The 144179-nt window shown below is 42.2% G+C and overlaps 1 protein-coding gene across 2 annotated transcripts; it reads left to right on the top strand.

Annotated features, from left to right (window-relative positions):
• Window positions 1–26922: 26922 nt before the first annotated feature.
• On the top strand, window positions 26923–102089 carry ARHGAP12 (Rho GTPase activating protein 12). 2 transcript variants are annotated; one of them, XM_059467122.1, is made up of 19 exons: window positions 26923–27046; window positions 32637–33388; window positions 59206–59469; window positions 64514–64654; window positions 66198–66278; window positions 74436–74561; window positions 77764–77838; window positions 80565–80626; window positions 82229–82310; window positions 84372–84494; window positions 88723–88827; window positions 89181–89279; window positions 91790–91898; window positions 92633–92752; window positions 95582–95680; window positions 97728–97805; window positions 98622–98756; window positions 99024–99126; window positions 99533–102089. In XM_059467122.1, the coding sequence occupies exons 2-19, from the start codon at window positions 32720–32722 to the stop codon at window positions 99705–99707; spliced, it is 2646 nt and encodes an 881-aa protein (XP_059323105.1). In that variant the 5' UTR covers window positions 26923–27046; window positions 32637–32719; the 3' UTR covers window positions 99708–102089. The 2 variants fall into 2 exon arrangements, with proteins under 2 accessions (XP_059323105.1, XP_059323097.1); XM_059467114.1 differs by lacking the exon at window positions 26923–27046 and adding an exon at window positions 31126–31170.
• Window positions 102090–144179: the final 42090 nt, after the last annotated feature.

Consider the following 144179-nt stretch of genomic DNA (forward strand, 5'->3'; position numbering starts at 1 on the left):
ACAGCCACTAAGGGATGCTCAGAAAGGAAAGGAAATCTTTCACTCTGAAGTTTCTTATGAGCAATGGAATGGTCCAAAATCACTTTCAAAAGTGAGCAAAAAATATGACTGCATCTCTGCCAGGGGAAAGCTGTGGCTCCCTGCACTGTCAATCTGGTGAGGAGTTCATTGGCCGGCCTAGGTCCTTCCCCCTTGAATGCACCGAGGAGTTGTAACACCCGTTTAGGAAGTGTCAAAATGAATCACTATTTAACGTGTGCTATGTGCAAAACTGCCACTTAAGTACGTATTAAGGAAATAAATGACGAAGGAAACACCTCTGGAAGATGATCACTGTGAACTGATGGGCACGTCAGAGTTTTTGCCTGGGGAGTTTTGAGCTCATTTTTTGCCTGGGGACTTTAGAGCTCCCGAGTCTTCCTGAACTCCGCACGGGGCTGTTCATTGTTTTATCTTTACCCAGCCCTTGCTGGGGGCAGTGCGGGCAGGGCAGTTGGAGCCGCTGCCTCCTTGGGGTGTTTCACTGCCAAAGCTGAAGGGGCAGAGGGTGCCATCAGTCAGCTGCGCTGTCCGGGGTAATGGGGAGAGGAGAAGAAAAGAAGGAAAATACAGCACAAAAGAAAGAGCCTGTTTAGCCTATTTGCATTTGAAAAGGAAAGTAAGAGGCTAATGGTTATAAAGGGAAAGCTGAGGCGTTGCATAGCGTGGTGGGGCATATCCGCACCCAGGGATGTCCTGCAGGCTGTGCTCTGCGTGGTGTGGGCACGGCGGTGTTGGGGAACAGAGCTAAATCCATGGAGTGTCTCCACCTCCGGCACCGAGGGAAGTGTTGATGTGTACCTGCAGCAAGGAGAGCAGCATAACCCACATTCTCCGCGTTCCTGAATCCACAAAACTGGGCGTGGAAATAACTCGGAGGTGCCCCCGGGTGTGTGTTACAGCTATTTCCACAGCTTCTCTTGTGAGGAGCAAATGCCTGAAAACCCCTGTCCTGTAAGTCAGCTAGTTTGTTTCCTACAGTTGAAGACAAATACACTTCACAGCTTATAACAGTGTATTGAAGATACCTGTTAGTCCACTTGCTCTTTCAGTAGATTCTTGATTTTGCTTTTGTCAGGAGCAGCGTTAAAAAGGAAAGGTAAATTAGCTCAACAAAGTGTAAATGTCGGGCGTTATCCTGTCTGCTTATCGCCCTCATCAACAGGCCAGGGGCGTGTTGTGCGGCCGGGACAGATGTTTTAAGTGATCACTCATCATCCGATAAACAAGCGAGTATTTGGAGGCTGTTTTGTAATGATCTTCCCTGAGAGGGTGTAAATGATTCTTTGAATGCTTTTTCTGCAGGAAATACCCTTCAGCAGAAACCAGGACAGAGCTTTGTCTGCTGCCCAGGAAGGCTCGTTTCAGCCACAGCTCTGCGAGCCTCTCTGTGCCTGCAGCAGCCTGGTCACCGCAGTGCCCGGGGCTGGTTTGCGGGGGCGGCAGCAGGGTGAGCCTCCTTCCTGCTGCTCCTGTAGGAGAGGATGTGCTCTCACACTTGGCGGTGTCTTGGCTTGCAGGGGCAGCGCAGCTCCTGCTGCTCACACGCGGGAACAGAGCCCTGGTCCTGTCACACCGGGCTCAGCCCCTGCCGCCCTTCCCCTTCAGGCTGCAGAGCTCCCCTTTGCCCACCTCGGGTGTGAGTGACTTGTCCCTGTGCTAGGGGAAGGGACGAGCTGCCTCCTTTTCCTGGAAGGTGCTGGTATTGCTGCTTCTCCTGAAAAGCGCTGGTATTGCTGCTCTCCTGAAAGGTGCTGGTATTGCTGCTCTCCTGAAAGGTGTTGGTATTGCTGCTCCTCCAGGCCTGCTTTCCCCTCAGACACGAGGCCGTGTGCTCAGGGTTACACAACAGGAGCGGAACTGAGCCACAGGTCATGGAGAGGAAGGAATTCAGGCCAGGCTGTGGTGGGGTAATAAAGGTTTTGAGTTTGGTCTGTGACACTTTCTAGGTCTGAGGTTCAGCTTGACTTCAGGCCAAATAATGAGTTCCTGGGCTGTCATCCTCCCTGCCCAGTAAAGAGCTGTTTTGTTGATGAGCCTGCAAGGTGGTGATGAAGTGTGAGCCGCTCTTGTGATCTCCCTGCTCGGGGCACTAAACCCAGAATTGTCCAGCAGGGGCTGAAGTTCCAGCGGTGCTGAGCTAGCGAGGGACAGCCGGCCCTAACCTGGCCCCTGCAGGAATCTGCCCGAGACCTCCCGGCCGTGAGCGAGCACGGGGGCGATGGGGCCTCGTGTGCCTGGCACGGCCGGGTCAGCGATCCAAGGACCCATTGCTCCGTCCCTCGGGCCGGGGCCCCGCTCTGCTCTGCCTCTGCCCTCAGGCCGGACCCCCGGGCTCAGCCGGGCCCGGATCCGCCCGGGACGCGGCGCCCGCTCAGCGCCAGGGGGCGCTCGGGCTCCCCGTGCATGTCCGGGATCGCCCTCGGTTCCCGGTGTCCGGGATCGCCCTCGGTTCCCGGTGTCCGGGGCTCCCCGTGCATTCCCGGGATCGCCCTCGGTTCCCGGTGTCCGGGATCGCCCTCGGTTCCCGGTGTCCGGGGCTCCCCGTGCATTCCCGGGATCACCCTCGGTTCCCGGTGTCCTCACGGCCCGGGGCTCTGGGCACCGCTGCCCACCCTGGGTCCCTCTTGTCCTCGGCCGTGCTGCTCCTTCCCCCCGAGCTGCCCAGGATTGAATCCCGGCGTTAAAACACCGGGAAAAGACGCGCGTTATGTTTCCGAATAAGTATCAGAATATGGTGCTAGGCATTTTCCACTCTTTGTTTAAACTACTTTTTTTTTTTTTTTTACAGGAAGATGCTTGGAAATGTCGCAAAATTTGGTTACTTTATTTGAACTGCAAAATGACTGGTATGAATTTATGGCAGAAAGTCAGACCTGTGCAGTGGGTGAATCATTATCAAATCCACTCATAGGTGAGGCTTGAGACATTTTTGTATTTTTCTCTCTTTTCCAGCTGACTTGTCTCCATTGATCCACAGGCACTTGAGCAGCACAGGAGAGATGGGAAGAGTCATTCCTGATGAGAAATGGATTTTTTCCTCCTGCACTCATTATTGTAGAGGACTGTTAGTTTCCCTTGGCAGCCTGTACAATGGGCTTGCTCTCTAATAAATGCAGATGGCATTAAATTAACGTTTCATTCCCACAGTGACAAACAGTGGCATCCAATTCCAGCACAGGATAATTCAATAACAATATTCAGCAGACATGTACCTCACCTGTTATGGGCTGAATCAGTGATGCAGAGTTCAATTTGGACTCAAAGCATCCACATAACTTGAAGTGAGTTTATTAACCTTTATTAGCTGGTGAAAACGAGCTGGGAAGTGCAATATGTGAGAATATGCATAATAATAAAAAAAGAGCCAAAATACATAAAAATAAGCATAAAAGCATGAGTCAAATCTAATAAAAAATTATTTCTACTCTTCATGTAGTTCTAACTGAAACCTATGCAGGAGCTGTCAGGGGAGGAGAACTGTTTCCACAACTGACTGCAGGAGTGTAAGCACATGTGGACATGAAGAAAAGGATCCTTGGTTTGTATGCGGGCTGATACAGCTGGTAGCAATTGCACTGCCAGCCTGGGAAAGGATGGAGTTTGGCTTTGTCGTGTTCTTGGTCAGAGTTTGGAGAGCCAGGACAGAGCAAGGCTGTGGAGAAGGAGACCCAGAGGTATCTGGGAACTGTTGCACCAAAGATCTGCAGTAGAGAAGAGCAGACACCCACTGCAGGGAGACTCCAGGGGCCGGTGAGGGGCGAGCAGAGCCCCCCAGCACCAGGGAGATGCTGGTCCTCAGGCAGGACCTGACCCTGAGGCTCCTCTCTGCTCCCCCCCTGCTGCCCTTGCTCCTTCCTGCTGGTGCTTGCCTGGTGCATCTTCCCCTTGGAGTCACAGCACACGTGGGAAAGCACTCCAGGGGGAAGTGGATACTGAGCTTTTTTAGACAACTTGCAGAGAAGCAGAGATTTTGCAAGGACAGGAAACTCAGCCTTCACTTTTACAGCATGCCCCGGGGTTTTGTTCTGCACATCAGCAGTTCTGCAGGAGGGAAAGGACGGGTGGCAGCCTTGGATAACACAGGGTTCCCCTTTCACTTGTGCTCAGCTTTCTGGGCTGTGTGTTTCTGAAAGGCTATTTTGGTGTATACATTCTCAGTGAGAGCAGTGCTTCAGTTAGTGCTTGGCATCAAATCTTAGGGGTGCTGGCTGCTTTTTACTTTTCATCAGATGAGATATTTAAAAGCATCTCATTTGTGTCCCCTAGAATTAGTCTGAAGATCCTCATCACACTTGGTTTTTTATTAATGGAAGCTTTTGGAGACACATCTGGCATATTTTATTGATCATAATTTCGTGGTTGGAAGCTCGTCTTGGTAGCTATAGCAACAGATTTTTTTTTTCAAACATCAACATAGCTCCACAAAAAGTGGAGTAAGGGGGAGCAGATAATTTAAATTGCTAGACAGCTAATAACACCTTCTTCTGTAATAACTCCTTCTTCTGTAACCAGTTCTGAGATTTCTGGTTTGATACAGTAAATACTGGATAGGAACTAAATCTTTCAATGACTACCTCTGCTGTGGAAGCTTGTGAAATGCATGGATGTGGTGTCTCAAGAGTCTTTTTTTGGTGATTGCCCATTGCTCCCATCCTCTGCCAGGCTGCAGGGATCATGAGCAGGCTGTGGGCACAGACCATGGAGGAGGAACAAGAGTACAAAGGATGCAATTGTAGTCCTACATCTACTACCCAGTGAAGGAGGGGTCCCAAGCACTGCCCACAGCAGCAGGGCTCACTCCTGCTCTTGGGGGCAAGAAGCACTCCCAAAACATGCCTGGGAGCAAAGAATAAATGATACGGACTGAAATCATTACCTGTGAGTGTGCTCTGGTGCCTAAAGACCCCTATGAGGTTGGCACCACTGAGTTTTCTCATCAGAGATTTTTCAGCCGTGTCTGCTCAGGCACAAGTGGGACCTGCAGGTGACCTGGCCTGCACTGTGGGTGGCTCCTTCCTCTGCCTCCAGCTCCAGTGCTTGGCTCTGGGAGCACTCCCAGCAGTGTTTCTTCATCCTGCCTTACAGCAGCATCCTGCTAGCACTTGAAAATGGTGATGCTGGGACAGCCAAGTACAGCAGTGGGTGGATGCTGTTGCCTCCCTGCTTTCCCTTGGGGCTTTCCAGCAAGGCAAGTGGAGAACCACCCTCAGCCTCCAGCCAGAGCAGAAAGTCAGATCCAGCTGTGGCTACCTGACTTCTTCTGCAAGAAGCTGCATATGGGTATAACCAATACTTCCAAGAGATTTCTAGACACTCAAACCTTCACATCATCTTCTCATCAATTGAAAAAACCCCAGGTCTTTGTAAGTGCTGGAGAGCACAGCCCTAAGAAAATTGCAGAGGGTGAAGGGCAGACGCTTTCCCTGGGGGCTGCAAATGCTTCCAGTTAGGGGCTGGAAAATGTTCCCACCAGCTCCATGGTGAAACACTTGGGTGTCCTTAACTTGTTCCCTCAGATGGTGATTGCATTCTCCCAGTCCTGCTCCCAGTGGGGGAATTTCCCTGGGCCACACAGCCTCGGGCAGGGCTGAGGCTCTTGGCAGCCCCCTACAAAGGGCCTGGGTGGCGATGATGATGATGGTGATGATGCTGGTGGTGATGATGATGGTGAAGTCAAACTCACAGCTGACAGGCAAACCATTCAGGGGCTCTGCTGCTCTAAATGTCGCCTGTTTGAGCCCCTTCTTTGCAGTGCTGTCCTCTACAGCAGCGCAGCCCAAGGTTGTCCCTGCAGGTGCCCTTTCAAGGAACTGCACAGATCACCCTCTCAAAACCCAATGGGGGTTGGGTGTTGGTTTGTTGGGCTTTGTTTGTTTGACTGAGGGTTTTTGTTGTTTTTCCCCCCATCATCTCTCCAGGGCTGTGCTAAACCCCCCGCACCCGGATCCGCGGCCGCCCCGGCGTTTCCCGCACGGTGCGGGCGCTCAGGCCGCTGATCCAGGCCCAGGTCACCGAGCGGGAACAAGGCGAGGATTGTTCCCGAGCCGGGCTAAGGCAGGAGCGGCGGGCACGGGGCGGGCCGGGAGAGCCGCGCCGCCCATCCCGGCACGGCACAGGGCGAGCCGCGCTTCCCTCGGCCGCGGGGAATGCGGGGCTGGATGCTGCAGGGACGGATGCTGCAGGGCTGGATGCTGTCAGGCATGGATGCTGCAGGGGTGGATGCTGCAGGGCTGGATGCTGCAGGGATGGATGCTGCAGGGATGGATGCTGCCGGGACGGATGCTGCCGGGATGGATGCGCCAGGGATGGATGCTGCCAGGCATGAATGCTGCAGGGATGGATGCTGCAGGGATGGATGCTGCCGGGACGGATGCTGCAGGGATGGATGCTGCAGGGATGGATGCTGCAGGGATGGATGCCCGAATCCGTGCCGAGACCTGGCTGTGCCGAACGCAAGGGTGGCTTGGCACGGCTGGCGCTGACTTGGTGGAACCCGTCTCCCCCGAGCTGCACCCTGGAAGAGCAGATAACCATCGGGAAACACGCAGCGAGCGCTGCCGGGGTTTGACACAGCACAATGTTGTGCTGCCCGGAGAGCACATCCCTGCCGGGACAGGTCCCTGCTGCTTTCACAGCCCGGATTCTGGAAGATGAGGACACACCACAACCAATCTGCCCCTTGGTCAAGGGTCGGCCCGGTGGGGCTTTGCTTGCAGATCAGTCAAGTGCAGCACTGTGAAGAGTGTGTGCTTTATATGGCGAGATTGAACATGGAAGAATAAAACAGGTCCATAAAAGCACACAAAACCAATGTGCCTGGAGAGAATTTCAAAGGCAAAATTACTCATGTGGTTGGGGAAAGTTGAGGGGACTTCAGAAAATGAGTGTGGTGTTGTACTTGAAAGGAATAAAGGGGTACAGAGTTTGCTCAATTCAATTTCTTCTCCTGCCTTTATATTTCCTGAATGATATTCCAGGAAAAGTCTTTCACCTTATGTCAGGACCCAGGACATCCCTCTGGCTGTCCTGGATTGCCAGGACCCCTGCCAGGGGGCTCAGAGACCCTGGCACAGAGCCCAAATTCCAGTGTGGTTTTGATTATGACCCATGGAGCAAATTACCAACCTTAGATGAAGATCTGCAAGCCATGACAAATTAAATAGAATGATAGTGAATTTATCACAGGGTGAAAAAGTAGATTTTAGGGTTTTTAGAATGGGGGTTCAAGGGGCAAGATGGAGGAATGTGGGCGTGTCCAGCCTTTCTCCTTCTTCTTCTTGGCCTCCATCTTCTGCTGTGACGTTGGCACTTTTGGATTGGTTAGAGTAGAAGCTCACTGTCTAACACAGGTGATAGGTATTGGAAAGGAATTGTAAATATTGTATATGTAGTTTTTAGTATAAAGACATAACACCCCCCAGGGGCAGGGAGAGTGCCTGGACTGTCTTGCTGAGGGGACCTCAGCTGGACAGGAGAAAGAATTTTATAGATAAGGAACAATAAACAACCTTGAGACTGAGAAATGAAGAGCTGTGACTCCTTCTTCAAGCCCCAGGCTGGGAAAAGAGACCTTCCAACTTTTCTGGGGGTCACTCTGAGCAGTGAGAGGCCCCCACAGCCTCAAGCAGAGGTTTTGCTGCATTAGCACAGCTGAGGGGCTCTGGCACATCAGTGCTGGAAGAGTTTGCCTGGTGCTGCTGCAGGCAGTGGGCAGCATCACTGACAGGATCATCAGCAGAGAACTGAGCACCCACTGGGAAGTTTTGAACTCATACAGACCTTGGATATTTTAGAAAAGATTAATGAGGCCACCTTTTGTTTTAATTCCCATTGTGTCTTTATAGCTGTGCAGATTGCATGCCACCCACATCTTAGAGAGCCTCAGACAAAACCATAACCCAAAATTTAGGTGCATCACAACTAGAATCCAGGAGGTTCTAGTTCTGTTATCTCCTCCTGTTCCACACCTGCAGACATCAAACTCCCTGCATGTCTGTCACCCCCTGGGACACAGCTGGGGAGAGGGGAGGTGCTGACCCCCACAACCAGATTGGGGCTCAGTGTCCCAGAATCTGCTGCAGGCAATTACAGGTTACATTATTTGACATTCAGCATTTTCAGGCGTGAGGATGGGAAAGGGCTTTTCAACATCTGCTGATGAGTGGTGGCCTCTAGGCCAGGGACTCACACTGGCTTGACCCAAGGAATATTTATGGACTCCATGCAGCAGTGGAGAACTTCCACCAGTGGAGCTGAGAGGGCAACAAGAGCTTGACACTGCCCTTGGGCAGAGGAAGGGCCAGACCAGGAGTTCCCATGTCTTGGCTGTTTTAACCACAAAAAACTCCTAAACCAGAGGGTGAATGCAGCAGCAATGAAAACCAAACCCAGGAGCTAAATGAACTGAAACAGAAAGTCATGACTCATTTATGGTGTATGGGTCTCAACAGAATTTCCCATTCCCACTTCCCATATACCTTCAAAGAACTGTAAAAACCCTCCTCCCTTTTAAAAATATTTTTAAGCTGAGTTTAGAAAGAATATTTGCAAAACACTATTGCTTAAGCTCTCATGAGGAGCAGGGGTGGGCTCTACCCTCCTCAGCAGCTATTTCAGCTCCTGCCTAGGGCATACTGCACTCCCTGCTCTGGCTTTTCATCTTGTGGGTACTTACCTACCTCTTCTGCATCCCCTGAATGGTTGTGATATTATGAATGCTAGTCAAAAATGAAATATTACAGGGTGCTATTGCAGCCTAAATCATCCCTGTGACTCTGGTCTGTGGTTGTAGCTAGTTGTGTGTGATTATTGTAGCAGGATTCTTTTCTAGGCTTGGAGCTTGTAAATGCCAGCTGGAGAAGGAGAGCAGGGAAATGAATTTAGGTGAGGAGTTAAGTTTATCTTCTGTACTTGTTACTGATATGATCATTTGTATTTGACTCAGTCAGCAGTCATTTAGTACACAGGCATTAACAAACATTCATTAAAGTCAGGTAGAAACTGACTGCTGCTTAATACACCAAATACCTCAGGCTCCTTGTAGCACTGCAAAATTATTGCACTACTTATTCACGTATATATGTCTATGTATGTACACACACACAGCCCCCTATACACACACACACACACACACACACACATATATATATACACACCACGTGTATATACACAAAGATGTGTGTAGATGCAAGCATGTGCATGTATGTTTGGAGACTGTGATGTTCTGCTGATCCTTCAGTACAGACTCACCCCTGAGGACGCTCTCCAGTTGGAATTACCTCACTGAGTTTACACCACGAGTGTGGGGAGAGGCAGGGCTGCTCTCACTGTCGGTGCAGCCCCAGCCCACGCAGCCTGGAGTCAGCAGCAGCCCCACCAGTGCCTGGTGACTGTGGCCAGAGTTCCTCCCACTGCAGGGGGCAGAGCAGCTGTGCATGAGCTGCCCTCTGGCAGGTGGGAGAGGAGCAGCTCCTCTGCCCCAGCAGGGCACTGGCTGCATGAACCAGCTTGGTGCAGGTACCAAGTGTCAGAAGAGCTCACATTTTATTTGGTGTTTCTGTTTCCAAGGCAGAGCCTGAGCTGGCTGCAGGGGCTGCAGCTCTCTCCTGAACTGAGAGCTCTTTGCTGCCCACTCCACGGGGCACAGTGAGCATTCACCAAGGAGCAAAACTGCCCTGAAATTGCAGTGTGGCTCCTAAAACTGCGGTCACACCACCAGTGCTGGCAGCAGCAGCCCCCCAGCTGCTCCTGCCAGGGCAGACCAAGGGGACACCTCGCTGTCAGGGACCAGGGGTGGCTGCAGCGCCTGGGCACCAGGGCAGGGGGTGACAGCTGTTTTGTGCCACCTCTCTTCTGCACAAGCACCCCCAGAGCTTGTGGGAGATCTTGTCCTGCACTCTGATTTACTTGGAAAAAGATATGTCACTAAATATTGACTCATTCTGCAATGAGCCTAATACTTTCCAAACAGCTGCAGGTCTCTCCTACCCTCTGAAATATTCTTGTGGAGGAGTGATGTGGAATATGTTCCCCTCTGAAATATTATTTTCATTTGATGTGTGTTCTAATGCGTGTGCAATACTGTCAGTGAGATTACTCTGAGCTGTCACGTGTTGAAGACTCTGTGCAATTTGTTTCTATAATGGCACTTCTTACTGCCGAACATTTAAAACTTTTTTTATAAGCAGACAAATAAGTATTGGGAAAGTCTCTCTTGAAACAGGGAAAACAGCTCCTGGGGGAAAACTACTTTTATTGTTCTTGGTTTATGAAACACTTAACAGAGGTCAGACTTCTTTTCTGTGTAAAGATTGCACATGTAGGTACAGAATGATTTTTTGAGTCTCACAGTATGTCAGTGGCAGCAGTAGAAAGCCATTATTAAGCATTAAATAATTAATGTTAATAACTAAGATGCTGATGGCAGGGATGAGGTGGCAGGGCTGCGCTCAGACTAAAGCTCCTTGCTCCTGCTCTGCCTCTCAGGCTGCCCCAGGCAGGGGCACACAGCATCTTCCCTCTGCCCCGACCTTCCCTGCCAAAGAAGGGCAGGATTTTGCCCACAAAAAGGCAGATTAAATGAGAACGAAAGCCAACCAAAGGCACCCCCAGAGCTCAGGAGAGGGCAGTGTGCTCTGAAGGGAAGCAGCCTGCTCCCCGTGCCGGTGGCTCACATCCTCGATGCTGGGAGCAGCCACCAGGGCACGGCTGGAGCCAGGATGCCGCTGGATCCATGGGCACCTTCAGAGGGAATGGCAGGTTCAGGTAGCACAGAGGTGGCACACAGGGACCTGCCTGTCACAGACAGGCACAGTCAGGCTCAGCACGGGCAGGGACACTGATGGCTGGATCAAGGAGGACCTGGGTGTCCCAAGGCACAGGGACTCTGTGGTGGGTCCTGCTGGCTCCCTGGAGCTGCCCCAGCTGCCATGGTCCCTCCTGGAAGGAGCCTCTGCTGCTCCTCCTCCTTAAAAATTGGGAGATTAGCTTGTGTGAAGTATTATTCACAGTCATATTTCACTACATACACCTCCAAGCTGGCTGTGATGCCAGGAAAGATGTGAGGTTAACAAATCAAGGAGTCAAAATCTGCTCTTCCCACTTGGTGAAGAGTGTATGAATTTCACCCTCACACTGTGACTTGGGGATGTACCTCCAGCTGGCCCTCAGCTTTTCTGCCACTACTTGCCTAAGATTCATTGCTATTTTATACTTCTGGAATGACTGGCTTGAGCAGGGCAAATCTCTGATGTATTCCTACTAACCCTGTGTGTGTGAGTGAGCAAGATGAAGTATAGAAGCACTCACCAGGACAACAGTAATTAGCTGCAACTCATGAATCAAAATGCATAATTAATGTTGTGTCACATGCTGAGCATCAGTCATGCAATGAGAGGGCTGTGATAGCAGTTAGAAATTCCTGAGTTTTAGGCCCATTGCTATGTCAAAAATCTTGCTCCACTTATGCAAATTGGGCAGTATCAGCTGGGCAGGGTCAAGCCCTTGTGCAGCACCAGGCTGAGGGACTCTTGCACCTCACAGGAGCCCTGTTGCAGCTCCACCTCTGAAGAAATGGTAATTTCCCTGTCCTGGAGCACACCTCTGAGTGACAGAGTAATCCTGAGCCCAGGTGAGAGCCAGCTCTCCCCCTGCAAAAGGGGAATATTTAAGGTTCTCCTACTCATTTTTCTTTCCTTGAAGCCTCCTCCTACACAAACACCAAGAGCTCCCTCCTCTCATTTGAGCTTCTCCCATTCCATGGAGGGTGGGAATGGCCCTGACATGGCCCAGGTTCAGCCTGGAGTGTGAGCAAAGCTGTGTGGTGTGTGCCTGCCCCAGTGCCCATGGCAGTGCTGGGCTCTGACACCTGTGGGTCATGCAGCTGGTCCCTGGGTGTCCTGCATGCAGTGTCCACATCCAAAATACCTGTCCAAGAGCTCAGACACATTTTCAGTGACTCAGCTCACGTGCTGCCTGTCAATAACATTTGCTGTTCCAAAAGACATCCTGGGCGTTTGGGGACCCAACCTAGTATTTCCCAGTATTTCCCAGCCTAGTATTTCCCAGTGTTTGGGGTTTTTCAGTTGAGATGAATATTGGGGCCTTCTCATGGTCACATCTGGATACAGGGAAAGGAAGGACTGCCTGCCAGCACAGGGGACAAAGAAGTTCTGTCCCCACTGAGGCTGAAATTTAAAATCACCCTTATCAATCTTATTAAAATCACATTTTCAATCTCATTAAAAGGGAGAGGTTGGTGCTGGTGCAGACAGCACAGTGTCCCGTGCTGCCACATGGAGGAGGGGAAGGGTGATCCCCCCAGCTTCCCCCTTAGCACCACTCCCACTCTTTCTCACTGATTTTTAGGAAGCAAATTTCATTTGCATCAAACACCTCCCACCTCTATCCCCACACTCTTCATGGCCTGTTACTGTTTTGCCAAAAGCACTTTGAACTAAATGCTGCTATCAAACATGTCCCCAAGCCCTCCTGGTACTGCTGGATCATCTTTTTTAGCCTTTTACCCTTTAATGGCCCTCTTACAATATTAATGGTTCACAGTTCTTATAATATGACATTAATCTAACTCTGCATTTTTTTGCATAGTAATTGTTATTAAATCTCTGTGTCCTGATGAAATATTGTGAAGGGGCTTCTACCAGCTGCCTCAGTGGTAAGGCTGGATGCACAGACCACTGATTTCTTTTGTTTTGTGGAAGATGCACAGGACTGAAGAAGGACCACATTATTTTTACTGCAGACTTTCCACAGGTCACTAAACTGACACCTACAGTAAGCAGACCACCATTATTATTCTGAACAGGGAGGCAGCCCCATCCCAGCATTATGAACTGGTTTGAGAAAATTACTGATTTTTTTCAGCTCAGCAGCTGAACCAAAATGTTAATAAAAGAAACAAAGAGGCAATTACCAAAGTGAGCAGTATGTAAAATTTGCAGGTGTTTCTTTTAGGTAAAGAAAGTCTTGTCCACAAAATCCATTCCATCTAACCCACATTAAAACATTTTATTTCCTTAAAAAAAAAAAAAAAAAAAAAAAAAAAAGAAAAAAAAGGAGAGGCTCCATACCCAGATCTGTTCCTACACATTCATGATCAGCTGAGCAATCCTCCCTCAGAGAGCAGCTGTGCCCCCCTGCACTGGGTGAATGACAAGGATCTCACACCGACCCAAAACCTGCTGCTGTGACCAATGGAGCAGTAAATAATGTCTTGTGCAGGGATGATCTCCTGAGGAGCCAGGAAATCGCTGTTCCTGGGCTAAATGCTCCCTGATGGGTGGGGATTCATTAGGAGGGGTGTGGGTCTCTGATGCTTTATGGGTGAGGGTTTTTCGGTGCAAACTGAAAGTGTCCAAGGATGTGGGGCCAGGAGCATCCTGCAGTGTCCTCTCTCTTTAGTGGGGTGAATTGCCACCAACAATTAATCACATTTTTGTTTGCTTGTTTGTTATTTTTCCCCACAAATTTGGGTCAAATTGATGAACAGTTTTGGAATAACTGAATTACTTTCTAGGGAGAATTTGTAGTTTCCTTCTAAGAAACTGCTGAGATCTACCTCAGCAGATTATTTCTATTAGCAGCTCTGAGAATCCTTTGGACAGCTGGAGACCATGTAGAAGAGACAGAAGTGAGACTAAACATTTTTCTAGCAAAGATATAATTAGGAATTAGAGAGACTGATCCTACTGCATAGTGTAATTAGGAGATTATGGCGTGGCATTGACTGGGATTAGATTTGACAGAAAAATCTGTGCCCTACTATATAAAACCTTGCAGGTTTTGAAATGGAAACCTATTAACAAAAAATCTTCACTGTCTTAAATCCATGTTGTGCAGCAGCCTGGCTGCATGTTGAGGAGTGAAGGGAAACTTGTGTGGTCCCCTGGACAGAAGTAAAGACACCCCTGACAGGAGCTGAGCACAGCTCTGGCTGCTGCTCCCTTTCCCTGCACAGAAACTGAACCTCCTCTGGTGTGCCCAGCACCCCCCCAGCTGAGCCCTTCTTTGGGCATCTCCTGGGTGGCAGCACCATGGGCAGGGACTCAAGGACTCCCTGCTTCTCCCCTGGCTTCTGGGCAGGTTCCTGCTGGGATCTATCAGTGGTACCTCAGTGCAAACCCCCTTGGGCTTGGAAAGATGCTGGAAGTGCACCTGCCCTGGCCCTGGGCATGGCATGAGAGGACAGAACCACTCTTCACTCAGTAACTGGGGCCAGGGAAGGCTCCCTGTGGGCTGGAGGGCAGGGAGAGAGGGAGAAGCTCACCTGAGCACAGGCTTGGTGTTGCAGGGCTCTGCATCAGCCAAGCCAGCCCCTAAATCCAATCAGCACCAGGAAAATTGTGAGAACCAGCTACATAGATCACATTTCCACCCTAAAGCAGTTCTAAAATCAATAACTCAAAAACCCCCTAATTTATACCTCTAGATGAACCACCAGCAGCACAGGCTTGGTGTGCTCTCAGTAAATTAATTCTTGTTAAAAGTCAATAAAATACTCCAGTGAAGCATCCCCCAAAACAAGCAGCAAGACCAGTTCTGCCATTCTGCTGCAGTGGTTTTTGTGCTGCCCAGACATAGATTCCCTGGGGAGAAGAGGGAAATTGGGAACTGCAGGGCTCCCCTGCAACTCCCAGAACTTTGCCATGGGTTTCTTTGTCACACACTACAGCTGCAGCACCAAGGCTCTCCAGTTCCCACAGCATCCTCTTCTCTCTTTTATGCAGTATTAATTCTTCAGCACAGGAAACACCTTCTTCTGTGTTTTATCTATTACTAACTATTCCTGGCAGAGTAGATTGTAAATGGGAGCAACTATGAGTATTCCACTTGCCTCATTATATTCCCCAGCACAGGAGTTGGATAATAAAATAACAACTTCATCCTATGGTCAATAAAGAGGAATAAATCTGGGGATGAAATACATGTGACAAACCCCCAGAGTGAGAAGGCACTGCAGCCTCTGCAGATACATTTTTTAGTTTATCAAAAATCAATGTATTGCAAAGTTTCAACAGCCTTCACAAGAAGATCCTGACCAAATCAAAGGCTTCTTTTACTTTGGGGAGCATTGATTTTAGCAAGGTCAGTTGCCTTTCTCTTTCTGTGCAATCACAGGATGAAAAATTGCAGAATTTACAGAAAATGGAGAGTCATCAGCACATCATCTTGTCAGAGCCTGATTTGTCTGGAGACAAGTGACTGTCAGATTTCCTCAGCCTAGGAAGTAAATCTGAGCATTATCTGTCATCTAGTAATTGTGCTAAACTTCCCAGCACTTACATCAAGCCAAACATTTAGGATACTAAAATGAAGATTAAACATGTGATTTCAAATAAAAATTATTCCAGAGCAAGTGCTTGGATTTTCAAATATTTCAAATTACTGTTTTGAATTGTTTTGCAAATTTATCTCTCATATGAACTAAATCTCCTATTCACTGTAGGCTTGTCTGGTAAATATGGCTTTTTCTCCTCTACATTGTATTTTCCTTGGTCTGGATTATTACCCACTGAGTACCTTACTTAGCCTTTTTGCTACCTGACAAGCTAATTAAAAAGTTACTCGAAGTTGCAAATAAAGAAGTAAAAGATTTAGAACTATAAAAAGTAATCTGTATGCTTCTATAAAAGCGTGTCTCTGGGGGATAGCAAATGACTGCAATGTACAGTCAGGAATAAATGGTAACACAGCAAATCAGAGCTTCAATTTCATCTCCCATTAAGACATTAAATAATTTTCCTTTGACAGTGATTGCAGTTGAGCTTCACATAGCTGAAGCTGAGTTTCACACCTGAAGGACAGGACAGAGTGAGCTGGACAGGCTCAGGCAGAGGGGCCATGGGAACACCCTGAGGTTCAGTGAGACCAGGGCTGGGGCAGCGCCGGGAACCAGCACAGGCTGGAGAGATGGAGAGAGCCCTGCTGAGAGGAGCTGGGGCTCAGGGAGAGGCTGGACATGGCCCAGCCATGGCACTCACAGCCCAGAGAGCCAAACATTTGGGATATCATCCAGAGCAGGGTGGGCAGCAGGGGAGGGATTCTGCCCCTCTGCTGAGATCCACCTGGAGCTCTGGGCTTCCAGCACAGCAAGGACATTCTTGGAGACCACCAAGATGATTAGAGGGATGGAGGACCTCTCCTGTGAACAAAGGCTGGGAGAATTTGATTTGTTCAGTCTAGAAAAGTGAAAAAAAAAAAAAAAAAATATTTGGGGTGACCCAATTTCAGTTTTTCACTATCTGAAGAGAACCCACAAGAAAGATGGAGAGGGACTTTTTAAGAGAGCATGTAGTGACAGAGCAAGGGGGAATTGATTCAAACTGAAAGAGAATAGGTTTAGATTACATATTAGGAAGGAATTCTTTACTGTGAGAGTGGCCAGGCACTGGCACAGGTTGCCCAGAGAAGCTGTGGGTGCCCCATCCCTGGAAGAGTTCCAGGCAAGGCTGGAGGGAACTCTGAGCAACTTGGTTTAGTGGAAAGTATCTGCCCATGGCAGGGGGCTGGAACTGGATGATCTTTAAGGTCCCTTATAAGGGGACCTTATAAGTTTTGTTCTCTCATATAATATGAAAGCATGAGAACTTGTTTTAAAAGTGTGTGTTGACAAAATACAGTAGACTTTTCCTCCCACATTTGGCCCAGCAGGATCATTAGATCATTTGTCAGAGGCTGTAGAAATGGTCAGGAGCTCCTGAAACAGGAATTTCATTCCTTTTTTCCAGAGAAGGATTCTTGCCTTTTGTAAGGTCTTGAAGATCTTAGTGTTCCTAAAATACCTGTTTGCTTAGGGGAATTTTAAATGTGAGTCTTCTCACTTGTGTTTATTTATTGAACCCTGGGGAGAAAGAAGTCTTCTTGTATATCTAACAAAGTACCCTGAAAAGATCTATATTTAAAGCAAGCCTAGTCACCTGCCTCACAGCCCAGTTCTGTGGAATGATCTCATTGCTTGGGGTACATCCAGAGCCCTGGGGTTCCCTCAACACCCCCAAAGATGCCTCTTGCACTGGAGTTACCCCCCCAGTTAGGGCCCTGACCTCAGTTCCAGGGGCTGGGATGGATTCCTTGTCAGTCCCTGCTGGTTTTCCACAATAACCCACAGTGGGTGAGGGGCAGGGTCTGTGCAGCTGGGCCAGGAGTCCCCCAGCATCCCCCAGAGCCCTGCGGTGTGGGGAGAGGAAAAGCAGGGAACAGAGAGCAAGGCAATGAATAATAGATTACTAAAATCTAGCCAGCGAGAGAGCGCATACACAGGAGAGGGATAGAGTGCATAATTCATCTGTAATTGCTTGGAGGGGGGTTTAAATGAAGAGGAGAGCTGGGTTTTGTTTCCCTTTGTTTCTCTTTTGAGTTTTCCAGCAGTGTAAATGTGTTTTTACTCACCTGTCTTGGCCTTAGGGCTCAAAGGTGACCCAGCTACCATCCTGCCATCTGTCAGGTGATGGGGCTGTCACACATGACATGCCAAGGTGTGACTGAAGCATGACCTAAAAATGACTGTAGCCTATAATACTGCAGGCCCAAAGTGGGGAGCATGGAGGATACACCTTTAAAAAGACCTGGACAAAATGCTGATACCATCTTGTCAATGGCTATTTCACAGCTTCTGAAAATACCCCGAAGGAATTTCTATCTTGTGATTCATGGTTAATCATCCTGCTCACTTTGCAAGCCATAAAATGTAGTGAGGTTGACTTTTGTCACAGCAAATGAAAACCTGTTTAACTTTCTTCGTGTGTTCCTGCAGAATGAACAAGGGAGCACAGGTTGGCTAAATTGGAGTCTGTAGAGGATGCTTCCTTGGGGATTGAGCATGTTTGTGTCTGAAAGTGATGATTCTATGTGATATCTTATACCCTGCAGTTGTAAGGATTAAACACCACTATTTATTTTTTGCATTACAGGAAGTCACAGAAATATAGGCCCATGGTTTCAGCTCAGAGCTCTGTTTGTGCCAATATCCTGTCTCTGAAAGTAAAAAAATTAAGCTCTTCTGGAGAAATAGCAAGTGAGACAACATGCCCTGGTTTCCTAATCACCGTGGGGAGGGATGAAAGGCTGGTCTCTGCTGCAAAACCTGAACATTTGTGACTGCTGCTGTTCCAGGGCTACCTGTGTAAATGCCTTTTGTTTTCTCATCTTGCTACACTCTCGGCCTTGGTGAAAGGCTTTGGCAATAAGTTCCATGTTCCAGTTTATGTGAAAACCTTTCTCAGTTTCTGCTTTGTAGCATTTCAGTATCACTGGATGTTCCCTTCTTTTTTCTTTTTATGAATAAATGCACTTAGAAACTTTTGATCTGAGTTGTCCTTACCATGGTGACATTTTTTTTTTTTTTAGAGTTTCCTGGTATTGATCTTTTCCAAAGATGAATGTTTTCAATGTCTTAAAAAAAGGCTCAATAAAGTGGGAAGAATGGGTAATGCCCACTCAGAAAACATGCAGAAGACTACAGAGCTACTCACATAAGAGAAAGAGAAAAGAATGTCTCCCCTATCCTCTTTCGAGAAGCAAATGCAAAGGGCTGAGGAAGGTAATTGTTTTGTGGGATATCTGATTGCAGGAGCAATAGCTGAAGACCTATAACTGTTAGAAATTGGTAACTGTTTATTATTTCCTCATTTGTTGTATCAGCAGATGTATTTTAACTTCTGCTGTCATGGCAGCTTCTCAGCCTCCACAACAATAACCTGTCTAATGCTTATTGCTGAATTATGGTGTGTCCAGCACCTAACAAAACACTCAATTTGTGGCATGCACAGAGTACCTGGTCCAGAGTTTCTGTTGCTATTCTGTTATGATGGAGCTGATCAGTGAGTGCCAGAGATCATTTACTGCCAGATGGACTGGCACAGAAAGCTGCACTTCCAGAGGCTTGCTCAGAAGTGACTGTCCTGCCCTTAATTTCTGACCAAGAGATGACTGTAGATACTGTGGTTCTTCTGAGGATAACTTGTGGTTATCAATGCACAAAACGATTTCCATTAAACAGGAATGGAAATGGGTGATATATTTCCCAGTGAATAGTAAATTAACAAGAAATTTGGCTTCAGTCATTCAAAAAAATTCAGATTTGATCTAACTCACTTGAACGTTGCTGCCTAGGGAGAGCAAAGGGAAAGCCGTGTCATTGTATTCCTATCACAGAGCTGGGGGAGGGCGACGCCTCTTTTGAACGTTCAGGCTTGCCATGAAAAATGCGGGTTCAGTATCTGCTTGAGGGGATTTAAGCCCCCTCTACCACCTATTTCTCAGTCCTTCATCACTACCAGCCACACCATTTAGTATTCTGGGGTGCCTGCAATCCTGTTGCTGCGGTTCCACTTAGCATTAATAATTAAATCTTCACTGCAGAGGGGCTGAGCTTGAGATATCTTCCATCCTCGAGGAGTGCTCCAGGCTGAGCAGCATTCACACCCTTTGTTCAAATGACTGCTCGTATATTTTCCATGCACCAAAACTGTAACAGACAGAAGGACCAAAGGTGGCGCATTTAGAGTGACTCTTGTGGTTAGCAGGCTAATCTGGAAGAGATTACAAACATTAATTTAAACTCAGTTTCTGCTTCATTTGAACTAAGCTACAAGGTCATTGTTTTTGGTATAAAAACTCTAACATTTAAATTTGTTTTGACCCCGGTCAGGACCTGGTTTTAATTTTGTTCCCCTCCTCCCGCCCTCCTTGCTCTTTTTGTCTCGGCAGGAAGCCCGAGAGCTCTCCCTCCCTTTTCATTAATTACAAACATAACGCTAACAAAACCCTGAGCCAGTGAACACTTCTCACTTGGCTTTGGAGTTTATTCATCCCTAAGGTAGAGCTATTATTTCATAATTGGAAGCACCTTCAAGGGACTCTTTTATCAGCAGTTTAATAGATACTCACAGCCCTGCCACTGCTTCCTTGTGAATCTGCCTTGGTGTTAAAGGCTTTTATCTTGGCTCAGCTGTTTGCAGCTGCTTCGGGGCTGCCCCCTTCCAGGACATAGTTTCACCCTGACCGAAACCAGCATCCTACACAGCTTCACTCTGTCCTGGCTGTTTCACCCTGACCGAAACCAGCATCCTACACAGCTTCACTCTGTCCTGGCTGCAGACAGGTGCTCACCATATTCCTTCCCGTGCTGCAGGAAGAGATCATGACCTCAGTTATGTGAAACAGTGGATGGAGCGAACATGTTATGTACTGGTAAAGTCATGGCCTGGTATGCACAAGGCCTCTAGACTTTCTAATCAGGGCCTGAGCTAATTAGAACTGGCTAAAATGCCCATGTAGTGGACATGTTTTTATTTCGTGGGCTTCAAAAGAGACATAAGCCTCTAAAAGGTTTAGCATTTATTAAATTGAAACCTGACTTTTCAAATGAAGTCTGTGATTGCATGAATGAACAATTTTTATGAGAGTTTGGGGATTGCTTTAATGGCTTTGATAAGGGTAAGGCGTTTTCACAAACATTTTGGGGAGTGTCAGCTGAGGCTGGGGCTGGGGCTGGGGGAAAAGGCATGAGACCACAGCTATGGCAAAGAGGGGCAGTGCAGTGTCACAGCCAACACAGCCTCTGATTTCTCCCTTTCTTTATTGCAGAGCAATTGTAATGGTCAAACCACGACCTACATGAAACATTCTAGGGGATCCTTTGCATCAGCTTGGGATGTAAAACTACACTGGCTGAACCAAAATACAAAAAAAATTTCCATTCTTTCTAATGAAACTTCTATTTTACTATTTAAAAACCACATGAAAATAACAAAGACCCAGCCAATCCCCTTTTATCACTTTCTCCCATGGTTTCCTCTCTAGTGAAAAGCTGGAATGACTAATTTCTGGCTAGAAGCAGGTGAGACAGCAGCAGCACTGACTGTGTCACCTACGGCGTTATTGCTAGGCCAGCTTTGAGCAATGAAATTTTTTATAAGGGTTTCTGTTCACTTTTTAGTGGAAAGAGGAAGGAAAAACCAGCAGAGAAACTTGCAAGAAAGCAAACATAAGCCAAAATGTGGACTTGGATTCCTTAAGATATCTCTGTTTGAAGGAGTGATGGGCTGGAAAGGGTTTGGGCCCTGAACTCCAGTGACTCCTTGGGAATGGCTATGATATACCAAAATTACTAAGAACTCTGAGCCAGCACATAGTTTCCTTCATACCAGCCCACTCAGGGACTTGAAATAACTTTTTTTTTTTTTTTTGTCAGAAGCAAAACTCAGAAATGAGAGAATGAAACACAGCTTGTCATGGACATGTCGTGACCTTCTACCTGACTGTTTCTGCAGTAGCTATTGGCACAGAGAATTGTTTTTTTCTTTTTATGAAGCAGAATGAAATTCAGAAGAGTTGGTGCAGGGGCTATGATGGAACAGAGGAACTGGAGAAGGAAGAATAAAAGGTGGCATCTGTACTAGTCAATTAAACACAGTCACAGGTGCTGGAACTTGATCATCCATAGTGTGAAATTGTGGAAGCAGTCCTCCCCATGGCTTTGGTGAGAGGCTAGCTTGCCATCTCCCACACATGTTCTGCAATAGGACCATTCCCAGCCAAGCTTTAGACTGTGATTTGCAAGAATGTTTACTCAGATGAATATCACAATGTGCAGATTAGGTATTTTTGTGAGTCACTGGGATGCATAGAGTGCATAGAGTGAAATCTCTTCCACCAGGATTGCTCTCTGGTCAAGAACAGCCCTGTGGTGACCAGGCAATGGCTTTAAGAGAAAATACCATGCTTATATAACAAAAGAATTTGGAGAACATCTGAAATAAAACGTGTGTCTATTTTTGGTATGATTTCAGACAGCTGAAAATTAAAATCTAAGTCGCTCATTTTTCTCTCATGAATTTGTCTAATTCTTTATGAACTTGAAGACTTTTGGCATTCACCATTTCCAGTGGCAGTGATTTCCAATAAGTACATGAACAGACTCTAGGGTGCAATTGATCTTATCACATATGGGTGCCTACCTTGAGATGAGATGAATTACTCCCCAGACTCCTTTGATTGCGATGAATAGAAGTCCACTGAGTCTGGAGGGAGCTTTGTCATCCATCTTTGATGTAGATACACACTAATAGATACCCAAAAAATACTTGGGCAGGATGAACCTCTCCTCTGACTTCTACCTATGCTTGTGAAGCTGAGGGGAAACCTACCCAGGCTGTCAGTTTCTGCTGTTCCTCAGAAAAAACCACCCAGTATAAACCAGACAGCCTCACGTAACTTCACTTTGACCATCCACTGGGAGCTTTGCTGGACCTTGAGGAGCCTCTGTGGCTGCATGGGACCAGCAATGTGCAGTGTGAGCTGGAGCTTCCAGTTTCAGAGCACCCACCAGTGACTGGGTTGTTTACCAAGTCATGCCAGACCCTTGCCCTGAAGTAAATTCTGAGCTGCTGTGATTTGAGGAACCAGAAACTCCCCTGTGAATCTTCTCTAAGCCTGAATTTGGTGCAGTATAATAAAATTTACTTCAACACGAGTAAAACGTTTATCACACTAGATTTTATTTAATTCCGTTTGCAAAGCTATGTATTATTTGGATTCTGCTTATCAGTGGTTGATAGACAACCCTTCCTTTTCATTAGAAAACATACAAGGTACATAGAAATTAAAGACATTTATGTGGGGCTATCCTTAATTCTCCAAGGTGTAAATGGACATTTACATTGTGCCTTTGAATATGAGCACTTTTAATTATAGGTTTATAAGAATAGCTCTTACTATTAGAAGGATTAATTGCCTGTTAGTTCAAACCATGATGAGATCAAGACACGACTAGCTGTGCAAAGATGACTAAGATTTAGCTTAGACAGAGGTCTTAGACCAAGGTAGCACAAAGAAGAGTCTGCCTTCATCTACTGCAGGCTTTAGCTATTCAGTCAGAAAATTATTCATTACTTTTCTCCACTTTTAATTCTGTGCTGTGACTCAGAGGTATATTTTAGTGCTCCACACAGGAGTGATACAGTTTGGAGTACTGTGCTCGATAAGAGAAAGGTGATAAACAGTTTAATTACACAGGCGAGTAGGGAACCAGCTCTTGGCAAGAGCAGAATCAAAAGATCTGTTAGACCAAAACAAATCTCACTTTGTTCTTTGGTAAGGCTGACAATCAGATAGCTGCAAAAAACGTCCTTCACTTGCAAACTGAGACTGCAAATACAAACAATAGGTATGTTTGAATTTTTGTTACAGCTTCGACTGGGTGCTCCAAGAGAGATGTGAAAGTTGAAGATCACAATGGTGACGTGGCTAACAAACAGAGCAGAGTGAAAAAGCATGTGTTGGCCACTGTCCACTCTGCCTAATACAATTTGCAAAAATAATCTGCTGGCAAAATGGAAAAATTTTACAAATTCCTTGCTGATTTTTCACAGTACAACAAATCATCTTCTCTGAACTGTGGATAAAAGTTCCTCCTTAAGGCAGAAAATTCCTTTGTAGTGTCATGGTGAAAGAAGTTCTTTACTGAGCTGGTGAGAAATCTGGGTTCCTTTTTCTACAGTCTTTACTTTGATTGTTCCCTCGTCAATTGATTTTCCATATAATGCACAGTTATATAAATAAAAATGGCTCATCTATTAGTTGAGTCAGGAGATGGGGAGTAAATTGACAAGTTCATGCAAAAAGCCCACAGCATCTGCACTTTGTGAAAAAGTGCTTTTGTAGTACAGAGAAAGAACAGAAAGAAGGAATTGATTGTATGTCTATGTGTAGGTGGTAAAAGTATTTTTAGATAGAGGTGAGAGGCTGGAAGCTGTCAAAAAACTGAGAGTAGGAGCAGAGTACACAGGAGATGTCCCAGGTAATGTGTTTTAGATCAGGCAAACTCAAACATTGTATAAAATACATTTGTAAGTAGGATTAAAAATGAAATAAAAATATATTCTATTTATATAAAAAATATTTGCTGAAATAAGTGCATTTGTCTAAATTCAGAATGGTTTCTCTAGAGCATATCACTGCTAAGGTTATAAGACCAAAAAGGGAAAAGGTCTCTAAAAAGGAGTGAAAACTTGAGGAAACAGCAAAATGAGCAAGGTGGATATTTGCAGTATCTGCCTGTTAGATGTGACAAAGCTTTTTGTATTTGCCTTCTTAGTCATTTCCAAAAGAAAGAATCAACACAGTTCATAATGAGATTATGTTTGGTAAGGAGGGGTGGCAAACAATGAATAAACAACCCAGATTTAATACCAATCACGTTTTCAGCAGCACACTTCTGCTGGTTACCTAACACCAGTTCTGGCACTATGAGTAACAGGATGACAGCAGCCACTCTCAGATATGCATTTCTAATTAATTAAAACATGACACACATCTAGAATTACTGTGACTGAGGCATAAAATAATGGACAGCTGAACTTGCAGAGATTTGATATAGACTCAGAAGGAAAAAAATAGAAAAGAAAAATATGGCAATTTCACCTTCAAAATGAATAAGTTCAGCTTTTTATACATATAAAACTAGTACTTGAGAACTTTGAATCTGAGAAGTGAAAGCAACATTTCTATGTCTTATTCAAACACCAGAAATAGATTTTTTCAAGACTGGATTTTCAGAACTGTGAAGCTTGTTTTCTATGGATTTGTGTTTTATCATAGATAGTAACTATCATCTTTTTTTTTCCCCACAATTGCAGTGTTTATGATGTCACTTTCTTACGTAGATTCTTCTCCACCTCTATTTGGCTGACTGCTTCCACAGATTTTGTGGGAGCTTAACCACCTTTAAGGGAACTCCCTTTTGGCAAACAAGGCTAAATTTGGACAAAGGTTTTGAAGGTTTGGCATAATAGAACCGATAGAGACTTCAAACACTGATGTTTCCTGAGGAACCAGTTTACAAAGAGAGAGATTGATGTTGTTGTGTGCAAGGTTTGATACAGAACAGTCAGAACACAATAGGTACATGAATTGAGTCCTGTACTCTCTACCATAGCTCTCGTGTACTACATAAAGCAATTATAGCTGGCAGTTCTTTCAGCCTGGGATTTGTGAGGTCAGTACATCTACTGGATGTTTCCAACTAACAAATACATGCAGTCCCATCTGAGGTATGAGTATGGCAGCATTCCTGCATCTCTGGGAAAAACAAGTCATGGTGAGTAAAGGTTGTGAACTTTAGCTCTTTCTACTCCAGTGAAAGGGCAGAGAAATCCTTCATGGGCAGAATACGCAACAGATACTAATATTGGAACTTGGGCTGGACAGTTTATTTGTAATGTGGAATCTTTCATGACTGCACTTGGGCAGGGACTCAAAATTACATATCTTCTGGCACCTTCAGCTCTATTATGCCTGTTGATCTTATGTGGGACCATTGGTTCAACCCTGACTCAGAGGGAAGAGTGCCTCAGACTGAATCACTAATGCCATATCCTGCAGCACTCTAGTGCAGCCTTGGCAGTAAGGAGGGATAATTACAGTGTGGTTACCGTGACTGATTTTTGAGATGCTTTTATGTACACCTCAGGCATGTCAGCAGGTAAAATGCAGCCAGCTTGTTCAGAGGTACCCAAGTGTCCCAAGTACATTATTTTTTACAACAAAACTGGGCATACAGATAGAATCCTGCTAGACAGAAACATCCAAAATTACTCTATGTCTTTTTCACATATGTGTAATTTACAAAAGACTGAGCATGAATTGTCCTTTTACACATTTCTTTTGCCTTTAAAGGGAGATAATGGACATCTACATACAAGATGTTGTTTCCCTTACAATAGAAATGCTAGTGTCTAGTCTATTTTTTCCAGACCCTGTGAATAACTGCTGAATGCATGGGTGTGACAGTGTTATCAGTCTTACAATACCAACAGAATTTTAATAATTAGGTTTTGTGAACAGACAGCCCAAAGTCAAATGATCCTTGGTGTCAAGGGGACATTCTCACAAGTACTCAGGCTTGAGAAGAAGCTTTAAGGTGTATGCAGTGTTTCCCACTTGTCTTGCAAGTTTGTTGCATAACACACATGAGATTTCAAGGAACTATCAGTATTGAAAGTTCAAGATGGACTACAATTCCATATGAAAATATGTCCACATGTTCAATTAAACCTATTGATGCAGTTTTAATCTTTTCTTCAGTTAAAAGTCTGTTTCTCTCTCTTAATGGCACTTCTCAGGTCTTTTCCCATTGCTTGTCCCTCCCTCAGCAAACCTGTTCTTTCCACCTTTTGATGGTTTTACTGTCTCCTTCCTCCTTCCGTCTGTTAAAATAGTCAAAGAAGAAGTTAGACCAGCATTATCCTTCATTAGATTAATAGAGAGCAGACAGTTTACACATCTCCATGCCATTGTTTCAGGCTGTTTGCAGATTCATTCAGATACTGCTGTATCAGTTACAGTCAGTTCATGCTTTCAAGGTTATCTTTGCAACCAGGAGAACCAGATACTGCTTTTTCAAAGGGAAAGATAAGATTACTTACAATTTGAAAATGCTGTGAAGGCCACCTAAATATTTTCAAACAATGTTTGAGAACTTTTTTTAATATAGTAAGAGACACCAAGTGAGTTAACTCGAAATAAATGTCGAGAACTGTTTATTATTATTTCACTTTAGGTAACTACTTAAAAAATGTGGTTTCTTCAGGTATCGTCTATTGAACAGTCAGACCGAGCCTGTTTGCAGGGAGGAAGGTGTTTTTGTTTCCCTCTGTTCGTTTCAGCAGGGACAGAGAGGCCCGGGTGTTTCACACACGGCATCACTCGGGAGCTGTTGGCATCGCTCCAGCGGCCGCCCCGGAGCGCTCCGGCCGCGCACGGCGAGGCGGACAGCAGGACGGACAGACGGACCGGTGCGAGCGCCGATCTCTCAGCGGGGGCCGGGCGGTCCCGGGCACCGCCCCCGCCCCACCCCCGCCCGGGCCCGCCCCGGCACGTGACCCGCGATGACGCCGCCGTGCCCCGGAGCCGACACTCGCCGGGGCCGCGGCGGGAGCGGAGCGGGAGCCGCCGCAGCCGCAGCCGGAGGGGGCCCGGCCGGCAGGTGGGTGCCTGCGCCGCGCCCCTCGGCCCGCCGGGGAAGGGAGGGCGGGGACGGGGCTGGGGACGGGAACGAGCGCGGCGCTGCCGCCGCCGGGACGGGCGGGCAGGGCTGGGTGGCCCCGCGGGGGAACGTCCGCGCCCGGGCCGGCGCAGGGGCCGCAGCCCCCCGGGCCGCCCTCCCGCCCTGCCGCTCCCGGGGCGCCTCGCGGAGCGCTCCCCGCGCCCGCCGGGCTCCGGGCGGCGCCGCCCCGCGCTGCCCCCGGCGGTGGTGGCGGCTCCGTTCCGCGGGCGGCGCCGGGAGCGCCGAGTCGGCGGCGCCGGGAGGCAGCTCCGCACCTGGGCGCCGCCGCGGGCCGCGCTGCCGGGCCGGGCCGCCCGCGCTGCCGTGTGCGAGCGGCGCCCGCTCACCTGCGGGAGACAAAGGGAGGCAGCGGCGGCCCCGCCGCCCTTCCCGGGCGCCCCCGCCGGGCCGGGGGGATCCGCCGCCCTTGTGTGAACTTGAGCGCGGTAACTTGGGGTGGCTGGGCCGGGCTGGGCCGAGCCGCGCTATTTATAGCCAGCCCTCGCAGGCAACAACTTAACAAAAGCCCGCACCGAGGAGCGAGCGGGGCTGGCAGGGAGGGAGCGAGCGGGGGGAGGGGGGCGCGGGCTGCAGCGGCGCTGAAAAGTTGTCCTGACACTTGTTTAAAATGCATCGCTTATTCAGTGCTCTGAGTCACGGGCAATTATTAAATGGTTGCTTATTATGCCTCTAGCGTTTAAAGACGGGTGAGCTCCGGGTAGGTAGTTTACTTGCGAGTAGTGCTCGATTTCGAAGTGTGTTTGAGGAAAAAGCGAAGGGCTGAGCTTGTTTTCATACAGCTTGTAAGTTGTCTGTTATATCTGGTTATATCTGTCGTTTCCATTTGCCTCTATTTGTGTGCAACTTTTGCATGCTCAGTGCGTGCTTTGCAGAGGGTGGCTCCTGCAGGCGCTGGTCTGCAGGAAAGTACTAGCTGAGGATCAGGTGTGCTGGACAAGCAGTGGTGCCCCTTGGGAAGAAAGGTATGAATGGGTTTGAAGTCTGACAAGGGGCCAGTCTCCCAGGCTGTGGTCATGCAGGTACAGCCTGAACCCCTAAGAAAACTGCCCAGGAAGAATCAGAATCATGGAATCAATTGAGGTGTAGCCCGGGTATCTTATCTGGCCTGAACTGTTAAGAATTTATCTTAAATTAGCCTTCGTAATTGAGTTTATTTCTGTATCAGCACTGCGCAAGGGTTCATTTCAGTAGTGGGTGAAGTTTGATGCTGAAAATGGAAAAAGATTACACAAGTCAACTGCTGCTGCTTTGTAGGACACTGTGAACAAGGTCACACAAAGAAATTTAAGGCGATCCGTTAGTACTCAGTAGCACTTTTAACAATTTATCATCTGTTTGTATTGGAAAGTAAGTAACAATTCCCTGACCCTAGGAGGGGCGCTTTTTTTTTTTTTTTTTTCTTTCTTTTTTTCTTTTCCCTTGGGGAAAAGAAAAGAAATAGCAAAAAGTATTTTAGGTTATTTCCCAAGACTCAGTTACCTGGTTTGCAAAGACGAGAAGTAAATCTTCTCATCTTCAGAGATGCGCTGTGCCTGATAATTTCAAAAGAGAGAGTGGGAGTGAGTCTTGAATTCTAGGATAATGAAGGTAGGGGTGATCATATCTCATGCAATACATGAGCATACTCTATGTGTATCACATATGATCATATTTATGATTCTGTGTCTTAGGACTGTGCTTCTTTCAAGCATTTCCATGGACTTGAGGATCAATCGAGAGAGCACCATTCTGTAGCTAAGGCTGGATGCTGTAAGGAGGTGAGGGTGCAGCTGCAGGGGTCAGGTTGCTCCAGGAAAGGCTGAGCTCTGAGCGGACCTACAGCTCTTGGAAGCCTGCCTGCCTGAGGGTGATTGGAGCTGTCACATCGGCTCTGGATACAAACGGTCTCATTTTGTGGGGACGCACATAAAAACGTAGCTAGAGGCGAGGGTTGGCATGCCGAACCCCTGGTGCACCCGCGTGTGGGGAGAGTTCCCCGGAGCCCCGAGTGCCGTGCCGGGAGGGTCCGATGGGGCAGGGCCGGCCCGGTGCTGGGAGTAGCGGAGCCCGTGGGGCAGGGCCGGCCCGGTGCCGGGTGGATCCGATAGGGCAGGGCCGGTGCCGGGAGGGTCCGATGGGGAAGGGCCGGCCCGGTGGCGGGACCAGTGGAGCCCATGGGGCAGGGCCGGTGCCGATGGGGCAGGGCCGGCCCGGTGGCGGGAGCAGTGGAGCCCATGGGGCCGGGCCGGGCCGGGCCGGGGCGCGCCCGCGGGCGGACGGGGGAAGGGAGGAGCTGACCTCTGCGAACACCCAGGGCTGGCAGCCTTAGTCAGCCTTAGCTGAGTAAGAGATGGGAACGGTTCCATGGCAGCCGGAGTCCGAAGGGATCTCCCTGCCCTGGTGCGGAGTGACAGCCCTGCTCGCCTCTGCCGCGCCCGGGGCCTGCCCTCACCCGGCTCCGTTCCCGCGGGACAGCGGGAATGCTCCGTGAAATGCTGGCTTGTGTGTCCACGGGGATGTGACCCGCCTTAGATCACCTGCCAGTAGTGATTGGGGTTTTCTTCACCAGGAGAAATGCGAGGTCTGAGTCTCTTTTGGTGTTCATGAACATAGGTTTTCTTAGTGAGGCTATTTGTTATTCTCTCAATCACATACTGAGACTTTATTTAAGGTATTAAGGTATGAAAGCTTACAGATGTTCTCTGTGGAAGTAAATGATTTTTCATACTTACTATCCTCTAATTAGAGTAATTCAACCTTCTTTACCAATGTGGATGCCATCGAGCATGGCAGGTAAATGGTAAGGAATAGAAATATTAGGTATAGATAGAAATAATAAATAATAGAAACAATATAACAAATAATAGAAATGTGAGGTTACAAGGGCTGACCAACTGTATCACTTCAGCTGTTGGCTGGTAGCACAGTGCAGTCAGTACTCCAGGTGTCAATATTGAGCATTCACACCTGCACTGTTGTGGGCCCCTTACAGCAGAGATTTGGCCAAGGCTCCCATGGCTCTTTAAACTGTGTTCCATGAGACAGCTTCATGAAAGGGCATTAGCTGTCCCCTTTGCTGCACAGAGAGTACATGCAGTCTACCTTCTGTGACACAAGTGCTGCATTAAAAAAAAATAAAGCGAAACAAAAATTAATTCATTTGAATCTGTGAAATCAAGGCCATGGTAGTTGTTTGCTGATCTTCAGAGTTAATTTCCTACCTGTACCATACATATTTATTGCTTTTTTGGGTTGAGGAGGAGAATTAGAGCCTTGCTTGATCATGATGATGTGATCTGTTTGTAAATCTGTTTCAGTATTCTGGCTGAACACAGCCTGTCTCTCTTTAATCATATGTTCAACATTACCAAATGTTTGCTATTGACTTGATAATTTTGCAGCTTGGATGAAAGACCAAAAATTGTGCTGCTTATTTTTGTTATTTCTTTTTTGTTGTTATTTTTTGGAAATGAATTAGGCTGCAAAATTGACTTCAAAAGTGGGTAGAGCTATTTCTGTAGCAGTTCTGTTTTATTTAACTTGTATTATTCAACATTTTGGGTTTTTTAAAGCATAACATGCAACCTGTTGAACCTTTCTGTCTTGAAAAAATTTTAAGCATGCATTCTCAAGAAGTTGTCACATGGAACTGGCAAAAAAAGGAATGAAAAATCCGAGCTTTTAAACATTTGTTAGTCCTGTGGGAAACCAGAGGCTTATGTTCTCTCTTTGGTTTCTGTGTGGGAGAAAGATTTTGAATGGAACCTTGTCCTGTGGTTCAGCTTTTTGAGGTAACAGAGCTTTGAGATAGACTGCAGCTTGGTAAGACTTGCATTTTTCTGGTGTCTGACCTGGAAGCCTTGAAAGGGGTTGACAGCAGCTTTGAAGAAGTGTTGGAAGGAGTCAGGTTTGCTAAGAAGAAAAAAATAGCATTTGCATGACAGAGCTTCCAAAACTGGGAAGAGAGTGGGAATAGCTGCAATTTGTTCATGTTTACCTTCTGCTGCTGTTGCTAAACAACTGCAGAGCTGCACTTAAAAACACCTATTTATGTAGAATACCAGGTAAGCAAGTTGTTTTGTACCAAGGCTGTAAATAGACTTTGAATGTCAATGTACCATTTTATGGTAGAGAGTAAACACCAGAATCCTGGCATTCTTTTCTCCTGCTTTGTGTTCCTATTGTCAGCTTTGTTGAATGTGGTACCATCATTCCTTCTGTCAAGTCTTTGATAAAATTGTAAACCTGACCTTCTGCTTCTGTGTGGAACCTTGGAAACAGTGGTGGCTTCCTGGTTACCTGTAGGAAATGCTTCTTGGAAGTAAAAGAAGATGGTGTGTAGGAGAGAGACATAGATTAAAGATGGGCACTTCTGTCTTGGTGTAGTATTTGAGCTTTTTACCTTCTGCTTTGTCTCTGAGTTATGATCCTAATGTATTTTTTCAAGGCTCAGATCAAATAACAGAAATGGCAAAAGAAAACTGAATGGTCCTTAGTGGTTTCTGCTTTAGATCTCTCCAGAAGTTCTCTTCTGTTGTTATTTCTGTCCTTGGTCCCGTTTAGCAGCTGAGTTCACTCTGCATGTGTGTGCCTGCATGGAATTGCATTAGTTCCACTCTGTGGCAGGGTAAAGGCTACAAATCTCATCACAAAGTCTTAACTTGCAGAGCTGCAAGTTTCTACATAACTTTTCTCATTCATGAAATGGGCATTTAAGAATAAAAAATGTGTTTGTTAATCTTCATAAGATTAAATATGGCAGTATTTTACTTGAGTTCTCCTACTTTCTGTGTGAATGATGGAGATCTTACATGCATTGATTTTCAAGGTTAAAAATCCTACCTTTCATGTTAATTTACTATATTGTGTACAGTGCAAGTTGGCAAGACTAATGCTTTCCCAGCCATGAATTTGGACATTGATGCTACATGATTAAATGGAATTTGTTGTAGGTGTGGATGCAGTGGCAGTTGTCTGGATTATAAAGACGCTGAAAAGTGCTTTGCAGAATTTTCATGTATTAGTAATTATTTCATTACCCATTTTGGTTCATAGTCCTGTTTTGTCACTGTGTTTTGTTTGCATTTTAATTTCTAGCCCTTAAATATTTGGTTAGATCAGGTTTTCTGTAAGGTAGATAAGTCTTCTTTGGAATATTTTGATTAAAACTAGTGTATTAACAGTTCATTTAAGAAATTAAGCCTATATGTAAGCAAGAGATTGACTCAGATCAGTCCCCTCACCAAATCCCCAGTGATTAATCAATATTAATCAGTAATAGAAGCAATAACTAATTAATTAATGAAGCTAATGAGCCACTTGATAGCAGGAGGCTTGTGTGAATAGGACAGTTCAATCAGTGACCTAAGTTGTTCTACTGATTTTCTATCTCAACACGCAGAAGGATATCTGAAAATACTGCATTTTCCATCAATTAGTCTAAGTAGGCAGGATTTCTTCAAAATTATTTTTATCCAAAGTGCTCTTAAACAGCCACTTGATTACATATACCGTTTTTTTTTTCTTACAGCTCTGAACATTAACAGGAAAATAACACTGAAACAGAATGTCACTTACCTTTTGTCTGAAAAGGTGAAATATCTTCAGATAGAAATGGCTGATAAGGGTGGGAAGATGCTTCCAGGACAATTTTACATTCAAGTGGAGTATGACTATGAGTATGAGGCCAAGGACAAGAAAATTGTGATCAAGCAAGGGGAAAAATACATCTTAGTGAAAAAGACTAATGATGATTGGTGGCAAGTCAAAAGAGACGAAAATTCCAAACCCTTTTATGTGCCAGCTCAGTATGTGAAGGAAATACCCCGGAAAGCACTGATGCCACCTGTGAAGCAGGCAAGCATGTTGCCAAACAACACCTTGAAGTTGACACATGGATTACAGAGATCAACAGAAAATGTGAATAAGTCACCAGAGCTTTCTAGTTTTGGAAAATCTTCTCCAGTTCAAGTGTCTTGCTTAGTTCGAGATGCCAATCAAAACCTGGGACCCAACAATAGCCCCTGTCAGACTTTTGGTTTGAGTCTGGACCTTACCCAGAACAATGGAAAACTTAACAATGAGTTGCAATCTCCCAAGGTTTCCAATCAGTTTAGAACCATTTCCATGGGTCATTTCCCATGCCCAGAGTTCTTGGAAATAGAGAAGACCAGCTTTTTGCATGAACAGTCTTGTGATTCAGCAGGAGAAGGCTCAGAAAAAATTCACCAAGATTCAGAGTCTGGAGATGAACTCAGTAGTAGTTCCACAGAACAAGTGCAGGTAAGCTGAAAAATGGCCACCATGTCTGGTTTGTTTTCTTTTGTTATTGCCGTAATTGTCTGCTACTGTTTTGAGACTTATTCCCAAAAATTTCCAGTTGTTCAAATAAAAATATTTCTCTCAGCCTGAAATTGTTACTAAAATCGAAACAGTTCATCTGTTTAGTTCTTGCAGAATTTCTGTGCTATGGGAATTGATTCCATTTACATTATTCTGTGATTTAAAGAAAGAACAATAGTGTTTCCATATTAAGATAGTTTTAATATGACATGGAATTTGGGTTGGATTTTCTTTCAGAGGAAGGGAGCCTACTGCTGTAACTCCGCATGACTTGGCCTGTTGAAATGTGCAAGTTACTGTCAGTTTTCCCTAAGTGTGTATAGATAACATAAGAACTGTAAATTAATGTCTTGGTGGGTTTAATTACGCTTAAGACTTAGATGGAGTTGAATTTCTGGCTTGATGATTTTATTTGTGGACTGTTTTAATGAGTCAACCCTGCCAATTTTGCTTCTCACAACTTTACTCTGGATTAAAACTCAAAACATGTGAGTTTGTTAATTAGTATGGAAGAATCTCAGGAATGATGTACTCCTACTTCTGGTTCAAACTGAGCATTGACGGCCTTTGTCCTTGGTAAAGCATTTTCTCTCACTTCTTAATTTTTTTTTTAACAGGCAACCCCCACCCCCATCAAAAGATTAGAACTGTGACTTAATCAGGTCACTTCTGGTAGGGGTAACCAAGTTAATTAGTCTGTTGTAATCCAGGTTTGCTCTTAAACCAGTGATGTTTGTGTGCATACACATAATTATATATTTATATATGTGTGTATGTAGATAATTTCCCCACCTCACACTTGCCTTCCCCATCTTTCTTTAGGGACATGTTCAATTATTTTAAATTCTGTTCAAAGCTCCCTACTCTTGAACTTAAGCTGTAGTGTGAAACTGTTTTTGCTTGGATAAAAACTGATTGTTACAGTAAATCCCACTTGGCAGCATGTGTTCAGAGTACCAGAGTATCTCAAATCAAACTTGATCCTAACATTAGACATGAAAAGTTTTACCATTGAGAGTTGTGAATCAGTGCTTTGCTAATAAGAAACAATGAAGGCAAAGCTGCTTAGGAACGAGTCAATATGGGAAGATCTTAAAGATACAAGACTGATTAGGTGAATTACAGAATCTTGAACTGTGTGTATGTTTATTTATTGTAATATTTAGAATCTGTAGTTTTCAATAGTCTGCTGTGTTCTTGGCCTCATTCTTGATGTTCAGTTTCTATAGTTACAGGACATCATGTCTCTAATATTTGTATATTTTATGTTAGTTTTAACTTCATCACCCCTCCCCCAAATATTATGGAATGAATAGGATTACTGAATTTAATTTCTTTTCTCCAGTGATGTCTTACACAGTGTGAGAATCCATGAGCTTTCTTGCACTTTCTATGCAGCACTGCCCTAGCTCAGTGTAGTTGATATGAACCACTCAGAGCTTGGCATGATAAAGTGATTAAATAATTAGATATTTATTTTAGAAGTGTATGTTGGCATGTTACTGCCATATTAATCAATTGCCAAACAAATTATGAAAATACCAAGGAATGTTTAGAAAATATATCCTACTTTAAATAGTTTACCACATTAAAATTTCTATTACATGGTAGGACAGTTCCTTCTTCGGTGTTGACTATAATTTGATGCATTTCCTTCTCTAAAGGAATTAATATTACATGGGTGTCTTTTGTCAATAATAAATATATGGCCTGCAGCTCAGTTTCCACTGGACTTTGTGCCTTTTGATGCAGTGACACTTAATCTGTTCACCATTCTCCTCTCTTTCCACTATACTTTATTCTACACTACAACTGATTTATAAATTTATATTTGAGTGGGACAGCAATGCATGTATTGTAGACACTGTTACAGGTCTGAAATGGGGGAGTTTTCACAGTGTTTAAGAGTGACAAATGCCAAAAATGCCACATTTTGGCTGTGGAAAATGCTTGGCAGTTTCACTTGCCATTATGAGAATCTTGGGCAACAAGAGTGTGGATGCTTGCTATGCCTTGCAGTTTGCCTTATTTTGTAACTTAATCTCATGGGGCACAATTGCAAGCTCTTTAAATACAATGAAAATGTTTGACATTTAGTAGCCGTGGGGATTAAAGCAGTGGTAGAACTGATGTCACCGTTAGCTCAGTCTAGATGTTCAGAGTGCCAGCCTTCTCACTGGAACAGCTTGGCAGTTTTTTTAGAATTCTTTCAATAATGAGCATTGTTTAGTAGAAATCAGCTGTGTAGAAATTAATGGCTCAGAAAGCTGTTTTTATTGCTCCTAGTCTGTAGTGAGAACATCAAGTTCCTGGCTTTCACGCACAAACAGGATTTCACTTCACAAGACTGACTGCTTCTCCCTCCCCTGCCTGCTGTGGAGTTCAGTTTTATGCAGTCTGCATTATAATAAACTCTAAGCTACAGGTGTTTTCTCTTGAATTTGTAAGATTAGAAGCTAGAATTACCTTATTAATGCCTTCATGTAAGTTATTTTTTGGTGGTGTTGAGGTGATAGCATTCAGTTTTAGCCTGACCTTCAGTGTGTTTTCACTGTCCTTGAGTACAAATATATGAGATATAGAAGAATGCTTCTCTTGTGAGATCTTTGTAAGAAGTGGTTACATTATTCTCTGCAGATTATCCTCCTCCTCCTTTCCAGTAATGAAGTGCTGGTTCTGCAGCTGTACAGTCTTGAAGTCATAAGCTTGCTGGCTGTGGAAATACTGGAAGATCCAGAGCCTCCAAAGTAATGCAAAAAGGAAGGATTTTTTAGCAGATGAAATATGTGAAGGACAGAGAGGTAGCAATGTGAGCAGAAGGATTTGCTAATGAAAATGTAGCAAGGGATTTGGTTGAGAGAAACATTAGGACTGGATAATGAACATTTTTGACGTTTTATGCAAAGAAATGATAACTATTGTTTGCCACTCTGGTGGATAAGGCATTGTAAGAACCATAGGTTAGTTTGTGGACTTGAGCTGTGGGAGGCTGCAGGTAATTAGAGGAAGTAGGGCTTGAGAGGAAACAAGCTTCAGTTTAACCAGATTTAAATCTCTGGTGTTGACAGTAACTGCAGGTCGAATTGGAACTGAATGAAATAGTTTGAGTGAATGCACAGCTGGCTGTAAGAGTCACTGAGACAATGGTGGCACTCAAAGCATCAATGAAATTCAATGAAATTTCAGGAAAATGGTGCCAGGTGTCATGTTCTGATCCCAAGGAAAGGGCAAAAATATTCCTCAGGGAGGCCAAGCATATGGGGAAGAAGGAAAGTTCTGAGTGATTCTTTAGCAGATACAGACAGTAGAAGGAAAGTACTGAGTGATTCTTTAGCAGATATGGGCAGTACTTGAAAGAAGCAGATGGGATGTCTGAGCAGTATGCAGTAAAAGCAGAGACCTGGGTAATTGTTCTGAAGTAAAAAAAGAAAAAAAAAAAAGGACTTACACATTCAGGCATGCCTAAACAGGCAGGAAGAGCTGAAGCAAAAGAAGACATTAAAATGGTCTTTAAAAAGCACCATGGGCAATGCTTCCCTTCTTACCAAGTTTTGAGAGAGAGGGTGTGCAGACAGGGAGAGCTGGCTAAGTTCAGAGATGATGTTAAGAATGTTTAGGTGATATCTTTGAGGATGATACTTTATGATAAAATTACAGACAGAAATTAAAATCTGCTTTTGGCAATGCTAATGGATAACCTATGGGAAATAACTTTGTTTCTGATGCATGTTACCTCCTCTTTTGTCATAGGAGACATAGAATGTATTTAAGAATAAATACATGGCACTGTCTAAATGTTACTTTTTATGCTTATTAAAAGTTACTTTTAGCAGCAGGTTGGTTTTAATCATTATAAATATAGACAGTGACCTATTTGCAAAGATTGTTCTGTCTTTCATCCTCTTTAGTAATTGACTATTGCATAAACTGTGAAGCACTAAAGGGGATTATCACTAGGATGGCTGTTTTGCTTTGATTAATTCTGGGTAGTAAAGATCTTAAAGAGCTCTTTCTGTCTTGCCTTTGCAATTTCTATGGGATTGCAGTAACTTTTTAGTCAGGAAAATAAAATATTTACAGTTTCTGTGAATGTCAGCATATCTTCTGGAGGTCTTGGTGTTCTTGGCTTTGTCACTTAGTTGAAAGACTGGTGGCAGGTTTTTAGTGTTAGACTGCCTTGCTGGTCAAACATTAAACCTCTTAAATAAATGGCTATCGCTGTTTTGCTGGCCACAAAATCAGTTTGCTTCTATGATAAAAAAATTAATGTTACTTTTTTTATTTCATTCCTTTGTCCAAGAGATGAGTAATTTGACAGTATGAAGGAAGCATGCAAGATTTTTTTTTCTTAATAAAACTGAACAGTTTACAGATTCGTGGTGATATGTATAATGTAGTAGTTTGAATTATGTTTGAAGTACCATCCTTTAGTCTCTTTACCTTCTTAAAAACAGCATTTGCTATTCTAATGATGTTAAATGCTGAAATATGCACATTATAATGAGGTGAAGAATAACTTTCAATGACAAGGAACTCAAAGCTTTATCATTTAAGGAGTTTTATAAAACATTAATTTATTTTTTCTGTGATTTTGGTAGCTACTGCTAGAGCTTTGTAAACAGCTTGAAATGTTTGCTAAATTATGTTAATAACTGAAAGGTTCTGGACAGATAATTTTAAGGACTATTTTTCCTGGCTGGTTTTGTGTATGTGGTTTTTTTTTTTTTCCTATGCAGTGTCAACGGGTGTGGATAGTTTCACTTTACAGTGCTGCTGTTTGTGATCAGCTCAGCCTCTGTAATTCTAATAAGTAATTCAGGTTGCTGATAGTTCTCCCTCTCTGTCCAGGTGAGTAAATCTGGATTGGTGCCTTAAAATGAGCAACCCTTGTGTGCCACTGTTGTCTACAGTCCATATCCCGTGCTCCTCTGCACATCCCTGCTGCAAATCAGATTGAGCTACCTTAAAAAAATAAAAGCAAGCACCAGTGTTATCTGTGTGAGGCAGGTGTCAGAAAATCACGACCTGTGAGACCAGTTGGTTTTAGTTGACTGGCTTGTTCTAATACTGGTGTTGGAATGCTCAGCTCAGTAAGCTACAGATCTGCTTGTATATGCAGCTTTGTGTTGTGCTCTCAGACTTGAAACAAACATCTAGTGCACTGTCAAAATTCTGCAAGTGCTGACACAGTCTTTTGACTCTTGCACCCCTATTTGCCCTAATTTCATGCAGAAAATGATGAAGTGGAACTTTGAAGGCACTGGTTTAGATGAATAAACCTGTGGTTTTTATCCTGGTAGAATTACTTCCTAGCTCAAATGAAGCTCAAGCTGTGCTGCCTAAGGAGTAATAGTCATAATATGGAATTGATTTTTCTGTTTTTACCTAGAAAAGTGTAATTTCTGGTGTGCAATGTGTGAGTTTTGGTGCATGCTGTCCCACCTGACTTTTCTTTTGAATTCATGCCAGGTGCCAGCCTCAGCAGGGTGATGACAGAGTCTTTAGGGATGGTGGAAAAGCAGCCCTAGGAAAAGGAATTTGTCTCACTGCTGCCTAAGCTGAAAGCAGCTGGAGGTGCTGGGGACTTGCTCTTTCTCGTTAGCAGTGCTTCTGTCATTTGAAGCAGGGAACCATCAGACACAGGAAGGACTGTGATAGGTAAAACTCTGCTTGAGACTGTTTTGAGAATATTTGATCATCTCTTGTTCTTTCACATAACTCTGGGTACAAACAATTGCTTTTGCTATGTCTTTACCTGGTTACAATCTAGGCAGTTGTTGAATATTGCAGTGCTTGCCTATAGAACAAAGGTGCTGTTATTCTGTGGAATCCTAAAGAAAGTATCATTTGTTTTACAGCAGTGTGACAAAACATCAGGGAACGTATGACTCTGTAGAATAAAATGCAAAACACTTTTTTCCTTCTTTTAGGCAGCTCTCTGGAATAGTAGACATTTGTGTTTAAAAAAAAAAGCAAGCAAAATCTGTGCATATCTAGTACCCAAACAGCTGATACGTCTCTGACATGCCTTGCCAGGTATGTTTGCTTTAAAAACGATAGGGACAAATGGGTTTTGCCTTTATGGGGAGTTTGTTCTAAAGCTAAGGACAATACTTCTGGACAAAACAGTCTGTCAGGACAGTAAGAACTGAGGATTTTCAAATGACTTCTGTGATTGTGCATAACTGGACAACATACTGTTAGGCTAAATTCAAAATTGATACAAATATTCTATTTTAAAAGGTCTGCTGACCTAGCTCTTGGGAAAGACAGTAGGTTTCTAGTAGATTATAGTTCTATTCTGGTAGATATGAAAGTGCTAGGTTAGTGCAGAGAGGCATTCAAACAGGCATAGAGAATGTCAGTAGTAGGAAATGGTGCAGAACGAAAATGCAGAATGCAAATTTCTTGGTGTTTCTGTATTAGAAATAACATGCAGTTGCTGGCCTCTCTCATCTTGAAAAGGAGGTAATTTTGATATATTTTCCTCCCATCTTTTGATATTTGTCCTAAGAGTTCGTAAACTCTTTTGACAGAGATTTGGAGCTTGTGTACAGTGATGCTGTGAAGACTGGCATAGATGTTTGGAGTCTGTATTTTAATACATTCTAGTTTTCCATCTGATAAGTTTTGTAAATGAAAGCTAGAAGCTGAGGAGCTGTCTGAATGAATTTAGGTTATTGCTTATGTTGAGATTTGATGTTAAATTATCTGGCTTCCCCTGCTTATAATCAAAATCATGATTAGAAACTTGGACTCCAATTTTAAATCTGAAATTGCGTATTACATTTTGAATTTAAATAATATCATTTTAATTATTCCCTTTTAAAGTAGTTTACCTAAGGCTTCTGGATGATCTTTAGATCATCTAGTTAAATTTAAGTGACTTCCCTGTATTTTGTTTAAATGCAGTGCTGAAGAGAGAGGTTTATGTCTGTTTTCTGCAGGTGTGTAGTGTACACAGTTGCCATCTTTTGCTTTTGTGGATGGTTGTTCAGCTGTATCACTTTGCTGCTCCAGTCACCACCTGGCTCTACAAATATTTATTTCCAGTGTTGCAGGGAGGTGGTGGTGCTGGCCTGGGCAGTGTTGTCACGAGTGTCCCTGGCCTGTAAGGAGCTCCTTTATGGCAGCCTGGATAGGCACAGTCTGGTGCAAAGTCAGCAGATGTGAAGGACTCGAGGACACACTTGCTTTTTACTGTCACTGATGTGATGGGACTCAGGTAACAAGTGTGGTTATGCAATACTGTAATAAAATGTTACATCTGATAAAAACAAAAATACAGTTAGCAAACTTTCTGGACTCTCAGCTGGTTGTTCAGCATGTCTAGTAATATTGCATGCTCATTTATTTTCTAGAGAGCTTGAAAGGTCACCAGGGTATTGTTTGGAAATGATGCATGGTACCACAGAAATGTTACAGAAAGTGTTGCACATAACTATTGTTTGTGTTTTAGATATTTAGAAGACACTTCATCCTGCACTAAAGTGTTGCAACAGTAAATGAGGTTCTGGAGTGACTTGGATTTGCTTTTCCTATTGAAATTGAATGCAGGTGTATTTCCCTCCTCCCCCCAGCCCCCACCACTGAAGATTTATCAACATGCTTGGCACTATCCTTATCAATTCTTGGGTGTCTTCATCCAACTGGAAAAGCTAAAATAGATGTTTGTCATGCATAACTGCATTGTGCTTTAGGCACAGGGAACTCTGTGTGTGTGTTTATCTATATACCCATGTTCTCTGTGTATATGAGATATAAAAAACCAGAACAGCTGTTCTGTTTCTTGATAGCCCTTTGATCTTGATTTGCACCTCATATAGTGTGACTACCAACTTTAAGCTTTCTCACAACAACCTCAGGAGATGTACTCGTCAGTACTGTCATTTTCTGCCATCCAGATGTCCTGGCTGTGACTTTGCTGTGTTGATCCCTCCTGGGTGCTGCACTCTAACTTGTAATGGCATTTTCATGCTTCCCTGAGGCTGTGTGCTTTTCCTGCTGCAGGATGCATTCCCCCATGCTGCTGGTGCCCACCAGCTGTGCCAGGGACCTGCAGTGCTTCCTCCCAGGAGAGCTTTTCACAGCCAGGCTCTGGGGCTGCCTTGCCTTAGGCAGGGAGCAGGAGCCCTGTCAGGGGCCTGGTGCTCACACAGCTCTGTCCCTCTGTCCCTCTGTCCCTCTGTCCCTCTGTCCCTCTGTCCCTCTGTCCCTCTGTCCCTCTGTCCCTCTGTCCCTCTGTCCCTCTGTCCCTCTGTCCCTCTGTCCCTCTGTCCCTCTGTCCCTCTCTCATCTGCTCACTGAGCTCCTCACAGTCACCCATTGCAGCCTCTCCAGCCTCTCTCTTCCCTTGCTTTCATTTTTGCCTTTGCCAGCCTGAAGGCTCATGCTGCCTGAAGAGACAAAGGGTGAGGGATGCTCAACTTGAGATAGTTTTTCTTTTGGTTTTTCCATTTTTCCATGCTTCAGTCTCCAAGAGAGACCTGTCTCTGTGTTTCATAAGGTTGTGGGTTGTCGTCCACCATGGTGTAAATTTTATTTTTAAGTTTTGCTTACTTTTCAGTTAATTATCTATGTAAAAACTGCATTGCATCCATTTTTGCTTTTTGCTAGTTCATAAGTCACTACTGTAACTATCATTGGAGCAAAACTTAGATTTGTACTTAGGCTTGTGGGGTTTTTTCTTTTATGGAAAAACAGAAAAATCTAAATCCTTAGTGTTATGCTAAAAATCTAGCTCTAAACTCTTATTCTTCTTTTCTTGTTTTGTAAATCTTTAAAGCCTCAGCAGATTGTATCCAAACCTAAGAAGTGATGATTGCCTGTACAGCATTGTGAGGGCTGTAAAACAGCTTTTTCCAGCTGCTGGAGGTCTTTGGTTGCTGTTTGTTAAAACAGTCGAAGTGAACATTGTGCTGAGATGGTACTACATTGACAAATTCTTTCTTTGCAATCAGTTTTCTGAGGAAAGTAGCTTGAAGGGCTGCATTTAAATTCTGTGCCCATAGATGGTCTCAGGAATTGTGTGTGCTTGTCTTGCTCTCATATCATTACTGTCTATCCATAAACTGCTGCTTTGCTTCTCAAAGTATTATGTTAAATGGTGATTTGAGCCCTGAGCCAGCCTTCTGTATTTTCCTTGGTGTGGATGGATCTGCTTGAGTGCAGCCTCAGAATTATAAAGTAAATAAAATTACACAAATACTCAGTCTTTTTATATCTTCTTAAACAAAATCTGAAACAAAAATTGCTGGTTTAATATGCATTGAAGTAAAGTGGAAGTTGCATTTAAAGTGGAAGTTAATTTAACATTTTCATGTTGAAACAAAAAATTCAGTGAAAAATGTACTTTTTTCTAGATACTGATTTGCAGAAATAGCTGTTATTGGAAATGAAAGACATTCTTGCTAGTGTAAGGAAAATAAAGAGGAAGAAAAACTGCAGAAATGCATGGCTGAGTGTTTCATGCTTTCTGTCCTTACACTGGGTGCCAACCAACTGTCTGCAAGTAGAGAGAAACAGACTAAGAAATACAGTGAAAGAACAAATACTTCTATTTTCAGTAGTTGTAGAGAGGGAAAAAAAGATGCAACCTGGTTGAGGTTCCCATGAGAATTTTATTGCTTTGTTTAATTCTGCTGTAAGCAGTACATATAGTCAATTGCTGGGTATTTTGGGAATTTTGAGAAAAGTTTGTACAATTGTGTGCTTGGCTTAAGCATTTTAAAAAGCCCTCAAAAGTGATCTTAAAAAGTCTCTAACTTCTTTAAGTTAGGCACATTGGGTTGGATATATTCCTAAAAATGTTCCTCCTGCTATTCAGCATACTTTCACAAAACAGAATCCCAGTGTTAAAACTGGAGTGATCACAACCTGTTCTATCTCAGTTAAATCTGGAAATTAAAAATATATTAGAAGCACCATGGCACAATTATGTACAGGCTTCTTTTTGTGTGGTCTTAAAACAGCTATCAAGGGCAATATTCCTGCTCTGTTCAAAATTTGAAACACCTCATATAAATATATAAATATGCTAACTGATACCACTTATTTTGCTCATCCTATTGTGTCTTTTAAGGCAAAATTTCTAACTGAAGTCTTGACCTAATGTTCTCTGCATGTCTTCTCTGGCATGAGACTTGGCTTTCTGTTATCCTTCATTACCAGAAAGAAATGTTATACGTGATGTAATAGGAGGCGTTCTTTGTCCTAAGTCATTAAAATACATGAGATTGAGGGGGTTCAAGCAGCCCTAACAAAACCTCAGAGTTTTGCTTGTGTGCTGTAGCACGTACATTGTCTTGAGAACAGAGGCAGTGTCTTGGGAATTTAGAAGCCCTTGTGACATTTTGTCTTGATTCTTTATATCTCTCTCCCCTCCAGTATAAGTGACAGATGCCAATATATGTGGGATTTTTGTGGTTTATTTAGAAATTTCAACATGCAAACTAAACAGCCGAATACTTATGTATAGTGGAGGTGACAATATATAAAGAGCCTGTTAGGAGCCCAACTTATAATGGGAATTTAATTTTAAAATACTTCTCTAGTGGAGCTGTGAACTTCATTTCCATAACTGCCAAAATCAGAGGTATTTTTCCTGGTCAGAGAAGTTTTAAACACAAAACACATGCAAAGTACTGGAAAAACAAAAAATATATTCATTTCAATGTTAAGTGTTTTTCCCACCTATTGCTTTTTGCCTTAAGGTTTGTTTGCTTCAGGCAGACTGGTGAATGTCCCATTCCAATATACTGGGAGACAAGAAATGCAGTGTCCTAAAATACCAGACTCCTTTGAAAATGAAATTGTAATCTCCTCTCTAAGTCCTTATACAGTGACTTTGTCTTGCACCTTGTAAAAAAAGTCTTGCTGTCTGTCACAGAACCCACTAATTATATTCAGTGTTACACAGTAAACATGTGAGAGTATACTGGATCTGAATACAGATTTAATAAAGGAAAATCTAATACAGGGACTAGAAAGCCTTATATGGTGACCGTTCTTTGAAATCTGCCAGGTGAAAATTAATTTAGATTTTTAAAATAATCAAATTTTAGATTATCTATTTTAATAATGGGATAAATGAGTAAGTGGGAGAATGATGCTTAATTTTAATTTAAAAGATTACTTGTTAGCTGAAATTGTTTAAATATGTTAAAAAAATTGAATAGTGTGGGGAAAATGGTTTTTGTGTAATCTCTAAGCTTCAGTCTTTATTGAGGGAAGGCTTATGTGGAGAAAGAATCCTATGAAAAGCCATCAAAACCACATCAAACAGCTTCTTGGTCTGGATCTTCTTCACGTTGAATGATCTCATATTAATGCATTATGCTAATCATATCAATAAAGGCATGGTTTATGACAAGTGACTTTTAAAAAAACTGATCCTTGTAACTTCTTGCAGCTACCAGGATACCATACTATGATATGCCAGCCAGTGTGGCCCAAAGCTCTGCAGTGCCGTGGCAAAAGGGGCCATAAACCTTCAGTTTCTGCTCAAAATAGATGAATCCAAGTGCTAAAATGGAAAGTGTGTGTTCTTAGCAGATTTTAGCAGTTTAACATCTCTCTGCATTCCTCTGAGGGGATTTATGGCTGCAAGGCTCATCTTGGGGCTTCACTGGAGGTTTTGTTATGATTGCTGTGCTGTTGCTGTGCCAGATAGTTTGCCTGTCCTCTAATCCCCATTTCAGTGGCAATCAGAAATGCACAGCTAACGCTTCCAGTAAGTGTTATTTAGGAGATAGAGCTAATCACCCTCCATACTCAATTACTGCTCTTGTGAAGACAAAAGCATTTGGAGCAATGTTAGCCTAAAGCCTATTCAGGCACTTAATTTTCCCAATAAGCTTTTTATCTTTAATATAGCTGTTGTACTAAATCTGGCTGAACAGCAAAATCTGAACAGTCATGCAGCAGGATAAGCTCTGGCACTGCCAGCAGTGTTGCAGAAGGCTCTCTGGGCAGTGGGCTGATCAGCTTTCAGCACTGTTACTCTGCAGACCCTCGTGGGACCTGGAATCCAGAGCTCCTACAATGCCTGCACTTGCATAATTCACCTTTTTGTATGAGCTCAATGGAAATCTCACTGGAAAACAACACAGAAATCAACAGCAAAGTATTAGTGTATCCAGTAATTCAAAATACATTAATTATTAATTAATTTTTCTCTTGAGACTCCCAGAAAGTTCAGCTTCCATTCCACCTGTGTTTTCTGCAGATGAACACTAGCTTTCAAGAACAGCTTCATGTGCAGAACATTGCTATGTACTCGAGCAAGCATACATGTCCTTTAAAGCATTTTTTTCCCCTGACAGCTTGGCAGACAGTGCTGCCATACTTTGTGACACTTGCAGTTTCAATGAGAACATTCTCCAAAGGATGGTGGCTCCAGCTGATCCCCTGAATGCTGAGCTTGGAGTTGGAATTCAGCAGCACGGGGGAGGGCTGGGGGAACAGGGCACCGCTCACTGCCTGCTGCTTAATCAGCATGAAGCCATTAGCAAATTCTTGCCATCTCAGCTATAATGTACTGCTAATAGGTTTGCTTTATTGCAAAGGACAGTCAAAAAAGTCTGGAATGTTTTAGTAATTTTGAATAAGCATAACATTCCTCTTAATGAAGTTTGACAAGGTTTTCAGAACTCCCTCACGCTGTATAACAAGAGTGCCATTACACGTTCCTGTGTGCTGTGTGCTGGTAATTTATTTGTGTCTTTTGCAATACAGCTCTTCTTACATGAAAGCTTTTACATTAGAATTTAAAATTATGTTATTTTACAAAATAGATTCCTTGCAACAAAAGCATCTCTGTGTTTTTAGTCCATTTAAACATGCTCTCTAAATTTAGTCACGGTTTTACACTTGTCAGAAGACTTTGTAAATCCTACTTCAGTGAAAAAATTATTTAGTGTTTTAAAAATTACAGAATAATACACAGAAATTATTTAGTGTTTTAAAAATTAATTTAGATTATGTCTCACTCCTCAGTATTTTGGAACATGCTTTGCAGTCTGGAGCACGCAGTGAATGTATGTGCTAGTGTGGCCTCTTTCAGACAGGGTTAGTGCCAGATATCTGAATCTGACTGTTTTCTTTTTCCTCTCTGTCTTTTGTTTAGGGGCAGGTTTTTTTTAGGGCAGTTTAATAAGTCCTTCATTTTATTGATAAATTGCAATGAATCTCTGATACCTAGGGTTTGGATGATTTTCAGTTTTTTCTTGTCAGCAGTGAAAAATGGTGTTGGATGGCAGAAGGAATTCAATTATGTCACTTTATTTTACTAAAAGTAAGTTGTGAATTTGTCTTACAATCATAGGAGAAGTGAGAAGGGTCACTGTGTTTCCCCATTCCCCAGTGTGGTAGCAGACAGTGAGCCCAGGCAGTCTGCATGGTGGGCAGGGATGTGACAAAGAACTTTGCTTCCTATTTTTATTGCTGGGTCTGGTTCACTTATGGCTGCTCTCGCTCATTTCTCTTAGTTCTGAGACCCTTATCTCATTCCTGAAGCCCAGAATTCAAAAAAGGTTTTTAGGATCTTAATCCAGCAGTGCTGCTAATGGTCAGAATGGCTCTACTTTGAATGCAGTGCCAGCCCTGGGAAGAGCAGATGCACTATTTATGATCAGTGCATCTTTAGCAGACCCTCTCTGGATTGGTATAACTGGGACAGCAGGCTTTGGGAGATGGAGTCTACTTCAAAAATCAAAATCCTTGACTCCCTTCCCTCACACACCTCCTCCTCCTTTCTGGCAGGCTGTGCCTCTTTGTTTCAGCTCTTCATAGGAGGCCTTTCAACCTCAAACTTTGTTGGAGAAGGACCTGCAAACAAGCAGGGGGATTTCTGTTAAACATTTGATTGCAGTAGATGTTCATACTTGTCTGAGTGAATGATCTTCAGAGAAAATTAGAGTAAGACTTTTTGTGTGTGTGTCCTGTTACTTACACAGTTGGCATCTACAGCAAACACAGCATTTTATCTTGCATAGATAGTACCAAGCCTTTTGATTGCTCAGCAGTCCATGTAGAACATAAGGGACCATTGGAACACATTCTGACACCTGTTTTGCAACACATACCAACAGACATAGTGCAGTAATTTTCTGTGTGAAACATGTAACTGGGTTATGTTTAAGGAGTATTGTGGGAAGAGGAGAGATACTCAGATTTAGTTTTGGCTTTGGAGGGTGGATAGCTGTGCTGAGCTTCTGGGGGAATTGTTGATGTGCCCATTCATTACTATTTTTTGAGTATTGTGGAATACACTCTTTCTCTCCCCCCCTTTTTAAAACAAGTTTCTAGACTACGTGACATGCTGCTTTAGTCCTTTCACCAATTGTTTTATGTAAGATAGAACAGACATGCTATAGGCACTATGCATTGACGCTATTTTGTGGTTCTTTCTTGATTACTGTAGCATAAAATCAACTGATTTTCTTTTATCCTCATGGCCATGTAGAAGTTATCTTTGTACTGTGAAAATTACAATTAACTGCTTCTGAAAGGATGAATACTGGATTTTAGATTGCACTGCATTTACTCAGAAGCATGAAGAAGTTAAGCAAAAGCCCCAAAGCCCAGTTCATTTAGTTTACAGGACCTCTATCTTGTATTACAAAATACAGCTTGCTTCATCACTTGTGTATTTGCAACTTCTCAGGGAAGAAAAATGACTTTAAGTTTCCTGTCAGTGCTGCAGCTGTGAAAGCGAACCAGGGGGAAATGGCCACAGGTCCAGTAAAGCTACTCCTGATTAAACATGGTGGTTTGCCAGCTCATAACATTTTAGGGCTGTTTTTGCAAGTTGTACCTGGGAATTGACTTCACAGCTGCAGTTCTGAGGATGGTGAAGTTGATAATTCACAGTCAGGGGAGAAGTACAGTTGAAGCACAAATATTCCCACTCGTTGGCACATTTCAGGTATTGCCTTGGGTGACTTAAATTCTGTGCTGGACAGCTTTTTAGTGTAGAGATGAATTTGCTGCCTTTTGATCATCTCTGGACATGGAGGTAGGTTTGTCCATTCTTGAACTTGCTTATTCTGAAAAAAATGCCTATTAATCCCACAAAGTAGAGCACTGTATATTTTCTTTTCTGGTTTGTTTTGCATCTTAGTAATTGTTGGGGGCTAACCACCTCAGTGAACTGAAAATGCGGTTATGTCCCTATTTTTTTTTTCTGAAATCTGAAAAGCTTGATTGCCCATAACTCATTCCTCACATTTGTGGGAATGTCTGAAATTGGAAGGATGACTAGATCCAGTGGTAGTCTCTTGTTTTAGTTTTGCTACAGGTTGAAGAAAATTGTCCTTAACTTTTTCTTTTTTGGGAAAGTATGCAGAGGGAGGGGAGAGAAAATGTCCTCTTTCCTTACTGGTATGATTTTATGACACTTTCTGGGTTTTAACTTATTTTGAGTATTAAGATAACCTGGTGGTTTGCAGAGGAGAGGAAAATATAGCATCTTCCCTGGCTTAAACTGATTTAAGATATTCCCAAAATTCCTGACCCAGGTTTTCTTACTAAAAATTAATATTAGTAATGTTTTTTAATTTCTCAAGATGCTGTGAGGAAAATGTTTTATTTTATACTTCAGATGTAAAGTATTAAACGTGTTAGATCTAATGTTCAATGTTTAAAACAGTTTTTCTCAAAATGCTGACAAAAACCATGTTCTTCAGAATTCCGCTTTTCGTTCCAAGTGTGGGACTTCAGCTAGTAAACAAAATATCTTTCACTTTTCACTCTTAGCTTTCATCCAACTGCTGAGTTCTGTACTCTGAGGTGGCAGGAAGAGCTGTCTTTAGTCAGCTTAAAATATTTGTTATTCTCTGCCTGAGCTACTTGGGTTACTTCTTTCCTTCTTTGGTGGCATGAGGTGTCTTCAGCTTTATTTTTGAATGCTCTGATCACCGTGATCTTGTATTGCTCTTTCTTACAGGCTGCTGGTTTTTCTTAAGAGAAAACAAGGTCTTAAACCCAGCATATCATTGTGCATGCTTGTACAATAAATCAGCTTCTTACTATATACTTTTAATAGCTTCTTCATTTGTTTCAGACTTCAGATGTGAATGTGCTGCTTTTCAGGATGAGGGTTAGAGATTTGTAATGTAGCCTTGTTTACAAAACCTTGTGGGAGTAAGGAAAATAGAGAACAACCCCATTGTCATTCTTTCTCACTGCATAGGGACAGAAGCAAGAACACCACAAGTGCTATTGAAGGTTGTGGACTAAACTGCACTTAAGCTTTCAAGGAAAGTTCCTTATTTTGCTGATCAGGCTGTTGCAAAATTTAATTCCTTGTTTGCTCTATATGTAAGTAATTTTTTTGCCCCACTTCAAATCTAGCCATTTTTAACCTGTATCTGGGAGAAACAGGCAGTTCTTTACTTATTATTGTTTCTATAATTGATTCTGTTTTAGATACTTGAAGATAATTCCTTCTCTCAGCCACCTTTGGAACTTAATTAGGCAGCTAAACCTCCTTAAGAGCTAACACAGAGGTTCTGAAGGAGGAGGTCCTGCTCTCCTGTCACCTCAGTCAGACACTTCAGAGGTGTCTCTGGCTGACCTTGCAGTGACCTGTAAACACCCAAGGAGTCTAAATATGGGAGAGCCTTTTGTTTGTTTGTGGAGTTTCGTTTGTTTTGTTTTAAAAGTCTCAACAGGGTTAGTTTATTGCCATTCTGTTTTTTTCCATCCCTTTGCTGCAGGGCCACATCAGCATCAGGGGTGCAGAGGGCAAGGCAGATGGGGTTGCTCCTTCTGGTAGCCATGGCAGGTAGACCGGCCTAGCTAGTCTTGAAAATGTGTCATTAATCTTTGATTTTCTGAAACAAATAAATTTGTGGGTTTTTTTGTTTTCTAAACTTTGAGTTCTTGCCTGACTCTGTGCATTATTGATTGGGTCACCTGAACTGAATTAGCAAAAGCATTTGCTGAGCTTCTGTACAAGCAGAAGTGTCAGTGTGGTTCTGTCTTTCTGCAAGAAGGAAATTCTTTGCTTGTGTGCATGGGTAATTAGGGTAACTAACTCATTTAAAGTTACTTTGGCAAGTTACTTTTCTCTTGGCTTCCCTTTCTTCTAAGATTAGCTGACCAATTTTTTCAAAAGGAAAAAGTGAAAAAAAGTTATTTTGTTTTTTTTTATAGTATACATTCTGATGTGTTAGAAATGATAGCTCTTGTGTGTACAGAGTTAAGAACATTCTGAGATTATTATTTCCCTAATCCAAGTTTGTTTCATATTAGGGTATGAATACATTACTTGATGAATAGATTTTATCATAATTTCTCTAGACTTTGGGTGCATAATTTGTGTTTTGGTTTGTAATGGTATAGAGTTAGACAGTATGTAAAATGTGGTTCTTCAAATCATATGTTTTGAGATTGTTTAGCCAGTCATGATCCCTAGAATATGCTTTTTCAGGTGTTCCTGTGTATAAATTGAGCACTGTTGAAACTTGTTTCCCAAGATTTTAATACAATGTTTGTGGAAGTCAACGTGAATAGCTACAGCTACATCAGCTGTTTCTGAGGTTTATTCATGAGTGGGCAGTGTAATCAAGGAAATTGCTCTCTGGAGTTTTGGGGCACATGAGAGGTGTAGCTGTTTGTGAATGGTAATTGTAGGTTATAAACTCAGGGAATGCTTGGAGAGGCAGATGTGGAGGATGACAGGGTAAAAAGTGACTGGAACTCACCAGTTACCCAACAGAATGTATTACTGGTAATATATTAGTGAGGCAAACGACCAGATGCCCTTCTAGTATTTGATTTGATACTTTGCTTCCTAGGCCAGTTAACTGTGTTCTTCACTGGGGTTTGCCACCTTAATTAATCCCATAAGGTATTTCCAGTATCCCAGTAAGTGTGCTCATACATCAGCTTTGCTCATATGTTTGAATACTGATGATATTCTGCAGCTGCACATGTTATTAAAAACTTCTAAGTGTTGATGTTCATAAGCTCAAGAAGATATTTTGAAATTATTCTAACACCTAACAAAGAAACACTACCATAACAAATGCTTGCTGGATTTGCTGCCATGAGCAACATTTGGTGAAGCAGTTTCACACAAGTGAAATCTGCTTTTGCAGCAGAGTAAAAGGACAGCAGCTGTAAACTGAGTGGGAGTTCTGCATTTTCTTGTCAAGTGTTTGGAATGAAGTACCCTTTCTAAGAGAACACATATTTGATGACTGTTCTGTTTTAGAACTATCTCTTGCAAATAGTTATTTTCCCTATTTTTTTAAGAATCCCCAACTATCTATTGTGAAAGTGAACCATTATAATACACATATAGAGTTTCTTAATTGTTCTGGGCTTTTCCTTCTCTTTCTAATAGGAGAATATTATAGTTTTTGGTCTACTGAATGATGGGGTTTTGGTGACTTGTGTGGTAGTATTTAGACTTCATTTTGTTCATTCAAGTGGTTCTCAAGCTATCTTTTAGGTTTTAGGTTTTTGACTTGCTCAGTACAACTTCAGTAACTTGGAAATTTTATCAGAGGTGGTGTTTACTTTCCCATCTGCAGTTTCATGGGTTCCTGGCTTTACATTGCTTTGTGTAAGCACTGGACCCTCAAAAGTACACTTAAAGGCTATGGGATTTGTACTTTTGAAAATATAAAGTGTGGAAAAAAATTGCTATTCAGTTTGAAGTGACTGTAATGGAAACTTTTCCATGACCTTTAGGCTATTATGAGTTCAAATGACACCATTCTACACTATTCCACAATAATATTTCATAGGAGCACTTCTTAGACATGCTGTGTTTCTGTAATGGGTACAACATAGAATTGCTCCATGAAGATCTTTATAATCTGCCTTTAAGAATAGTTTCACCTCTCTGAGGCAAATGAGACATACAGCTATACATTAAACCAGTTAAAACAGTAAATGCTTTGGTAAGTGAGGAGTGTCCACTATTTCAGAAACTTCAAGAGATTATTCTGCTGGAAGAGCTCTAAAACTACTGAAGTGCTTGTTGTGTTCTTGTGATACTTGCCATCTGAAAAGCAGTACCTATTGGCCTATTACAGGATAATTTTCCACTGGAAAAAGCAAGCTAGGCTTTTCTTGTGCTTTCTTAGTGTACTATTTTAGTTTGTATAGAATATATTCTTGAGAGAGATCACAAATTATTCCCAACAACTTTATGGTCCACAAATCTGCATTCAGACATGTACTCTGGGCTTCACAGAGCTCAAGAACTGGCAGCAATTGAGCTAAAATGCAGAAACAACTTGAAATTTAACTTCCCTAAAAGTGGAAAAATAAATGTGTAAATCTCCTGTATGGCATATCGAGGTTGTTCAAGATGTGGGCTAAATTTCTGAATTAGGTTGCAGATACTTTCAACACACATAATAAAGTTATCAGCATTTAATCTGATGAACAGGGGGAAAAGGAGTGAAGGAAATTTACTCTCTGCCTTTTGAACATTGTCAAATTTGGCTCCTCTTTCCTAACTGGGGTAAGCTTGCTGTGTAAGCATGCATGACGTAAAGTGTTTCATATGGTATTGAAATTTTCTGCTATAGGAAAAGCAGCTTTGTCTATATCCTTGGACAAAAGCTTTTTTATGGAAGGGAGAAGCTAGATTGTGCAAGTGGCAAAGTACAAGTACGGTAAACACTGTCATCTTTGTGCATGTTTGACAAAGGATCCCATTGTAAGATCTTATTTCCGTTTTTTAAAATATTTGACATCACTGTTGCTGTCCTTCAGTATATTTTCTTTTATTGCTGTAAACTTCCTATGTGCATATGTCATAGTTTGCTCATGCACTGAGCAACTGCAGGGACGTGAATGGGAAGTTTGCAGTGCATACAGGGGAAAAATGGTTTTTCATCCATTTTCTTTGATAAGTCACTTGTGATGGATGATCTGGGAGTGGTCTCTGGTCCTCCAAGACCCAGCCAAGTGCTCCCTGCTGTCCCAGGCTGTGTCCTGCTGCTGCAGCCAGTTTCCATTCCTGCTCCTGAGTGCTTGTCAGTGTGGCAGAAGGAGCCACCTTTCGCTTTCTGTACTGCAGGATTTTGCAATACAATTAAATGAATCATTATCTTGATGAGTATGAAAATAATTTAAGTTACCTCTTTTGGGCTACAAAGGGAAGGAAATGTATTTAGTTTGAAGGGCTTTTTGCTATGTACCTAGATATTGATAGATTACAGTAGCACTAGATAAAGATTTATATTTTCATCAACAATAGGAATTTTTTGTTTTATGAGAGCTGAAACAGAAGGGAATTTACATGGCTGAAATAACACAAGTGTATTCAGGCAACCCCAATGTCCTAAGACTGTTTCATAATCTGGTTTCATTAAGCAAAATATTAATAGAAGTATGTAAAATAAAATTAATTGTATGCAACTATCTCCAATAATAGAAAGAAGTAATATCTCAGCCTGTAGTTCAGTGTAAGTAAAATACAGAATTTCCTGAAAGATAAAATTAGCAAAGGTGAATCATGCCTAATTTAACTGTTTCCAGTCCAATAGGAAGTTATGACTAGTCATTAAAAAATATTTTGAATCTATCTGCTTAATTTTTAAATGGGATACTTTTAGCTGTTGAATGGCCTTTATTAGGCAGATATATTTGAGAGTTGATTTTATTTCTGTGTTGCTTTGCAGTGTCATTTTTTTTAAACCAATTTATAATGGCAGATCAACTGAACACAAGAATGTCAATGCACTTAAATAATATTTGCATTACTATAGCTTGTCTGAAATTTATAATCAGCTGTTAACAGGCATATAATATTCACTCTCATTGTTTTATATGTTCCTTAGACTTACAGTGTGAATTATCCGGCCTATGTTGGAGAAGGCTAGAGTGTAAAAAGTTGTTTCAGTTCCCATTTTAATTTGGCTTGTTAAATGAGCTTGCTCTGTTCACCTCTGAGGTAATAGAAGACTCACTGAAAAATCTCCTCTGTGTGTTTTTTGGGTATAAATTGTAAATATGCCTGTATCTGTTAGAAAGAAGACAGAGTCCGGAACATGTTTGTAAAAAAATAAACCAAAAGCAGAAACAGGAAGGAAAAGATGAGCTAATTATTCCAGTTGAAGCTGTCACTTTATGAACATGAAACTGTAGAGTTTTTGAGATTTCTTTTGTATCGTTCCTGTTTGAATAAAGCTGGTATTGAAGTCCCAGGCCTTCCTAAAAGGACAGTGGGAATTCCTTGGCAAGAAGCTCAGTTGTTGAGGGAACTGGGATGCTTCATTCCCAGTCTCAGGATGCTTTGGGGTTTGCCTGTTCTCCTTTCTTTAGCTTGCTTCTGTAGAGACCGTATTCCCTTACTTTCCTTCAATATAATGCTCCTTTTTTACATGAGTAAGGATAACTTCATCAGGAGTATTGAGATATGCCTTTTTTTTAAAAGGTTCTTCATTTTTAGCAGCTACTTACAGCAGTCTGAATGCTGCTACTGAAATGAAAGCTTTTACATTCATGTTCATTGCTAATAGAGGCACCATAGTGAAAGCAATTTAATGTGTGGTAGGTCATGTTTTGCAGGCTAGCATTGCAGTCATTCTTTGAGCAGTTATGTTCTACAAGTTTTTGTCTTGAATTTAAGTTCTATAAAAGGAAAAAAGGTAATTACCAGTTGCAAGTGAACTTTGTTTTCTGGCTTTTTGTTGCTGCCATGCTCTGCCACTTCACAAGGTACTTTCATTACTGAAATGTGTACGTTTGCTGCCCACTGCACTGAGTTCAGGTTTCCAGAGGCCTGATAGCATATCTGTGGCCTTTGTTAAAAATGTTGACTGTTCATTCATGAATGATTAACAGGTTATTTTTTTTTTAAAGGCCCATATCTGCTTCCTACTGTGCCAGTATAAAAACTGTGTTCTGGAAGTGCTGTGTGTGCAGTCTCTGTTTGAAGAATGTTGTGTGTTGATCCTTGGAAAGGAAACTTGGTCCTGCTTGCATGAAACTCTCTTCCTTATCAATTACAACAATCTAGTGTGAGCAGACATTTTGGAGAGACTGAGGTTAAATGTGGCAGATTTTTACAGTATTCTACAGAGCATTACTGGGCTCTGGGAGAGGCCCTTATGTTCTTGAAGTTGCCAGTGTGCTTAATGGGCTGTACAATTTTAATTCATGTTGTAGTGTCATAGAAGTATTTCTGCTTGCTAATTTTCCTACATCACTTTTCCAGCAAGAGTCCTTCACTGTTCTTAGCAGGAGAAAGCAACATGAAAAAGTCTGAAAATCCATATCAAATAGCAAATGAGTGTTGAAATGTTTGGAGTAGAAGGCGTTTAGTGTGTGCATGCACGGGCACGTTGAAGGACATGTTCTTGCAATTCTGATAGTGAGAAGACAAGGAGTCTCTTTGGGAAGGTTTAATTCCATGTTTATGAGCAGTCAGAGTTTGATAGTGCAAAAAAAAAAAGGCCTCAGGGAGGGAAGTTCTCACTGGAAGTCCTGCTTAGTGTTTAGCATATATTTAAATGTCCCTTAACTGTGTATGGTTTTGGGCATACACCCATGGAAGTGATCAGGAACTGTTTTGGTCTAGGTAATGCTTTGTCTAATCATATTAATACATTGTCAGTAAGTAATGCTTTTGATAAATGAAAGTTAAATTAATCTACTTTTTGGCTTAAAATTATTCAAGTTTTTTGCAGAACTCAGTTGTGAACCCACAAAATGATCATTTGGAAGGAAAGGAGGAGATGGTGAAGTACCTGGGAGCCCTACAGGCCATGCACTGTGACCTGCTTGTGTGGGACTCCCCAGCCTGGGGGGGATTGACAACCTGCCAACACTGGCATAGAACATACACTGATGTTTATTTCAGGAGACTTTGAACTTGCTAAAAGCTGCTTCATTTATCAATAAATAAGATATTGACAAAATTAGCCTTGTTAAGGTTGAGTGCTGTTGAACTGAGCAAATCCTAGACAAAACAACATACCTCATCATGTGGCTCAGGGTATGAGGAAGTTTCCTTGTGTGCTGCAAGGTTATTAAAAATAGATCCTGATAACAGAGTCATATCCCTCAAAGACGTACTTACAAGCTAAGCTGCGTGTTACAGTCAGATTGGTGACTTTGCTTTTTCTTAATGCTTCACTGAAAACAGTAATTTCCAGATGTCTTTCAAAAATCTTGCAGTTCTCCCTGAAAAATCTGTCAGAAGAGAAAACAGCAGGGAATGAAAGGAGCTGGAGGGCTGGCTGGGCAGGACAGCTAGTTGTCTTGCTTGTTGCTGAGGAGAAAAGTTCAGTCTTCTCCTTGAAAATCAGAAATTGGTATCTTGAGTTTGGAAGCACTAAGTATACAGAAGAAAATCCCTCATTTACACTTTCATATTGTTGTGTTTTAAACTTACCTTGTGTGCTGCCTGAGTTAGGTGGCAGTACTTTGGCTGTGAGCTCCCAGTATTGGCTGAGCACATCCATGTCCTGCAGTTTCATCTGGAGTTGTGCTGGTTATAATGCTGGAGTGGTTGAAAACCTCCATGTGAAGCCTCTGAGCCATATTCCTATTGCTTGAGAAAATACTCCAATGCAAAAATATACCAAGCATTCTGTGTTTCAGGCTATTTGGAAAACATTTTTACTAATACACACAACTGTTCTTTTAGTGATGGCACTTAGCTGTCTTAATTAAAACAAAATGGTGACTGTTAAACGTGGGCCAGGCAGAGGAGCTGCCTTATTGCTTTGTGTGGAAGAGGAATTTCAGGAGGAGGTGAGGGTTGTGGAAGCCACCAGCCCCCCTTGGCAGCAGCCAGGGTGCTTGGTGGTGCCACTTTTGCCACTTCCTTAAAAGAGAGGAAGGAGCTGGAGGTTTGTGCGTTCTGTGGTGTCACTTCAATGACAAACCCTGTGGTTTACGTGGGAGGTGCAGCTCTGAAGACTCTTGGACACCGAGGCAGAAATTGTGCTCTTGAATGAGGAGGCATCAAGATTGCTGCCCCAACATCCCAGGGAATTGGTTCATCATCCCTGAAGACATTAGGGTGGTCTTCATTCACAGTAGTGTTGTTTATACTCTTAAGGCTCTCAAGATCAGCTCTATCAAAGGTAGCTGTTCTGCCCTCCTCACAAAAAACCCCAAACCAAATAAAACAAAACAAAAAGTCAACATGTGTGACTTGGATAGTAGAAAAATAACCTTTTACTGTTTATCAAATTTTGTAACAGATTTTTTCCTTTGAATCAGGTATAGGATGATACTGATTGGTTTTGGCTTTCAGATTTTGCCAGTGCTGCAATTTTTTTGTTTTCAGCATTTCACTTGTGGTTTGCCTGAGATGTACTGTACTTGCTATATCTGGCAAGCTGTGTTGTCTCTTTTAAAGGCACGCAAAACAAGTCCATGCCCGTTATAATCTCATTAAGTTCCTCTCTAGCTGTTTCCCCCTTTGGTTGTGGATATTGCCCATATTTGGTTCTACCTATGGTGCAATCAGTTTTTATCTGATTGTGTGGTATGATACGCTGTCTTGCCTGAGCAAACCCTGATAATTTATTATTAGATGTGGCCTAGATTAGCATCTTATGATTTTAATGTTTAAAAGTGCATTATAAAAGGTCTTTTATGTAATGTAGTAGCAGCAGGAGGCACAAGGACTTGCCTACAGCAAAGCTGCTCAGTTAAAACCAAGGGGATGGTATAAATTGTATAGTTTTTCCTTTAGAATACCTAATATTATGCCTCAAAATACAAAAATGGCGGTGCATTACTAGGAAACTCTTTAATTTGGTGTAATAACTAGCTGCTTTCACAATCTCATAATCACAGTTCTTGTGAAAAAACATGCTCTTACACTCTGCATGGTGTATTTGTATTAGGCTTTAAAAATTGAACATCTGAGGCTTTATTTCTCTCCTAAACACTGTAGGGGCTCATTTGGAAGTACTTGTGGTTTCATTAAGTTCTTTGGTCTTCAAACCATAATTTCTGCTGTCTGTCACATTGGCAAACTATTTATTAATAAGCAATTGTCATTAGTGTTTTGTTTTCTTATGAGTATTTGTTGTTCTACTTTTGTGCGTGTATGTGAACAAAATAAGGTGGATAAGAATATCCACTTAGTTTCTACAAGAAGAGAGGGGTAATTTAAATACTTGGTGATGTTGCCTAAAATATTTTCAAATAAGCATGTTTGAAAAGGCATACAGGCAAACTGTCCAGGTGTTTCTCAGAATTTCTTAGTCAATTACTTAATCACAACATTGTGCTCATCTTTCCGACTGAGCTGCCAGTTTAGACCTTGCTGAGAATGCAAAAGTGCTGCTTTACATTCACCATCGCTGTATCAACAGTGAGGTGAAAAGGTTGGGGAACAATCTTTGCCTAACAAGTGGCATCTCAGAAATGCTATGTATTGTCTTCAACAAGATCACATTACTTCCAGTTTCTGAGCAATACTTGAACTGTAAAGCTGAAGTTTTTCAGCAAGGCATGGCAAGCATATAATTCTTTGATGATGATTCCAGTGTATTTCAAATCCACTGTAAGACATAATTATCAGCTGTCATCAGGAGGAATGCTGAAAAATTGGTTCAGCATTAAATAATATAGCTTGTGATATCTACCTTAGAATTAAGAATCTAATGTTCTTATACCCCAGCATTTTATGGCTGTCCTTTGTGCTTTTGTATTTAATAACAAAAGAAGGAGTTTGTTGGTTTGTTTTACTACTGCATTCTGATTTGTAAGGGAGCATTCAAAAATTCATTTGCTCGTTAACAGTGCATTTCTTCTCTCAATAGCCAACTACTCCACCAAGCCAAGGGAGGCCTGATTCACCTGTTTATGCTAACTTACAAGAACTGAAAATATCTCAGTCTGCACTTCCACCTCTACCTACAAGTGCTCCAATCCAAATAAATGGGGAATGGGAAACCCATAAAGATACGACAGGACGCTGTTATTACTACAACAGAGGATCACAGGAGCGAACCTGGAAGCCTCCGCGGTGGGCCCGAGATGCAAGCATTAATAAAGGGGATTCCCAGAGCCATGCAGATCATGAGGTAGTTCCTTCTGAGATCAAAAGCAATGAGATTGTAATGCATTTGAATGGTCTTTTGCTGTGGGATTTGGTATCTCTTGGTTTTGAGGCGTCAATGAGTGTCTTCCTTTGTCTTTTTGGTTATGTGTCTTGCTATGAAGTGGTCAGTAGTTTCACTCTTGGGTTGCTTTTGTGTATAGGAATGTGTGTGTAACTGTGTGGAAGAGTAGCAACTTGTAAAAAAATGCCTGTAAAAACAGCCCCATAACAGATACTGCTACTTTTGACTAGATTCCATTCAGACCATGAACATATTCTTTAGGTATATCAATGGAGTTTTTTCATTATGTAAAAGTTCTGTTTTTGCAGAGCCTTTTGGTAAAGCTTTGCTGCTGACCTTGCTTGAGATAGTTGAAGCTTACTGTGAAGTTATTTATGTTAAAAGATGATTTGGACTAATATTTGAGGTGCCAATTTATTCTGTGCAGCCAGTTGCTAGGGAAAGTCTGATCGTGAAGTGTGTTTATCTGAACTGCAGTGGTTCAGATAAAGCAAAGGAATAGTTGGGAGATGGATATTACCATTTAGATATGCATAAAATAGTGTTCTTGTGTCCAAACAGTACTGAGGTTAACCAGCTTCCTGATGGAAAGAGAAAGCAAATATTTATCAAAAAATCTTCTGCATATTTCACTTCTATATTCCCTTTTCAAATATATATACACCTTTTTTTTGGTGGATTTTCTCCTGTGACAACTATATATAGTGTCTCTATATATGCTATATATATATATCTAAGCTATAAAACCAGAGTTTAGTTTTAAAATTGAATTGTGGACTGCTCAAATTTTTGATTGCCGGAAGCCTGTCACAGAAGTCTACCTCTGGAAAGGTAGTAAGAGGAACAGGTGAGAAAGGGAAATGGAAACCTTTCATTTCCTTTGGCACTGGCCTTCACAGCAGCTGTGACATCCATGAGCATTTAAATAGCCAAATTTTCTTGCCTCAGGTGAATGGCAGCAACAGGCAAACAGAAGTAATGTTTATGCCTGTCCCTTTGGTATCTCTGGTGATGGTCTCTTAATTTATCACTGACTGTCCTTTTGCTGGATAAGACTGGTTTTAGTCTGGGTGAGCTGATTGCTTTTTTGAGTAGTGATTCTCCTTGTCCTGGTAATGGTTTTCTCATTGTTGTAGTTCCATCTCCTGGTAATTGTTTTCTCATTATTGTAGTTCTTCCTTCTTTTCATGGAAGAATTGCAAGAGTTCTTTCTTCCTCCCCATCTGCAAGCAATCCCTCTGACTCTTGCTCATACATCTGTACCATCACTTCACCACATGGTTGCATCTTTGGAATGCTTGATTTTTAATTTACTTTTTAAAAATTGCCCATAACTTCTTTCATCTCAGTTCTTCTGTTTATTTGTGGTGCTTCAGGTATCACAAGTTGGCCATCAGGCAGTTATGTCTATCAAGTTTTCAGTCTTTGTGAGACCACTGGAGATACATGTTTTGATTTTTAAATAGACACGAAGTCTGTATTTCCAGTAGCATCAGCTCCTTAGGAGGTAATTTTTGTCTTGGTTGGGTTATCAAAACATAGGTCTAGGGAGAGATACACATTGCATGGTCATGTCAGTCCACTTCCCAGCAGTCATGTTTTGTTTTTGAAGCTGCCTTTCCCCCCACCCCTCTTTCCTTTTGTTTCTTTTCTGTTCTGCATTTGGGAACATGCTTCACACTCCACTGTTCATGTTCCTTTTTGGAACCTCTGGGTATTTAATCCAATATAAAGTAAAGATTGAGATCCAAGCCTGAGCTACAGGAAAATGTAGGACATCTCAAATTTTGTCTGATAGGGAAAGTTAGAGCTAATATATCTTAATAATTGTAAGTTGGCTTTTGTGCTAGCCTGAGTTATACTCTTTTAATAATAAAAGAGTACATGCAGAAGGATTAAAAGCTAGTTTCTACTAATTTGTCCTCAGAGGAGCTTGTGTTGTATTAGATAGCAAAATGGAAGGTGATGTAAAAACGAGAGCGGAGAGATCAGCTATTATAATATATGAGTAATATATGAAACGTGACATAGTTTAGAGTTGGTCTTTGAACTCTGTGATTAGGAAACCAAATTTTATTGGATAATTAACAAGGGTCAGAATTGTATCTTATTTGCTAAAGTAGCTGGTCACAGACATGGCACAAAGAAAACAGTAGTAGGTCATGACAGTTAAATGGATGTTATATGTTACATGGATGGGATATGGGGGAGCAGAGATGAAGTCCTATGGATAGGGGCTGTAAGAAGGTGTATAAGATTTTGGAATTACAGAGAAAATGTATTAGTGATTTGTTGATGTATCTGAGGAAGAAGTGTTTAACAGTAACTAGGAGGAATTTGTCAAGTGAAGTGATTTAATTAAGTTGAACTGTAAAAGGAATGAGATGTCACAATATCAGAGAAGACAAACCCTTAATACCTGGATAGGAGATCATAATGTGAAGGAGACATCCACAAATTACCCAACAGCTGTAGAAAAGCAATGGGTTTTAATTGAATTTCAAAATGAGATTTAAATCGTGTCCAGAATGTGATTTCATTCCATGGTTTTTGTTTTAATATTAACAAATGGTAATAAAGGGATGGTAGCTTCCTTAATTAGTGTTCTTCCTGATTATTTTCACTTGCACAAGTAGTAGCAATGTTAAAAGCTAGAAAGGTGAAGTGATAGGAGGGACACAGGTAGCTGTTCCCAGTAAATGCATGGTGATGAACTGGTCTCTGCCCCCAGGAACTTTCTCTGTAAACAGAAGAAAGCCAAGAATGACAATAAGCAGCAATGCTATGGGGGACCTTTTCTGCAATTCTCTTTAATGTCACAACAAAGTTCTTATGAGGCACCTGTCTGCTTAAGATGGGTTTATTTAAGTGTGGGATAGTGTAACTGGGGATGAGACTTGAGATAAAGCACGAACAATATGAAAAAAACATATAGGCAGTTAAGGCTGAAAAAGTGTTGAAAGTGAAATTGAAAGCTGAGGAACGAGGTTTAGCTGGTGTTCTCTAAACCCTGTTGATGCAGCTTTAGCAGCTGTTCCTGACAGCTGAGGGACAGGGAGTGCCTTGGCTTGGTAAAATTTGTAATAACTCAGGAATTCTGTTGAAGTTTAGGTCTGCAAATGTACAGGATATGAGTTAAACCATGCAGCACCTAAACTATTATTACATGGATGCCATGCAGATAGACACATTAACATTCCTCCTATAAAACAGAGGCTCTTCTAGGAGAATTTTCATTTTTAAGTCCTCTGTTTAGTTTTACCTATGTAGGGTGTTTCTGCAGTATCAGGAGTTGCTTGGAAGAGGCAAATAGCAATGTATTATATTATTAGGTCATAATCTCTATAGATAGTAATAATAAAAATGTCCAAAGTCTTCTACATTGATTTACCATATGTCAATGCAATTAATATTTAACTATTAAAACCATGTAAACTTAAGTACATGTATACAATATAGTTATCCTGTGAAACAGTAGTTCAAATGAGGCCAATAGCACCCTTGGCAACTCTTCAGTCTTAATTCTGCAAGTGTAAAAATGGGACTGAAGAACTCCCCCCACCTTGCTCCCTCTGCTCTCCTCCCCTCTCCACAGTGGTTAGGAATTGGCAGGTGAGAATTTCACATTGCCCCATGTGCAAGAGAGGTAGCATTGGTTAATCCATAGTTTACATGCTCACATTCTGTAAGCTGTAGAGGACATGTGCATTTTTTCATGTTCCTTAATTAATGGTCTAAAAATTTCCTGTGGGTTTTCCTGTGCTTGGTAAACTGGGTCATGTCAGTTAAAGGAGTGTGTGTCACATAGGTGCTAAGGTACTCAGAAAAGCAACACCAAAAACCTACACAGAAATCATTTGGATATGTCACTAAACATATAGTCTTTAAACCCTCTGAATTTTAAAAACTGGGGAGTTTCTGATAATTTAATATTTTTTGTAAGACTTGATTTTTTTTTGGGAGAGGTTTTTTCCTATTTAAATTTGAAATTGTGTCTCTCTCCTGCCTTAGTTTTTCTCAAAACCCTTATGCCAGTGTTATTGAACCATATTATTTTATTCCTGTAGTTTCTGAGTAGCAGGGTGTCTTTAATGTTTTGCCTCCTGCTAGCTGAGGATCCAAGACATTGTGAAAGGAAATCTGCATAGAATTCCTCAGGAGACCACAGCACAGAGATGTTGTAGGAGATGAAAGGAGGGAGATTTTTTTTTTTGATGCATGAAGTGGGTGCTTAGAATAACACTACAGTGTGTTAGCAAGGGGATGAACAAGGTTTATAGGGGTACAGAAATAGTTGGATGTGTGTGTAAAATCTTTTCTCTGCATTACTCATCAAACTTGTTCCTAGGATAATAATTGACTTCTACCTTCAGGAAACAGTTTTTATCCTCAGCTAGCTGTGCCTTGTGGAAGGCTTTGCTTTTGCAATGCTCTTTGTCATGTGCATCAGAGTTGGAAGGAGGAGAGTGGAAATTCATAATATTTTAAGATGCAGTGGACAAATACTGTAAAATGCTGCTATCTAAGAAGGTGAAACTGAAGTTTCAAGTTGCCCTTAATCGTTCCTGTGTTTCCAGATGTATTTGAAAAAAAGGGGAAGGATTTAAGTATGGAATTAGGGATGATGGTAGATGGTGGTAGAAAACTGAGGTAGCAGGGCTCCCAGGTTGTTTTTTTTTAAGGCAATGCAGATTACTAAAGCTAACTCTCTTAATCAGTAATGTAAATTTGTAGGAATAAAATTCGGATAGACAAAACCCCTGGAGTTTAAATTTGAGTAGTGAAATCTGATATTGTGGAAATTAAAAAAAATTATCAGTAAAAGCTAGTTCTGAAAATACTTTGAATTGTCTGCACTGTAAAACTGCATCTCATTCTCTCATATAAAAATGTGAACTCCCTGTTTTCATTACTATTCTCTTTCTAGTCAAATAATCTTTGATCTTTCAGATTTTAAAGCGCTTTCATTCTCAAAACTGCTTTGTATGTTTCTGACTACTTGTAGCATCTTTCATCAGAAGAAAACGACCACAGTTCTTGTTACAGCCAGTCAGATAGTCAGTATGGTTCTCCTCCAAAGGGTTGGTCAGAAGAGTTGGATGAACATGGTCAAACCTTATATACCAATGACTATACTAATGAAAAGGTACTTTTTCCTTCTTCTCATCACGTGTTCTAAATCTTTCCCACTAATTCACTTCTAGAAATGAAACCTACATTTCAAAAGTGGAGAGCATACCTCACCAGTAGCTCCTTTTGTTTTTTCTAAATATGCATGAAGCTTTAGCAAGTGAACTTTTTTGCTTATGTATGTTTTTGTTATTTAGAAGAAGTTTTATTTCCAGTTGTGTGTCAGATTATATTGAATGAACATACCATGTATTATTTTTTAGTTCCTGCTCTCTCCCTTTCTTTTGGTTATACTTCAGGATTGAACTTCATACCAAAAAGTTTTTCTTACTGTCTTTTTTTACTGTCAAGAGCTGCTCTTGTCTACATAGATGTTTTTAAACTGAATGTAATGTTGCTTTACTACTTTCATAATTTCCTTTATTAGAGATTTTTCACTACTGCTTTCAGATGTAGACAAACTTCTTAATTAAACTGCAGCCATATCAGCAGATTTATGCCCTGTTTTTGCTATCTAATTGCTACTGACAACTTACTGGGCATGCCATAAAAATTTCTCCCACTTAAGATAAAATACAGTATTTGTTTATATTTGTAAAGCAGTGCATTTTCCAGTTGTTCACTGAAGTTGCATTTTTAGTTTTTTAAACTTCTGAAGTTCACTGAAACAGTACTTTGTTGTATTATAGCACCGCCTGTTCTTGAGCTGAATTAGGCAAGTCTTATTTGCAATAATTTTCAAAATAGTTGTATTTTTTTTGTCCATTTTAGAATTTTATTCTCTTTAATCAGTTTCTGACAAACATCTGTAAAGCACAGTCCTATGTATTAGCAAATGTGCAGCCTTCTTTTTTAATTCCATTGGGATTGATAAAAAACAGCCTTTCCTACCACAGTTATAGAAAGGCAATCTTGTGAAACCTGCTTGAGCCAAGAGCCTTGCTGTGAGTGTTTCTGTGTTTTTCTGCAATCACCTTGTTGAGTTTTGCTCATTACAATTCTTTTCTTTCTGCATGACCAGTGCCAGTTGTCGTGGGTTTACTTCTTTGATTGTGGGAGGTGCTTGTACAGGTTACAGAAATTATATTGTCTTCATGATTTCTCTAGGGACTGCATCTCATGTTTCCACTGATGTTTTAAAAAAGTTGTTCAATGAGTGCGTAAATCTCTCATAGTATCAGCAGTTGCCCGTTTAGCTGCTTTTTTGTAATTTTATATATAAGATCCTGATGCGGATCTGATGGAAAAATTGTGCCTCCCTAAAATGACAACATAATGTTGATAAGAATAAGATATGGCATCTTAAAAAAAATCTATTTATCACAATCTCTTGTGTGATATTGCTTTCTGAGGAGTTACAGAAGAAAAAAATCAGGATGCTGAAAACTGTTGCTCTTACTGCAATCTAACCTCAGTTAGTTAATGGAGGGTTGTGCATTAGACATGGCTGAAGTGGATGGCACTTAATTAAAAATTAACTTTAAATCTCAGGTCTCAGAGATTTTCTGTTGTGACTGTCACTCTGATTACATTTTCTATCATCACATTTCTCTCTGCAGTGGATAAAACACGCAGATGAACAAGGTAGACCATACTACTACAGTGCTGATGGTTCCAGATCAGAGTGGGAGTTACCTAAGGTGAGTGACCTAAAAAAGAAACTTCAACAACTTGGGGCTTTCCTCTCTTCCTGAATATCTGTTCTGTCAGGCCTTTAATGTGAGGTATTAACCACCAGAGGACTCAGATATTGCTCTTTGTTATTTATTGCATTTTTGTGGGATTTCTGATTGTGAAGAGGAAAAAAATGTACTCAAGGACATGAAAAATGGATGTATATAGCTTATTTAGATGTCAAAGGAGATCTAGTGTCTTTGCTGAATTGAACAAAGGTTTTATGCAGGGCTGCAGAATGGCATCTGTGATTTTGGTGTGATAAAGAAAACCTGTATAGGAAAAAGGAGAAATCTTGATGAGAAACTGTTGTCGATTTTTGTAACCCTCCATAGTGGTTATACAAACAAGTGTATAAAACAAAAGTTTCAGCAGTTTTGTGGTATTTTTGAGGATGGGACAGTTTCTCCAGAGTTGTGTTCTGGTATTTATTAATGTTGTAGTGAAAATAGAAATTTGTAGAGAAGTGACAAGTCTGGGGACACTTGTTAGTCTGAGGATGTTTCTAATACTATTTAATTCTCATATTCACTTCAAAAAACTGGGCATTTGTCATATGGATGTTGTTATGTATGTCTTCCCTGCCATTTGTTCAAACTACATAAAAAGCTGTGGCTATTTAAAAAAACTGTTTCACACAAAACTGTGTGCATAAATATATGAAAAAGCATGTTTCTCCATTATTGTTTTATCAGTACAAAAATCAGTGTCTTGAGTCACTTGCACTTAGAAAGGAGCAACCTTAATAGGTAGTGCTTTCATAATACTTGTGAAAAAATATTTACATGAAAATTAGAAATTCAGAAGAAGCATCTGAAGCACTGAAGGATTGAGTTAGCTTTGAGAATTCTCCTATATGTTAGTCTGATGTGTTAGGTAACTCAAATTTTGTAACATGTCTCAATGTAACCATATCATCTGTACTTATTGGTTTTTAAAGCTGTTTAGCATTTGATTAGTTACTGGATTTATTAGAAGTCTTAAAATCTGATAGACCAGGTTTTACCAGAAGCAATTATTACTTCTGTATGTATAATTGAAATAATTTTTGGGAATAATGTCATGCATTCATTCACTTCATTCTATGACTTATGCTGTGCAGAAAGTTTTGAAGAAATTGTGTTTCACAAAAATAGATTGAGTTAGGATTTGAATTAAATAGCAAATTGCCTTTAATCCAATTAGAATAAGTCACAAAGGTAATCCTGAGCCATTACCTGAGGTACATTAGGAGGCATAAGGGACTGTGTTCTAGTAGTTGTTTAATAGTACGTGTTATTTTAGTGATTCTAAACAAAGTCTGAATTCTGTTGTATTAGTAGCCACTTCCAAAATGAAACATTGCCTTTGGTTTGTAATTTGAGATCTGAAAGTGATCACATATTGATGCTAGAAATTTTCGTTGAAAATTATTTCTTATTCATTTGGGTGGAATGTACTTTTTGATTCCTTCTTGAAACTAGTAAATCTTGACTGGCAGCAAATATAAGGTTAACAGAAGAAAATGAGCAATTGACTCTTAGATTCAGAATCTTGGCTTTTAGCTTTAAATTCTGTGAAATAGTTTAAAAATTTCAACAAAAGATTAAGCTAGTTTATGTAACTATGTATTTGAAGATGTTATGCTTGTGAGTAATTAAACAGGATTGAAAATTAGTCTCTCAAAGATCTTCCTGAAGCTGGTTTTAAAGTACTTAAAATGAATTAAAGAACACTCAGACCACAAAAGTGCTTTGAAGAAAAATAATCTATGTTGAAAGTTCTCTTGAGCAGTGAGAGAAAAACATAGAAGGATCTCAGCATTGTTACACTTGCTTAAATGAAAAGTAAGTTACTAGGAAAAACCCTACTCTTGCTCAGTTTTTTTGTTTTGTTTTGTTTCCCCTCACTGTATTTAGCACAAATATTTCCTTCCAAGTCTTGTGAAAGAAAGTGATATAATAGCATGGTCATGTAATACTATAAACCAGAAAAAGAATAGAATCTTTTTGTTAGATGGTTCTTAATAATCTGGATTTCATTAGAACTAAGAATGGTTCAGAGATTTCTGGAAATAGCACACTAGCTGAGCTAATACTGTGACATTAAAAATCTTCAGAGTAATAGAATTAACTATAAATGTGCACATGCTTGGGAATAACACTCTGTTCTTGTATGTGTGTTAGAAATTGTGAGGGTATATGCTGGGAAGGGAGGACAGTTACAAAACAAATTACTTTAGACAGTCTCACAGAAAGCCCTCCAGTCATGTGGATTTAAATAACATCTAGGAATAGCTGGATGCCTCTGGCTAAAAATGATGTTTCAGATGCAGTGGCTTTGACAACTGCTGAAAAGTCTATTAAGGCTCATGATGAGTGTGACCCAGCTTTCTGCAGTGGAAGAGAAGAACATACTGAATTAATCTTTAAAATGGATAATAATATTTTAATCATAGTTTCTACTAGATCCTGCAGGGGACTGAGATTTCTCATCTGCAGTATTCTGCAGTATTCAGTTTTTGGTTCTTGCCAATTATTTAAAAAAACCCCAGCCAAAACAATCAAGCAACAAACAACCCCAACAAACAAGCAATTAAAAGTTAGATAATAAAATATGTTTCTTTCCTGTTTAGTAAAAGAATAGTGTCTAAATTCAGTTGAAGAAGGGCTACAGCCCTATTCCAGAAACATAGTTTTCTAATAGGAGTTTTATGACTTAAGCAAATGAGAAATCTCTAGTAAGGGTGAAGGGAATTAAACTCATCTCAGGAGTAAGAACTCCCTAATTTCTGAAGTTTCAAGAAAAGTTAACATATCAAAGTGTCAAAAAAAAAAAAAAAAAAAAAAAAGGTGAGAAATTGAATAACTAGCAAAACGAATAGCTCAAATGAGATTTATAGGGGATAACCTAATAAAAAATAGAGATTACAAATCTCTCAGATTTTCAAAATGGATTCCTAGGCCAACATCTGACATAAGAGCATGATGCTTGGCCTACCTCTGGGCAAGCTCCCTGATCCAAGAGTAGCCTTTGGAGGAAAATGTGTCTACTGTAAGCCTCTGGAGTGAACTCAATTTTAGTGTTAATATTTGCAGACTGTGATATTGAAATTGCCTGTGTTCTTCTCACAGACTCCTGCAGCATAAGCTCTCCTTGCTGTATCCACAGAGGAAGGGGTGGAAGCTGGAGGAGTTTCATTTTTGGCAATGTTAATGGAGCAGCAGTCTGTGAATTCACTCTGTGCACTGCCAGCATGGGGGTGAGCTCAGGGGCCTCAGTTCTGGTACTTGGTGAATGGTTTTCCTGATGGAGACCTGAAAACTGTCAGAGCATGATAGCTGAAAAAGTTACACTGAAACGGGGGGCAGGTAACATATCAAGAACATATCATACAATTAAATGGTGAAGGAAAGTAAATATGAGAACATGTAAATAAAACTAGGTTGTCTTATAGTAAATTTGTCTTGTTCTGAGCTGTGCTGCTGGATTTGAGGTTTACCCTGTGTGCTGGCATTTGAGTCTACTGCAAGTCAGTGCACTAGGCAGTTCCATCAGCAGTAGTGACATTCTTGTGCTTAAATTTGGGATTGCCTGGTGAAAGATGAGACAGCCTCAGTTGGTGCAAGGATCCAGGTGGTTTTTACCAACACAAGTTGTTAAAAAAACAAACCTGATTTAAGTATGAGAAGACAGTCATGGTTTTTCTCCTTTCTCTTTATTATCTGTATTTCCACTCTCAAAACCTGGTTGGATCTTCCTCATTGGTTCTGGGCTTTAGTTGGCTCCCACCTCCCCCAGCCTTTGCTTGGGCACACAGCAGGACCTGTGGCAATCAGCAAGGACTTGGAGCTGCTCATCAAAGATGAGCAGTCTTGGTGACCCTGAGGATTGATTAAAAGGGGAAGCAATGGATGTCCAAGACAGCAAAGTGAACAAAGTGGGTTATCCAGAGGTGTCTTTCAGTCACTGGTACGTTTGAGCTCGAGCTGCTTGTGCCATGGTCTCTTTCTGCCTGGGTTCTGTTCCTTCTGTGTGGCTGAGGCTCCAACTGCTGCCACCCTGACTTGTTCTGGCAGAGAAATCTTCATTCCCTAGAGAAAGGAAGGGAATGGAATCCCTTAAAAGGGCAAAAACAATCCTATTTATTTATGAAGGTTTAAGAAAAATGTGTTACTGATTTAGTTGATAAGAAAAGCAAAAGCTGTAACATAGGTGTTAGATCTATCACAACAGCAAAAAAGCTTCTTCAAAGCCAAGGACAGTAGGAGCACTAGAAAGTAGTTTTGTTCTGAGGCAGCTTTAATTTAAGGAAGGTTCTTCTATTTCAGACAGTCATTTGGGACAACTGCAAATAACATATATGAGGGGCTAAAGGGTACTAGGATAGCACAATGTTTTTAAATGCTGCTATTTTGAATTTGATTGCAGTAAGGTTGTCTCAAATGCTTCACTTCAGCTCTTTGCCAGCTTTCAGTACTGGTTGCTTCTCAGTCTTTTCTCCCTTAGCCCACCCAGTTCCTTTGTCTGGCTGAAGATGTTGCTAACACAAACCAAGAAGAATCTTTTTTCTGTTTCTTCAAACTGACAGATCTGTGCTATCTCTGTAAGAATGGGGACAACTGCTACAAATAACTTGGAGGTGTTACATTTGTTTCAGCCACAATTAGGCTGGGACAGAGCCTTGAGCCATGCCATGTATCAGCTTAAAATTAAATAGAAGTCACTCAGCCAGTTCAGAAGGTTAGAAAATTTTATACTGCGGCAAAGAAAGCCTTTAAGTAGCTGGAGAAGGTATTGAACAAATTCAGCAATGAAAAGAATACTCTGTGACCTAAATTTACACCACTGGTATCCTTGAACTACAGCGAGAACTATTTCAAAAAAATCCCTTGGTGTGTGCAGTCAGAGAATGAACGATTTGCTCATGTGCCCCCTGTGTGATAAGAGATGCTCCCAATGAAATGGAGAGCAACCTGGGATGATGTGCCAGAGGGATTAGTGTATTGGGACAAATTTGAGTTTGGGGAGGATTTCCAAGGAGCAGTAGTGTGTAAATGTGGATTTTAAAAAGCTTTAGTGTTAGGAAGCAAACACTGCACCCTAAGAAGATGCTGGTAAAGCACATGGTGTAGAAGGGGCTGTCCCACCAGGCAATGTGTAGTCTTGAATGGGTCAGTTTTATTGCAGAGGACAGCCTTGCCTGATCTCTGTCTTCAGGATCACACCAAGTCTTAGGCATAGAAAGCCTGGTTATGGTTATGTAAAACCAGGATTTTGAGGGAAGGCAAGCCCGACCTAGTTTCTGTTAAACAATGGTGAATACTGCAAATGCAGGAGGAGAGAGAGCAGCTCCTTTGCAGGTGGGAGTCCTGAAGAGATCAGGGAACTGACCTGAAGCTGTTCTGCAAGGCTTTTTGAACTGAGCTGGGGTGGGGCAGAGCAAAGGGCAGCAGGATGGTGTCACCCAAGCAGGGAAGCCTTCCTGCTCTGGCCACCTCTCCCTGGCCAGGGGACACTGCCTGGTCTAGAGGGTGGTGAGCTCTGCTGGACAATGCAGAGTAGGAAGCGGTGCCTCTGTCTCCCTCTGATTCTCTTTGGACATCACAGACCAATTAATGTGTTTTAAAAGTGGAGACTTGTCCTGAGCCCAGAAACACAAAACTTTATTTCCACATCATCCTTCCTCCCAGTGTGTTTTACTATTTATAATGAATAAAACAAACAAAAAACCTCTTATACATCTGAGAAAAAAAGATTTACTTGAAGTTTCTATTGTGAGAAAATGGGGCAGAAATGTCAAATGTTCCCATTAAAGACTTGTCAGTTTACCAACACTGTTTGTATCACCAATGCAAATTATTTAAGCTGCTAAGATGCATAGAGCTCAGTGTTCCTGAGTTGTTAGCAGTGCTTTGTTGATGAGCTCCATATACTGTTGCTTTGCTTTGTTGTTAAATATGCTTAGTAAAACTTGAATTTCATGTTACAGTTCCTTTTCTCTTCAAGGTGAGATTGTTTGTTAGAGAAGTTCACTCCTGTGGCTTGTGATAGTATCAAAGGTACCGTTTAAGTACAATCACCTGTGCCCATATCCTAACTTTTGAAATGTACTTAAATTCAAGATAAATTACTTCAAAATACATATTTGTTCATTCAATTCCTTCAGTTACTCAAATGGAAAGTGCATGGAAGATTTCCATAAATAATGTATACCAGTGTCAGTAATGTGTAAATCTATTTCTGAAATAAACAGTTCTGTTTCATAGCAAGAAATGTGTTGGAACTGCCCACCTAAGTGGGTTAGAGCTGTTGCAGGGAGTTCTGTTTGTTTCATCCTTTGTGATTTAGACACAGTTTGCTGGAAGTTGTTTAGATTTTAGTTTTGCTGGCAGGCAGTTTTGCTGCACGTTGCTCAGCGTGCTGCTGTGGTTGGGGTAGCAGGAGCTCTGGCAGAGTGGATATTTCCTCAACGAGAAAGCAAACCAGCACTAGGGTCCTTTCAGCAAGTATCACAGCTCAGCTTCTGATTTAACAAGGAGACAAACTGAGAGCTGGTTAAACCTCACCACTGTGGGGAAGCAGTTGTCATGTGAGTGCAAATGTGCTGAAGCCAGTACAAAGGCAGGCTCAGAAGTGACTTTCTGCAGTGACAGCCGATCTGTTTCTGTGTGTACATGAACTACCAAATTTTATTCTCAGTTCTGCAACATCCATTCACTTGGGAGTGTTTCACTTATCTTGTGCTTATTAAAATAATGTAACAAAACGCTAAAGTTATTTCACTTTTAAGCATCTGTTGGCTTATTGGAGCACTAACTCTGTTCATAGTAAAATACAAAGCTAACTCAAGCATTGTGAGTGCTATAGCAGTACTAATGCTGGTTCTTTATTTGTGCAATAAATATAACTGTATTATGCAATTTTGGTTAGATTTAGTGTTCATATTGTTTAGGTTAAACCTTGCCATGCTTTGTTGGTATGTGCAGGTATAGGTTATTTTGTCTTTGAACACCCGAGGCTCTGAGTTTATAGCAGGAATCAATATCAAAACTGTAGAACTCATTGTCCTTGCAGAGATTATTGCTTTAGCTAAAGGGAGACCTTCACTTTTCTTTGTTTTTTCCTACTTAGTGGATTCTAGTGCTTTACATCACTCCACAAATGCTGCCTTAAGTTTCTTTGTATGTGTGGATTTCAGTCTTTTGATACTGATTAAAAAAATGAGATTTTAGTAAATCGCTTAAAACCCCCATACATCGATGTTGTCTTTTCTTGGTTGTGTTTCCAGTATAACACTTTGTCTGAAATATTTTTAGAATTTTTTATAATGTATTGTGATGATGTAAAATGGCAGCACTATTAATGAAAAATATGCTGCAGTTGAGATCTGGTTAAATGCTCTGTCCTTCTCATGAACCTCACATTTTCTCAGCGAGTTTGCATGCTCTTGAGTTACTAGAAAACCTATGATAAATATGGTCTCTCCTTGGTTATTACAGCTCTGCTAGGTCTTAAAATTATTTCCTGCTAAATATTTATCTTACATGTTTATGGAATGTGTACATTTGTATATGGTAAGTACATTCCAAACCAGCAAATTATTTTATAAGCAATTTGATGTGTTTATTCTGTAAAAACAAGTCCTCACTCTCATGTCTCCTCACCCTAGGCATCCCAAATCTTTGGGTCAGAGTCATACCAGACAGTCATAACAATCTAAATATTGTTAGGATCACAGATTTTCTTACACAAGAGCTAGTCAGGTGCTGTAGTTCTGTCAATGCAACATGAAGAGTGAATGTTTACATTTTGTATTTCCTGTAATTTCTTTGGTGGTTCTCAATACCCTGTTGGGGGTTGCAAAATCAGCAACATCTGCTGCAGAAGAAATCAAACACCTCTCTGCCAACTGAGAGTATTATCCCAACATGCCAGTCTTAGCTGCTGTTTCAGAGAGGACTACAGGAGAAAGGAGAATTCTGAAGACTAAATGCAGAATAAAACCAAGGCTGTTCTCACACACTTGGGTGGTGACATCAGAAGTCTGAAAGTTTGCACTGCTTAGGCATATGAGTGGTATGTCCAGGTCTTGTTTGCATGATTTAGATTCTATTTAAAATTTTATTTTTCTTTTTTTTTAGTATAATGCTTCACCACAGCAGCAGAGAGATATAATAAAGAGTAGGAGTCTGGACAGGAGGCTACAGGAACCAATAGTTTTAACAAAATGGAGGCACAGCACAATTGTGCTGGACACCAATGACAAGGTAGGAGCAAGTTATCAGCATGCTGAAATGCCACTTGTTTCTGATGTATGATGTATTTAATGTGCCAGAAGTTACTATGCATGAATTTCTGAAATGTCATTTTTCTTTTGGTCTCTTGTATCATTGTGCATAACATGCAGCAAAAACAAAGGCTGTTCAATAACTTCACTACTGTTACTTTGTGAATAGTAGCTCTTTTATTGTCCTTGAAGTATTTTAACTAGCGTTAGTTCAGGGGAAAAGCTGTGCATGGTTACAGCAGGGTTGTAATTTTGTTTTTGAAGGGCAGAGGACAGTACTGAAAGTGCTGAAACACTTGGCTTTGATCCTCCACAGCTGAGCTGGTGTTTAGCCTGAAAAATGCTGTGGGTCAGTAACAACAAAAGCTGTTTTCTGCCCATTCCCAGGGCATGTTCTTTTTGGGCTGTACAGGAAGAGGTGCTGTTTAGGCCAGCAAGGAGTCTGGGCCTTTCCCTTGCTCTCCCTCTGCTTTGACTTTTTCCATTTCTGCTTGTGCTGGGCCATTCTGCCCGTGGGTCAGGAGAGCTGATGTGAGCTGAGCAGGAGGAAATGGGTGATGTACAGTGGTAGCATGGTTTCTGTGGCTTCACTGCAGTCCATCCCAAGATACCTGGAAAATAAAATAACTTGGTGGTGCTGAAATCTTAGCACAAACTTCTCAGAATGAAATACTAAGAAATGGCATTGTAAGTTCCCTTTTCCTAAAATTCAGAGAAAAAAAAATAAACCACTGCAGATTTGAAAATGTAAGGAAAGGCCTATGAGTGGCCTTGTGTAATCGCAGATGTCAAAACCAAACTTGAATGGACAAAACACAATAGTTGTAATGACAATGGATCTGCTGCCCAGAACCTTACTTGCTCGACCTGTTGTATCCATTTTAATGGACTTGCTTTCCATGAGTTGACTTAGCTCTTCAGAGCAGGATTTATTGGATTTGATCTTGAGCTTTTGAGTTGTCACTTTGGGATATATCATGTGTGGTGCTGAGGAGGCAGCGGGCCGTGCTTGGCTGGGACTTTGCACCTCTGGGCATTAATTCAGCTCCAGCAGTTCTGAGATGCTGCTGCTGCTCCTTTCCCCTCCCTCCTCCTCCGCCTCATGCATCCTTCTGTACTCAGAGTCTTGTGGCACTCCATGAGACACAGCCTAGATGGAGCCCTGATAAATCAAAGCTGAGTGAACACTTCTAACCTCATGTGCAGTTTATGCTTCACAGGTATGAACGATTTTGTTGGAGATAGCTTGAACTTCTGGCTTCGCTTTTAAAGGAAGACTTAACTTTTTATTTTTTGGTATAATATATATTGCTGTTTCCATTTTGGAAAAAACTTTATGTAGTGCTGCACTGAATGAAGAAGCTTTTGTAAAACATTAAATAAGAGGAGCTGTTTACATTTCTTCAAGGCTCAGAGTTCACATACTGAGAACTTAAACCTAGTGAAGCAGACATGAAAATGCACAAATTTTATGGGTAATAACCAAAAGAAACTCTATTTGAGCTGCATTTGTGAAGTCTTAAGTCAGCAGCCTAAAGCTCCTTTAACAGTCTCCAAACATGTAGGCAGCATGTGTTTTTTATTGGTGAGAAGAAAATAGTTTATATAGAGCACAACATTTGAGAAAATTTAAAACATGTAGTGGAGCAATAAACTAATGTTTTATGGAAAGACAAATAATTTTTAGTTCATTAATGCAGCTGTTTTATTAGCACTAGCAGGCACACTGTTAATATATTCTGCTTTAAATTAGTATGTGGAAAGGGAATGTTTCATTACCACAAATACTGGATTTCTTGTTCAAGAGTTGCTGTTGCTGTATGAAATCTGCCTCAAATTCAGCATGAAATAGAAAGGAAAGCAACTGGTATTTGTCTGGGTGGCCACATGAACCCCAAACTTTCTTTTCAGCTGTCTCCTAGGGAAGCTGTTTTCTGTTTATTTTCCTTATTTATTTTTTGCCTGGAAAAACAATGGAACTCAACTGTATGAAAATAGGGCAGTCAAAAGAATACCTGAAATGTGTCAGGATGAAAGTATGGGTTGCCAGGGCTCATGAGAATTTGATGATACCAAACATACTGGTTAACAGTTTATTGGCTGTGGCACATATCTGGATATAGCCATCAGCTAAAAAATTTGATAAGCATAGGAAAAAATACCTTCCTGGGAGGGACAATTGATTTTCTTAATTTGAAATTTTTTTTTCTTTGCAGACATCTGAAAATATGGAACATTTAGGCTGTTCTACTTAGGAGTGCTAAAGTTCTCTGTTATGCTACTAAAAGAACTAGTGGGTCACTTCTAGGTAGATTTGCAAGTGAGTTTTAAAGCACAAGTGTGCAGAGTGCTATGTAATGCTGCAAAAGCAAACTGGGTTTAGGAGAGCTATCAAGGGATTTAAAAAGAAAGAGGGGGAGAAATGTGTTAACAGTAGCAGAGAACAAGTGATGTTTTTCTTCCATTTGAAATTCTTTACCAGATTTTCAAGCAATGTGTTTGTGCAAGGCAATCATTACTTCAGAGGAAATGCACATGCCTTTTTTCCCCCCCCCTCAGATGGGCAATTTTTCTACTTTTCAGAGATTAAGTATTTTATTTTGATCTGTTGTTAACAGTTCAAAACAAAATACCAAATTTCTAGAGATTTTCAGTGTTTGACTATAAGGAGATTAATGATCATGAGCCACAAAAATTAATAAAGTTGGTATGTGTTTTTCTGTATATATAATTTTTTTCTGCTAATCTTGTATTTACTGACCGCACAGAAACATATTGTATTCTTTAAAATAATTTTATTTGTATATGGTATCATGTAATCAGCCATTATTTTAAATATACATTAAAATGTAATAGCAATGTCATGCAAAAAATCTATCCCTTTATAAGGATGAAGCCTTTGCTTGATGCTGATGCAGCATGTATTAACATCTTTTTTTCAAATGGTTATGTACTAATTAGCCCAGTTTGAGTGTTGTCTGTAAACCTTGTAAGAACACTGTTTAGTAAGTGAGTTTAGAATGTAACTGTCTGAGAATATTATGAATGCCTAAAAGAGGTACTTTTCTAATGTATGAGTGTGTTAAAAGAAAGAGAGAGAGAAAGCATCTTTAGGTTAAAAAAAAAAATTGTATAAAAGATGATAACAGTATCTGTTGACATTGACTATTTGAATTTTATAGGAATCATCAACTGCTTCTAAGGCCAGTTTTCCTGAAAATGAATCATCTCCTTCTTCACCAAAGCATCAAGCCACAGTCAGTATGCAAAATGTTTAAATAAATAAGTAGATGTTGTAGAAACTGAGCTATTCATGATTAGAGAATTGAGGGCAAGCCTTCTTGTTCTTGGGAAAAACAATGGGATAAAATTATTTGAAGGCTTTGCATTTTAAAAGGAATGCATTACATCCAGCTCTGCTTTTGGGAAAAAATGTGAATGTCCTTGTTTTAAATGCAACTTAGTGATAGTAGGTTAAGTCAAAAATTCACTGTGGCCAAATTGTGCCTAGTGATGTAGAACTCACTTTGCTTCCTCCAACAGTCACATCTTCTTACATAGCATCTAGAAAATGCTAACAGTAAAAACAGAAAATTTCCCCTCTTCACAGAATCCCTCACTGCTAGTAATAGTTGACATCTCTAATTTTGGCTTGTGTGTCAGTCTTATTAAAGAGACATTGGGGACCTAGCATAAATAAACGGTGTCCTTTTGTTTTAGTAGAATAACTTCTGGGAAAAAAACCCCTTAGTCTGCTAAACAGCTTTTTAAAATTTCAGTTTATATTTAAAACATGACCATTCATTTTTAAACATCAGGAAATGGATAAAAAACTTCTTTTTTTTTTTTTTTTTTTTTTTAATTTTTGAACTGTACTACAGTAGCATTGAAATAACTAACTTGGTCAGTTTTACCAGCCCTGTGATAGGAACCTCAGGGTATTAAAGTCACAACTTCTCCTGTTTATTCCTTACTCTGCATGCAGAGGAATAATTCTCTGGCTTAGTCCTGATAATCCATTCTCACACATTTCAAACAGTTTTTCACAGTAAAATAAACATTTTTTTATTAAGCAAGCGTATCAGATAACCTCACACAAAAGCAATTATTGCTGCATGTGATCTAATTTCTTTAAATTTGGCTCTGATCTTGAATTTTTGAAATTGTATTTTGCAGAAGAGCTCACTCCTGATTTAGGTAGCAGAAAAAACATCTGTATTTTCTTTAGCTGTTCCCTGGGATTCAAATATTCCACGGAAAGCTGGTAAATTTTGAGAATTTTGATCCTTAACCTGCTTTCCTCTTCTTTTTCCTGATTCCATTAATTTTCCCGTTAGTACCCCCTAGTGTTGCTGCAAAGTAGGGCAGTATGATCCTTGCTCTGAATAATTCTCAGGAACATCCCCACTGATTCCACTGTGAGTAACTGACAAAACCCATGATTTATTCTGGGGAGTGAGCACAGGTTGCTCAATCTCTGTGAAAGCTGGCAACAGGCTGTTCTGCTTGTTAAAAGGGTGCAATGCATGGGACTGCTGGTCCACATGGATCACAGAGTGATCTAAAGAATGGGATAATTCCTTTGTTTGGCCTTTTGGGGAGTGGATGAGGGAAGGGGCTCACTTCTTCTGTTGAAAATACCAGTTTTGGAAAATAATGCATCTGTCACTGGCTTGGAAAAGCATTTCAGCCCAGTGAAGATATTAAACTGAGTAAGAGCAGCAGTTACCACTGGACTGAAGTAACATCTGATCCACCAGCTAAACATCTTTGTCCTTGATAATGTGTCTTTTCTGTATTTTACGTGCTGGGCTTGAAACATGCAGGTAGAATTTTTAAAGTCCATGAAAAACAGATTTGTGTCTCTGATAAGAGTGTTGTCCATGGTATCCCAGAAAAAAAAATCTTCAAAATTGTATTGTGCAGTTATGGTCTATTTAAATTTGAGATTGAGAGGAAAATTCTGAAGAGGATTTATCTTCTATTTTCATTGTATCTAGAATTGAGGTCATTTTTTCATGATAAAACTAATTTGGATCCATTCCCTAGTTGATTGTTTCAACTATTACATACATTAGGAACTGTTAGAAGCTGTTACTGAAAAGGAATTGATGATAAAATAATTTAGCATTCTTTTAGCACCACTGGCTGGTTGGACAAGGCTGGGGTGTCAGAAAAAAATGATAGCTTTTCATACCTCATTTAAAGGTGATGGTTTAAGTGAATCTTTTTATCCTAGAATGCTTTTCAAACATTCCTTCATTTCATTATTTTTACACAGAGACTAGAAATACTTCAAATATTTGAAACTTGCAAACAGCCTTCTTGTTCAGCAGTGTTCTTCTCCCATCAATCACTGACTGGTGTTCCAGGTTTTTTTTTTTGTAGGCATACTAATATAGATGGTTTTCATCAACAAGACATAGCTAAGTAGTTTTCCATGGGGATAGGAAGAAAAGAGGACATCAAAGAAGTGCTTCACTCTTCTGTTTTTAACATGAATATGTGAATTTTTTATGCACTTCAACCATGTTTTATTTAAAATATGAAATTATATTAAAATTAATAGGAAGAATTTATATGGGAATCTAGGCTAGTTTTTTGTCAGCCACCTCCTTTTCTAGTAAAGGACTACTATGGTATTATTATATTACTATTATGTAAATCATTATAAATTTTACGTTAATAATTTTCACTGTCTACTATCACAAATTATTTAATTTGGCTTGCCCAAAGAACCTTGATCTTGATGAGGGAAAGTTTTTTACCTTCTGAATGGTAATAAGTACTTTCCCAGAGGAATTTTGATTTTGCTGATCTCTGAATATTTAAATATGCTTAAAGACAGTTTCTTAAAGTTATGGCATGAGCAAAGATGGCTTACAGCCAGAAATGGATTATTTGGGGGATTGAATTCTGTGATGTGATGTTAATAGAAGCAGGTTTTCTTTTATATTTCTTATGCCTTACTCTTATCTTACAGGGTCAAGAAAAGTATGGGTTATTAAATGTGACAAAAATCACAGAAAATGGGAAGAAAGTTCGGTAAGTCTTGGACTTGAAAAGTGCATGTGCTTAGGGTTTATCCAAGGTCTTTTGTATTAGGACAGCATACTGGAGTTTGCAACTTCTTACTTTTTGTGTGACTTTGCCTTAGAGGTTTTCCTGTGTGACACAGCTTAACCTTAGCCCATGTGTTTGTCCCAGTGAGCTAAAGCTGAGGGACTGCAGAGAGCCAGAGGCTCATGGATCAGGGCTTCACACAGGCCAGCCATTTCCTGAAGGGGCATTGATGAGAGGCAGCTCTTTAAAATGGGATTGATTCATTGATTGATTTACTGAAGAACAAGTCTGTATATGTTATAGTGTGCCTTGTTCCTTGGATAAAATCAGTGTAAGAGGAGCTTTCAGACTTTCACGTGCTGTCCTTTAACGTTGAAGGAGCATACATCCACGGTGCTCCTTAATTCTCCCTTCACTGTGCTTGTGAAGGCTTTGAAGCAGTGTTTTGCCCAGTGTCAGTCTCCTGTAGGTGATTGATCTAATTTCTAACTTTCCTCTGCATCCCAGGCAGCAATTTGCACTATAAATCATAATGTGTAATCAGGTGATGCTGTCTAACTGCATTTCTGGTGTTTTGAATCAATGGCAAATACTGCAGAGGTGTGGCATCCTCAGAGTTAATTGAGATTTGCTTCTTGCCTTTTCCCCCTTTTTTATTATTTTTTGGTTAATTTAATCTTTTAGATGTAATAGTGTGTTCTGTCTAGTTCAGTGTTTCCCAGAGTTGTGATACATGAAGCATGCTTGTTCTGAGGATTAAATAGCCAACACCCAGCTGTTGTTGTAGAGCCACCCTGACCTAGTCCAGTCTGGCTGGGCAGCACATCTGACCGCCAGCCTGGCTCCTCAGAGTTCTACTGAGAGTTTGCTGGGGCTGGGTAGACAGCAGTGTGTGTGAGCTGCTGCTGGTGCAATGTGCTGTCATCATTTACATTGCATCTGCTGGAATCATTGATCTGGATTGTTGCACTGCTGAACAGAAAGATGCATCGTGGCCATCCTGTCACTTTGAGAGCTGCTAAGTAATAATTCATGGGCAATGGGAATTGATATTCAGGGCTTGTCAAGATTTTTTTTTAATAACCTCAGGAGGACAGGTCTGCTGGCATAAAATCAAATAGTCAGACAACTGAAACAACTTGTTCTTTCTCTTAATTTTTCAGATGTGTAGGAAGTACTTTTTTGCCAATATAAATGAGCTTATTACATAAACATGGGACAGTTACATCTCAGATCAGTGAATTTCAGAATTATGCAGTAGTTTGGCATGTTCTGTTAAGTACACAGGGAGCTGAGCGTTTCAGATTAGCCCCTTTGAAATTATAATTGCATGGTGTTCTCTTGGTGTACTGCTTCTACTACTAATTAGCTTTGTTTGAGTTAGACTTTGATGGTCAGGCTGGGATTGTTAACATATGTTTCCTTCTACAAATATGATAGCATTTAAGACTTACTGATGCCACTAATGACTATATATGTGCTTAACTATATAAACTTACAGGTCAGCTGAGCAACAATGATCGACGGGTTAAATATCTGCTTTCAGAGTCAATTTATTTTATGTTTGTTTACAATTATTTACAGAAAGAATTGGATGTCATCATGGGCAGTGTTACAAGGGTCATCACTGCTGTTCACTAAAACCCAAGGAAGTGGAACTGGCTGGGTAAGCCCAGGAACAACCCCCACCCTCACTGAAGTGTTAGTCATGTAAAGCACCATAAACTAAAGCCCTCTTACTTACAGGGCCTAAATACCTATATATATATATATATATATATATATATATATATATACACACACACACACCTGCACCTAATACCTGAAAAAATACCTGTGTAGAAGTTGGCATAAAATAGTTTCACGTAACCATAATGTAATTATTATGTAGAGTAAGAAGAAAACCAGATGTATGTATGTATTTTTGACAGGCAAGAAGCTGATAACATTCAGGTGTTTCTTAGGCTTGATACTTTAGTGTTCTTTACTAATGTGTTTGTCTAAACAGTTTGTGTGTTTTACCATTCTTGGATTTTTTTTGTATACTCCAGGTAATTTTGAATGTGATACATATAATAAAGAAAATAGTCTGACACATGGCTTCTTGCCTTGGCCTGTTTGAGCAATGCAGTGTTGTTGTCTTATGATTTAGTCTTTGTCTTGCTGGATTCCATATTTTGTTCTTGGTCTTCATAGCGCATGATAAGTACTTGTACTTATTTTGTTGTCTGATGAAGACCAAAGGAGAAACATCACATTGAACATGATGATGATTCAATTTTTAATCACCTCTAGTGTAATAGCACTATCATTAAATTTGCTGTATTTATCCAGCTGCATTCCTGCATTAATAGGTCTAGAAATGGCTCTTAATATATGGCTTTCATCGCCTCTTTTGGAGGTCTGACATTAAACTGTGTGGATCCCCTCTGATAAGTAAAGACAGACCAGAGCCAGTGTTCATTATTTTCATGTATTGTCACGTGAATTCCAGCAAAATTGCCTCTTACAGATCTGTGCTGTCTTGCTGTGCTTTACTGGTCTTTCTACCTGCCTCACTTTCTCCTGCTGTGCTTCATTATGGATAATGAATTGGAATTGACAATTCTTTTCCATAGTATTGAGTTTTTTTCAGACCTGTAAATATATTTTTCCCCCCTTCTGTAGAAGGGGTGGCTGGAAGAAAATAGATGAGGATAGATAAATAAAATTTGGAGTAGAAGAGAATGAAAAAGGTAAAGCTGGGCAAGATGATCATGCAGAGGGAGGAAAGAAAAACAATAAAGATGAAAGGCATGAAAGAAGGTCAGTTCCACTGTATGGCAGGAAGTGAATTTTGGTCACTTCTGTGATTGACTTTTGCAGCCAAAGATCCAAAAAGTGTTTCAGTTTTAGATATTAATAGGCATATTGCAAAGTAAAAGTTCTGCCTATGTAGCTAGTCAAGTTCCAAAATCTCATTTACAGCTACTAATACTCTTAATTCAGATGTGGCTGTAAATCAAAAGAACTGTACTTTACAGCTGTATGTTCATATCATTAAAATACACAATGCTAAACTCTTCATGAATATATGATAATGATGATGTGTGCCCAGATTTATTATCCATAAAAGATAAGCTATAAGCAGAGTTGCATGATTTATGAGCACTAGTGTAAGTCATGTTATGCCAGATAGAATAATTTAAAAATAAATAAAAATCTTAACAAATAAATTTAAAATTAAAAATGTGTAAATTCTTTTGATAATTTAAGTGGAGCAGAAGTCCCATGGTCAGAATATTTCTGTGAGACACTATCAATTGTGTGTAGTGTAGAGCACTAGAGTAGGGTCAGCAAAATAGATATCAACAGTACAAAGAGAATAAAATGAAGCTGGAAATATTAAAAGAGAATCTCTCTCAAGAACCTAATGTTTTACACCTGCATGATCATAGCTGACTTTGTAGGTACGTAATTGAGTGTTGAGCACACACTCTTCTTGGTCTCTGTAGGCAATTAATTTTTGTTTTTTAGGTATTCAAAATTCCACCTCTCAAACTTTGTTCTGTCTCTATATTTTGATAAGGTGAAGTCAAGTCTAACAGTGTGACATATGATAAGAATTACATTTCTTCTTCACCTTATGAGAATATTTAGCATTCATCTAGTGATTGATATGACCATATCTTCTTTTTTTGTGCATTGTTTTTTGACTTCATCACTTTTCTTCCTTTTTCTCATCAAGTCATTTTGCCAAGGGGCCTCAATTCCTGAGCTCTTGCTCACGCTGCTTTCTTCTTGGAAAAATGCTCTCAGTCATCGACCTGCTGTCACCTATGTAAACTCTGCCCAAGTTTCAGCTATCACTGTATGTGTTCTTGTTGCATGCCTCTTGTCACTGTAAGGCTATTTGCCACTAATCCTGAAAGTAAATTGAATTTTTCCAAGATTTTGTTTTGACACTACATATAACAGCTCATGTATCTTGTTTGCTGTTTTTGAAAGTCATCCAAGGTGCAGATTAACACAAGTTTATTGCAATAATCCTGTAATTGTTCCACTGGATCAAAGTAGAAAGTGTACCTAGTTCATTGGTGCTAGAATTATAATCCCAAATTTACCTACTATTTGAACCACTAGTGCCTTGACTAATAAGCAGCATGATATTCTGAATTTTTTAACAGATATTTTGTCTGATTCATTCTAACACAACTAATTTGGAATCTTTTTATGGTGCCTATGATACCTTTGATACAATGGTGTACATGTTATTTGATAATTCTAGCTGTAATGGGAATACCCCAAAATGTAAATGTTATGCATGAAGAGGTGAAAGGAAAAGAGAACAAGGATGTTCTGGCACTATTCCACATACAGAAAGCTGATGTAAAGTTGTAGGATTTTTATATGTAATTTAAGCATCTGTAGTTATGTTTTGAAAATGCCAAGCACAGAAGAGCTGCCTATCAAAAATTCATTAATTAACCTTGTGTTTAAAATGATGCAACTGTCTTTTTCTTGTTTGTGAAATTAATTGCTCTGTATGTGGAAGCCTGGAACAGATAACTTGTGGACAGTTTGGTAGCCTTGTAAAAGGCTACTTGTTATAAGGACATCTGGATGTTTTTAAAAAGTATTTTTCATTCAGTTTTTGGTGTGAATGAGATGTATTATTGTTAAAGTGACAGGGCTTCCTAAAGCAAAGAAAATGGCAACTGCTTAGAAGGATTCATCTGTCAGCTGTCTGTAATAGTGACATGCCCTCAGTGACAAGTACAGTGGTGGCAAACTAAGCCTGTAAACTTCCCAAACATCATGGAAATAGATGCTCTTCAAGATTCATCTGAGCAAACTCTTGTTGATACAGAACTGTGATTTTAGCAAAGGATGTTATGTGTACATTACCACAGTTCATCAGTATTGCACTGCTGATTATGCAGGATCTCACATGCTTTTGTGAAAACTTGATGGAATGCAAATGGCCCTATCAGTCTGATTTAAAAACAATCCATCATTTTGCTGTGACAATAAAGAATTTCCACCCCCTCCCCCCCCCCTTTTTTTGCTTAAGCTGTAGTTTTGAAACTCCCCTGCCAGCCAAAAAGGTGCATTTCTCTCCACAGCTTGCTTTCCACAGGTATCATGGAAGAGGAGGACTTGGAATTAGAGCATCCTACCCAACTCTTATTAGAAACAGAATTACAAGAATGCCAGGTGTCATTTGTACATCCAAAGTCTTCCAATAAATAATTTCCAGTTCTGTTTCCAAAGAGTGCTAGAATGTGTCACAGTTCAGACTGTGTGGTTTGTCCCTGTGCAGGCTTCCAGGACTTGGAGAAAATCCTGAAAAGATTGAAAAGGCCTTCTATTTATTGATGTCAGAACACATCTTTAAGGCTATCCTTAAGCTGCACAGCATCCTCTCTGTCTAAAGCAAAGAAAGCACCCTATTCTTTCAAAACAGTTACCTCTCCCATGCAACCAGTATAAGTACATCCCATGACTATGTTTTTGTCCAAAAAAAGGTGTCAGAAGTGACTGTGGGACAGCTTCATATCTAGGACAGCTGGCAGCACCACATATAGACCTCTCCCTCTTTCTGTCTTCCCCTGCTGCCCTTTCCAATATTCCCAGGCAGCTCAAAAGAGGAATCCAGAAAGAGTAAGGTGTCTGCTCAGTAAGAGCTGGATTTCTCTTGACTGGTGCTGACTAGGTAGCGCTGTTGAAAGCAGACTCAGTATCTGTGTGGCAGCAGATGCAAAAGGAAAGGCTTTTCTTGAGCTCTCTCAGCAGAACCTGCTGGCTTCAGGAGGGTTCAGTTGCCTTCAGCAACCTTTGTGTGCAGGTTGTGTGAGCAGCCCTGTGCAGCACTTGCTCCTGAAAGCTTTGAGGAGGGAAATGGCTGCTGGCATCTCATTTTCATAGATCTGGGAGCAGAAAAGAACCTTGACAGGAAAGCTCAAGGGAGAGCCTGCATGGTAAACTTAAAATGTCCTTGAATAAAAAGGTTGTGACAAGAATGTCATGTGTTGGTGTTTCAGAAGAGCTTTGCAGGGTAGCTGGGATTATTTGCTTGGGTTTCCCCATCCTTGGCTCTCACACAGCAGTTTGGCCAACATTTGAGTGAAGGAGTGGTAAAAGTCTTCTTTTTTTTTCCCTTTTGGCTTTAGTTTTTGCTTTCTTCTGTGCTTCTCTGAAATACTGAGGGGACTCAGGCCAAAAAGAGGGGTACAGTTTAAAGCTGGAGGTAGTGCAGAAATCTGTCAGGTGTGGATTCAGCAAGCTAATGTAGTGGAGGGCTTTTCTTTTGGTCAAAACAACACTGACAGGTGACATTTTTTTCTTGTTATGTGCTGATGTCACCTGTAGCACGTCCTGTTCTGTGAATCTCAGCATCATGTGGGCTGTGGTTTTAACTAATCACCCCCTTGCCCCAATCCTGTAGAGGACTTTGGCACTAGTTTCCTGTTCTCTTCAGTGCCAAACTCTATAAATTGATTTAATTTTTTTCCAACACACAGCAAGATTGATCTAGACAGCCAGGAAGTGCGTCTGGGACACTTTGGGTGTGTGTGCAGCAGTTATGTGACTTTCTCTTGAACAGGCAGCTGCTGCAAGAGCCAAAATGGCCCAGAGATTGTTCTTTGGACTCTGCTGCTGAGCTGGGCTTCTCTCAAAAGCTCTACTGTAATCAATGAGAAATGTTCTTGGATGAGGTATCTGAGAATTGAGTTTGAAAGTGGAAGGTGGTGTGGAGTTTTTTCCCAAGTGCTAATTGGCATTGGGTAAATTAGAAGTACAACCCTATTCTGATATTTCGTGGGTAAAATAAAGAAGTTAAGATGCTGCTTTCCATTCAACACTTCATTGCCCTTAGGACTGTAGACTGGAGATTTTCCAGTGGTAAACAGCCTTTCTGAAACACAATTAGCATTAATTAACATCCATGCTGGGAGTTTATTCAGAAGCAGCAGATTAGTCCTGTTTTCTGAACCATCTTTTCTCCCCTTGGGTATGGCTGTTCTTGCACAGGCTGGAAACTTGTGTTTGCAGCAAGGAGCTTGTCCTGGGGCTTGGGTCCCCCAGAGCTGTCACAGGAGCAGCACTCACACATCAAAGGCTTTGTGAAGAAATAAGAATCTTTCTGGGGGAGCAGATGCTACAAGCTTTTCCTGGAACTACAGCATGAAATTTCTGTGCTGTAAACTGAGGGACTTCCAGCTTTCCCTGTTCCATATTTTACTCATGTCACTTGCAATTAGAGCTTTTTGTTTGTGTGGGCTGCTGAACTGGTTTCCTTGAGGAATTACATTTCAAAGCTATGTGGTGTATGTTGAAATCATAGTAAAAGTACTTTATTTTAAAAAATTCTGATATCTAATATAAATGGGAAGGTCGCAGATAAGAATAGCTCCCTGAGGTTTTCCTCCAAATTGTTTGAAGGAGTTACTTGTGGGTTATTTGCTCTTTAGTAGACAGACAGTGAGTTCTGTTTACTTGGTAGGACGTACTCCAGTATTGCAATAGAAGCACTACAGAAAAGTATAAGTGTTGGGGGGTAAATGTTTTTTAAAAATTATAAATAGAGAAATGTACAAACTGAGAGTGCTCTTTCAGTGTGGATGGATGTGATTCCTGTCCAGCAAGTGTACTGTTTCTGGTTTGATTTTTGGTTTTGTATACAACGGCTGATTAAGTGGCAGAATGTTGGGGGATGTTTTGTTCAGTTACTTATTAGCTGGTTTTGTTTAAAGCTTGGGACTATCTTGGCTAAAATCAAGCTACAGTCAAATGTTGTATGGACTTCTGCCATTAGTCATAGGAAAAAAATATATCTGCTGGAATCTGATTGGCATTTAAATTTGTAGAATTTTGAGGGCTTTAGGCTGAGCAGCTTGTAACAGACGTGCCTAAAGTTTGTTCTGTGGAAGGTTTTTTGTTTTCCTGGTGACATGCCTGTTGATTCGTGGCAAAGTACTGTATCTGGTCTAAGTTGTACAGACTGTAAATAATACATGTTACATTTAAAAGATTGCAAGACTGTAAAGAATTTCCTCAAGTTTAATTTTATCATCACTGTTCGTAATTTTTTCCAGAAGTTTGGTGTTAATCAGTCTAAGCCAGAATTTACAGTGGATCTCAAAGGGGCTTTGATTGACTGGGCCTCAAAGGACAAATCCAGCAAAAAGAATGTTATTGAGGTAAATTATTTTATTTAAATGCAGAATTATATGCACTTCAATTACTGATGTATGAAATTTTCTTTAAGCTTAAAATTAAAACCTCATAAAACTGAGTTTTATCCACATCTACCTGCTTAAATGTAGCTGTTAGTACCTGCAAGAAATGTCCATTTTTAATATGGCTGTATGGGATATGTTTTGCAGTTTTAAGCAGACTATTAAAGGCTGTCCTCCCTGGTAAATGTTCTGGAGTGTCTGTGTATTAGCTAACAATTTTGCCAGTGAGAAGTTTAATTTTATTTTAATTATTTTACTTTTGAACTATTATGTGTTTATAATTTCTGATGATATCTGTTTCTATTTCTTTAAAGCTAAAAACCCGCCAAGGTACTGAGCTCTTAATTCAATCAGATAATGACAGCTTTATTAATGAGTGGTATAAAGTTCTTAACTACACCATCAACAATCAGGTATGTATTTGTATCATGAAGGTTCTATTTTCACAGTAATATTATTTAGAAAACTAACTGATATAGCAGCTTCTAAAGTTTCATGTGCATCTTCATTTACTGATTTTCTTGAGAGCAGACAGGAGTTTGAGGATATGGCAGTTCCTGGTGGTGGTAAGTGAAATATAACTAATAGTAGCAAAGGGATAAAGATGGTCCACTAGCTTAAGATGCAGAAGGTGTGGGCTGACATCCATCTGAGAAATGAACTTACTTCTCTGGCCAAATACTTGTTCTGTCTCAGTGACCTGAAAGGTTCTGAGAGGGAATGAAAGGGGGAGGATGGCCAAGGGACAGCTTAATGACATACATTTATTAGCATTTGATACTGCTCTTCACTTATTATGGCTGCACTGAAGTGCAGATTAAAAGTCCTGGCAAAATACTGTATTATCTCTTCTTATCTGACAGCATAATGCCAAGTATTTAATTATCAGAGAAGTGCTCAAGTGTTTGCTTTTGATATTGCCAAATAGGATTAACAATTTTTTAATTCAGAAATTGGAGGAGATATTGGAGAAAATATTGCTCTCTATCAAGTTTGCTTCATCTATATTCTTACTTTTTAATAGTTCCAGGCTTGGCTGCTGTCCCTAAGCTCCAGTTTTGTTACTTTCAATGCCAGTCAGTGTCTTTCATTTCTCTTAGCTCTGTTAGTGCTTTTCACATATGGGTGTTTTCCACCAAAACACAGCAAGTTGATATGAATGGTTGAGTTTCTTTCTGAGCACTCATGGCTTAGTTCCTAATCTGCTGTCTCCTGGTATGGGAATGTCATGGCCCTTAATACCCAGGCAAGGCAGAGTCACTCAGGGACCCTTTCTCCTGTCTGCCCTGTGTAACACAACTGAGGCCACTCCATCTCTGCTTAAAAAAGAGTGAAGATAGATAGGCTGAGATGTGGGGTATTACTTGTTAGGTTGAGGAATGGTGGAATAAGGAGAGTTTATCAGCATTCTGGAGGAAATGGTGATGGATACTGCTGGGAGCTGGTAGCCAAGAGACCCAAGACTACAAGCCATAAGTCAAGAAAGTGCATTAGAGTACCTGATAATCTGAAGCATTGAAGCTTTGGGTACAAAAATCCATCAGATCTAAAGCCAGCTTTTAATTTTGGAAAGTTTATGGTAATAGCAGCTGTGATCTCTTTCCCATGACCAAGGTACTATTGCTAGCATGACAAGATCTTCTTCAAAAGAACATGCAGATCAGATTCTGTTCTCTTTGCTCCCTCAGGCTCTGTTGTGGCAATGTCCTGTACAAGAGGAACCTGCAAAGGATGTGGCTACTCTTTTTAAACATGGATTTTTTCATGTTATTACTTTAGACTTGTTGCATAGTGCGAACTAGATCCCAGCTGACTTTTTTCCAAAGCATTTAATAGTTTTAAAATATGCCAATCCTAAAAAGCTTTGAGGCCTCTTGAAGAGTGGCAGAGGATCCTTAATGGGGACATTATTTGCCAGTTGAATATATTGATCTGTGATGTGTAAAAAGGCTATCCAAAGCTTTGGAAAAGGAACAGGAATGAAGGTGTTTAAAGGTAACAGATTAAAGTACAGCTTAGTCCAGGAAGTCATGATGCTGCTCAGTGCTCTGGAGTGCACAATCTTGCCTCATTTGTTAGGATTTCCTTCCTTGTAAAAGAAAGCACTCTGCAGACAGATTTTGGTGACTGCATAGCAGTCCAGTTCACTTCAGTTGAAGTGAAGTAAGACATGCACAGGTTGGGAGGGGAATATGCTGTACTGAAGCTGAGGAAGCTTCTTTCCCCATTTCCTCGTATGTCTGCAGTCACACACATAGCCTGGGCTGCAGGTGATATAGCAGACTCTGGAATCTGCCTCCACACTTCAACATGATCTGTGTTTTCCCTTGACAATGTTTAATGAGAATATGCTGATAGCAGGAACACTGGGAAAGAATTTTAGACACTGGTACACTTATTTTTCAGAGTGAATTCAGTGTATGTTTTGACAGTAGTGAGATTTTCCAATTGATAGTTCTATTTTCTATTAAGGAAATTTTACTTAAAGAGAAAACAAATTGGGTAAATGCTCTAGAATTTTTTTTCTTCTCCATCAGTCAGGCATTTCTGTGGCAGACCATTAAATAGCTGATGTTTGTCTATTGGATATGGAAAATAAGGCCAACCAAAAATAATTTCTGTTGTTTATGGGTTGATGTAATGAAGTGTTATCATGAAAGACTGGTTGTACTTTGTTCAATGTCCAGCAACATTTTTTTAATTGAGCCTTATGAATAAATAGTGTTTCTCAAAGTTACTCACTCTGCCAATGAGAGTTGTCTCTGAAGATGTTTAACATCTAGAGTTCAGGAAAGAACAAACTGAATGTCATTTTAGGGGGAGAAATTGTGTACTGTAGAACTGTCTGCAGGCAATGTGTGTGTTAGTGCTGTATTATCTGAACTGGCAAACTGAGCACTGCATATCTTCTTAAATCCCACAGGTAATAGAGTCTGATGAAGCATTAGATGATGAGGTACCAGATTCCCCTGGAGTGGAAAAACAAGACAAAGAGAAAGAGAAAGAAAATAAAGACTCTAAGAAGCTTCGTTGTGAGTTGAAAATTTTCCATTAATTTATTCTAGCAATGGCAGTTTTCATTTTCTGCATCTTCAGTATTTTGTGTAAATAGGGAAGAATTCTAAAGGACAGCTAAAAATGAAACTAATGGAGTTTGGAAACAATATAGTTCATTCTGCATCTTGGTGCCACTTGGTAAATTTTCTTCCATGTTTTATTAATCATACTTTAAAAAGGGAAGAAGAAAAGAAGTGTGAAATGTCTTTAGCTCCTGTTGTATGACACATTTAAAGCAGGAGAAAATAAGCAATGGTGAAATTAATTTTTTTCAGGGTGTTGTCAAATGCATAGAAATAGTATCTGACTTACCAGGCAAACTGTTTTCTCTCCTTTCCTTCCAGGCTCTTATATGAAATTTTCAAAAAAGTATTTGTTTTTTTCAAGATAGTTAACCTAATGGGAAGCAGGACAGGTTTTGAAACATAGCTGCACTTGTAAATTTCCACATCAATTCCATACATAAGCTGCTGTTTAGTTGGTTTTGCAAGTGTTTAGTGATAGGGTTGTCTCTTGGTAGTTTGAGAAATGGATGCTATTTACAAGGAGTTCCAGAAAGTTAAGGAAAAAATTAGGAATGAGTTGCAAATTTGAGTAGATTTTTTGTGTTTTGGAGCGTAATTGTTTTTTTCTCTAATGCTGGTTCCTTGGCTGATAAATACAGTGTTGGTTCTGTGGGTAGTAATGCCAAATGTGTTTCTGTTTTCAGCAGTGAAAGCACCCAGCAATATAGACTCCACAGATCAGAAAAAGACCAAAACGAAGCTCAAGAAGTTTCTTACACGGCGCCCTACATTACAAGCTGTCCGTGAAAAAGGCTACATTAAGGGTAAATGAACCTTTTTAACAAAGGACATAATTTGAAAAGCTGAATTTAGTAGTTCATGTGTAAAATGGGGTTAAAATGGTCTAGTTTCAGAGTAAAATACATGTGTATAGTTGGTTTAACAAGTCTTGGATGTATAGTGGAACTGGTGATTGCTGTACTTCTGAGTGCTGTTACTGGCCATTAAACTGCTCGGAGGATGCCTCTCCCTCGGCTCCGTGCTGGCCGAACTGCAGTGAGAACTGGGGGCCCAGGAGCCCCTTTGGACTTGGACTCTCTAGCTAAGAAGCACTGCATTCCACCCTACTGAGCTGGAAATCCAGATATCTGACCCTCATTTGTGCAAACAGGGGAAGGAGCAGCCCTTTGGGTACAAAGCTGAGTGCGTGTGCTCACCCAAGGGTGTTTTAGTCCGAGTGGAACCAGACAATCATGTGCCATATCATAAGAAATTAAATATTTAGGGAAACCAGGATGAGGTTACAGGAGTCTTAACTCAAACATCTTTTTCCCATAACTTTTTTTGAATGTATACATTATTTTAATTGTTTCAGATACTCTTGAATCAAAGTTATGAAAGATTTCTTTTTGTCACAATTTGACAAAATGGTATTTGCACAGGTTTCAGTTAATGTGTTTGTGTAAATTATTGACTTGGTACTCATTGTAAAACTTCATTTATTTATTTATTTGTATGCTTTAGCAGGACTTGTAGGTGGTGCTCTACTAGGGTCAAAATAGCATATGGGTAGGCAAATACCAGACCAAATCCTACTGTGATTTGCCTCACTGCATACTTTAACAGGTGTGCTTCTGTTGCATGTGGCATTTGATATATTTGTGTATCTGCAAATATAATTTACTTGTAAATGATGGAAATTTTGTTTGGAATAAGGGAGCATTATTCCCAGACTTTGACATTTTGCTCTGCTTTGCAACTTAATATTCATGTCATGGCTCAGTGACATAACTTCTGACATTGGCAACAGTGAACACTAAGCCAAGTTTAACTTGTACATGTGCGTGCTAATGACTGGATTTTTAATAAAGGCATTAAGGAATGAGGAGTTTGGTTTTTATTTAAAAGCATGGTGTAAGTTTTAAAAGTTGGATGGGCACTGTACAGCTTTACATTTATTGTATGAATGAAGAATACAGAAGTCTTCATTTAAAAGCCCAGTGTACTTTGGTGGCTGCTGCAGAACAAGCCTAGTAAATGGAAAGCTTGACAAATCCAGTATGAGCAGAAAAACTAGTGAAAAGTTCTGGAAGAAAAAAAATCCACTTGAAACAGCATGCACTAAGTGGAGAAGGAACTGTGTAAAAGTTTTGTTACATGGAAAATCAAAAGTACAGTTATTACTTTTAAGATGTGAAGAAAAAATACTACTTTTGTGTATGTTGAAATTATTAAAGTCGAAGGTAATTGTAGCAAATTACTTTGTTACATGCTACTATTTTCTTCTGCTAGCTAATCTGCATTGCTTTACCTGCCACAGCTGCATGCTAGCCTGGCTTTCTGCTGCGTGGGCTTTTTCAATCCTTTGCTACTGATTCTGCTTATAAAGCTCGCTGCGTGAGTAGCTGCCACAGCACCGAGGTGGTGTGGACCTCTGGCCTGATCACATCCAGCTAAGAATGCCATTAAATGCCCATTTTCATATTGTAAAATTGGTTTGGTGTGCTGTTTGGGTTTCCCAAAGCACTGGTCGAGATGTAAGAGTTGTTAATCTACTGAAATTATTGAACCTGAAAAATGGGCTAGGTGCCGTGCATGATGCAAATGCAAGAGCAGTCTCTTTTGCAGAAGCTCTGAAGTAAGACACACCAGATGCTGGGAAGATGGCCACTTATGTATCTAATTTAACAGAGTAAACAAACCAACAAACACCCCTTCCGTTTAAGAGTGGAATCTTTGCTTCTGTCTCAAGACCCCATGTCACCTTCATGCATCTGAACAGAAGAGGCCATCTATTATTTTGGCATCTTTGATGAAAGCCATAGAAATGGATCTATCAAAGGTTTTGGTGATAACAATCTGAGCAAGAAGAATTTACATGCTGCTAATTCACTGAGACATTGCAAGATTCTCCTCTCTGTCCAAGCTAATTTTCAATTTTGCTTCACTTTATGATGGAAAATTCTCCCCCTGAATTGTGCAGTTTTGAAAATAAGATTCAGATTTACCATTGCCCATAAATATCTGTATTTAGATTCTGACTTTGCAGCCAGGTTGCCTGTGCATGGTCAGATTTGCATCCATTCAGAGCTCTGAGGTAAAAGTCTGTCATTTACAAATTTGCATCAGAATCTAATAATGTCAGAAGACTCTACATTAAAATAAAGTAATATATAATGCTGTGTTAAACAGTGGGTGCAGGAAAGATGACATTTTGCAGGGTTCTTTCCCCAAGCAATGCCAAAAGCTTTCACACCGGTTAAAGTTCATAATCTCTTTGAATTTTTAACAAAGATTGCAATAAATGCATGTTGATCTTGGGACAGGAATGGAGTGTAACAGGACACATTTGCATCCATTACATTTCTTATAACATTATTGATGAAATGACTCATAAAGTATCACCTGATGGATTAAAAGGATTTCAGTAGCAAAACTTCCTTTCTCGTGTAGCTGCTGATGCTCTTCTTACTGGGAGCTTTTCTCGCTGGGAGCTGCTGAGAACTCTTTTCAAAACTTTCCTATTTCCTCTCCAATACTGCAACAATTGTATCCAGTAGACTTTGCCCTTTGTAGAGGTTTGTTTTAACCTGAACTAGTTCTGTCACTCGTGTCCTGTTCCACTGTAAATCAGTCTCTTTACTTGGTTCCAGATCAAGTTTTTGGTTCAAATCTCACCAGCTTGTGTCAAAGAGAAAACAGCACGGTGCCAAAGTTCGTGAAGCTGTGCATTGAGCATGTTGAGGAACATGGTATGGTTGAATTTTTTGTTTACAAATCTCTCTAGCTCACCACTCTTAATGTTGAACATTTAATCTTAAAATGCTGTTGGTTTATTTGGGGAAGCTAATCTGAGACTTGTATCTGGAGTTAGCATTGGGTTTTCAAGAGTGAGGACACAGGTGGGATCCAAAGTGGGGAGAGGGAAGGAAATCTTATATCTGAGAACCTAATCTGCTTGAGTGTATTTCAAGCTGAGGAAAAGGCAGGACAGCCCCCTGGCAGCAAGGCTTCAAAGGAAGAGGGAGTACAAGAAGTAGTAGAAGAGCTCGGCTCATCAAGTTTCTTTTTTTTCCCCCAGATTAAAAATGAGACTATTGAAATGCAACTATTCATTTTTGGAAGGTTTAAGCATGCTAGCAATCACTTCTTTTAAAAATTCCTTGAAATGAACTTTGAGGAAAAAGTTCTGTTCCTGCTCTGTGTATGCACTGACTGCCAGAAGACCAGCCTGCTTGTTTGATGCCCTTCAGCCAGTTACACAAATTACTGTATTTTGTGCAATTCTGGAGATTATCAGTGTTCACATATTGACTCAGTTTTTGTTTGCTTTGATTGAAAAATATGTATTTCCTACCTAACAAGTGACAACACTTTGTTTGAAAGCTACATGTGACATTCTGGGTTTTCTGCTGTTAAGCACATCTTCACATTTTTGTCGAAAATTTGTTGGTTGTGACTCCTGGCTTGGCTATAGTCTCTGTGGGTTTTCTTGCCTGTTTCTTGCTGTTGTCTTTGCCTTATCTCTTGGAAAAGATGACTGAGAGGGGATTATGGAATCTCCATAATCATCATTCAGATATTTACCAGTCTGTTAATCTGAGAACAGTCCCTTGAGTATCAGGGTAAGTGTTACAGGGGAGTACATGTGAATTCTAAGGCACCTTCCATGGGACCTTCATTTAGCCTCTAGTCCTCTTTGTCAGTGTTTCTATCTTGTGGCCTGGGAGGGGAGAAAAACTGCTTCCATTGCATTACTCCAGTCTGACAAACTGCCACCTTGCTTGTGGCTGCAGGCTTTATTCCATTTGTGATCTGAAGATTGTGAGAAAGGGGTTTGTTCCTTGCTTTGTTCCTTTTTTTTTTTTTGGTTTTTTATTTTTTTTTTATTTTAAAGGCAGGACTTCAGTGAAGATAGTGAAGTTTTCCTTTTTTAAATACCTGAGGGGAAGCTGACAGAAATGAACAGCTTTTTTTTCCTACCTCTCCAAGTCTTCTTCCTTCTGCCAATACACTTCAGATCAGTTCTTTCTGTAGTGGATTTTGGGGAAAAGGGATATGTCAGATGGTGCTGGTAACTGTGCTCTGTTGCATCAGACAACTCCTTGAGGAGCTACAGGCACTTGCAGGTATTCTGGCAACACTCACCCTCTCAGTGGCACTGACTCACCTGCTGCATCCAAATGGCTTTTCAGATAAATTTTTTACCTCCTAATCACTGCTGAGTAACTGCAGTAGCAACCACAGAGACACAGTTTTCTTCTTTTCTGGTCGAGTGTGCAATCCTGTGAGGCAGGGGCTGCCCATTTTAGTTCTGTGGGCTGTTGGGTAGCTCTGAGTGTGCATGTGCATCATTCCTTCTTGTAAACCTGGTCACTTGACAACTTTGAGATGCTCTCTATGCATGACTTGATTGGGTTTTCTTAACCATACATTAAAAATTGAACATTGTATCCACAAAATACCTGGTTATTGCATGTTGGACTCCCGTGTATTCCCTACCCACCCACCAAGAGCATCTTAAACAAGACATCTGATCTCATTGGGGAAACTTGGAGCTGTTGCCTCATTACTACTTGAATAGGAAGTTTTAGAGATTACTTTGAGCTTTATGCTGCCAAAGTTGTGCCAGCAAATTAAAACCCCTCTGTTTTATATGCCCTACCCATCAAAACAAGCTAGTTTAACTTTTAATTTCTTTGTTACAAGGTGGGTTTCCTTTGCTTTTAATTTTGCTACTAGGTCTACTAGACCTATACATATGTAAGTTATTAAAATTGATTTATCCCTTTGTTTCAGGATTAGATATTGATGGCTTATACAGAGTTAGTGGCAATCTTGCAGTGATACAGAAGCTGAGATTTGCAGTCAATCATGGTAAGCTTCCTCCAGTTATATTACAATGGCATATATTTTCAGATTCTTGAAGTCCATAGAAAGCTAAATAAAAGGATTTCTCTGTAACATATCATGAGAAATTACTGTCATCCTTGAAGTAAAGTTACTTCAGAATTACAGAACTGACCGTGTAACATACATTACTTGAAAAACCTGATATTCTGGAGGTTTAGTCTCATGTGAACCTTAGAGACATTGCTAGAACAGAATTCTAAAAAAAAGATGGTAATAGAATTTGAGGAAGGGGAATTGTTTCAAACAAAATATCTCACTGCCTTATGGGAAAACAGCAAGCATGTTGAGCTTTTACTAACATTAAAATTGTAAGTTTATGGGTTATTTAGTGAGATTTGCTACTGCCTTTTAGTGGGGAGAGGGCTTAGCTCCTCTTCACTGTACTCTGTGTATAAAACCCCTTCTTCTGGCAGTATCTTAGCATAGCCCATCCAGAATCTGACCTCTCATTTCCTGATTGACAGGATCTAACAGTAAATTTTGTGTTATGTCAGCAGCTCCTATTCCCTTCTGGAAAATGCCCTAGGAGTAGGGGAACTGTATGTAGTGCAGTAGGCAGAGTTTAGCCATCTCCATCTGCTGCTGCAGCTCTGTATCCCAGACTGGGATATGGAATGTGCTGAAGTAGAGGGAGTCTTCACTGCTTTGAAATCAATAAGTACAGAAGAAAAGTTGAGTTTATTAAAAAAAAAAAGGAAAAAGGAAAAAGACCCTTTATAGTTGTAGAAAGACCCTTTATAGTTGTAGTATTATCATTAATTATTTATTTCTCTCTCTCAGATGAGAAGCTGGACTTGAATGACAGTAAATGGGAAGATATACATGTCATTACAGGAGCTCTAAAAATGTTCTTCAGAGAATTGCCAGAGCCACTGTTCACTTACAACCACTTCAATGACTTTGTCAATGCAATTAGTAAGTCTGGAGAACTTGCACATGGTGTTTGGATAAGTCCTGTACAGTTTCAAACATGATTTTGGCCATGAGAAGGATGTTGTGGTTGTGAGCGGGGTGACTTGCCGGGATTCCTGTCGGTGCTGCCGGGGCTGGCCGGGAGGTGGCAGTGTCCTATCTCGGATTAGCGCCGCAAACCGCGGCTTTCCTGCCCAGCCTCTGAAATTCTGTGCTCAAGTTTTAAACAAAAATGCTGAACTTTTGTTTCTCAACCTCACCCTTTTGCAGAGCAAGAACCACGGCAGCGTGTCCCTGCTGTTAAAGATTTAATCAAACAGTTGCCAAAACCAAATCAGGACACGATGCAGGTACTCTTTAGACACCTGAAAAGGTAAGTGACAGGTAGAAGGAAAGGCTTTGTGTTGCTGATCTTTCCTTAAAGAATCCAATTTAAAGTGCCAAGTGACTGTTCTTACTGCATTTTTTATATTGGACTTGATACAAAGCATGTCTGTTTGGATATGAGCTTGCAGAGCACCAGATAGAGACAGTATGTTGCATAGTTGTGATGTTTGCTGCCAAGTCCTTTACAGGGACTATGAGAGGACCAAGAATGACATTTCAAAACAGAACTTTTTTCATAGAGAAGGGAATTACAGCAGCTGTATGTCTTAATAGCAGGACTGCTCATTAAATAAATACTCTGAATAGCCATTTGCTTTGGGATGTGTCTTTTTCTGTTATCCTATTGCCCCAACACTGATAAATCTCTTCTTGTGTATTGTTTTCTCTTTCAGAGTTGTAGAAAATGGAGAAAAGAACCGAATGACCTATCAAAGTGTAGCAATAGTTTTTGGTCCAACCTTATTAAAACCAGAGAAAGAGACTGGTAACATAGCAGTCCACACAGTATACCAGAATCAGATTGTAGAGTTAATTCTACTGGAATTGAATTCCATCTTTGGACGCTGACATTTTTCTTGGAGGAGAAACTGGAAGTGATGGGTTGGCAGCAGTACCCCATCAGAAGAAAAACCTCTTGCTGTATACGATGTTTTATGTTTGTGGACCAAGCAGCAACTTGTTTTTTTGCACTTTTGGGGAGGGAAGAAACAGGAGAAATGTTTGACCACTTTAATGCAAATTAAAGACAACACTTCAGATTTCTTTGAAAAGTTCAATATAAAAAATCAATTGAAAAGTTTCTAGTTTGCCTTTTTAAAGCATCATTGGAAAAATCTAATATAGGTTCATACACTGGATTTCTTGGAGAGTAAAACTAATAATCTCAGACTGGATAATCTGGAATTTAATTTCAAAATTCTTCCATATGATGGGGGAAAGTCCTACCATTTTTCCCAGTATGGAAAAATTCAGTGAAGTTACATCTTAAGCTTGTTTATTACAGCCTGCTTAGATCTGTATGACACTTTTCCAAGGGGTTTCTGCATGCCTGATTGTCCTAGACTTGTCCTAGACTTGGTTTAGTTATTTAAATCTAATTCTTCCCTTGATGTCTGCTGCCCTCTGTTCTTCTTTTTTTCCTGTTTTTCTGTTGTTGGGGTTTTTGTTTTGCCTTTTTTTCCCCCTTTGTTTGTTTTTCAGAATTTTTTTTACTTCTTTCTTTCTTCCTCTTTTTTTCCCCAGCAGCCTCTCTGGAAGTTCTTTGCTGCTTCATAGAGCAGCACACTATTACACTATTTCAAACACTGAACTTGTAAGAATATCCAGCTATGGTTATTTGTCATGGGACATAATAGAAATAATATTTAATAAACATGTTCATTTTTTCAGGGTATGTCCTGAGCTAAGTTTTGTGTTATACTGATCTAAAGCTAAAGTCCTAAGTAAATACCGACTGTAACACTGTATTTAATGCTGTGGTAGTGGAAGTTCATTCTTGGTGTAAATACAGGCTGTCCTTTTGATTCCTGTATATAAGTCAGTTCCTGTATAGTTGAAGAACACTTAAGTCACACATTTCTAATCATGGGTAGATTAGCTACAGTAGCATAATGTTTCCAGTGGATGTCTGGGTTTCAGCAGGGAAACAGGTTATGGGGAGGGAGGGAGATCTAACTGTGTGCACTTTTAGATGTTAATTACATTTGCGGGCAAATAACTGTAATGCAAATGGTACTGGAGAAATACTGAGTGTGCTTGCTAAATTGTTAATGCACTACAAGAAGAGCCTTTTAGATTATTTAATATGTACAGGATACATTAGAAAAATGTATTATGAATTCTAACATCTGCAGATAGTGAAAGTCATGTTTTGATAGATAGATGTTTGATGGAATCCACTATGCTAAATTTAAGATTTTCTTTTTACATTAATGTAGAATAATTTGTAAAATTGGTTTTGAAAGATTTTGTTACAGGGAGCATGGTCTGCTGAAGATTTTTTTAAATGTATTTTTCTAGACTAACTGCTGTATCTGACATACTTGTTATGTCTAACCTGAATAAAGAAAACCAATAGTTCTTTTAGAGTTTACCATACCCACTTCAGACAACACGAGCCCCCTTTGAACAAGACCAATGTATCTCACCCCTTAGCATGGATGGATACCACTTGTGACAAAGAGCTGTCACACTGGACTGAAATATGAATGCCTACTTTATAACCTGACAATTTTAGGAACTTCCCAGTCCCCTTCTTTAACAACTTGAATTCTAACATGAGGTTCAGAGAGGGCAGAAGTAATTTATGGATATAAATTTGCAGTCTTTGAAACACATCCCAGCTTGGAGCCCGCTGTACAGGAAGCAGTTACGCTGAGGAGGGGATTGTGTCAGTAGCCCTGGCTCTGCTGTGTCCCTGTCACACACAGCCCTGGCTGGCAGCAGAGGGGACCTGTGGGGACACACTAAGCTCTAACCAGACTGATGGTACGAGAATTTCACGAGAACTTCATAAGGCTTGCATGAAAAGTTTTTGGAGATGAGCGAGGAGATTAGTAACCTTGTGGCTTTCTCAGTGTCTTCTTGTGGTAATGGTGAAGTCTTGTGGTTTGTTGCAAAGCGACCTGGGTGAGAGCTGTGAAAGCCCTGTCTCAGACGTGTGGTGTCAGCCTCCCTCTGGGCTGTCACCGAGCAGTGCTGAGCCTGTGCCCCGACCTGCTAGAAAATATTGACTGAGATGGAATCTGTGGCTGTGCATTATTCAAACCCTGCCTTTGGCTGTAAAGGAAGAATTCCTGCTGCTACATGAGAGGGCTTGTTCACCGGTCACCTTTTGTTGCAAGTGTTACCTTTTTCCAAGGAAGAATGCCTTTTTAAAGCAATTTGATTATGAGGATGTCACACTTTTCCTTGTATTCCCCAAAAATAAAGCATTTTGTTATTACAATATCTAGTATGGTTTTGTGCAGCGAAGTTGTCTTAATGTTCTAATTTCTAGTTTGGGGAGGGGAGAGGATTCTTTTTAATTGAAGGAGGTGTAGGCAAACACTTGAGACATTCAGAAGAGGAGAAAATCCAAGCTAATGGTACATTTGTTGTGGCCAACATGAAACTATGTATGTCACCACATTAGGTTTCTTCAGTGCTTGAAAGATTTTGTCTTGTTCCTGCAGTTAGCTTTCTTTTAAGTCATCAAAATGAGGGATTTGCACAAACTCACCAGGGGAAAGCTATCTGTATCAGATGAAACATAGTTAATTTTTTATATTCCTCAGTTCAGGCTCTATATCAGATTTAGTTCTGGTTTAAAAGCAATTTAAAACCTGAATATAAATTTTTGGGTCCCATGACCACTCAAGAGAAACTGGAGGAGCAATATTATGCATTGGTGCCAGCTGAAATATTTGTTCCAGCACTAGAGCTGTGTTCAGCTACACAGCAGTAGTACCAAGCAACTTTCAGCTGTGCTTGATCTGTACTGATTGCAGGTTTCTTCATTTTGAAGCTGGAGAGAGAAGTGGGCACAAAAAAGGCAAGGCAAATATGCACAGTCAGTTTACCATTTCAGGTAAACTAGTTTTTTTAATTTTGAGTTGCATGCAGGAAACTTTATTTACTTGCAAGTGGATAGGTCATGCTTAACTGTCCAGGCTCAGGAAAGCCTCCCTATTTTCACAGAAATCCACGATAAATTCCCTTTGTACTCAACTCACTGTATCCTGGCAAGCGAATCCTCTCCTTGCAGCGTGAGAGAGAAGGGAGTTTATAGGTAACACAGTATCAGTTTATTCCTATGCTGGGCCCTGACTTTTTTCCCCTTGAAGGGAACAGCTTTATTTAGCCCTAAAGCAGTGATATTTTCAGAATCAATTGGTTAATTCATAAGGCATCACGTAAGGCAGGCACAGTGGGGCATTCTGCCGGCCCAGGGGGAGGGACAGCATGTCTGATGAGGCTGCCTGCAGCCGCTGGGGAGAGCAGAGCTCCTCTGAAGAATCTTAATTAGCCTCCACAATTGGGAAGTTTTGTGGGCAAGCACAAGCTGGTAGGACTGGATCAGGCCTTTACAAAAGTAGCCCTATGTGAATGTGGGGCTTAAATGAACATTCCCCCCCTCTCCAGCTCCCCCAGCATTCTTGTAAACAGAGCACTTGTAAAACAAGCTCACACTGTGTAACAAACCAACATGAAAGGCATTCAGAGGCGACTTGGCCTCTCAGTCCATTTTATTGCCCTGAGAATTAAATGGCAGCTCTAATATTAGTTTCCTACAACTTCCCCAAACAGATTCTAGTTTCAGCTGCTACTTTAAAAAAATAAAAGAAATCTGTGTTGTGTTCAGCAAACTTAGAATGCAAAGTGGAACAAGCTGGTACAGTGTCAGTTTTATTTTTCATAGAATCTCATTTTACAGCTTATTACACTAACATATAGTGGGCTGGGGAAGGGGAGAGAGATCCTGAGTGTGGGAATAAGTAAATGCAGAACACTGAAGGCAACAGACAAAGCAGGTGTGATGGACAAGCAAGATAGCAAAGAAACATTCACTCAGAACTGCAGGAATCTAGGCCAGAGACCTGGGAGAGAGCCCGGCTGCCTAGAGTGTGGGCTGGAGTTGCTTTTTATTTTCTCTTTTTCTTCCTTTGCATATCTTAAAATACAGATGAAGGCCCAGCTATGTTTTTAAGGGTCATTTGCTCTGCAAACAGGTGGAGTTAAGTACCATTGCAAAGCAGCAGTGCCTGCCTTTCTCCATCTTTTCTGGAGTGGCTTCTGTGTGTCAGCTCCTCAGGGATGCACTTGTGTCTAACTTCCCTGGACACAAGCACCTGAGTGCCAATGGGAGTCAAGAACTGTGTCCCTTCAACCAGCATCTGTGCAATAAAAAAATAAACTTGTTCTCAGTTTGGCAATGTTGTTCTGGTGGCACTGAGGGCCCCATCCAAGATCCAGCCCTTGTGGCAGCAGATCCTGAGAAGCACAGGTGGTCCTGTCTGCTACAACCTCAGCACACAGAAGAAACAAATGCATGAGGCTCAAAAGCGGGAGTATGCCAAAAAAATAAAGCTCCAAGCTAAACTATCTTCATAGCTAGTTCAGATCTGTTTGCACAGTACAAATCTGCTCAGAATAGCTTGTTAATTCGTAATGTGAAAGAAACAGCTGTCCCCTAAAAAATTAAGTACTGTAATTAAAAGCTGTCATTTCTTATATCAGGCATTGGAAAATACATGTTAAACATTGGTCAGCCTGTCTAGTTCATCAAGTGCTGCAGCCAAATGACTGGAATGAAACCCCTGGCAGTGTTTCCTGGCCACTGATGTGCCAGTGCTCTCTGCCTATATGAGGAGGCTGATGCTGAGCTGGTGGTGGCTTGGTGGCTCCTGCATGCACCTCTCCAATTGTTCCAGTAAAGGAGGTGACTAACCTGGAAACAGAACTGAAAAATCACCTTTTTACAAGAAAACCTCTCCTATCAGCCTGGGCTGGGTGGTGCTTGGCTGCAGGGGCTTGAGCTGAACAGTGCTGTCCCCAGTCTCTCCTGCTGCTGCAGGGATGTTCTCCCTGGCACTGAGTGACTGAGTGAATCTTCTGTGGGTGCTGGCCTTGCCAGGCCCCTGCCACACACATGTGACCTGCTCAACTTCACAGCTTTCTTCTGTGAGGAAAAAACTGAGACATGGCTGTGCCAAAGGTAATGCCCCTCCTCTGGCAGGTTGAAGGGTGCCACTGTGTTTCCTGCTATGACAAAGCTCTTTCAGAGCTGAAGTGCTGTTCTCACTGACACACTACACACTAGTCCTGCTCTGATCCAGCTCGGACCTTTTGCTTCCTTATTTGTACAAGAGTCTGGAGCCCTGGAATGTGCTGGGCTCTGCCCAGGGCGCTGCTTCCCTGGCAGGGCTGAGGCATGGCCACTCAGCCATAGACACAGCACAAAGCAGACATCAGTGCAAAACCAGGGACTAGAGAATGAGAGAAATGTTCCTTTCCAGGTGATAGTTACAGCAGGCTGTGTGCTGCTCCTCTGGTGCTGCAGAAATGTCTGTAAGCTGAGCAATCAGGAATTGCATTTGGCACAGGGCTGGAGGAAAGCAAAGTGTTTCCATGCAACCTCTGAATCCCCATCTGCATTGCTTGTGCAGGCTGAGCTGTGAGCCAGCTGCCAAGAGGACAGCACAATCTTCAGGTTTGCATTAAAACACTGCAGCTGTAGGCCAGGATCATCATTGTTGCTTTCTTTTGCCTGAGCTTCCCAGCCTGTCCCGTTCAAATGCATGAAAATTAATAACTTTCTGTCCACCTTTCCTATTTATGGAGTGCAGCAGCTCTGTGCAGCAAGCCAGGTGCTCAGGGCCCTTGGGTACAGCTTCCCACCCTGTATATGCACAATTTAGTTAAGAGGGGGAGAAGACAGTTTATTATAAACATTGAACAGTGGGCGGCATCATTAGCTTTTAAAAATCATAACTAACTCCCCAGGTGGTTGTCCTAATGTGTTCTGGGCTTTCCTTGCATCCCTGACATTAAAAGAAAGCCTGAGCACATGAGGGTGGAAAGCAGCACAGTGAAATGTTGAGCGCTGCTGTTGGTGGCACAGCAAATCCTGCTCTGCCAGCATCAGTCTCAGATGGCAGAAGTGCTGCCCGTGTTGTACAAGGCAGAGGCTGAGGACCAGAGCCTTTCCTTCCTTCCTGCTGCCTTTCTCATTTGCTAGGTTGTGATCTAAGGCTCTGGGCACGTTGCAAGCCAGACATCACCATTGTAGCAGTCCTCCCAGGTTTTGGAGAATCAGTGAATGGAATTGGCAGTAGCCTCCTGTTTAGCCATGGGCTTCCTTGTTCCCTCTTGGCCATTCATGGTCTCTAGCAAATGAAAGCTCTTCTTCTGGCCAAAGGCTTCCTTCCCATTTTTGTCCTAAATGAGCACTATCAGTTGAGCAAACCTGTCTCATCAGCCATGGCAGCACTCACAGCCCTGCTGGTGGGCAAATCACTCTGCTTGACATCTGCAGGGACATGTCCTTGGGAGGAGCAAAACCTCACATTAACAGCTGATATATCAAAGTGCTCCAAAATTTACAAATCTACTCAGAAGAGTTGGCAAGGAGAACTGGCACTAATTATCAGGGAGGAAAGTGAAAACCATCATGGGCAGCTGCACTGGGTCTGGGCAGAGGAGCTGTTTACTCTGACTCCTTTCCAGAACAGCAAGTTTAGGTGATGTCAGCACTCAGGTAGGTAACTCTTGTTATCCTTGTGAGCCAAAGCTTTTCTGGAGTGCCAGGGACCAGAGCACTGGCAGAGAGTGCTGCTCCATGGGCTGGGCTGTGTGTGAGGGTGAGGGAGCCTGGAGCAGCACTGGCGAACCAGGGCACTGCAAAGGGACTGCACTGACCCCAAAACCAGACTTTGGATGGGGAAGAAGAAGAATGGCTTCCAGGAGCTGTCACCAAAGCAGCAGCCCTGGCACACTCTGCTGTTTTCTCCCTAGAATGCCCCACAAAGCCTCACAAATATCCTGGAAGGGGCAAGGGCCACAAAATGGGGAAAACCCTGGGGTTCCCCTTCCCTCCTCTTGGCAGTGCCCTCCCCTCTGTGTCTCCCATCACAGCTGCCACACTGTCCTGTCCTGCTCTGTAGTTTCCATGAGTCAGGTCACCTGGGCAAGAGATGCCCTCCAGCTGAGCCCTGCACAGACAAGGAAAAGCTGGAATGACCTTTCTGCTCATGGGATGAATGTCAACATTGAAGGACCATGCTGTTAGCTACCTTGTGGCAGCTGGAAGAGGTTTTGGACACAGAAACACCAAACACATCTAGCTTGATTATTGTTTTGGGGACAAAGCTTGTTGTGGCAATGAACTATTTAACTTCGTAATGGGTCTCAGCATCTTGTAATTATGTACAAAAAATTAAGGCTCTGAACATTGAGAACCAAGATTAAAATAAAAATAAGGTACTAGCACATTTGGCTTAGTCTAGCACATTTGGCTGACAAATTAAAAGAACTAACAGAGGTGCTATTTATCATTATTTTATGTGAGCTGGTGATCAACATTACACCTGCAACACCAGGAAGAGGGTGACAAAGCTGAACTTCCTGTCATTTACAGGAACCCATGAAAAGCCTTTAATTCAACCCCTGTAAAGCCATTCAGAGGTAGTTTGGGGTCTAGTAATGATTTCCCCATAGTGCATTGCTGTGTGGAGGATATGGCCAATCCCCTTCCTGCCAGAAATTCAAGGTCTGCAAAGCGGAGCCTCCATTTCCCTTTTTATTCACACAAAGTAGTCCCCAAACAAGTCACCAAATCCTGGGTGAAGTTGAAAGAGCTGGAAATTATAAGCCAGGGCAGAGCAGATGGTGCAGTCAGAGTGAGTGAGTTACTGCTCCTTTGATCCCACCATCTGGGCCCCCTCCCACCTGCCCTGCACACAAACCCTGGGCAAAGTTGTTGCCCGCCCCCAAAGCTCTGCTCCCCACCAAGCTGCCCAGCATCTCACAGTCTTGCACAAACACATTTTATAATTAAAGCACTGAAAAGAGAGGGAAGACACAATTAGGAGGACTCTGGTCCTCTTTTTGCAACCTTAACCCTGCTCCTGCTCAATCTGGCAGAACAGCACTGTCACCTCTCCCCAGGATAATGAACTTGGCTCTGTCAGACCCTTTCCTAGGGAGGTGAAATATCTAACAAATTCTGGCCCCTGTTACCCATTAAGCACAAATTGCTTCAGAATTGTCTTGACCTCATCACATTGGTCATCCTTGGTTCTGGTCATCATCCTCATTACATCTCCTCTGCAGAGCACACTTATGAATGCTACCAGGCTGCAAAAAAATCCCTCTTTTTAGCCTGATTCTGGAGTCAGACGCTGGATGCAGCTCCCTGTGGGCTGGAGGGCCCCAGCTCCAGGGACAACAACCAGGGTAAAGTTCTGAGCTGGCCCTTACCATGATGGGCACGAGCAGGAGGCACAGCCTGGGCCAGGGTGGGCTGGATGCTCTGTCTGCAGAGTGCCCTGGAGAGGACAGGCAGTGCCTACAAGCACAGGGCCAAGTGGGTATTCCAGGAAAATTTCCAGGCCAAGTTCTCTCCTTGCCTGGGACCTCACATTCCTTTTCTGTTTGTTTTACTGTCCAGTTGTTGGCCACCAGTAGAACGGCGGTCACAGCTCAGTTTGTTAAAAATACCCACCCAGTTATCTGTTGGATCATAGTTATCCTGCATTTTCCTGGTTGTAAGCAGTCCTGGAAGGCACAGGACCACTCACCTCAATGAAGGCAGCCAGTCTGGGAGCATGGTGTTCTATCATTCCCTGCTTTCTCCCAAAAAGTGCCATGTGAGGGCTCTGAGCTCCCTTTTGAGGGGGCCTCACAGCCTTCCCTCTGAGAGTGCTGTGAGGTCTCTGGCACAGAGCAATCTGCTCACAGCACAATTATTCTCTGCTAAGGCCTCAGAGACCACGAGGCTCCTGACATTTTTCACTGCCTGGAGAGGGGTAATTTTTCATTGCTTTCCTGAGGACTCTTGTACTTTGCAACAGTAATGGAGCATCCAGCTACACCGAGCTGCAGCCTGCAGTTTATTTTTATCTCTTGATGGGCATAATCTGAAGGACTTCCAGCTAAGATCAGGAAAATGGGGAGTTATAAGCAAAGCTAGTAAGTACACAGGAGAACCTCCTAGCAAACCACAGATTTTATCATAGTGCATGCAACATGTTTTTGAAATTGTATAATAACAAGATATGCTTTACTAAATACTAAGTAAAAAGTAACAGGAGAGACTGGATCTTAAGTTACACCAAAATAAATAAACTCTGAAATACAATCAGCAGTATCATACATGCTTCTAACTTCATCTGTCCCCAGCTACAGATCCAGAGGCCACATCCATCTGCAGCTGGTATGGGACTGTGTCAGCTGAGCTGCTGGTTGGGAAAGACATCACTTCATCTCTGGGATACATACTGAGGAAAAAAGAGCCCAGAAACCGTACTTTGGCAGGATCTGCACATCTCCAGCTAGTTATTGCATTTTTTCACATAGTCTGTTTAAAAGAAAGTAACTGTTACAGAAATCACTCTTGCGAGCAGCTGGTAAAAAATAAAACCAGCAAAAAAACAGAGCAGAAAAGGATTGAAATTATAGCTCCTATTTGAAGGGCCATTGCATGAAAGAGGTGTTTGCAAATACTTCTGAAATCTACCATCTAATTTAACTTAACAAAACAGATAACCAACAATCTGCAAGCCTGAAAAATAAAAACATCTGAGTTTTGCCAAACCTTTCCAGTGATTTGCGAAAGAGTAAATATTTTCATTTCAAGCTCTAAAAAAGGAATTATTTCTGAGAATGAAAATGTAAAGCAAAAATCGAACTCTTTTAAAATTTATTTTTCCGGTAGCATTCCCGGTGCTGCTGCTGAAGGGCAGCAGGCTGGGCTGCCTGCTCAGCCTTACAAAGAGTGTGAGGAGAGGGAGGAGGTACAAACAGGGCTGGGGACACTGCCCAGGGCAGGGCAAATCCCTGCTCCCGAGACAACTGAAAGCCTTCCTGCCCTGCAATTACTTCTCCCTTGCATTAGACAATCTGCACTTAGGTGACAGAGTAAAAGTCAGGCGAATTTCTTTGGCACAGTCTAGGACAAAAATTAGGTTGATGCTGTTTGCTCCAGACAGGGTGGGTTTTTTCTTTTCTTTTCTATTCCTTTTAAACCCAACCCTAAAATTCAAATTAGGCTCCAGCTCAAAGCCTTTACCACCAGGGCATGAATGCTAAATAGCCTGTTCCCAGTCCAATCTGTTCACGGCTTGGCTAATGATTATTCTCCATAGAAACCTCACCAGAATCAGTTATTATTCTCTCCTCATGCACTTGTATCTCTCTTGTATTTATATAAGATTAAGTAGCCCTGTTAAGTTTTTACCTCTCTGATTGGAGCTTATTTTAACCTCAATTAAGCCATCAGCCTGGGTTTCTGAAGGCAGAGCAATAGCATAGCCATTATCATTCTCTCCACCTTTTGTATGAAAATGATGTTGGGGATTGGTTGCTTTGGGGATTGCTCTGTGGCAGGTAACCAACGCTGAGAGTCGGAGGATAAATGGTGCCAGACTCCCAGAGGTGCCGTGGCACTGTGTAATTATTGTTCCAGACAGCTGAAAGCAGCAGGGTTTCTGGTTCCCCTGCTTAGTTTCAGTCTGCCATGATTGCTGGCACAGAAAGATGCTGATTGTAAGTAAACATCAATTATGCCCCGCTACCCCACTGCTAACATCTCCGGGCTTGCAAGAAACAGAAGCACAGTGCTGTGCTTGGCTCCTACTACCAAAAAACACCTATATGGATTTCAGCTTCCAGGTTTTTGTCTTGCTTGGTCAAGGGACATTGCTCCTAAATTCCATCCTCATGAATAATGAAAGTTATGGAGCTCTTTGTATCACTACTTATGTGCTGTACTTCAATGCTCTTGCTAATATAATGACTAAAGTACTTATTCTTTGAAGAAGGCACACTCAGGTGATGCAGCAAGCAATTCTGTTATCTGCTCTGGAGCAGAGGAAGCATTTTAGAGTCTTTAAAAGAAAAAGAAAAAAAGCAACCAACCAACAAGGCAAATATAACTTATCAATCATCCTATATGTCAAGGTAATTCTTTTCAGATGATGTGTTTTTTTAAATGTCAGCCTATTCCTTACCCTTTTTTATGTGGCTTTGGGATTTCTTTTTTTCTTTGCTAAAGGAGGCTTAAAAATGCAGAGCCCAGGCTGTGGCAGATGACAAGCCCTGCTCCTGGGGCTGTGTGGACAGTTACAGAGCGATTTCCGTGGCGCTGGAAATGCAGCCCCGACGCTGATGGAATTTCGCTGTGCTGTGATTGCACCGCACTGCAGTGAAATGGGTTCAATTTGATTATCTGGCTATTCCATTTCGCCTATATTTACAACCTGCCTGACCTCTGGGGGAAGGGGAGGACAGGCAGCCAGTCATGCTGGAGACATTTCAAAAGGTCAAAGCAATACAGCTTTTACCACTATAATTCACAGGCTCTACAATTCGGAGATAGCGCTCTCACGACAAAAATTGGCAGACGAACACAGTTAATGTGAAATATTTATCTATTCCCAGAGCAAACACAGAAAGAAGAGAATGTTTTCAAAATTCTTCCCTTTCTCCTTTTGGCACATGATGATGTATAAGTGCATAAAAGCAGCGTGCAGACAATACCTTCTCTTTTAGAAGTTGCCCTTGCATGGTGCCAAAAGGTTTGTGTTGGACTGGCTACCTTGTTCACAGCCTTGGTGCTGATGTGAATGCATCCACAGCCCCACTGGGAGGATTTTGAGTGTGTTGTTGCTGCTGATGCTGCCCCCACAGGGTTCTACCCTCTGCACCTTCACCATCTGTGCTCAGCAGTGAGGCCTCAACCTCCCTCCAATGTTGAACCAGCAGCTTGGGGGTGGGTGAGAGCAGAAAGTCCCCTGCAAATCTTAATTAAACTTCACATGCAGTCCTCCTGTCTTGAGGTGCAGATTCATTAAGGTTGTAAACAACCACCACTCATCCCAACTGGCTAAATAAGAAAATGGTGTGTTGACTCCAAAGCACTATTTAAAAATTCTGGTGTACTTAATAGGCCCCAACAGTCAGAAAGTAAGAAAAGCATCTTCATGTTCATGAGGTCTGTGCAGCTGCCTGTTTCTGAGATTTCCATCCCTCCCTAACCTGAACCCCAGGCCTGGGCAGCCATGCAGTCTGGATCTACATTTTGTACCTCCAACTTCTTTGTTTTTAAACACTGCTTATTCCTAAATGTCCCCCAAAGTTAAGCCTTCTGGTACTGGGACAGAAGTGCTGTGAGTTATATTAGTTTCATTTTGAAAGCTGGACTGGTTTGTTTTTTTGGTTTTTTTTTTTTAATGAACACCTTGTATGACATTTTTGAGGGCTGCTGTCTATCATTTTACATCTTATTGGATTAATATGTAAGAGAGAGTGGAGTGTGAGAGGCAGCTATAGGACCTACTTCTTAACATCTTTCATCTTTGCAGGAAAGATATTTTAAAGTCAGCCTAAGAGTGCAGAGCAGTTTGAAATCAGGTACAGCCTCAGCTCTGTGAGTCAGCGCGGATCAGCACTGTGAAGTGTTCACACAGGGAAGCATCTCAGTCAGATGCTGCATCACATCCCCAAAGGATCACTTGAGGCTCATGCAGCCTCTTCCTGCAGCTGCCACGAGCTCTTGGTCCTCTTCTTAATCCCTAACAGGGGTCTCTGGTGACAGCCAGACCCTGCACAGAGCCCAGCAGAGCTTTCTGTGTGGGACAGGGACAGGCACTGGCTTCACTAGTGCTGGTCAGACTCTTTCAGGCAGAAAATATTTCGTTTGTGTGTCTCCCTGTGCTCCAGTCAGCACCATATCACCATCTTCCACCAGTCCCCACGCGGGTATTTGATGACTCACTGAAGCAATAGAAGCTTGCAGGGAGGGGAAGAAGAAATGAGACCTGTGTGCTGCTGGATATGATAAGCCAAGTGAGCAAGGAAGATAAAGGAGTGTGCCAGAGGCACAGACCATGCTTATGGTGTGTTCAATTCTCACCCACAGAGCATCTCCTCTGCAGCCCAGCTCACCTCACAGAGGAGGAACCCAGCTCAGACCAAAGAGCAGCTCCCTGGTTAGAGGGTGGCTGAAAGCAGCTTCTGCTTACACACAGGACTTAAAAAACCTTTGCACCAGAGGAAGCAAATACTGCTTTAAGGTCACAGTACCTGGCACTAGCTGGGAGTTTCCATGACCTGGGAGCAGGACATGATTAGGCAAAGTGCTTTGGGGTGTCTCATCCCAGCTTAACCACTGCCACACTCTTGGGGCTTTCTCCTACATTGTAAAGGCTGCAACTTGCCTTTACCTCTAGATCCTTTTAACAATTCTCCCTATCTCCTTCCATTTCTTTTTCCTCATCTTGCATTTTATTCACTCACCTCCCTCCACCCCTTTCCCAAGGCATGTCAGGATTTATAATTATAAATACTGTAAGCAGTCCAAAATTCCTTAATATAAGACCATTTTCTGGTGGATGATAAACCCATCAAGGGCAGAAAAGTTTACAAGGTTTGCTGTGGGGGATTTCTACTTTGCTTTGTAGTGTTTGGGAGGCACTGTCACAAAATCTGCTCAGAGAAACCTCAGAAGGAGCTCAGGGGAAGACCCTGAGGTGAGAGGCCTTCAGTGGGGAGCATTAGCACATCTATTGTTCAAGGCAGAAATTCAGAAACTGGCTGAGAGGTCTCATGTTAGTAATGAGATTTTGTCATTTCCATGCAGCTTGACCAAATTTGGCCAGTTTTTGAGTCTGTGAAAACTTTCAGACTGCACATGGGCAATAAATTCCAGCTGGAGGTTGCCAGCTGAAATATCTTTGCACTGAACATGTGCCCACTGAGGGGCCATGAGATGCCAGATGAGCTTTCCACACCTCCCCTTGTAGGGCACGAAGGACAAAATTAAAATTATTTCAGAAACTGTAATTTTAGAGGCCCCTTTTATTAATTGCTTTGGCTGAATGACCTTACTGGAAGCTGTGCAGACAAACAAGATGAAGATTCCCACTGTAACAGAGCCATTGGAGAAATGAATATTTGCTGTATTTAAAGTATGCAAAATAAAGCTTTTACAAGAAACATGTTCCTATAACCAAAAATGTGAAAGATATGTCTTTATTGTTTGTCAAAAGAATGGTTTAATTATTTATTGCTCCACACTGCATTGCCAAGATTTACACACTAGTTCAAATAACAGAATTGTTTAAAAGAGCAAGATGATGTCTTTACAAAAAAAGCCTGTGCAATTGGTATAAGCTCCTCTTTGCTGGGCTCTGTCATGGATTGTCTGTAATACTACATTGCCAGGACACAGGCTAGAAAGGAGAAAAGCCATCAGGCTAAAGCTCAGGATGCAGAATGCTGAGAAGGGTGAAAGACAGCATCTGCAGGAGTTTCTCCCCTCTGGAAATCAGGCTCAGCAAAAGCCTTCATCAAAGTGAAGCAAGTAGTAAAAATAACAAGGCAATAAAAATTGAAAGCAAGACAAAAATATCCACACCAAGAAAGAAATGCATCTCCAAGGCAGGACGAGGGAGCAACTCAGGGAATTTTTCTGCAGATAAGAGAACTTGGTAAAAAATCCCCAAACTCTCCACCCTGCAGGTCATGCACTGGTGATGGGAGGAGGGAGAATTGGATGGACTGTGAGCACAGCCACAGCTCACCCATGTGGGGAGGACACTGTGCTGTTCCTAGAGCTCACTGAGACCATGCTGCTGCAGGAACTGGCATGCAACAAGGGGTCAGAAGGTACAAATCTCGGCCAAAGCCACACCTGCACTGTCAGGCACATGCACACTGAGCAGAGCCAGTGGAAGGAGGATGGTGGAGCCTCAGTCTCCAGGTGTGAGGTGGCCAGAGGGAGCCATCCAGGCCAGGTGAAGGAATGAGCCACAGGAAGAAATGTCATACAATTGACAAAATGTTGCTTATAGAAAGTCTACAAAGGAAAAAAACGCCTTATAGTGTTTCTTATTACTAAAGCTCCTTTCCTATTTTTCTTTATTTAATTCCAGTTGTGAGCAGAAGGAAAACCTTTAAAAAAGAGGCAAGCAAATCTCTAACCCTGCATAGATTCCTCCAGGCTGTTAACAGCTCTCCAAACAACTACAGCTACACAGCCTTGACATTCCTGATCTTTTACAACAAACTGGGCTTTGAAAGAAGATTTTCCATGTTTGCTTCTTTATGTTACAAAAATTAGAAAGGAACAAAAAATTACGGGCTGCACCAAAACACAGGGACCCAGAGGGACATTCCTGAGTGTCGGCCCTGTGTCTGACCCTGCTCTGGCACACATAACTGGAGCTGCTCTGGAAATGCCAGCCGTGTCAGTGGACTTCAGGGGTTTTCCTGCCAGGGCTGTAACTCCAGCAGCAGGTTGCTGAAAAGCCACAGAAGAACTGCAAGATCTTTGTGGTACAGATGGGCAGTCAGTGCCACCATTCTTGTCATGCACGGCAATAGGCTCTCTGGAACTTTGCCCTGATGGGAGCAGGCAGAACCACAGTATCACTGTAGAGATAAGGCTGCAGGGGACTTCTGGAGGTCAGCCAGGGACACCTAGAGGAGGCTGCCTAGGACCATACCCAGATGGCTTTTAAATATCTCCAATGATGGAGACTGCACCACACCCCTGGGCACTGTGCCAGTGTTCAATCACCTTCACATGAAAAAATGTTTCCTCACTTTCAGAGGAAGCCTTGCACTACCTAAAATATTTCTAAAGTCTCATACCTTCTCGATGATATTTCTTGGGTGCAGTTCTTCACAACACAGACTTGTTCTGCTCTTTGCTGCTTTTTGGTCATGGTTCTTTCCAGACTCTCCCTGACTGGCCAAGCCCACCCCCTTTTATCACAGTTATCTTCACTAGCTACAGCTGCAGCCCAATTACGGACATCACAGCTGCAGCCCATCAAGAACAACCTGGGCTTATCAGGGCAAGGCCTATATACAGATATTCAAATACAATACAGATATTTTACTAGGACTCCTACTATAAAAACCCACTCTACCTCTGCTTCTTTGGTGGCCAGCAGGCAATGATTTTCCGGCCTCCTCCCTTCCTACCATGATTTTATTGACTGCCGGAATAGTGGCTGTACCCATTGACAGAGCAAAAACGAACATTCATGCCCAAATTGTTAACAGATGTTGGGAACATCTCAGAAAACACAAGAAGCCCTAAATTGGTCTTACAGTGATATTAATATTAAAACGTCATCCTGGCATGGTGCAGTTCACAGCAATCTGCCAAGACAAAGAAAGCCATTTAAAAAGTTAAGCCTGTGCTGTAAGTCCAAATAAGGGAAGAGAAAAATGGAAGTTTACCCTAAGCTATCCTTAGCTCACCTTACTATGTCTAGTTGTGGCAGGTTGTCAGAGAACTCTCCAAGAGCCCTGGGAGCAGGTATGCAGCAGATCAAGTTTTTCAGCTCCCAGCTGGCAAAGACATCACTGGTGCTTGCAGACTGGAGCTCACTGGGAATCTCAGCAAACCTGGTTGGATTTTAAGCCTGTGTTTTTCAGTCTCCTGACATATTTAGGCATGGGATGAATTTGCAAAAACTCCAGCACCACAAGTTTTATACAGAGAGCCATGGGACTTTTTTTACTCTCTTGCTGTCCCTTCCAGGTGTTTTGGAGGAATCTGAAGAGACTCCCACAGAACATCCTACCACTTGTTAGCTGATTTACAAGAGAAAGACAGTTAAGTATCAGTTTAAGGGCAATATAAAAACCCTGAAAATTTGCACTGACTATGATTTGACACCACAAACTGCCTACTGCACATGCACAAAACCCACACTTGGGAAGGAATATTGCATTGGGCAAGAGGGAGAATGTGTGTAATAGGGTTGTGGATTCAATGACTTCAAAAGAAAATGAACACGTCCAAAGAAAAGGGATGTTCAAAGAACAATTTAGTCTTCTACATTTTGGTGCCTTTTGAAGCTGTCCTGATGCAAAAGAATTCTCTTCAGGCACAGGTTTTCAAAGAAAGGCTTTGAGAGGTTTTGCCTTAGAAATTAGTACTTGTGATGCAGCAGTAGAAGGAGATCATGATGAGCAAGAGCTGGTTACAAAGAAGGAAAAAGATAGAAGCCAAAGGGAGCTGGGAAAGGTCAATAAGCACAAGTGGAGCACAAAGCAGACTACAGCAATTACAGCATCATTCTGCTCTTATGCCAGTACTGTACCTTGTTGAAAACATGGTGCTTTTCTGTTCCCTGCAGCATAACCCACAAACTGGCAGGATTGCTCTGCCAAAAACCTTCAAGTCAACATGCTGTGTATTTATATCATTCAAGAAATAAGAGGCCACTTCATCCATGGTATTTAAGCTGATATATTCAGGACATAAACATGTTTTGAGTGACAAGGCCTAGTAAAGTCATTCCATAGTTTCCTGCTATGAAATTTCTTCAGAACTTCTGACTGACTGTTGCTACAGGTGCATATGGGCACAGCTGGAATACTCACTGCAGCAAACTCGTGCTTCTGCAAGTCTCCATATTTGCTCCCTGTGCTCTCCACATCCCTCTGAGATCAAAGATACCACCATGTCCTGGTTCACAGCACAGCAGGAGCTGAAACTGGAAGTGACACGTTTAGAGAGTGGTCCTTTAGTGCTAGCACAGGCACCGTGAGTGGCCACTCGCCTTGATATTAAACAGGTGTTAAACAGTAGGCAATTTTATAAGTTTCTTTTAACTGGAAAGTGTCTGGAAAGCAGTGAAAACCTCATAGAGAAGTTTTTGTGAAATGTCAGAGGGAAACATCTGTTATTTGAAAACCTAATAGGAGGGAAGCGCTGCAGTGAGAACTTTCTCTTTGGCGCGTTTTTCCCATGCCGGGAAATGCTCCGCTGGGACTCTCACTCCTGCCTGCTGCAACGCTGCTGGTTGAAGGTTTTTCCTGCAAGAGCTGTAGAATCTAAAACTGCCGGAGCTTCAGGCAGGACCTGAGCCACCAGAGAGCAGGTGGAGTGAGGCAGCTCAGCATTGCACAGGCTTCCTAGGAACACACGGCCACACAACTTAGCACCATTTTGCCTTTAATTTGTTGCATTTCCAGCAAAACTTTAAGCACCACTGCTGTTCATTAAATTATGTCCCTTGGCAGGAAAAAAAAGGTTATTTCAGGGTCTGTCACTTAACTGAAGTTTACTGAAGGCATCAAGGAAGATTCCAAACACAGAGGATAACAGGTAGGAATGAATCAGGAGCACTTACAGTACAGACAGATCCAACACATTCCTCCTCCCAGCATTTACTACTGGCCACCACCCATAGGTCACTGGGCAACTCAGACAGAGCTTATCCTAAGGGATACATTTGAGATGGCTCCTGAAAAGCTGTTGCTTCTGTTGCAGGTGCAGCCCTGGCTGCTTTGCTGGGGCTCAGGGAGGAAAAGTGACACTTTTAGAGCATCATGCAGCTGATGTTTCAGCCTCCCCTGACATCCTCTGCTGCCCCAACCCCAGGCACAAAGAAGCTGTGGGTCCCCACTTTGTCACAACCTCAGAGACTCTTGACAAAAGCAGTTTGACTGGTGATGCAATGTGTCCTAGGAGAGAGAAAAGGGGCTGCTTTTCTACTTAGACCTAAGGCTTGAGCTATATCCTGAGTCTGGTGTATACCTCAATATAATTTATTTGCAAACTCAGGAGATCTGAATTACATCAAGAGAAGCAAGACAAGTTATACTCAGTAAGATTCTCATTTCTCCAGTAATTTCTTTATTTTCCAACTCAGTCTGAAGGTAGCAAGGACTGGTATCCTCTTACATCAGGGGAAAGAGGTTAGCTGGAGGAACTGCAAAGTTTTTCTCTCTATGGACAGGTAATGACAAAAGCAGAAAACAAACCCAATCTTGGAAGACTTCTGTTAACTGTCAGTTTGTTCAGCTTAGGGCAAACTCTCAGAGCCAAAGAAAGTGATTGTTTACTGTTGTGCTGTCAGCTTTTAACTGCATGGTGTGACTGTTTCGGGTAGAAGAAACAGCTTTTGTTCCATTCCTCTGCTTTAGTTGCATGCCTGCACTGGTTTATTGGATTAAAACATACAGATTGAGGGGGTAAACCAGCCAACAAACAGGCATGGAGCTCCACTAGGCTGGGGCAGAGGTGGTGCAGTGCAGGCTGCCAGCAGAGCATCCACACCTGAGAGCATCGCTCCTCCCTGGGCATGCCTCTGTTGGGGCACCTCTCCATGGGCAGCACCAGGGCTCACCCTGGGTGAGAAGTCACATCCATGTTCTCTTGTCCTGGACTCTTCTTCTGGGTTTGTGGGGGTCCATTTGTTCCATGTCTGCAACTGTCTAATTTTAGACCCTGACCAAGTACTTGCAATGTCCTGGAAAAAGCCTCAGGTGAACTCAGTCCAGGGCCTGTGACACAAAGCCCTACCTATGGGACATGCAGGTATTAGTTAGTCACACGTTTTCATGGTCCTATTTAGCCAAAACAAGATGATTGGCACAGGATGGAGTTAATGTGGGAGGCAAACATTTACCAGACACCCCTGCACTGATTTTCCATGGGCACAAAGGCCATGTGTTGGGGTGCAGGCTGCTGGCAGCATTGAGCCACTAGCTGACACTGTGTTTTGTAACCCTCCAACATTTAAACAACAAAAAACCCAAAAAACCCTAACAAAAAAATCCCCCTTGATTTTGGGGGGTAGAGGAAAAGTGACCTGTGCACATACAGGCACTTCCCTGCTCAGGCAGGCGCTCAGCCAGGTGTGCTGCTTTTCCTCTGAGTAATCTGCAGAGGCACCAGGCTTGAGTTGTGCCAGCTCTGTGCAGGCTGTTTGCTGCTGTGCTCTATCCCCACGGTATTTGCCATAAGCCAGGCTCCTCAAAGGCTTAGTGTGAAGTCCCTTACAGGAAAGCTATTTGGCATTCATCTGCTGCTCAGTTCCGAGGCAGGTTACCTGGGATAGGCTGCAAAATCATGATGTACATACTTACAGCTTTGCATTACAGAGCTAACCCAGCTCCTCCCACCTCAGAGCCTGCAGGAGAAAGGCAGCAAGAGCCTCCACAACCCTCCTGCAAAGAGCTCTGCCCTCCCTGGCAGCAGAAAGGCTGTTGTGTTCACAGAATCACAGAATACTCTCAGCTGGAGGGGACCACCAAGCCCAACCCTCAAGCAATAGCCCCTGCTGGGACTGAATTTGTGATACACAGACATCAGCTCACAAGGCAGGCAGTGTCCTTGAGCACAGAGGATTAACTTCATGAGTGACAAATGAAGAATAACTGTCCCATCTTCATTATTGTTCCAAAAAATTCAGAATGTAGCAGGAAATCTGACCTCTATAATTGCCTTTTTCTCCAAAGCAGAAATCACATGAAATAAAAAGGCTCCAGCTTCTCACCCACAGGCACGCTTTTAACCTCCTGCAAATACACAAAGATGATGCACAATGCCCATATTTCATCTGCAAATGTTACATTGGGCTAACAGCCCAGGCTGAAACAAATGGGCTTAGGTTCTAAAAGCAAATAATGTGTCCTGAAACACTATTTCAGCATGTGTTCCCTTTAGAAGTACAGCCTAAAGAGAAATTCTAGGTGCACTAATGGACAGCTGCTTCACCTCTGAGCAAAGTGAAGCCTGTGCTTTCCTGAGCCACAGCCTCTGCTGCACAGACCAGAAAGCCCAACCCATTCCTACCTGTGCTCTGCCAGCCACTTTCTCCATCCTCTGCCCCTTTTGTCTCCTTCCAGTTGTTTTGATTTTGTAGGCTGAAGCATTTGGACACTTCCTGCAGGAGCCTTTTCCCTCACAGAAGCCCCAAGTCTTGAGTGAGGTCATGAGCTTTGCATAAATGGCTTAGCCTCCAGTAATTAGGAGCACCTTTTTAAAAATATATATTTTTTAGGCTATACTGACATCTGCAGGTGCACCATAATGGATTTTGGAAACTAGAGATGCTATCGTTGGAGAATCAGCCTGCAGGTTTGCAATGAAAAGGATGATTGGGATGATTGCATCCCTGGGAGTGAGGGGAGCAGGAGCAGGGCCAGCTCCCACGAGAGGGGGCTGCACACTGCAGTGGCCAAGCCCTGCTGCCAAACCCTCCCTGCTGCTAAGAGCACTCACTCCTTCTTCATGGAATTGTTCTCAAGCCAGCAGGCCAACTTCATACAGAACCTGCAAGGTGCAGCTGCTCAGAATTAGCAAAGAATTGTATTTAGTGATATTTTGGCTGGTATTCAAACCTGTGTTGATCAATGTTAGCCTTAGTTTAAACAATAGCCATAAAAACCTACATTTGGAAAAATGCAGGATATTGTAGATGAGAATGAGGGTCAAATTAACTTAGGTCATTGTTGCTTGAATTTATAAATGCCTATTGAAATTGTATTCAGTCAGAGCATAATGTGCTTTGCAAATAGTCTCAGTTTTCTACAGTTCTGATCTCAAAGTGAACAAGTGAACATCTCTGATGCTGGAGATGCCACTGCAGCAAGATGTCACACATTCTTCTAAATCAAGTGGGGTTCAGAGTGCCTTGCCTTTAAAGAAGCTGTAAACAAAAAATCCATGAGAGATGCCTCTTGAAATAGTTGAACAACAGGTGCCAAGACAGGTGGGAATTTCTGCCACTTCATGCATGCCTGCAAGCTGCAGAACTGAAGGAAATTGGCTGAAGCTTAACTACCACAACATTGGTATATCATAACAGTTTTGTAAAGATTATGATATACCAATAGTTTTTCTTAGATATGTTCTTTGTGAAGTAAACAAACACACAGAATTATCCTCATTTACCTTCCAAAGATTTTTCTGGCTTCTAAAAATATTCTATTACCAGTACAAGACTTTCTGTAGTATCTCATTCTGAAAGCACTTCAAGGCATAAGGATTTGGACAGTCATTGTGTTGCTTCTAGGTATTATTACACTATGAGAAAAGAATAAATTAATTAACAAGACAGAGTCCTTTCTGTTTAAACAGAGAAGTTGTGATTTGTTTGTGTCACATCAAATTAAAACTTAGGTTCTTTGCCCAGGGTTTGAGGGTCCCACCAGACACCCAGGCCTGCCTGACCACAGGGAGGCCTGAAGCAGGGGCCTCCAGGGACACAGTTCCCACTTTATCCCTGTAAACTGTGCTTGTGCAGCCCCAAGACCTGCACCTCTGAGCCCTCCAGGCACATTGTCACTTACAAGAGGGGCAGCAGGGACTGATCCTGGAAGCTGTTACTTTTTAAAATTGCCATGGTTGGGTACCAGGAATTAGGTGACGTATAGATGAACACAGTAAACAGAAGAAAGCCTGGGATGAAGAAACTACACTTTTTAATGTGAAAGGTCAGGCTCTGCTCACTTTGCCTTTCCGAGTAGTCCTACTGAGGCTAAAGCAGATCCTGGAGCAGCTAAAGAGAAGGAAGTTGGACTGTGAGTGTGCTAATGTTAGAAAGCCCTTGCCCCTCCCAACAAAGACACTACATGTGAGTGCTGCCTCAGTGCTCCTGCAGGTGCAGAGCTGCACTTGTACCATTTCCTGGGGCTGGCTGAGCTGCTGGGTGCCTGGAGAAGGAGCTGAGGTGCCATTTCCCCTGTGAGCTGGACAGGAAGGAGCTCGGGCACCTCCTCTTCTGCTGAAATCTAAGTGCCCCAACCACAGCAAACAAGAGGAGGCAAGTCAGCCAACACAGCTGCACAGTGCCTGAGTGTCACATCCCAGAGTCAGATTGAAGCCTTTGAGCAGCCCTCAAAAAATCACAGCAGAGCTTAAAAATGATCCCAGCGTGTGCTGGTGCAGAGTGGAGCCAGCCATGGATCAGGGCCTGTGAGCATGAGAAGTGACCCTCTGCTAACACCACACTCTCAGTACACATCTCTCAGGGCAAGATGCACAAAAAGGGTTTTTTAGACCTTATCTGCCAACTGGAGTCACGGTCCTGAGTTATGTCCTGGAGGTCTCTGCACATTGTATGACTGCAGGGAGTCAAGCCCCTCTGGGTTTTCAGCACACAAGGAGTGATGAAAACCAAGCTGCAGGGTAAGAAATAGCCCTGCACAGCAATTAGGCAACACTCAGATCTGTCTTGTGCACTGGCCCATGTACCCAGCAAACAGAGAAGTCCTACAGCAAGGGCAGTGGCTTATGTCTAGCTGAGATTGACACCCTTGGAGCTACAGAGCCTATATCCCTCAGGCAGAGCTGTCTGCAGCCTTTTAGAAATCCTGCAATGGCACATTGGCTGATGAGGTAGGAGGCAGAGGTACAGCTCTCCCTGGCTGTGGTAGCCTCAGGCATGTCCCTGCCAGCCCCAGTGCAGAGAGGGTCTGACTGAGGGCAAGGTGGCTCTGCCAGTCCCCATAGCAGAAGCCACTTCTTATGCCTCACAATGCAGGACAAGGCTGGAGAGCCTGAGTGGATAAAAGAGAGAGAAAACTCACTCAGCCAAACAGGTATAGCAGCTCTGAGGCAGATTGCACTGAGTGTGAGCTTCTCTCTTCCATCCATTTAACCACCACCATGAAGTGCCTCAAATGAGAAAAGCTGATCCTTCTGACTGGGCTGAATTAGGGACAGAGGTTTTCAAACATTCTGTGGAGACAATAAAGGCTAAAACCACTAGAATATCAGCAAATCTTTACTGCCTTCACTCAGTTTATTCTGAGCATCTGGACAGAGATCTTGCCTTACATGTGAGCTGTGGAGCAGCCCACCAGGCACATGCCAGAATGCCTGGCAGCATGGAATCTGCCAGGAGTTCATCACTTAGCCACACTTTTGCCATGTGGTATTTGCATCCTTGCTCTCAAATTCAACAAGCACAGCCCCAAACCAAGCAGAGTGTCCATGGAGCCACCATTTCCATCACAGCTTTACACCTGTGGAGAGAAAACAAACGTCCTGTCTCTGGGATGCCACAAGAAAAGCTCTGGGGCAGGTAAACTCTGATGTAGTCATACATTGTGTGCCGCATGGCTGGCAGCCATGGACATGAAGCTACCAAGAAACAGAGAAGGAGAGGAGAGGAGAGGAGAGGAGAGGAGAGGAGAGGAGAGGAGAGGAGAGGAGAGGAGAGGAGAGGAGAGGAGAGGAGAGGAGAGGAGAGGAGAGGAGAGGAGAGGAGAGGAGAGGAGAGGAGAGGAGAGGAGAGGAGAGGAGAGGAGAGGAGAGGAGAGGAGAGGAGAGGAGAGGAGAGGAGAGGAGAGGAGAGGAGAGGAGAGGAGAGGAGAGGAGAGGAGAGGAGAGGAGAGGAGAGGAGAGGAGAGGAGAGGAGAGGAGAGGATGGGTGCTGTTCTCACATCCCAGCACTGGTGGAGACCTTGGGAAGAGGTGCCCAGGAGGACAAAAGTGTCAACTTCTTGCTTCTCAGTGCCAAAAGGCTTTTAGTACAAATTACCTAACAGACAGAAATATAAAAGCCATGACCCTAAAGGCCAGGACAAACCTTCCTCTTCTTCTGTTATGAAGATTAGACATTTAATAAAACCAGGACAATTCATTATATACAAGACCTGTTGAAGGCCCTGGGCTGAGGACCTGGCTCACATGCTGACATGACACAGATTCAGTTCAGCAAAGAGGAACCTGAGGGCAGGAAAAATCCTCATCCAAACTCTACTTGGTAAAAGTGAAGGGGAGAAAAGAAGGAAAAAGCCAGAGTCAGTAGCCAGAATGTATATTTTGGTTTGTGCTTTGTGATAGTCTAAACCTGAAGTCTGATCTGAAAACATCTGAAATGCAAGGAATTCAAATTCAGGTATGAGTTCATATTTGGATTCAATCCAAGCAAAACAAAAAAGGACTGTCTTCTGCTGTTTGAAGATGAAACACCTTTTTTTTCTGCCAAACTGTCATTACCAAGCACGAATTTAGCACAATTTAAAAAAATTTAAAAGGGTGTGTGGGGGAGTAGAATACATTTACTTGAGTTTTAAACAGATATTAAATAGTCTAGATATGGAGGTGCCACCTATGGAGACATAAGACACTAGCTCAGCTCTGAAACTGGGAGTTTTCCAATCTTTTAAAAAAATATTTTACACATTGTCAAAACAAACTACAGATAAACAAGCATACAACAGGTGAAAAATGTGACTGCAAGGGCTGTGATGACAGTTCTGTTTGCACAATACATTCATTTCAGGGTACTTGAGCATCTGTTACATATTTAGTTCTTTCCTGCTAAAGACAATAAAGCGGGTGAGCATCACTTACACCTAAGAGACCATATGTTTGTGAGATGCTGGGAGGTTCACTCAGCAGAGAAAGAAATGCATTCCCTTCAGGGAGAGCAAAGCAGATCAAATTTCTTCCTTGCACTTTATTATAATGACATTATTAATGCAAGTTATAGAAAATAATCTACACAGAATACAGCATCTGGGCTAAATGCTTCCTCTTCCTTGCTGCCAAGACATTAAAAAAGAGTCTTGCTTTGGGTTTTGTGGACCAAAAAAGTACAGAAAATAAAGTTAAGAACAGCTGATTTCCTCTACCCTTTGTAATGAATCCACTTCTCAATCGTTAGAAGGACACACTGGGCATGAAAAGGTGGTTTCCATGCAGGTTTCCCCTACTGGAGAGAAACTCCCAGATGCTCAGCTTAAAGCCTCAGCTGAAGACAGGAAAAGAAGAGGTTGTTTTGATTTGAAAATTCTTGTTTATGATGCCCCCATTCCCAGAAACACAGCAGTGGCTGCTTTTGCTCCCACAGTTTGAGGCAATTTTTCATGTTTCGAGGAAAGTCATGATTAACACTCATTCAGAATTATGTACACTGGGAGTACCATGTCCACTTTTGGACTGTCCAGAACAGAACAGACCTTGAGATACTGAATTGTGCCCAGTGGAGGCCACCAAGATTGTTGGAGGCTGTGCATGTGGACAAGGAGGGGCTGAGAGGGGCCTGGCCAGCCTGGAGAGGGATGGATGTCTGGGCTCCTGCTGCTGTCTACAGCTAATGGCCGGCAGGGAAGAAGGGAGAGGGAGCCAGACTCTTTTAAGAGGTGCACAGCAAAAGGAATGAACACAATCTGGAACCTGGAAAACTCCACCTAGATACTAAATTGGACGTTGTTTGCTGTGAATGGAGTGACATCTCCCTAGGTTACTTCTCATTCTGCAATGCTCAAACTGGAGGAACAATCCACCCTCTTCACACCTCAGTTGCGATGGGAAATGCATAAGCAAAAGAGAGGAATCATATGAAACAAAGATGCATTTTTTATTTGACTACATGGTGTCCAGGACAATTCAGCCAGCAGGACCCAAGCAAAGAAAATCTCTGATTTCTAACTTCTGAGAAAGTTCACTCAACTCAAAAACTTACCAGGGGAATGCATCTCCTCTTTATTGACTACAGCTCTGCTGAGACAGACAGGGATCTCAGCCTGGAGAGAGGTTGTAAATGTAGAAATTAAATTTAGGTGTGTGCACTAATTGGCCAAATGAGTTTGTGTTAGTGTAGGTGCAAAAGCAGAACTCCAGGGGAGTCTCACTGCAGCTGAAGATGCTGGTCAAGTCATAACAGGAAAATATTGTTGTCTCTGAAGATACCCAGGTTACTTGCTGAAGGGGTTTTGAAGTGTTTAGGTAACAAATAAGATGATACTCTTCTTTTCCAGCTCTAAGAAATTCAGGTATAGACTGCAAATTGCAGTTATACTAAAAAGACAGGAAAATTACCCTGAAAGACATTTGGAGAGGACTGAGTTTCTTTGTGCATACTGAAGTACAGAAGTGCAAGTGCTGTGATGTGACCTTTCCCTACAAGTATGTGTAGTGGCAACAAAGGGGAAATTTTGTGTGAGAAAAGCCAATGGATTTACTGCTTGAATGAGTTTTGTTTAAAACTAAAGCACTGGTATTCTAAATAGTACTTACTGGGGGGTTTTTAACAATGCATTAAATGTTTGTTTAGCAAGGAACTGAATGGTATTTCCTTACTGATGCTAACAGGAACCCCTGACACCTTCAGTCAATAACTGAGATCTGTGTATTGCTCTCTGGAAGGACAGAAATGATGCTGATGTTTCAGGAAAGGGTTAAACAGAGATCCTCAGTAAAGGAGAGCTGGATGGTTACAGCAGGACTGGCAGTGAAATGGGGTTGCACAGGCATGCAAATGGAGAGGACAATTCCTACAGCTGAGCACTCTCTCACTGCTTCCCTCTAACCAAATCAGGACAATGTTATCCAAGATACCCCAGCTCCTTGCTGGACAGATCTCCAGCCCACCAGATAAGGGCCCTGAGAGCTGTAGCAGTCAGGCAGGACAGAAATGCTTCCATGGGGAGCCAGCTGGCACGGGAGGAGAGGTGGGAACCACCACCCAGCCTCAGGTCTCATCCCATGAGAAGCAATAGTGTAAATGGATCTGCCCCACAAACACTCCTCCTTCTGCAAGGGCATTACCAGCTGGGGGGGTTTTCACTGACAGAAAGGGCAGAGGAAAAATCTCTGGGGCCATGCAAGCCTGCCAGCATCGCAGAGCTGGCAGTTTAGGGATGCACTGTCAGCCTTCCCAGGAGACAGGCAGGCCTCAGAGGCATTTTGCTGGGCCAAAGGGGTGGTGCCTGGGGCTCCTGCTTTGCCCCACACCAGTGCTCCCAGCAAGGCAGTGGTGGCAGAGGGGAAGCAGCCCCAGGGGAAGCAGAGCTGCTGGGCTGCTCTCTCAGGCACACTCTGGACTAAAGCATTGGTCACCCTGGAGCATTTTGGAACAAATGTTCAAAGTCCCAGGGGAAAGCCAGAGCTGACCTTCACTGTGCCCTCTCACTCCCCTGGTGCCTCCTCCTCCTCCAAGCTCCAGCAGCCCAGAGCCCACCGAGCCCTGTGCCTGCTGCTTATTTATTTATCTTGTAAGGATGAGCCCGGGGCGTTTCATGTTTCAGCCTTTTGTGCCCTTGAGGGAGGAGATAATGGAAGACCTGGCAGGAGATGCACACACTCATCAGCCCAGGGATCCCCCACACCACCTTTGCAGGGATCCCTGGGAGGGCATCACACTGGTATAAATAAATATTTACCAGCAGTGCACCATTAATCCATATACTTTTTAAAACAGAGAATGTGAACATAAATAAAGCTGGGATAAAGCACATATATAAAATTTGCAGGAAACACTTGAGACTTGGAGAAGCATCTTTCCTGTACTAGTGGGTTTCCTTCTGCAAAAACACAACAATAAATAAGAAGTACTTCAACTAACAGCTATAAATAGCATCTTGTGTGCATACTCAGATGATTTACATGCTTGTCCTGGAGTGATTGGGCTGGAATGAGTTGCAGCCTGTTCCTCTTCCTACATGGCAGGAGTTCTCCCATTACCTAAGCCTCATTGTTTTTGCACTTTTTATTCCAGGGCTTCACGCATGGCTTGTTTGCTGCTCAGTTCCTTCCCATGTCCAGCTTCCCTCCTTGCCAGCATTTCCAGCCATGGAGATGACACCTGATGGTGAGCAGATCAATGGCTGGTTTCCTTCCTCTGAACTCACCCACAGGGTGAGTTCACACACACACTCACCACAGTCTGTCGGCTTCGCAGATGTTCCCACTTGTTTTCATGGGATATTTGAAAACATTTCAAATCCACCAGTGACTGAATGAAAATAATTCATGCCTGAAGTAAATGTGATGATTTTAATCATATGAATTCCTGTTGTAGAGAGGGACACACACACATGCATATACATTCCACACGCTTTCTTATGCAGATAATATGTTTCTTCTATTGTTTTCTCTTGGTATGAAGCAGTATCTTTAGAGACAGGAAAAATTGCATAGCACTGACATGAAGTTTTTACTATTTGAATTTTTATGGCAAAGGTACTAGTGGAAATTTCCCTTGGGAAAATACTTGGCATCTGAGATTTCTCCCTACATTAAGGAACATACATAAATGAATCTTGATTGTATGAATTGCTAATTGAGAAGATACAATGTAACTTTCCTTGCTATCATAGCTGTAGAATTACATTTGCCTTCTTTAAAACTCTGGTAGTGCCTCAAGTAAATAAAGGCCAGAGAAAGTGAAGTACCCCAGTAAAACACACCATTGTCCCAGAACAGGAGTTCACAGGCTTTTTAATCTGCTGTGCCAGCTCTCAGCCTTTCAAACTGCAGCTTCACAGATGAGTGCCATGCCCTCTGCAACCCACATGTTGCTGGAGGTGGTTCAAAGACATATGGGGAGTGAGAGCCTGTTACCAGCAGCAGACAGCACAGCTTCTGCTGGAGGCCAGACACAATGCAGCTGAGAGCCTGTGGTGTACAGATGAAGTCAAGGCTGTGCCTGCTTAGCCCAGTGCTCTGTCAGCCTTGGCAACTCCCACAGGCCAGCACAGAGTCACAGTCATTGACTGGGAGCTGTTGGAGGCTGAGGAGAAGTCACCCATTGCTTTGTTATTTCTTGTAGGAGCACATGGACACAGACCTCCCAGTGGAGCCCTGTGAAGATGCCTGTTCCTCAAGCACCAGTAACAGCTGCCAGAGAATGTGCTTGTGCTGAGGCTCCACACAGCTGCAGGGAGCTGCAGAAGGGCTGGAGGCACTCCTGCTCACAATGGTTGTTTGCCTGCAGCTGGATTATGCACATGGTTGCTTCCAATGTCCACAAAAGGTTGAAGAATGCAGAGAAAACCGCTCAGACAATTGTTTATTTGTTTTCAAAAAAGGAAAAGAAGGAGACTGTCTCAGTGGAGAACATCAATTCATAGCCGAGTACCTGTCTTTGGTGTCTCCACCAAAGGAGATGAATGCTGGTATCTCCTGCCAGGCTGGGCCATGACACCACCTCCTGCTTTTGCCTCACCATCAGCGGCAGGACAGCCTCTTCTCGAGGGAAGTTCAGCGGAATTAGGGTCTCAACCTCTTTGGGCGTCTGTCAGTAGAGGGCAATGTAGTTACAAACAACCGACCTGCTCCAGGTCCCCACCCAGCAGAAGGCATCGACCTTACCTAGTGTTTTATATTGCCATGTGTGACCTAATAGTGTATCCTGCTGTTATGTGCCGTGTTTAACATACCAGCAACACTATGTCATGCAGCTGATACTAGAATTAAGGTCTAGGGTATGTGTTTATGAAGGCAGGTTCCCTTGTGATCACTGCTATTTGTGGCAGGGGAAAGGAGGGGACACAGCCCTGGAATGGGTTTCCAGTGGGCGTTTGTTTACTGTACTTTCGATGCACTGGTTTATCAGCCCAGGGAATAAGTTATAGCTTCCCAGCCTGCCTGTCTGGTTACAAATTCCAGTCTGTTCCTCCAGGCTGAATATAGAGAGCAGCTGGCTGAAGCTAAATGAATAATACTGCCTCACAAAACAATAGTGCTGGGCTCAACATGTTGCACAGACATCTATTTTGAGTTTGGATATTTAAAGACTAAGGAGGCATGACAAGCACATTTATGGGGCAGCAATTACCAGCAGCCTGCAGACTGTGCCTTGGATGTGAACAGATTAACACCTTCTTCTCTGCGTGTGTCAAATACTCTGGTAAAGAGTTCACCTTTGCAAAGAAAGTGTCTCTGAAGAGTTGACAAGTCCTTCCACTTCCTGTACATCCAGCACTTTCCTGTTGGATAACCTTATGCAGAAACTTTCTGTGCTGCAATCAATCCTATCTAAAATAAAGAGACAAAATGTGCTGCTGTTATTTTACTCCATTCTGTAACTTTTGTTGGTGGGAAATGGTAGAAAGATCTAACAGATCTTTCTGGTTATTAAATTTCTAATTTCATTCTGGTCTAATGAAAGCACTAAGAACCTCCTTAGCACATAAGGTACCTCAATGCTCAAAAACAATCATTGCTGTTCGAAAGCCAATGGAAAAGGGAGGGAATTTTCTGCTTTTCATGACAATCAGAGCTAGGACATAACCAGATCCCTAGGTTGCTTTTAGAGATACTTTACCTCTTTCAGTTTCATTATCTCACGACAGCTATAAGTGTCTGCATATACCAACAATCCAGAAGGAGGCTGGATTCTCATTTTTCTGAGTACAACCTGATAGCCTCTATTCATTTCAGACCAAGCAGAAAGGGGATTTGGTTGGCTTTGTGGCCTGAGATTGCAAGTATGTACTGAAAAGCACAGCTACAGGACACTGTCATGACAGATTGAAACACTCTCATGCAGGGCAGTGCAAGGATGAGGCTTTAAAATGTATTTGTTTTATAGTTCATGCCATAAAATCATATATACAAGCAGTCATAGGGACTTGCCCGAGGTTTTATAAGCTCATAGTAGCTTCAGGTACTCGGAAGTTCTAAACTTTGACTATTCTCTCCAGCAGGAAGGAAAACTACTCTCAATTAAATGGTGCTTAAGGGAAAAATTGAGTCTTTCTTAAGAAGTTCACTGGCCAGTGACTCTGGGGTTAGAGAAAGCTCTAGATCACAGTGGGAGGTCACTCAATAACCCAGGTTTAGGGGCTCAAATGTAAATTAACATAGGATAAGAAAGCTCCTGGCCTAATCCCCAGCTAAATTAGCAGTGTGGACTGGCCTGCAGATAGCTTATGCACTGATGCATTAGTAGGTTCATGGCAAGTAACTAAAAATACCTAGGAAAAAGTATTGAGATGGTTTGGTAAAAGAATGCTAGGAAATCCTAAACTGCTATTCATGCCAGAATTTGCTGGGTTTTTTCTGCAGTTTTGAAACTGTTCTCCTATCTCATCATGTAGTTCTGCATAGAGAAAAAACTGTTCTCTTATTTCATCATGTAGTTCTGCATACAACAAATGACTGAGACAGTGAAAACAAGCAGCAAACAGAAAATCCCAGTGAAAAATACAGTATATCACACTTCTGACTTTTGTCTGAAGATGGATTGTGATACAAGTACCTTGGTCTAACCAATAACATCTGTAATCATTAAGCTGGGCATGTGTTTAAATGCTTTGCAATACTAATAGAATTTATCTGAGGTTTTTGGAAAGCTGAAAAAATAAGTATTTAATATTTTTTTAAGAAACAAAAAGATTCAGAAATCAGGTTGTGATTTCCAGAAAAAGGAGGATCTAGTAGCAATTTCAGTAGAATTGAGCATTCACACCTGTATTTGTGTCGTCAGGCTTACAGACAATTAAGGAGGATATTCCCACAACCAATATTGCACACTTATTTACCCATATAATCCCTCTAAGCTCTCAATAAAGAGTAAAAGGCTTGTTAGTTCAAAGAACCTAACCTGGAATTGTGCTCTGGAGCACATGCTTGAAGAGACCAACTGAACAGTTAGCCTGGATCGTGCCTTAGAATCACGGAGTAATTTAGGTTGGAAGGGACCTCTGCAGACCATCTTGTCACCCTGCTGCTCAGAAGGGGGTCAACTGCAGCACATTGCTCAGGGTGTTGATGAGCTGGGCTTTGCACATCTGCAAGGATGGAGACCCTACAACCTCCCTGGAAAGTTGTTACAGGGTCAGGACCTTCCTCTGCCCTGCTGATGAATCAGGTTTTCCCACTGGCTTATTTGAATTTCTCATGTTCCAGCTGGTCCACTGCCCATCACTGTGTACCACTGAGGAGTCTGACTCCACCTGCCCCTTTGTGGACCCCCTTCCTGAAGCTTTCCCTTCTCTGTGCTGAACAAATCCAGTTCTCAGCCTCCCCCTATACATCACCTGCTCCAACCCTCTCACCGCCTCTGTGGCCTCCTCTGGACTCAATCCTGTTTGTTGATGTACTGTGGAGCCCAAAAGTGGACACTGTGCTCCAGATACACTCTCATATCTCCCTGCCTGCTGCCTCTGCTTCATGCTCCCCCAGCTCAGTGTGGAGCTGGCTGCCTTTGCTGCAAGGGCACACTGCTGCCTCACGTCCCACATTTGGTCCACAAAGACTCCCTGATCCTTTTCTGCCAAACCCCTGTCTGTTTGCTTCACCCCCTCCCTGTCCTGCTGTGGGGGGTGTCTCATCCTAGGTACAGGACTCTGTGTTTGTCGTTTTTGAGTTTCATGAGATTCTTCTCAGTTGATTCTCCAGGTTGTTCAGCAAAGCCCTGAAGCAGCTCTGCCCTCCTTCATATGAATTATCCACCTGCCCCCATTTCAGTACTGCCTGCAAACTGCAGGGAAGAGGAGAAAGGAGTTAATAGGACAATGTGCATCCAAACCCCAGACAAACAGTGTTTGAGGTCTTCTCTGCATGACATAGCAGCCATGCACAGACGTCCTGTGAGTCAGCAGTGGGCACATTCACAGCACCTGGCAGTGCTGGGGCAGCCAGGACAAACTTCCTGCCACGAGCAGACAGCCTTTCTGGGTGCCTGTCATGTTTCAGGCAGACACAAGTGTAGGGCTGCTGTGACTGAATGTCTAGGGAACGTGCCTGCTCCATCTGAAGGGTTTATTTTTGCAATAATGTAATATTAGTATGGCAAGTAGGAGACAAAATGACATTATATATTTTTTTTATCCATTTCTTTGCCATTAGACTGCACTGTGAAATTTTTTCCATGCCCCAACAAAGGGACATGGGAAATAAGAATCACTAACTGAGCTAGCAGTTTCCCCTAATTTCAGCTATTCCCTATAGCACTTTTTCTCCAGATTTTGAGGGTTTTTTTCTGGGATCAAATGTGTCCCCCATTGAAAAAAGTTGCAGCTGGTCCAGATCTAATGGGTCAAATGCCCTGTTCCTATCTCTGACAATGTTTTACTGCTCTGGAAACTCTTTTAGGGCCGTGTGTCCAATAAAATTCAGTATCTAGATAGTGAAGCAAACTGCAGAACACACTGAGCCCGGCCTCTGCTCACCAGCACTGCTGGTGCTGCGCAGCTCCTGGCCACAGCCCTCTGCCAGCATGGCTGGGAATGGCTCTTTGTGTCCAGAGGAAGATACCAAAGCACTCCTGTACCAGGGAGAGCCCTACAGCAAGAACAAACCACTCGTCCTCACCTCATGCAAATGTTACTGAGCACAAAAGGCTGCGCGGTTTCTCAGGGATGCGATTACAAAGGCGGGGGATGCACATGCTCTGCCTGTTAATCACCCCTCGGGTGCTTAGAAAATGTAAATCTGCTCTCTGTGTGCTGGGCTTTGGCAGTGCCAGCCTCAGAGAGCTCCAGCTTCACCCTGCAGCGTGCACAGCGCTCCCTGACTCCGCACTGAACAGGCTCCCACCTGCTGCAAGACCTGAGCAACCACTTGGCATGGCTTGCTTATAAATAGCACACACCTAATCCCAGCACCAAATTAAATTAGACTTAAAATATTCACACAGTCTACACCTGGCTTCCTGCTAATGGCAGCTACACTAGTAAATGTTCTTTTTCTCTACCAAAGCTGTCCCCTCCAAGGCAGATCCCACAGAACTCTTTGCTCTGATCAAGCATGACTGGGATAAGGGATGTGCTCTGCCTCTGCCCCTCATTTGAGCCAAGTCTGCCACCCAAGCAGGCCACCCCTGAAGCCTGCTGGCTTTTTTTTTTATCCCCAGAGAGATATCTTCAGTTTGGTTTTTTTTTTTTTGCATCATGCACAAAGTACCATCTTATTTTAATTTTATATATATATATGGGGGAAAAAAAGACAAAAAAAGGACACCATTTGCATTTTCAGAGATCCTGGCAGAGTGTGTACCGGGCACTTCTGAAAACAGAAAACTGTATTTATTCAAAGTGTCCAATAGGTGTGCCCCTGAAGTCTTCCATTTTCTCAGTGACGCACTGAATACAGAGATTGATGACGCAACTTGAAGTTTTAAGATTTGCTGTATAACTGTTTCCATATAATAATATGATAAAATGTGTTGCTTTTTTTAGCACCTACCTTTGGCCTAAAAGGCGACTTGCCCTGCTAGACTTCCAAGGAACTGCTGCAGGAGGAAGCAGCTAAGCAGAACCTTTATCTGAGCAGTGTTGTTCAGCCCAGGCTGCAGCAGCTGCCTCTGCCAAGCTGGATAGTCCAGAAGCTTGCAGGACAATCAAATCTGTCAGTGTGAACTGTTAACCACCTGGGCTGGACCCTAACAGGCTGCCCCAAAACAGGAAGAAAACTTTGAAACTTCTACATTATTCATTTATTTTAAAATTCAACATACTTGTTTTTGTTTAACCTTGATTTATGCTAATCATAATGGTAAGGGCAAGTAATTCAGGAAAAAAACCCCAAAAAACCCTGTCTTTGTCTCTGGCCTGAGGACAGTATTTGGGAGTTCACTCTTTTGTAACAGTTCTGGATGCCAGATTAAAAAAAAAGATATCATTATTAATACATCTCTTTTCAGAATCAATCAGTCTACATGTCCCATATGGCAAGGTTTAGGCTTTAAAATATAGTAAATATAAAATGTTTATGCAATTTTGGGGTAGGGGGGAAGATGGAAAGACCAGGCAACAGTTTATAATTCAAGTCCTGTTAATTCCATGCTAAAAAATAAACTTTGAAAACCACTGTGGAGGCAGCATTTAATCATGTAAGTGTCTAAGTCAGAACTATATCTCCTGGCAAAGTTGGAACTGAGTAAGAGGCACTGAAACCAGCCTTCACAAGCCCTATAAAGCCCTTGTACAGTTCCTTTCTGCTAGTAGTTATGAACTTGCTCTTAAAGATGTGGAGGATGTGCCAAAAAGCTGTATCCATGTAAACAGGACTTCTGATTTCATCACTTTGGAAAAGATAAAATAGCAGTTACACTCAGGGCACCTGAGGAAATGACAGGCAACGTTTGGAAAAACTGGTATAAAATATTAATTGTTTGCAAATTGCTTATTATTTGCAGAGCACTGTGTAAAAATAGAGAGGTTGCCTGTTCTGGCAAGCCTATGGACTTTGTTATTTTAGCCAGTAGCAAGAAGCCAGACTGCTGTGGCTGTAGGGGAACCAGTGCTTTAATCTGCACTTCTCACCAGCAGACCCACACATTAAAAGCTGCTGCCCGAACAGCCAAGCCACCCAGTAGGAAAGATGAAAGGGAAACCAGGATTTTGAAAACAGTCTTTCTATTCCTTGCTTTGCCTCAGAGACTGTGGGCAAGCCAAAGGCTCATGTTCCCCATCTTTTAAAGGCTGGTGACAGCACTTTGCTGCCCTGCAAGGATGATGAAGATATGTACATTTAATACTCTGAGACTCTCTGGCACTATAAAGAGAGAAGCATCCTGAACGGATACGGAGTAGACAGGCTGCCCTGGAAAGGAATGGCTGAGGAATGTGGCTTAGTATTTGCAAATTATAGTTGACACTTTTTTTAGGACTTAGTATTTTCTGGCAATGATAATGTTCTCGAAGGAACAGACCTACAGTCTCTTGCAAATCATGCACTAGAGCAGATGTCATATTTCTGATATTTCATTCCATTACGTTTATTTTTGGAACTCTAAAAATTCCTAAATCCTCCAAATCTAGACAGAACACCCTATCTGTGTTGTAGCATAAATATGCATAGCTGAAGCCCTGGTTATGACTGTCAATACTAACTAGAGAGCCTTAATGTACTTAGATTTAAGCCCACTTAATTTGCAGAAAGCTATTCAGATGCTGTCAGTCAAGCTGGGAATTTGAAGAATATTTAAGTTGTTGATTAAGTACTTAACATTACAGGTTAATCCAAAATTGTCTGTCCTACTTTTCTTGTGGTTATATGGTGACCTGTATAAATATTGGAGTTCTGTCTCACTCCCTCCAGTGCAGTCAGATCTCATCACCCCAAATTATCGAGGACTAGAAGAGGTACAAATCTGCATTCCTATGTCAGGCTGCTCACTAACAGCTCCCTTGTGCTGCCCATTTGCTCTCACTGATGAGATGCAGATATTCACTAGTAGAGTGTGTGAGGCCCAAATAAGGCAGGAGGAGGAGGAAGAAGAAGAAGAAGAAGAAGAAGAAGAAGAAGAAGAAGAAGAAGAAGAAGAAGAAGGTCCTCAGAGCTGCTCCTCTTTCCATACCTGTGGTGAGGCCATGCATGGGCAGGGAGAAGGTGAATGCCAGCAAAGGCACACATGGGAACAGGCACACTACTCCGAGAACCTGGGTTTTATTAGAGCTCCAAAGTGCTGTGAGTCAAGGTGAAACTGGCAACACTAGATCCCTCTCTGCCCAAAACAGCTTCCATCTGAGAAAATCCTGGCCCTGTCATCATTTTGCACATGAAAGTGGGAAGGTGAAACCCTCCCCTCTAGAGACTGAGGATTTGTGTGCAGGACACCAGGTCAACATCACAGAGCAGAACAGAGCATTTGTGCTGCCAGAGCTTTCATGGGGAGGCTTTGATTTCTTTTTTCTTGAAGCCATAGGGTCTGCAACAAGGGTTTACAGTATGTTTTTAGCATAAAACAAACCAAAATATATACAAAACTCCCCATCAACTTTCTAACCCTTCTTCTTACAGAGAAATGCCAAAAAAGATGAGCAAATGCCATGTAACAGACTTAAAACTCAAAAGTCTCCCATCTTTGTTGTGGGCTATTGTAAAATCTTGTAATTTTAAGCAGATGGACAGGCGGAATGTTGAGGCTGCCAGCCCTACTTTGTTGAACACCATGCAAGCCAGGGCAGTTCTCTCCAGCCACTGTGTTAGCAGAGTTGTGCTACAAAGCCTCTCTGCAGGTGTGTATCTTGTGAATTTCATGTAGGGAAGAAGACCTTAGGTGCCCTCTGTTCTCACAGGCTTCACTTGAGATGTTTGGGGCCAGGAAGAGTTCACATTTACCTATCTTTGATGCTGTTTCAAGAGATGAAAAAATGCAGTGTGGTGATTGAAACTCACCAACTGATTGGAGCATCGATCACCCAGTGACAACATCCTCCAGCACTTCACATTGTCACAGAACCCACCTCATCTTCTTCAACAATTCCCATAGCTGCAATTGCCTGCTCTTCCATGTGAGACCAGGGAAGAGTATCATTGATTTCTTGCCTGTTTTAATGGAGCTTAGCAATTAGAAGAGAGGTAGAACAAACATTGCATCATCAACCAGTTCTCACAGGTAAGCACCAACTGATCCTCACACCACAACTGGGACAGCAGTTGGTAGAGATGAGAGGTACAGACATATACACAGATTCAACATGATGGAGGAGTTTCTGGTTCTAATTTTTGGGGTTATCTGCACAAACGCTGTGTCTTTAGCAAGTTACTTTCTCTGCAGTTAAGGAAATTAAAGTTAGGTTACAACCTGCCTATTTGTCTCCTGGACTGTAAGGATGAATGGCTTGTTAAAATAATATATTCTTTAAACATGATTGACATGCTTATAACTGGCCTAAAAATCCAGGTCTAGTAAAATGACACATGGAGTATGTACCTTTGTGTTAGTTTAGTCTTAAATGTACATGGGAATTGAAGCAAATGTTGTTCCCTTCAGTGTTAAAGAAAAAAGCTCATGGCTTATCTGTAAGTGTTTATTCTAGTACGTGTTCACTTCTCTGGGAGTTAGTTTTTTAGCTGTACTCCCAGGGTAGCCAGGATGTTGGTAAATATTCATTGGCAAAAACATCCCTTCATGATTGGAATTCACTCCCAGCAGGCATTAAATTGGAACAGAAGAACAAAGGATATGCCAGACTTGATCAGACCACTGGTCTGTCAAGCCTGGTACCCTGCCTCTGGCAGTGGCCCATTCTTTATGCTTCAGACAAAAGAAAAAACATTTTAAAAAACAATGCACCTGTCTGGAAATGCATCCCAAATACCTAACTCAGACTTACTACCTCATCTCAATGTAGCCGGGACCAGAGTAACAGAGAACAAAATAACTTAATACAGTAATGCAGGGAATGATTGCATTAATTTTATTTTTGCTTCACTGTATTGATCATTTCTTTAGGAGAGACCTTACTTTAATATTTATGCAGTTCTGAGTATCTCTGACACTGTTGAAAATGAGCTGTGGCTTCTCAGGGATAACATTGTGGGTGAGTGTTTCAGAAATCAGATTTTACTCTGGCAGTCTGGCACACAAAACCTGCCTTTCACTTATGGTTCAAAAGCCCCTGAAGTCACCAGCTTGGGTGGCCTCAGCAGCAATTGCTTGATTCCAACAATTAGGTTCTGCTTTTATTATTGCAGTTTATCCTGTATTAAGGCTTTATGAGGTCACCCTGCTCAGGACCCACTGTAGTAGCCCATGCAGAGCCTATCTCAATTTTGACACCCCCTTTTGACACCCCATCCTGAATAGAATCTGTGTCAAGAGAATGGAATAGGTAAGCCAGCAGGGAAGGTGAAGGGCAAGTTTCTACACTCATCAGGAAAAATTATCAGGATTCTCCCACACTGGTACAATGACAGATCTGATCTGCTCATTGAGTATATCGTTTCATTGGCAGTGTCAGGAGAGAAACTGAGGTTTCAGTGACATGGAAGCTGAGTGATGATTTCAGCCCAGGTATAATTGCCTTCTGGAGAAGATCTGAGGCCTGCTGATGAATAAGGTGCTCAATACTCAGCCTTGGGTGCCAAATAGCAGCTCTTAGCAAATCCTAGAGATCCCCAATGCTGTGTTCTTCATAGGCAACACACAAATAATACAAATATGCCATGTCTTTGGGCAGGTCAAGTCTCTTCAGGCCTGTGAGCAAGCAGAGCATCTCTGTTTCCAGGTGAGTAAGAAGGGCATTTAGACAAACTTCCTGCACACTTTGAATTCCCCTGCCTCAGTCACTCTCGAGCACTGCAGCTGAGAAATCTTTGATCCCTAGTGCACTGTATCACACAAAGTGTTTGTGTCATGAAGTCCTTGCTTTTGTCCCTGATAAATTGTAGCCACGTGTGTCTAAGGCAGAGCTTTGTCAAACCAAGGTGCGTGAAAAGAAAAGCAATGCTCACAAAGACGGGCGTGGGGGACGCCACGGGCAGTGAGTGCTGAGGAGCCCAGCCTGGGGAAAGGTACCACAGTGCCTTGGCCTTAAAAGCTGTTCTGAGCACGTCCAGTCTGCATGGGAAACTCAGTCAAGAGCGGACATCTGTGTTTTCGGTCTGTTAACTTGTATTTGACAGCTTGGGTTTTGGCAGCCTGAAAAGATTAAAAAAACGCAGCCTGGCCAAGGCTGGCCTTGCACCGAGGCCGATGGCGGCGAGGGATTAGAGGTGAGGGAGGTCGAGGTGCCAGGCACAGCGGTAGTGGTGGGCCCAAAGCTATGGCAACAGCCACGCTGCTCCCTTTTCTTCAGCTGGTAGCTGTTTGTTTGAGGATTTGTGCTGCCTGCCCCTGGGTGAGGGTTTGCAGAGTGCCTGCTTGGAAAACATTTCCATCTGCGTTTCGGCACACAGCTGCCGGGGGAGAGGAGCACAGCCTGGGAGTCTGACACTGCTCCACACGCCCCATCCTCCCTTGGGTGTGCCTTGGGCTGGGTGACTTCATGGCCAGATCCAAGCTCTTCCCAGTGCCTTGAGAGCTCGTAGAGCTCTCCCCCTGCCTCCACAGAGTGTTCACCCACTGAAGGTAATTCAAAAAAGGAGCTCACGTATCTAACTGCATGGGGTGTAAAGCTGGCTGAGAAGGAAAAGTGTAGAGCCTCCAGTGGGTAATGAATTTATGAGTCTGTACCTGTGGTCTTATTTGCTGGTAAAGTTTTTTATTTCATTGACACAAGAAGGGAATCAAGATTTTTCCTGATTGAACCTGCAACAGGGCAGCAGATTTAGAGAAATGTACTCGTCCACTTTTTGCTGCTGGAAGTTAAATGCTGAGAGAGCTGCATGCAATACTCACAGCAAGACTTTTATCAAATCCTGCCATTGTTAGGACTATGTCAGGCCAAAACACCTCCATCAAATGGAATCATCTAATGCTGATGAGCTGATGGTATGCTAGGGACAAGGGATTTTGAAAGCATTCTCCTTGCCCCAGAAGCAAGAACCAAGAAGCTGAGACTGCTGTGTTGCTGGTGCATATCCTGGTAAAGAGGTACTTCAGTGCAATGAGGTAGGAGCTCAGAGTAGTGTTGAATGTAATTCTGAAAAATGTTGGTTTTGTGGAGGGGGGCAACTGTTGTAATACCCAGCAGTGCTGTCTTCTGCTGGTGGGATGGAGGCAGGAGCCAGCTGGAAGGCAAGGCTGTGCTGCTGCAGAAAGCCATCCTGTAGGTGAGAGCAGGACTAGCTGAACCTTCCAGACCTATGAGAGCCTGTGACCATTTTAGCTCAAGGTCATTTAGCAGTAGCACTTGACAGAGAGACCATTTCTTACAGGCTAACTTGTGATTGAATATGTTTTGTGACTGAAAAAATCCAGTCAGTAAAGAGCAATAGGAAATGCCAACCTAGCTGGTCATTTAATTCAATAATTTGTTAAAAAATGTGACTGGTAAGAGGGCAGGGTTACATTCCCAACATCTGTAAGGTTTATAATAAACTACAGAATAGAATGGCACCACAAGAGCTCAGTTCTAGTCTCTGGCAAGGCCAGAACACTGAACATTTGGAATTATTTTTGATTACTCCTCTAGAACAGCATGCACAGCCCTTATGGAGTGCCCAAGCTGCCATGTGTCCTGTTCATGGGAGCCATGAGTGTCTGAGCAGACATATGGTGAGGCGAGGAAGCAGCCGGTGCGGGTGATGCACACACTGCCAATTCACTTTCTGCTGCTGCTGCTGCTGCTGCTGCTGGGCAATTAGGCACATCAGGAACTCACTGGGCTTCTTTCCCTCTCTACTTGTTCAGAAGTGAAAAGACAAAGTGTCTGCAGGGCTCATGCATACTTTCCCTGCCATCGTCTTCATCTGAGTCTCCCCTGGCAGTCACCAAAAGTAAGACAAAAATGTCACTGTTTGAGCTGAATGTATCTCTGTGCAGAGAGACCCTGTAATGCCTTCCACAGCATTCAGGCCTTGCCTTGGGCTTGCATGTGGCTCATGGCTGAAGCAGCCGTACAAAGGGGGCCCTTGTGCTGGACAAGTTCCTTTGGCACAATAAAAGTCTCTGCCATAAGAATAAAGCTTCTTTGTGCCAGGAGCAGAGCATTTCCAGTGTGTGGCAGTGGAAGGAACACCCCTAGAGACTGGGCAGCATCAGGCATCCTTTCCCAGCATGAGGCATCTTCCTCTGATGCTGCAGAGCACACTGCAGCATTGATTGCAAAGATGCAGGATACCAAAATGGGCTTTCTCCTGCACCTCCCTCTCCCCCAGGCCATGGGCCAGCTGTGCCTGGGTGGTCACCTCACTGCTCTGTGAGGGAGCTTTGGGCTGCAAAGATGAGGATTTGCTGCTGCAGGGTTGTCTCTGAAAGCATGAAGTGGCCAATATCTGCTGCTCTAGTACAACCAGGCCATGCTGGGACCTTTGGCAATGATGCCAGACATGGACAGGACACCAGGAGTTGGTAATCTCTTCTCCTGCGCCCTGCAAAGCTGGGGTTGCGGTTCACAGGCAGGCTGTACAGCTGGAAAGCCCCCAACAAGTGTTCATACCCCAGGCAGAAATGTCATTTCTTAAATGTTCTCCTGCTGCTGGTCCAAACCCAGCTTGTGAGCTGAGGGGGCCACTGCTGCCACTGAAATGAAAAACACTCTGTGCAGGCAGGAGCACTTGTGAGACTGGTGCTTAAAACTACAACTGAAAACAAACCATGTCAACAGAATATCAAACCAGACATTGACTACCTCTGAAACCACATGCAAGTCTGACTTCAGCTGAGTCTGCCAAATGTGCATGGCAAAATGGCTGGTGTGGGCACATTTCCTGCTGTGCCCAGGCCTGGGTGCTGCGGTGCTGGGAAGCAGAGCATTCATCCCAGGGAGCAGCCAGGGGATGGACCAGCCTCTGGCACTTTGTACAAATGCTGCAGTGCTGCCAGGGGATGGACCAGCCTCTGGAACTTTGTACAAATGCTGCAGTGCTGCCAGGGGATGGACCAGCCTCTGGAACTTTGTACAAATGCTGCAGTGCTGCCAGGGGATGGACCAGCCTCTGGAACTTTGTACAAATGCTGCAGTGCTGCCAGGGGATGGACCAGCCTCTGGCACTTTGTACAAATGCTCCCAGTGCTGCCAGGGGATGGACCAGCTTCTGGCACTTTGGTACGAATGCTCCCAGGGCTCCTCAGCCCCATGGCTGCTCCCCAGCCCCATGGCTGCCCCCTGGCAGGTTGTCCAAGCACTCAAACACTGTGCTGGGAAGTGCAGTGAGACTCAATTGCATCTGCTGGCATCAGTACAGGGCATTGGTGGGTGGGCAGGGTGGTCCCAAACCATCATGGTATGCAGCTGTTGGTGGCTGAGGGCAGCAGGCCCTGTGGGCCTTTTTGTTGAACAGCCCAGAGAAGGTTGTTTTATCTGGCTTTAGTTACAGCTGGAGCTGTGGTAGTTAGGAGGACCTTTCACAGGGGCTTAGGGGATTCAGGCAGAGCCTGCAGGTAGAAAGAAATATTTCTGGATTTCAGACTTCCCTTTGGTTTGGGAAAAGGATGTTGATGGTGAAAAAGCTGGGCTGAAGACAGGTCATGACCTGCTGTGATTGCTCTCGTTGACAGTGCAGGAGGCACAGTCTGGTCTCCTCTCCTTGGCTGAGGGAAAGGCTGCCAGCTCCTGGGTCCTGTGATGGCAACTGCCAGGGCTTTGTCTGTGAGCAGCTATGGCTGTGCACCACTGGAATGCCTGGGGAATTTCTGCCTTAAAACCCTCCCTGCCTCCACAGCAATCAAGTGTCAGGATGAGAGGGACCAATTAGAGGGACCAGTGGAGAGTGGGAGAGGCTGCAATGCTATTCACTCTCTGTCACTTCAAAAGGGTTTTATTTTCTGTATGTTTAAAATGCAAATATTTAATGGGGTGTATTAGAGCATTACAGCCATAACTTGAGACCTTTCAGTCAAGAGTAAACAGGTGCTGAGTCTTTCTTTTCAAGGCCAGGCACAGCTGCAAGCCTGCCCTCCCCAGTACATGATTATGGGATGCTGCTGGGACTTTTTCCACATCCCTCCCCCACGATGCTGCACATGCTCCTGCAAAGACCCTTTTTTTGTCTTTCTGCAAAAGACTGTCCTCACTGTTCAAAAGGAACAGGAAAAAAGAAATGTGATTTATTAGCTCTGGCACAGAGGGCAAGGTTTTGACCTCAGGTGTGAATCTGAGAAAAATACTATTTTCTTGACAGCCAGCCCTCTTGGAGTGAATTAAAACTGCTATTGTGAGGAAATGGATTAAAGCCGTTTCAGCTTTTACGACAATACAAGCTGGTTACTTTATAGACCATCTAGGATGTAGACTCGCCCCAAGGTGCTTTATAATCATGGGTTTAAAGGGAGAGAATTTGCCTGCAGAGATGAATCAATGGGTGTATTTTATGAAACATTAATGACTGCTTTTGTAGATGTAAATTTGGGGGTATGTGCCTGCATCTCTCTGCACTGTCCTGCAGCTGCAGCTTAAGCTCTTTTGCTGTTAGTGAAGATCATAATCCAGCAGTGCAGTTTTGCTGGAGGAGCTTTACATCATCTTGTAATGTAAACAATATTGTAAGAGAGCCCGACAGCCCCACAGGAT

Source organism: Ammospiza nelsoni, chromosome 1 (assembly GCF_027579445.1).
Source record: "Ammospiza nelsoni isolate bAmmNel1 chromosome 1, bAmmNel1.pri, whole genome shotgun sequence".
NCBI classification, from domain to species: Eukaryota; Metazoa; Chordata; class Aves; order Passeriformes; family Passerellidae; genus Ammospiza; species Ammospiza nelsoni.

Coding starts and splice junctions, on each gene's coding strand:
- ARHGAP12 (XM_059467122.1), top strand. CDS start 32,720: ATGGCTGATAAGGGTGGGAAGATGCTTCCAGGACAATTTTACATTCAA. Junction 59,470..64,513: donor AGAGCCATGCAGATCATGAG/GTAGTTCCTTCT, acceptor GACTACTTGTAG/CATCTTTCATCAGAAGAAAA. Junction 99,127..99,532: donor CTCTTTAGACACCTGAAAAG/GTAAGTGACAGG, acceptor TTTCTCTTTCAG/AGTTGTAGAAAATGGAGAAA.